The following is a 121,896-nucleotide window of genomic DNA, read 5'->3' on the forward strand; positions in this document are numbered from 1 at the left end:
AGGAGAGTACAGAGGTCCAAAAATGCCAAGCTGCCATTCAGTATTGCTTTATGACAATATTTTCCCCAACTCTTTGCAAAAGGAGAAAAATGAAGGCAGTATATTTTTTCATAAAGCTTTTTTTTTTTTTTTTTACTTTGAAGACTCGCCTTTGCTCTAAGGTTTTTGTCACTCCAATTAATGACAATGTCTCACTGTGGGCCCTTGGGTGGAAGAGTGAAAGGGGGTTATGTCCCCAGGGGAAAGGGTATGTTGGGGGTGAAAGAGAGGAAGTCACATATGTCATTTGAAAAACCTCCCAGATGCCGGGACTGGTTTGGCTCAGTGGATAGAGCGTCGGCTTGGCCTGCGGACTGAAAGGTCCCGGGTTTGATTCCAGGCAAGGGCATGTACCTTGGTTGCGGGCACATCCCCAGTAGGGGGTGTGCAAGAGGCAGCTGATAGATGATTCTCTCTCATCGATGTTTCTAACTCTCTATCCCTCTCTCTTCCTCTCTGTGAAAAATCAATAAAATATATTAAAAAAAAGAAATAAAGAAAAACCTCCTAGATGATGTAGAAATCCTGACCACACACCCTACAAACATTGTGCCATACACATGGAAATGATAGAAATTATCACTATTTCTGTTACCCATGCTTCTTCCCCTTATCAATACTGCGAAACAAATAGATGAATACAAATACTTTTTAAAATATATATATTTTTTATTGATTCCAGAGATGAAGGGAGAGAAATATCAATGATGAGAGATAATCATTGATTGGCTGCCTCCTGCAGGCCCCACACTGGGGATGGAGCCTGCCACCTGGTCATGTGCCCCCACTAAGAATTGAACCATGACCTCTTGTTTAATGGGTCTACACTCAACCACTGAGCCATGCCGACTGGGCACAAATACTTTTTAATGCACCCAGGATTCATCTGGGCTGAGTGACTGTCTATAATTATATATGTAGAAAGCTCTATAGATTAATGTGATGTGCCTAATAATCAATGTAAACTTCTGGCAGCAATCTTTATCAAATCTGCACATACAACTGCCCTTTGGCCCATCAAATCCATTTTGGGAAATTTATCATACAAGTAAGCCTGCTCACATATAAAGTGATGTAGGTAAAACTTATTCATTAACAGCATTGTTTCTAGTGCCCAAAGATTGGAAACAATCCAAAAGTGCATTAACAAAAGTCTGATAAAATATAATGGGACATCATGATACTGGAGGAAATAATGAGGAAACTGTCTATGTATTTATAGAAAGCACCCAAAATACTACACTATCAAGAAAATAGATCAAGGGTAGTACATGCTGCAGGCTGTCTTTAATGTAAGAAAGGAAGAATTTTTTTAAAAAGTATATTCATAATTATATGTTTTTGCATGAAGAAATCCCAGGAAACTAAACATAAAAGGAAAGAGGGAAGGTGGAGTGATGAGAGGATGAGAACACGGCACCACCCAGCAGAGAAGGGAGGGATTTGTTCTTACATTTCATATTTGTTTTGTTTTGTTTTTTGTTTGTTTGTTTTTAAAATATATTTTATTGATTTTTTACAGAGAGGAAGGGAGAGGGATAGAGAGCTAGAAACGTCGATGAGAGAGAAACATGAACCAGCTGCCTCCTGCACACCCCCTACCAGGGATGTGCCCGCAACCAAGTACATGCCCTTGATTGGAATCGAACCTGGGACCTTCCAGTCCGCAGGCCGACGCTCTATCCACTGAGCCAAACTGGTTTCGGCCATATTTGGTTTTTGAGTACTGTGAATGTGCTACTTGCTCAGGATTAATCTCTTTGCTTACCTGTCTTTCTCACTAAACCAAGACACAGTGGAGGACAGGTGCCATGTTCTATTTATCTTTGCACATTTTGTCTGTATCCTGCCCATCATCTGAACTTGAGAAATGGTTTTTGAATAAGTAAGGAAGACTCAGATGGTTAGCTTTCCATGTTGTACTTTTCATTGGGATTCCTAGAACTCCAGTCTGGATGGCCACTGAATGATGCAAGACCTTAGATATAAAAAGGTTTTACCTCTCTAGAGGTTCATATTTTCAAAGAAAAACAAAATATTGATTCAACTGCCAAAACATTTTAACCCACAATTATCCCTCTTTATTATTTGCTCATCTTTGTAAAAGTTATAAAAACTGGGGAAAGAGGATTGAATTTTAGACCCTCAATACAGGGTGTCCCAAAAACATGTATACAAACTTTAACAGCTGATAGCTCAATTGATGTTTCTTTTTTTTCTTTCTTAAATTAAACCTTTATTGTTGAAAGTATTACTTATGTTCCCTTTTTCCCCCTCATTGACCCCTTCTAGCCCACCCCCCATCCCCTGCCCCAGGCTTTCATGATGTTTCTTTCTTTTCAACCAGACTAAGTTTTGAACAAAGGAATTCATCCTAAAATGCTACTGGAAATTTGAAAATGCAGTTGAAAGATAAACACTGCCTTTATAATTATTCAAAGGGTGTGTACATTGAATATACACTTTAACAGCCTAAATTTCACTCCTTTTAAGATTTAACTGATTTGAAATAATGGGTGAAGCCAGACTAAGTTTTGAACAAAGAATATTTATCTACTAGACTTTTTTATGGGGATTCATAAAATATAAAGTTTACAATACAAAACCAGAAACAGTTGAGGAATTGAGGATGTATAAATACTGAATGAAATGACTCTTGCTGTTTGTGATTTCATTGCTCTGCATTATCAGCAGTGCCTGGACCAGGATGGTCATCTGTTTGAAAATAGGCAATTCAGCCAAAACCGTTTTGGCTCAGTGGATAGAGCGTCAGCCTGCGGACTGAAGGGTCCTGGGTTCGATTTCGGTCAAGGGCATGTACCTTGGTTGCAGGCACATCCCCAGTGGGGGGCATGCAAGAGGCAGCTGATCGATGATTCTCTCTCATTGATGTTTCTTACTCTCTATCCCTCTCCCTTCCTCTCTGTAAGAAATCAATAATATATATATAAAGGAAATAGGCAATTCATTTCTGTAGATTCTTTTAAATTTTGAAAATGAACTATATGTTAATAAACACTGACTTTATCACCATTCAAAGTGTGTATGCATTTTTTTTTGGATGCCCTATATAATTATCTGGCTCTAAGAGAAGACTTAGAGTATTAAAAATTTTTATAGACTTGAATTCTACATGGTGAGAGACACACTTTCTAATCCACCAATTTCCCCACTCCTACCTCTGTTTTCCTATTGCCCCTTCAAGGATATCTCTTCCACTCCCCCACGCAATATCTGCTCTCAGAAACTGCAACAATCTTTCTCCAAACACACACTAAAAGCATTTCTCACTCTGAAATGTGTTTAAAGTTTATAATATGTAATAATATAATGTTAATATTTCTGTGGTCATCAGAAGGTACAATGAGCATTAATTTCACCTGATTTCCTAAAGGTGCACACACACAGAATCACAGCCAGCCCTTCACTCTCAGGCATAAGCTGTAGATAGCTGTCTCTACTCATCTGCATCTGCATCAATGTGTAATGCAAAGCCAGGCAAACAGTGCTGAAGACATATTAGCCAGTGAATGATGATTTGTCCCTACAGAAACACTCATTAAACTCTGAACCGTCTCGTGCAAAGTTAAGAACCATTTTCTTAAAACTTTTGTAAGTTAAACTTTTTATTTTTAGTCATTTTTATTTTCTTTTGGAAGGATGCCTGGACCAACAAGTGGTGTCCTGGTTTTCTGGGTGTTAACCTGGGAACAGAGAAAACCTGGCATAGCACAGAGGCTTCACTGATGCTCTGATAGCGAGGGAGGTTCGGCGCAACCTGCTTCATGCCCACATCACTGCCCCACCCCACTACCTTCTTTGACTCCCAGGCATGAAGACAGAAGCCAGAAAAGCCTGGAATTGATCCACAGGGTGTGTTTTATCCCTGAAGACTAGCCAAATCTTTTCCAGATGTTGAGAGATGGCCAGAGAACTTTTGCAGAAAGTCACAGGTGTGTCTTCGGAAGGGTTTGACTGAAGCAAAGGTGTTGGTTTTGTGGTTGATGCCAAGAGCTATATTGCAGTCCATGAAATCAAGACCTAGCAACAGAGCTATCATCAGGTTGTTTTTATGGTGCTCAGGGGGTTGTTGCCTGGCTGGCAGGGAGAGAGCCTCTTGTCTGTGTAACAAATAGCAGGCTTGGATGGCACAGGTGCAGACTTGCTGAACAAAAATATCCTTTTTTTTTCAACATCTCAAGGTTATCTCCATACTGAATTCCCGTGTAGAATGAACTTTACTCTTGCCAATTCATGATAAACCACCCATATACTTTTTAACCCAAGGATATTTTTTTATTGATTTTTAGAGAGGAGAAAAGAAAGAGAGAGAGAGAAAGAGAGAGAGAGAGAGAGAGAGAGAGAGAGAGAGAGAGAGAGAGAGGAGAAAGATTGATCAATTGCCTTCCTTCCACACCCTGACCAAGGATTGAACCCAAAACCCTACAAGATGATGCTCCAACCAACTGAGCCACATGGCCAGTCCAACTACCCATATATTTTTTTTAATCAGATAGTTGTTTGCAATTTAAGTTGTCTTTCCATGAATCTGTCAATTGGTTCTAAGTTCCATAAGCCATGAGGGAATGAGGAAGGAGCCACTGGCCCTTCGTCATCACCTACAGGGGTCTTCAAACTACGGCCCGCGGGCCACATGCGGCCCGCAGAGGAGTCTGATCCGGCCCACCAGGTTTTTTGGGCAGTGAGCGCAGCCGAGGTATTACAGTAGGAATTAGTAGTTCATATAGTCCGGCCCTCCAGCTCTCTGAGGGACCGTGATCTGGCCCCCACTTTAAAAAGTTTGAGGACCCATGTTTGTGTGTCCTCAAAATTTGTACATTGAAGTTCCTAACCCCAATGTGATAGTATTTGCGGTATTTCCAAACCCAACTGGAAATAAATAATCTGATTAGAAAACAAGCAAAAGCCACAGAAATACATTTCATCAACAGGTTATATGGATGGCAAACAGATGTGAAAAGACAGTTGACATTGTTATCAGTGAAATGCAAATTAAAACTGCAATGAAATATCACTACACACCTATTAGAACCACTAAAATTTTTTAAATGCTGGCAAAAATGCAAAAAAATAGGTCTCTCAGAATTGAGAGTGGACATGTAAAAATAGTACAGCCACTTTGGGAAACAGTTTGGCAATTGAAAAAGAAAAACAAACAAACAAACAAACAAAAAAAAACACTAACTCCCTGGCAATGGGCAAGGAGATACCTGATTGGTGGTGTTGCTCTTATATCAATCAGGTGCTAAGCAGATGTACAGTCCTCAGTTCATCCTAGCTTGATGCCTGTGTCAGTGGCCAGAGCTGTTTCATCCTGAAGCACATAAAAAGAAAAGAAAAGAAAAGAAAAGAAAAGAAAAGAAAAGAAAAGAAAAGAAAAGAAAAGAAAAGAAAAGAAAAGAAAAGAAAAGAAAACACAAGACAAGACACTAAACATACGCTTTCCATACGATCCAGGAATCCCACTCCCAGGCATTGATCCCAGAGAAATAAGAACTTAGGTCTACACAAAATGTGTACATGAATATTCATAGCTACTTTATTTATAAAAACCCAAATTGGAAACACCTCCACTATCTTTGATGGGTAAATTATGAAACAAACTATGGTACATTCAGCCTATGGAATATTACTTGGCAATAAATAAGAAGAAAGTGGTGAAACATGAAGCAACTTGGATGGATGCCAGGGCATTATGCTGGGGTGGTGGTGGTGGGGGGGAGCCAGTCCCCAAAGATCACATACTGTATGATTGTTCGTATGACATTCGCAAAAGAAATATATATATATATATATATATATTTATATTTATATATATATATATATATATATATATATATATATATATATAGAGAGAGAGAGAGAGAGAGAGAGAGAGAGAGAGAGAAGAGACTAGTGTTTGCAGCATTTAGGGACACAGTGAGAGGCTGAAGGAGGCAGGATAAGATACATGCCATATCTTATCTTTATACAGAATGTAAAGTATAAAGGGTTCATAGCTGGAGGGACATCTTTATAGTAATGGAACAATGGCAATTTCCCTGGTTTTGATATTGTGCAATAGTTATATCAGATGTGAGCAGTAGGGATATTGAATGAAGAGTACATGGAACCTGATGTATTATTGTTACAACTTTTGTGAATCTATACTCATTTTATAATTAAAAATAAGGTTTATTATGTCTTACATCCTTGTGGGAAATAGGACTCCAGGTGGAAGAGGGGGCAGGGAGAGGAGGGAAGGGTATTTTCCTGAAGACATTGTATGTGTCACCTTCTACCTTCTCTATTCCATAGTCATCACCTTTACTTATTATCTGCCTAAAAAATGTAGGGAATAAAGCAAGTCAGTCTGTCTTCGCTCATTCTATCAATTAGGAATGACAAAACCCCTACATAAACTGTTGGCCAATGAAAATCTACTACTGTATATGGGGGCATGTCTCAGTTCTACCATTGATTACATAATGTGACTTTCTAATGAAGCATCTTTTTCAAAAATATCGGTTTCACTACCATTTAAAGAGAAATGCAAGTATATGCCCCCCTTCTCAAGAGTCTTGCTAAGACAATTTTATAAATATAAAAGAGACAGATGACTTGTTTCTCTTAATTCAACCCTATGCCAACATTACACTAAGTGTTATACATGCCATATCTTATTTTCTCCTCAGGCAACCTCCATCACACAGATAAAAACACGACTTCAGAATGATGAAGTAACTACTCCAGGTTTTGAAATGGTCTAGCTGGGATTTATAAATTCATATCTGAACCTCAAAACAGCGACATAGCTTATATTTCTTTATAAGACTGCTGTCCTTTTATTGAATATTTGGTCTGTGTTATTCTTCACTCTGAATTTTTTTAAGTTATTAAATATAGCACAGAAAATGTCACTGACACCTGGCCAGCATGGCTCGGTGGTTGAATATCAACCTATGAACCAGGAGGTCATGGTTCAATTCCTAGTCAGGATTTAGGCCTGGGTTGCAAGCTCCATCCCCAGTAGGGGTGTGCAGGAGGCAGCCGATCAATGATTCCCTCTCATCATTAATGATCCCATCTCTTTCTCCCTCTCCCTTCCTCTCTGAAATCAATGAAAATATATTTTAAAAAAGAAAAAAAAAAAAGTCCCTGGCTATGTAATTGAACCTTGTAATGGAGTAAAAGGGAAACATTCTTTTCTACACTTATGTCATGCGTGCATGATATATTTTTAGTGACAGATATTCTGAGAGAACATCTGTATTAGTCTCCTGTGGCTGCTGTAACAAATGGCCACAAAGGTAGTGGTTTATAACAACTCACCTGCATTCTCTCACAGCTCCTTCCTCCTGAGGCTAAAGATAGGTTCACTGGGCCCTGTTGTTTCTGGAGGCTCTGAGGAAGAATCATTTACTTTTCCAGTTTCTGGAGGCCAACTGTGTTGGCTCATGATCCCACATCATTCCAACTTCCGCTTCCATCATCACAGCTCCTCTCTGACTCTGACCCTCCTGTCACCCTCTTTCTTTTACATTGGGCCCACCCACATAATCCGGAATAATTTCCTCATCTTAAAATCCTTAATCACATGTGCAAAATCCCTTTTGCCCTGTAAAGTAGCATGTTCACAGGTTGTGGGGATCAGGACTTAAATTTTTTGGGGTTGTTATTCAGCCTACCACACCCTCTGAATGTTTACTTGGTGTCCTTCCCTAAAGCCTGCACTTTGCACATCAGAGGAGAGAGGAAAGAGAAAAACATTATGTAGGGACTCTTTCAAAGATTAAGGCTAAAATGGACCCGCCATGCCACATTGCAAAATAAGTGCTACCCTCACTCCCCATGCAGGTCTTGAAAAGATGTTTCCCCAAGCCAGTTTTGTGCCCTTTCACCCACCACCTACCTCAAAAGCTGATGCTGAGAGGACTGAGGTAAGGGGCCCCTTTGGAAAAGGTTGTCTGGTGCATTCTGGTGTCTCCCCTCCCTATGAGGCTGGCTGAAGCCATCTGTGAGGGCGAAGGCAATCTGAGGAGTGAACTGCACATTGCCTGCGGTGTGGGAGGGAGCTGCGATTGGGTCACCTGATTGCTTCACTTGTGAACTGCAAGGAGACACTCCATTAGAGGGGAGTAGATCACAGGAAGCCAGCGGCTGAGGGAGGCACTGAGCAACTGCAGAAGGGACATGGCCACTGCTGAGGGAGGTGCAGCTGGAGATTCCTTCACCGGAGAATGTGTCCCAACAGCCTGTTCAGGAGAGAAACAAAATCAGCCCCACTCACTGGACAGCTGTCTTGGGGCTCTCCAGAGGAAGAGCAGTCGTACACCTAAGAGAGAGACATATTTTAAGGAATTGGCTCATGTGACTGTGGAGGCTTGGTGAGTCCAAACCCTGCAGGGTGAAACTCAGGGAACAGGTGCAGTTTGAGTCCAGAATTCTCTCTCAGTTGGGGGGAAGGTGGGTCTTTTCTTTTATTTAGGCCTCAACTGATTGGACGAGGCCCACCCACGTTAGGGAGGGCAATTTGCTTTACTCGAAGTCCACCAATTGACCAGTCCATGTTAATCTCATCCAAAACAGCCTCACAGAATAATGATCTCACTGGATAGGATGTGTCCGTCCACATACAACAAAATAGGCAATGAGCAGTGGCCAACTTCTGTATTCATTTTTCACTTAGCGAGAATCCCAAACAGGTTGAGTAGCTTTTCAAGGTCATAGAGAATAAGTGGTAGAAACTAAAGTACACACTCAGCGCCCCAAAGATTTGCTCTTCACCCCCTAGATGGCTGCACATGCCATGAACAGTCTCACAGCAGGCGCCGCATACAGGAAGTGTTCAGGTATATTGGTAGCTTGGGTGGACGATTAATTTTTATAAATAAATATCCACATCTCCTGTTTTGTAAGTACAGCTAATCCATGATACTTATGCATGATTCACTCATGTATCCATCATGTGTTAAGTGTCAGAATCAATCAATACATTAATATGTAATTACTTAAATATATTCTTGGAGAGAAAAAACCACATAATCAAGCTCTAGAAATACTAGGTTATGCTCATTTAATGCACTATATAAGGCTTCTTATTATAGAAGTTCGCACCCTCAATTGTGTAATCAATATTTTACGTTGAAGTTCTTCATCCCCTACTTTGCTTGGGTCCTTTAGATCAGTTCAAAATAGGTGAGCACCTTTCGCCATCTAGTGGGGACACGTTTTGAAAAACATTTCGAGTGAATTTTATAGTGATATCATCCAAATGCCACTTCGGAGAGACCTACACAAAATAGAAGCAGAAATGTGGAATAAAACTGGGCTCTTTCTCCTAATAACCTGTGGCTCTAAAAACCTCCTTTTAGCTTCTCCCAGATTGTTGTCCCCTTTTCCTGATTCCACACAGCAGCTTCCAACTGACAACACCCGCAGTGTTTCCGAGAAGAGATCAGTCTCCTAATCAGTTGACCCCAAAGGTCTATTTCTTTCACAATATGTTGCAGGGGCCCTGGCTAAGTCAGTATTGCCCAGGAAGAGGGAGAAAAGGGTCTTATGGAAAGTGAAAATCTGTGATTGCAGTAACCCTTTGTCAGTTACTCACCACTGCTGTGTAGGTAAATGTTGTTGGAATGTTGCTATTCTTTGCTCGGTGGGACATTCAAGGGCCTCCCTGATATTTGCAAAAATTCTAGCTTGGTTGGTGTTCTCAGTGGTTGAGCATTGACCCATGAACCTGGAGGTCATGGTTCAATTCCCGGTAAGGGCACCTGCCCGGGTTATGGGCTCAATTCCCAGTAAGGGGCGTGCAGGAGGCAGCCGATCAAGGGTTCTCTCTCATTGATGTTTCTATCTCTCCCTTTCCCTTCCTCTCTGAAATCAATAAAAATATTTTTTTTAAAATTCCAGAGCTAATTCTTGTTAACATTCATTTCTCAGTTGCAGCTTTCCTCCAGTGGTAGACATTACTCTTTACCAAAAATCCAAATTCCCTATCCTCTCCAGCAGAGGAAACGATTGCAATTTCTTGCCCCACCCCAACTCCACCCCACCCCACTACCCTTGAAATTAAGCAAGGCCATGTGCCTTACTCTGACCATAGACCTATTAATGGAAATGACACATGTCACTTGCAGGTAGAAGCAATGTACTCCTCCCCATTTTTCTCTTGCCTCTGTGAGCCTGGACCTCTGAGTGAGGGCAATAAAGAGTATGTCCAAGAATCAGGCAAAATGTTTGTTGCTTTAAACCCACACTTCCAAATTTTGTATTTTGGACTTGTAGTACATTTATCTAATTTTTAATAATTTTCTTTTGAAATTTCTTTATGTCTGGCCCCAAATTAAATTAACCCCCACCTGTGCCTAAGAGGGAAGAAAAGGGATTTGGCAGAATAATAGAATATCCTCTTGAAAATTTTAAAACAAATAATTCTTTAAAAATCTAAAGCAAAATGTCTTAACTTCACTATGAGAGGAAACCATCAGAGTTCAAATATGTGTTGAAAACTGACATTCTCCAAATTATGTCTCATCCGAACTAATGAATAAGCAGCAGAGGGTCAGATACAGCTATTTGTAAATTAGTTCACCTTTGACATTGGACTTTTAAAACTATTCTTTCACAATGATTGAACTAGAACGGAATTTTATAAATTTCTGATGGCTATTGCCACACTGTTAGCTAAGCCACAGTGGCATACTCAGAGTCATGAACCTCAAGTTTATTGATATTCCTTAGAATTCTCGTTGAGTACTAAGTGAGTTACTGTTTTGCTTACTAGTAAACATTATGAAATATAGTAAAAAAAAAAATTCCCTTAAATTTCCTACTGATTTTCTAATACATGAAAGTGGATACTCTTGTGGCATTTGCAGTAGTGATTTCCATCCTATAAATCAGGAGAGTTTAAGTAACAGTGGATACTTTTAATTCATTGGATTACAGTTGCCCAGGCCAAGGTGGGGTAGGAGAGTCCCAGGTTCAGGACCCAGTGACCTGAATACACACCTACCCTGGCAGGGAGCCATAAAGTTTGTGAACATTAAGAGATCAAACATGGTATTCTGTCCAAGACCTTGGAATTTAGAGATAGGTTATCGGCCGGCATGAAAAAAAAAAAAAAAAAAAAAAAAAAAAAAGACTGACCCAGGCTGCCCTCAGTTTGGTTGTTCTGAGATCATTCAAAATATCAGATTACAAGAGATGAAGGGGCCAGAATGTTAGGAATCATAATTATTTTCTTAAAAATATTCCACAGGGTCTCAGTTGCTCAGAGGCATCATCTCAGCAGAGAATGGAGCTATGACAGGATTTTTCTGTGAGGGTTGGGTAGAGACACCCATGTGGCTGGGAGCTCACCCGGCCCATCCTAAGCAAGGGAGGGAAGGATTGGATTACAGTTAGTTCTCACATACCGCAATCCAATTGTTCCAGTACCATTTATTCAGGACTTAATTCATTCCTCCACTGTTGTGTTGCTTTAGATTTATATATGTTCTCTATGAAAAGTATTTCTGGCTCAGCATTTTATTGCATTAATTAGTGTCTATATTACACTGTATCCACTGAGCCAAACCAGTGAGGGCTAAAAAACATGGGTTGTTTTTTTTTTGTCTTTTATTATCTTTTCATCCTCAGAGTTTTTAGGTTCTATAAATTATTCTATGGGGACAATGACATCAATATTCTATAAAATGTATATATTAATTTAGCTAATGAATAATTTATTAGCTAATCAGTTATTAGTATGAACTATTAGTATTTCTAAGAGTAGAGTATCCCATCTATTTGTGTCTTCTTTTATTTTATCAGAATTTAAAGTATTTCTTCTTGTGAATCCCTCATTCAATTTCCTTTGTGCTTTTGATACACTTGGTTAATAAGACATATTTTTCATGTTATTTTCTGTGTAATCACTAGTTAAGAGAAATATAACTGATTTTGCAGGTTTACCTTATATCTTGCTGTTTGGCTAAACAAATGTACTGCATCTAGTAATTTTTATTAGATTTTTCTAGGAAAGGAATATCATCCTCTATAAAACAAATCATTTGGTTTCTCTTTGTAAGAGAGAAGCAACTTTTCTGAATAGTGTTTCTTACACACACACATCTCCTGTCATGTTAAAAAAAAAAAAAAAATTGCCTCCTGCCCTAGCTATTTTGGCTCAATGGATAGAGTGTCAGCCTACAGACCAGAGTCCCAGGTTTGATTCCAGACAAGGACACATACCTTGATTGCAGGCTCCTCAAACCCTGGCCCTAGTTGGAGGCAACTAATTAATATGTTTCTCTCACATGGATGTTTCTCTCTGTCTTTCCCTCTCTCTTCCACTCTCCCTAAAATCAATGAAAAAATATCCTCAGGTGAGGATTAACAACAATAATACACACACACACACACACACACACACACACACACACACCACACACACACACATACACACGTACTAGAAACCCAGTGAATGAATTCATGCATGGGTTGGGTCCCTCTACCTGGCCAGCAATCGGGTGGGTCTGAGCCATTTTCCCAGTCCCAATCAGGGCTGATTAGGGCCAAATGGCTTCGGGGGAGGGACTGTGGGAGGTTGTCTGTGGGAGCACACTGACCACCAGGGGGCATCTCCTGCATTGAGTGTCTGCTTCCTGATGGCCAGTGCATGTCATAGCAACTGGTTGACTGGTCATTTGGGCAACTGGTCATAACGGTCACTTAGGCTTTTATATATAGATATATATAATTGCCTGCCAATACTAATATTTTTAGCTCTTTAATCAGAGTCAAATTTGAAATTTATTAAATGGCTTCACAATAGCAATTGAGATAATAAAATAATTTTTAATGTTTTTAATGAAATTTTATTTTAACAAGTATTCTTGTGTAATATCAGCCTTGATTTTCTAGACAATCCACTCTCAGTTATAGTGAATTATTCTTTCATGGTACCAAAATGTTGCCCCATATTTATTGTCCTATATAATAAAAATCTAGTGACTGAAATGGCAGAATGACCAGAGACCAGAATGACCACAATCCCTCACCCTGGCTGGCCCCGCCTCCCAGAGAGCAGTTAAGGGCGATCAGGCAGGCAGGCAGAGTGGTTAGGGGCAATCAGGCAGGCAGGCGGGCAGTTAGAAACCAGAGGTCCTGAATTACAAGAGGGATGCCAAACTCCAGTTCAGGCCTGATCCTCAGGGGTCCCCCAAAAGGTCCCAAATTGATAAAAGGTGCAGGCTGGTCTGAGGGAAACCCCTCTCCCTCCCCTGTGCACAAATTTTGTGCACTGGGCCTCTAGTTTTAAAAAATAAATTGGTCCTAAACTTTGTGTATGTGTTGTACTGTTCAGATTTGAGGGGGGAAAACAATATCTGCCTCATTAGATGAATTAAAAACACATGATCACTATCTGCATATTGTACAGATACTATATATCTGATGAAGTTTTAAAAAAATGGTCAGTCTCAATAGTCTTTTTTATGTAACTTTCCATTTCTTTCTCTGTTTTTGGTCTGTTTGCCTCTACATTATGGGCCATTTAAAATATTTTACATTTCACATAAGGTTTTTTATAAATTTAACATACGAATCAATATCTCTATTTATTAGCAATAAATACATCTATTTTAAAATATATTTTGTTAATCATTATATATCTCATTTTCAATTTTAATTTATTATTGTGTATTGTTTTTATGGAATTCAACAGATTTATCACTTTCTTCTAATTTAAAAATCTATATTATTATTGTCTTATTTCCCCAAAGAGTTAATTTTAAATTTTAGACTTATTAATCTCTTCTGACTTTTTAAAATATATATTTTTACTGATTTCAGAGAGGGGAGAGAGAGAGATAGAAACATCAATGATGAGAGAAATTCATTGATTGGCTGCCTCCTTCATGCCACCTAGTGGAGACTGAACCTGCAACTCAGGCATTTGCCCTTGACTGGAATCGAACCCAGGACTCTTCAGTCACCAGGCGGACTGTCTATCCACTAAACCAAACCAGCTGGGCATCTTCTGACATTTTTTATTATTTGTCATGACATATATTTAACCTGATGCCATTTTTGTAATCTCTGTTTTTAGGTATTTGAAATACTGCAAATAGATTTTAATGCAGTCTTAACTCTTAGTCTGTTTTTGTCTCATGGCTATAAAGTGTAAATCTTAGAGACAGTATATGGTTGACCTTTTTAAAAAAATCAGTAACCCTTCATAATCTTACAGATAAATTTAATCTATTTCTATTTTATATTTCAAACTATTTTTGGCATGTGCTTGGATATAATCAATAAAATTATAGGTGTTTTTTTTAAAATACTATTCTGCATATTTGAATCCATAAGTTCCTCTTTTTTGCATTGTTTTTTACTTTCTCTTTTTATCTGGAAATGTTTTTAAAATAAACTTTAAACCATTTCCCTTCAAACCAAATCAGGAAGCTATCTCAGACAACTGACCCATTCATTTGTGCTGTGTACTGTGTAATCCCCACAGTGACTCTGAGGTGCAAGGAAACATGCTGAGTGTCGCCAGACAAGGATCCATTAGGAACAGCCCTATATCCTCATGTTTCAGAGGCCATGCCCGACTCTCTTTTTCCATGTGGGTGCAAGTTTCCTTAAAGAGTGAAGGTTCCCAGCAGCAGGTCCATGATTAGATGCTAGATCATGGAATTTCAGGGAGGAAGCCATGAGTTGCATTCCTGGGAAGGAAACCGCTAGAAACATCCTGAGAGTTCCCCCACGGACCAAACTGAGGTCCACAGCACGGGCCTTGTTCAAGCAGATGTCTGCAGGAGAGGCTCAAGAAACAGGCTCATCAAAGAGACGATGCTGGGGATGTCAGGTAAATTCCAGTCTAAATTCATACTGGGACATTGGATCCCAATGATGGGCGGCAGGTTGCTTCTCTTGGGCTCAGTCCTGAAGAGCAAAGGCTTTGAGGTCATGCCGACCTTGATCCTTGTCTCTATTTACCCACTGTGAGATGTGGAATACATTATTTAACCTTATTTTTCTCCATTGTAAATGAGGGTAAATACAGCACTCACATCACCTGGCTCTTTTATAGATTAAAAAAATTTAAAGATAATGAAAGTAAAAGTGCTTGGCACCAGGCAGGGCTCAATAGATCCTACTTAACTTTACTATTCTATCCAGACTGTGAACAGGAAGGAATAATACACTCCGCTTCCAGGCTGGACTTCCCGGATTCTGGGCCAGGGGAGGACTGACTTGCCACCGACCTGAGCAAAGGCTGGTCAGGGCAGCAGGAAGGACCCCACTCTCTTCATCACACTTCCATGAAGCGTCCTCACTGAAGAGCGGCTTTTGTATCCCGCACAGCTGCCTGCCCAGTTCTCCGCGTGGAATAGGTACTCAGTTACCAAAGAGAGGGAAAGCACTGACAAGGAATGTGTTTCTCAGAAAAGCATTCAGCTTCCTCTCCCATTTTTTGCTAAATTCCTCCTTCTTTCATTTAAATCAAAGGATTTTTGTCCCCAGAAACTTCACTTAGCTTTTTTTTTCCCTCTCTCTCTGCCTCTAGTTCTCACTGCAGTTCCTCTCTTGGTCCTTCAAAGAGGATGGCACTTATCTTTAGGCCTCTCTGCTTTTAAGAGGAACAAACATCTGCAGAGGCAAAAGAAGCAGCAAAAGAAGCAGAAGCGGAGACAGCACTGTCATCCGGGTTCTCACAGCCCAGGGCCTGCCTCAGGCCTTGCTGTTTGAATAACCTCTGGGTGTCCAACCCACCCCCTCAGCTAGAGTTTGAACTCCAGAACAAATATTTGTCCCATGTTTGAACAAAGTTTGAGAGCTTTCTTCTTCTTTTTTCTACTTTTTAAAAACGAACTGTACTCCTCTGCTGTTCCTTTGAACTCAGTTCGGTGAGAGGGGAATTCTCCCCAGACTCTTCACTGGAGGAGCCCTTGGCCAAGCTGCCCGGCAAGATGCAATGGCTCACGAGCTTTCTCGTCTGGTTCTTTCTTTCTGAGGCACAAGCCTTCGAAATCCCCACCAATGGACTCCCAGAAGTAAGTACTTGCTGAAGCCTCCTTGCTCTTGCCTATACGGATGCTCAGAAACTACCCTGTTGCCGTAGCTATTCAAGGACTGTATTCAGGGTGGAAAGAAAACTTATGATAAACTCATATGAGTAGAAGTATTCACTGTTGTAATTACTGGACTGGGTATTTACTTTTTAAAGCATTAACAGTTTCAAATGAGATGATTGAAATCAAGCTCAATGTGCTGGCCCCATTATATAGCATTTATGGAGTGCAGCTGCCCACTTCTTACCTAAAAAAAAAAATGAGAATAATAACTGACCTAACCCAAAGGTTATTTGAGAATTAAATGACATATTAAATTATCTAACCCAGGGCAAACACTAGAAAGCACCTAATAATTTTTAGCTATAATGATAATGTTGATGATGATAATGATGGTGATAACATGTCATTATCACTCATGCAGAAAATAAGAAAAGTCATTATCAAAGCAGTATTGTTTTTCATACCTAAGTGGACAATGATTTCTGTAATAAGAGCATGTTAAATATTCCTGTTAAAGGGGAAGGTGGCAAGTGGGCTGGTGGAGTGCAGGAATTATTCTCAGAGCTCAAGGTCTCCACTTTAGACCTTTGGCCATCCCTACATAAGGAAAACCTTGGACTGAGTCATTTTGAAAGTCATACAAAAGCTATTTTCGTGCCAGAAAGCAACATGTATTATGGGAATATCCTGGGAGATGCAGAAAATTGTAATACCCTGTTTCCCCGAAAATAAGACAGTGTCATATATTAATTTTTGCTCCCAAAGATGCGCTAGGTCTTATTTTCAGGGGATGTCTTATTTTTCCATGACAAAGAATACGGTACACATTTATTGTTAAATGAAAATAAAGGAAATTTATTACCTGTATTCGGTACAGTAGTACGGTAGTTGTCAACACAAACCAGACAAACTGTGAATCCTACAGTATCAAGAATTTACTCATTTATTCAATGACAATCATGTCATCATCTTCTGGAACATCATCATAACAATTCAATTCCTGAATTTCCTGGTGAATTTCTGGTGACTCTATTTTTTCATAATCAGTGGACCAAACCTCTCATGTTTAGCAATAGCATTCTGAGACAGAGCCTAGGAGGGCCTTATTTTAGGGGGATGCCTTTAATTTCACTCAGAAGGAAACCTGTAAGTAGGTCTTATTTTTGGAGGATGTCTTATTTTCGGTGAAACATGGGTACTTGAAGAGTGGGTTACTAAAAAAAAAATATATATATATATATATATATATATATATATATATATATGCCAAAAAACAGGATAACCTATTTGTATTTTTATTTTTGGTGGTGGTGGGGGAAGAGATGGATCACTCTGTCTGCTTAGAAACTTCCATATTTTCTAACACTTTAAAAACCACCACTCCAGAAACCACCGGAATTAAAGCCAACACATCCAAATTTGTTTGTGTTTTTTCTATCACTTCTTACTGGTATTACTTTTATATTGACATTCTTAATCCAGTGGATAATGGCTCACAGTTATCCAGGCAGATACTGTTGATGCCCCTAAGATCTACCCACTACTTCCCCCAGACACACGCCTGAACCGTGGGTTACTTTTTCCCCTACCTTATGCCACAGCATCTTTTGGCAAACTCATAAATTAATTTCTTCCACTTAATAACTAGCAAACATATTAAAGAAATATTCATGTAAAAATGTGAGAGTGCCCAGAGGTATAGGAAATAAGATAAAATAATATAATGAATACTTCTATGCCTATCACCAGCTGCTTATTTTGCTCTCAATTTCGTTAATTAATAGAAATAAACATCTTAAATTATTTTTTAAGTTTGCAGAATATGAAGATCTTGTGGAACTGGCTCCAGGCAGATTTCAATTTGTGCCCGAGAACCGAAGGCATCAGGTGTAGTAAGCCTTAAATTCAAAAAGGGAAAAATAAATAAAAGAAGCAATGACTGAAGAAGTAGGAGAAGGAGTAAGATACTTTTTGCTAGATGCTCTCAAGAGCTTGTGGGGTTCTTAAGCAGAAAGAAGCCAATCGTTTTACACGTAAGTGGAAGCATTTCAAGGTAAAAATCAAGAGAGACTTCTATGCAGCTGTCCCTGAGCCTCTGAACCATAATGGCCACCTGAGTCCCTTGAAGGATATGCAGCTATGTGTTTTCTTTAAACTTAAAGATTATGGGATGATTTTACTGCCTGATAAGGAAGAACTTCCTCTTAGGTGGTATTTCCCATCCCAGTGGTGGCAGGTGTGTCTCTCTTGCAGCCACACATTCTCTTTCCCTTGGTCACTGCTCTCTTGGGGTGTAGCTCAGAGAGCAAGGGAGTGGCTCAGAGAACTGGCCACACTTGGGCTGCATTCTAGAGGCAGCATAAACAAGATCCTCTCATTCATGGGGGTGACTTCTCCAGGAGCCCAGGAAGGGTTTAGCTTCCTCCCCAAAGAGCCTACATGCTGAGAAAGGTATTTGTGGAAACAACCCTAAGCTGACTGGTGACTTATTTTGTATGGAAATGAATTTTTTACTTCCCAGAAGTCCAGGTTTTTTGTAAACCAATAATATTAAAACCCAATAGCCAAGCCCTCATGTCAGGGTCTTCATCTACCTACAAGAGAGAAAACTTAGTCATTGAAAATTTCACTTGAAAAGTAGGAGGCAACTATTGACTCATTATGTCATGTAATACCTCTTAATACCTCATTTTACCCCAAATCAGGCAAGCTAAGCTTATATCCAACACCTGAATTATTACTTTAAACTTCACCAGACATGTAATATTCACCCATCTCTCTAAAGCCACTCAGCTTTCCATGCCCACAGGACAATCTTTCCTGTGGATAATTCCCTAGCAGATCGGTTAGGGTACAGAGTTTCCACATGCCAGTCACCATGCTTAGCTCCACCAAGGAGAAAATACATCAAAATCCTGACTCCCACGTAGCTTAGTCTAATGGAGGAGACTGACACATATTCCCACTCTCTTCCTTTGAAGAAGAGTATGCTGCTATGAAATGCTTACTATTTAGAGGGGGTCAGAGAGAACTTCACTGAGAAAATTCTGCCTGAGCAGAGATCTGAAGGAGGAATAGGAGTTAGTGATATTGAGGGAGGGGACAGAGGGGACCCAGAAAGGGAAGCAAACAAATGGAGATGGCATGGCCAGAGCCCCATGGTAGGAAAAAAAAAAAGCACCCAAACAACCATTCAATTGAATAAAAAAATCAATCATACAAATAGGATGAAGGTGGTATATGCTACTCAGCATGAGTTTGGGTAGATATTTTCATTTAAAAACATTTGTTTTAGCATTATGTAAACAATGATGGGCATGCAACCCAAAGGGGGCTGAGAAATTTGTTCAGAGAAACACACCAGTGGGAAATAGTAAAATAGTATCCCAGAATGTTTGATATTTATGTCTTGGCTCAATGAAGAGATTACAGCTCAGGATTGCAGGCCGGGGGGGGGGGGGGGGGGGGGGGGGGGGGAGAAACACACACGACTTTTTTTTTTTTTTTTTTTTTTTTTTACTGAGAGAAAGCAGTTTTTGCCCTTATGGTAATAAGTAACACACTTTTGAAGAATGATTATCTAACTTCCTTTCACAGAGAAGTGTTTCTGGAGAATCCGGAGAAACCATGGTAAGCTTACTTTGATTTTGTTAAATATTGATACCTCAATGATTTTTCTGTTACCTATTATCTAGAAATCAGTTCTGTTACCTCCTTTGTCTCCATCACCGAGAGCATTTACCTGACTTTCGAAATACCCTGTTGCCCAATTCTGTTTGGAAGTGTCTCTAAAACTCAGCATGGAAGAGAACCGTGTACAAGCACCCAGAGGAGGTGTCACCAAGCGTTGCAAATGCCCTTTCTCTTTGTTTTCTTAAGTTTTGCCAACATAGATTTCATCCAAGCAGATATATTTATTCCAGCTTAACAGTTTTTATTTCAAATATGACATCTCACAGCTCTGGAGTTAAAGGAGTGCGGAAAAGGAACTCCTAAAGATGAAATGACTTGATTCCCTGAGATGTTCAAGGTCGTGTTTCCCGTGGCAAGAAAATGTCAAAAGGAAGTGGTTTGTGTTGGCTTCCTGCTCTGAACTGACAGAAATTGTGGCAAGCACAGGTTTAAGGAGTAGGAAGAACAATAACAGCCTGGGTTTTATCTTAGCTGGAGGTGAGCTGGATATTGAGTTGAAAGGTTTCATTTTGAATGAAAAAGTTTGAGGGATGACACCTAGCATTGATTTAAGCAATTTATTTTGAAGGAAAAAGGCAAAACCTAATGGAGTTGCATTGCTATAGTCCTGAAGCAGCTTGCAATTCTCAGGCACCTCCTAAAAGCAATGTGTTTATAATCCCTTGCCTTGAGAATGTTCATAAACTGTAGCCTTTTTTACATTGGGACTGCCTTAACTGAGTAGAGAAGGACTGGCAAAGGGGATCCAGAGTGCTGGACCAATAATGGAATTAAAATGATATTTTTCTTGTCCTTCTATTCAATTTATTACTCACACCTATCAGTGTTCTCACCTATCAGTGTCTTTCCTTGGGGAAAGAGAAGAAGACTGGGAGAAGATTAAATTGTTATAGATAAAATCAAAGAAGATAGATAGCAGTATGGAGACCGTGTGTTTCTTCCACCTCACAATATCCCTGGCTGCACCCCCCTCTGGAGGTATAGACAGGGTCCCCTTCCAACCTTGCAATCCTGTATCCTTTCTTTCACTGTGGCCCTGCATTTGAAGTTATTTCTAGGACTTTTCCAATCCCATCTCGCTTCCCACAACCACTTTCTACTTGTGTTCTACCTTTAAAAATCATTAATAGATGTATAAACTTGAAAGGCATGTCAAGAGATCTCAAAATAAAGGCAGACTTCTGTCTGGGGAGTATTTCAAGTTAGGAGAATGCTCAATAATACCCACCTGAGATAGACGCTTAATACTGCCTTAGGCTTGTTCATAATAAGATGTACTACTCTTAGCATCAAATTCATAGTGAAGGTCTGCATAATTTTTTTCTGAGTATAGCTATGCTTCCTTGTCCACAGGAAGATGTTGATCAAGTAACTCTTTATAGCTACAAAGTCCAGTCCACTATCACTTCCCGTATGGCCAACACCATGATCCAGACCAAAGTGGTGAACAACTCCCCAAAGTCCCAGGATGTTGTGTTTGATGTTCAGATTCCCAAAGGAGCCTTCATTTCCAACTTCTCCATGTGAGTAATTCTATGCACGCAGAAATCGTTTATGCGCTACTTACAGAATCATAGTTAGAATGGGCTTTAACGGTCAGCTGCTCCAGTGGTTCTCACTCTCAGAGTTTTGGACCCATTGGATGTCAAGGGTCATTGTGGAGTGGACCCCCAATGATCTGTTTCTGTTAAAAATATCAGAATTGGGGGGGGGGGGACAATTGTAAGATATGTACACAATAATAATTTAATTAAAAAAAAAGGAAAAAAAACTCAAAAAAAAAATCAGAATTTGTGAAGGATTTGCTTTTCATTTCTAATAAGTTAAAACAAATTTAAGCTATCTCTTTAGTAACAACCTCTCCCTTTACTTGCATTTTTTAAATATATATATATATATATATATATATATATATATATATATGTTTTTTAATATATTTTATTGATTTTTACACAGAGAGGAATTGAGAGGGATAGAGAGTTAGAAATGTCTATGAGAGAGATACATCGACCAGCTGCCTCTTGCACACCTCCCACTGGGGATGTGCCCGCAACCAAGGTACATGCCCTTGACCAGAATCGAACCCGGGACCTTTCAGTCCACAGGCTGACACTCTATCCACTGAACCAAACCGGTTTTGGCCCTTTACTTGCATTTTAATGTACTCTCTTGCAAAGTGAGGGGAGGAGGCCCAGAGCGGGGGGGGCGGGAGATAAATATAAGAAATTGCTCTGGCTTCCAGGGAACCATATATGAATGTGTGCATAGCAGTTCGGTATCATCTGTCTTCTTTCTCTATGGGAAAAAATATATAAGAACCACTGATTAAGTCCAATCTTCAGTCGAGTGATTGAATTCCACTATTATATCCCTGAAAAGTGGATTATCTAGGCTTGACTTAAATATATCTTTAATAATAAACTTGCTACTTCCCAGGGCAATCCACTGTATAGTTGATAGGTCTGTTAGAATTATCTCTTATACTTAATTGAAATCTGTTCCATTTTTCTACCCAGTAACTCGAGTTCTACTCACAATTTTTTAAAAATTCTCTACAAAATGCATAATGAAGAGTTCTAGAAGGACATGGCATACTGTCTGAGATTGGCTTCTGGCTTCAGAATAATCAAAATGAAGAGAGTGGGGGTTCAGACAATTGAAATTGTCTGAAATATTAATAATAGTGTAGTTCAGTGATGGATCCATGGAGTTGTTTATATTATTCTTTTTATTCTTTGTATGTTTGAAGATTTCTACAACAACAAAAATGTTTAACCACTAAAACACCTTTCAACTGGACAAAGTGAGGTCCAGTTACTTTGTCCCACTTGGCTGCTTCATTTATTAAATGTTCCCTTGCGCCACTTGGCTGATGTCCTTCTCTAGTTGCCTAGAAGAGAGACGATGCTCTGCATACAGTCTGGCTGTTTTTTATTAGGGCATTAGATTGAGTTACTTCTCGTCTGCTTTTGTCTCTCTTACACCAATATGATCAATTATAGCTGTGAATAAATAAAACAAAAGATTCAAATACCATGCATGTTAACTTCAAAAAATTGCAGAGCCAATTAACTATTTTCTAAACAAAACAAAGTAGGTTGAAAAAGGGCAGTATTTGACTTTGAATAGGTTTCCTTTGAATTGGCTTAGAAAATTATTTTTAAAGCATTTTAGTAAGCTTTTTGTAGGAAGCAAATGTAGAATGAAAAGCTTTTATGTAGGAATATTATGTAATACTGTGTCTGAAAATTTATATTTAAAACTATTTTAATATATCTTTAGTTTTAAACTACAAATCCAGAACTCATTCTAACTGTATCTTCTTTCTATTTTCCTCTATCCTCTCCATTTTTCATATCTCATTCCATAGAAGATTTGAAGTGATGAAAGACAGAATTATGTATCTACATTTATTTGATCTCCCTCTATCCAGGGCTGGATTTATAAGACCAGAGGAAACAGTTGCTTAAATCATTACAATTTACTAGAAGTTGTGCAGATCTCCATATGCAAAATATTTCTTCTGCTTTTTTTTAATTAAGGTTCCAAATATCCTACTAATAGAAATGATTTACTTTTGTCTTTAAAACTTTTTGGTATTTGAATCTTAGAATGACTGATAGAAATAGTGCTAACCTGGCACATAGGGTGCAGTTCTAACTCAGTCTCTGACCAACTGTGTGACCTTGATCAAGTCACCTGTCCCCTTGGCTCTGATTTTTCTCATCTAAAAAGGCAAACATAGAGGTGTGCCTCAACAAGCATGCTATTGGTGCATGGGACAGGACAATTTTTAGCAAAACTGCCCTACACACTGCAGAATATCTAGCATTCTTGGTGCCCTCCTATCATGCCAGTAATACTTTCAGTGATCAGAACAACCAAAAACATTTCCACACATTTCTAAGTTCCTTCTTGGAAAGAGATACTGCCCGTTTGAATGCCATAAGCCCCCCTTTCATTTCTAAAATTCTGTAATTCAACTGCTCTAACCTGTCATTTCTTGGTATGGATTACAGAACAGCCAGCTAAAATTCAGGTAGATAGAGATGGAGATGTAAAAAGAGGCTAGAGGTCCCCAAGGGAGATGTTAGAGGGGTGAACACAAACTTTGCAAAAGGGTTCCTTCATCAGCACCTTTCTCCAGCTTTCTTTATTCTCTGCCACCCTTGTAGGAGAGCAAAATGCCCGCAAGCTATGGCAGACAAACTTTAACTCATAGAAGTTTGATCTTATGAACCAAATGTAAGCCAGATAACTTGTGACTTACCAGTTACCTCTTCTGAGCACATTTGTGATTCAAAGGGGACAGCCAAAGCAACCTAAGTGCCCATCAATAGATAAGTGGATAAAGAAAGTGTAGTACATATAAATGATGGAATATTACTCAGTCATTAAAAAGAGTAAAATCTTACATTTTGCAACAACCATGAACCTAGAGAGGATTATGCTAAGTAAAATAAGACAGAGAAAAACAAATATGATTTACTTACATGTGGAATCTAAAGAGCAAAATAAATGAACAAACAAAATTATAACAGACTCATAGATGTAGAGAGAAGACTGATGATTGCCACAGGGGAAGGGGTTTAGGAAGCTGGGGGAAAAAAGATGAAGGAATTGAGAAGTACAAATTGGTAGTTATAAAAGCGTCATGGAATGTAAAGTATAGCATAGGGAATATAGTCAACGATATAGTAATATCTATATATGGTGCCAGATGGGTACTAGACTTATAGGGGGATCACTTCATAAATTATATAAATATTTATTCACTAATATATATATATATATATATATATATATATATATATATATATATATATATATATAAATGTATACCGGAAACTATTATAAATAATATTGAATGTCAACCATTGAAAAGAACTTTTAAAAGGTTACCCAATAAAAACAATACCTTATCTGCAGGGTAAAGTTTGAAAATAAAGGAACATTTTTAACACAAGCAACAGTAATAAGGGAAAGCTTTTAGGATGATGGGAGCCTTAAATCACACTGTCAGATGAAGAGACGCCTGTGTATGAAATATGCAAATGCCTCCCTTCTTTTTTCTTCCAGGTACAAAATGCTCGTTGCCCCCGTTCAGTAAATCCACCTGGCTGGCATGTTTGCGTGTTGTTTTTGTCAGTTTTGCTGTTTTTGTTTGCTTCATATTCAGACCAACTGGTGGCTTTCTGTCATTTTCTAGGAGTGTAGATGGCACTACATTCACTAGTTCCATTAAGGAGAAAACCGTGGGTAGAGCCCTCTACTCACAGGCAAGAGCAAAAGACAAAAGCACCGGAATGGTGAGGTAAGGCCCGCGCCCTCATCCCACTGCTGTCTCCCCGGTCCCTTCCTCAAGAGCACACAGCCTGGTAGTCAGATGGCAGAGTTAGGTGCTCCAGTTTCTACTCTCTAAGGCCTCTCTGCAGCAACTGAGCTATCCTTACACAGCTTCAGTTGGATGATCTGTAGCTAATGTTGATTTGCTAAAAGTGTATGTAAAGAAAGCATGTCAAACTCAAAGGCTACCATGGGCCAAATAAACAAGGTTTAAGTTTATGTGGGACACAAAAAAAGAAAAGCTTCAATTTTCACAGAAATGTAGGTTTATTTTGATAGACACATGCTGAATACAAAGGGCTGAAATAAATGAGTAATCATTCACGTAAAATAATAGACCATTTTATTAAACATTAATATATTTTCTTGAACATTAACTTACCAGACACTGAATAACAACACAAATGAATAAGTATAACACAAATAAATCTATTTTTTCTTGTTCTCCGAAAGGGAAATATTTCCTGTTGCACACACCAAACAAGTCAGTCCAAAACTAATGATGTTAGCAATCTGATATATATAATATATGTACTTTTAAGGGGTTATTACATACCAGTGACCCTGTGCACGAAAGCCATGCACATTAAAAGGGGATTAATTAGAGGAAATAATTTAATATTGCTATTTGCCCTTTCTTCATAATAGAAGTGTCATAGATGAACAAAAATTAGTAAAATGTATATGAAAACCTTCCTCCTGTCAGGGTCTGGGGCATACCACGGGACCCAGAGTCAAGTCCCCGCCCACCCACATGCACCTCAAAATCGCATGAGACCCAGACCCAGCTGCCCCTCTTCCCCCTGAAACTGGGCTAGATCCAGAGCCAGCCAGTCCCACCCTTGTCAAGCCCTGCCAGGCAGGGGGCATAGCCTTAGATCCCCTGGCCCAGCCCCAGGACAGGGGCATTGCCTGAGGTCCCCCAGCCCAGACTGGTTTGGGGGGCATGCCTTGAGGTCCTCCATCAAGCCTTGCTGGGTGGAGGGCATGGCCTGAAGTCCCCTGTCAAGCCCCACCTGTTGGGGAGCACAGCCTGAGGTCCTCCAGCTTGGTGCTGGGGCAGGGGTAGCAGCCTGAGGTCCCCTAGCCCAGCACCAGGATGGGAACCACACCTTGAGGTCCCCTGTCAAGGCCCGCCGGGTTGGGGGTGTGGCCTCAGGACCCAGGACCTGGCACTGGGGCAGGGGCATGGCCTGAGGTTCCCTGTCAAACCTGCCAGGTCGGGGTGCAGCCTTAGGTCCCCTGTCAAACCCCACAGGGGCAGAGGAGGCACAGCCTCAGGTCCCCGCTGATTGCTCATCAAGGCCCTTTATGGGAACTTGGCCTCAGCTGTGGGTGCAGCCATCTTTGTGACAGAGTGATGTTCACAAAGATGCATATTTGCATATTCCCTCTTCATTAGATAGGACAATATACAATGAAGTAAGTGCTCATGTAGAGAGGGTGCAAAACCTTATGGGAGCTCAAGTGTACAATTCTGTCTGGGAGTCCAGAAGAATCGTCACAGAGGATCCGATGTTTGAACTGAACACAATTCGATTGTAAAAATTTATCCAGATAGAGAAAGGAGAGAAGAAATTCCAAGCAGAGGGGACATCTCCAGCATTGATCCAGGTTGATTGGGTTCTTTTATCTTTAGGATATCATTTTGCCATCTTTATCCATCACCTCGACCATATCGCCCACTCACTTACTATTACTCACTCCACAAATATTTATTAGCAACAGAAATTCTCCTAGGTTCTGCAGGTACAACAGACCATAGAGCTCACGTCCTAGTTCACTCCCCAGATAATAAGGCCTGTGGTTACAGGCTGATGAGGTGTGCACCAGACTATGCTCATCTTTTTCTTCAGCCATCTGGTATCCCAAGCTGCCTTCCCACAGTACTTCCCCGATCCCCAGTGGGTTCATTATCACAATCTCACCTTGCTGGGTTAGTCAGTTAACTTTTTAAAAATATTATTTATCCTAATTTTCAAATTATCCTCATTTGATAATTTCTCTTTAAAACCATAAATGTTTCAAGACCAATGATGGCATTGGGCTTGATATGTACATGACTAAGTAAAGCCTTATGCTGGAAATACATATTCAATTTGATGAAATAATAGATGACTTCTTTCTGAAGACTTTCAAGATTAAAGAATCCCTAGAATGAGAGTACAGTGCAGCAGAGGAAATGGGTGCTCTTTTTGGAGCTATCTAAACTTCAGTGTGAGGCTCAGCCCTGCAATTGACTACCTGTGTAGTCTTCAGCAGGTTACCAATTCTCTATTAGCCTCATGTGTTATTGTCTGATAAATAAGGGTACTGATACCCATTTTGCAGAGCTGCTTTGCAAGCTATGATGACATGTGTCAAGTTTCTGGCACACAATAGGCATCAGTAACTGGGAGCATTTTGCAAATGGCCCTCAAATCTGTAAGAAGCTCCGGAAGAAAAGATCAGGTAAGAGAGGAGACTAAAAGTGTTCATAAAAATAAATTTACATGTAGGTTTAAATATACTATTCATTTTCATGAACAATTGAGCCATCATCCAACTACCCTCTGCCTAGATTCTGGGTCTTGCGCTTGGTCACACATGTGATAACTTACATCAGGGGCTCATACCTTCAGGAGCAGGGTTCTGGATATGGAGAACTTTAAAACCGAAGTGAATGTCCGCCCTGGAGCAAAGGTGCAGTTTGAACTTCATTACCAGGAAGTGAAGTGGAGGAAGCTGGGGTCCTATGAACACAGGCTTCCTCTGAATCCAGGACGACTAGCCAAACACTTGGAGGTAAGTGTGGATTTGCAGGGTGTGCAGTGACATCATCCTCTTACGGTTCTGTTGTTTGCAGAATCATTTAACAATGGCTTCCCTTCCATTTATTTCTTGTCCTAATAACATACATTCTCTTATAAATGGTGTTTGATGCGATTCAACTCTGCAAGACAGGTTGGTGTGCTGAAAAGGGTATGAGTTTGGAGTCCATCGGGCCACTTCCTTACTGATTTCAATGTCAGCTGGATTTCTTATTAGCTATGTCAGTTTCCTAGCACTGCTGTAACAAATTACCACAACCTTAAAACCACAGAAATTTGTTCTCTCACGGTTTTGGAGAGCAGAAATCGGAAATCAAGCTGTTGGTGGGCAGCACTCCCACAGGTTCTAGGAGAGAGTCTATTGCTTTTTTCCCCAGGTCTGGCAACTGCTGGCATTGATTGACATCTGGCCTCATGGCCACATCACTCCAATCATCACCTCCTCTGCATATCCCAGTCTCACTCTGCCTTTTCTCTTATAAGAACAGTTGTCATTGGATTTAAGAACCACCGCATAGTACAGGATGATTTCATCTCAAGATTCTTGCTCCAGCTTGTTGCTCAGTGGTTAGAGTACCAGCCAGTCAAGAGCACATACCTCAGTTTCAGGCTCAATTCTTGGCCCCAGAGACAACCAGTTGATGGATATTTTGATGTTTCTCTCTGTGTGTCTCTCTCCCTCTCTCATCCATTCTCCAAAAAAAATCAATGGAAAAAATATCCTTGGGTAAGGATTAACAACAACAAAAGATTTTTAGTTGCATCTGTTACCTTTATCCAAATGAGTTAACGCCCACAAGTTCCAGGGACTTGATGTAAACATATCTTTTAGGGGGCTGTCGTTCAACCCACTATACTGACCTTCTGACATGGGACAAGTTACCCTGAGTGCCCATGTTTTCATATGTGAAAAGGTTACTATCACATATTTTGTCATAAGGCTAAAAAACAGTAGGACAGTGTCTACTGAAAAGCTGGAGCTGACAGAAGCTATTGGAATCAAGAAGCAGTGAACAAAGCCTGAGGAACTTGGCTCTGGGTTTGAAGTGTGGCTCAGCCACTCACTAGTTAGGTCACTCTGAATCTCTTTTTCTTCATTTGCAAAATGAGAAATAAAAAGTAAGAACAATAACAGATAATAACATCGGTGAGAGTTAAATGAGCTTATACATTTGAATTGCTCAGCAAAGCACTTCAAGTATACATAGAGAAATGGCAGCTATGACTATGGTTTTGCCAAGGATCACCAAGAGGGATTCCTTGCTACTATCCGCTCTGCTCAAAACAAGAAGACAGAAAAGGAATAAAAATAGCCCAGGATGTGGGGGAAATTACTATTGTATTATTGACAGATCTACAGAGTAAATGCAGGATCATTTAACAATGGCTTCCCTTCCATTTATTTCTTGTCCTAATAACATGCATTCTCTTATAAATAGAATGGATAGGATAGAATAGGATTAATCCCAGAGAAATGAAACAATAGAAGGTGAGCATTCAGTTGCCTAAAGGGACTTCAATCTCTCTGGTAAAATGCATTATATCCCAGAGAATTTAAAGAACATGCAGAAGTGATCGTGGGACTACGCTGGTTCATCTCTGGGAAAACTTGAAGAAGATAAAACCAGCAGAGGACTTAGCAATTGTTCTTCAAGCACAAAAAACCTTGAAAGATATTTTCATGCATTGAGTAATTTTCTTTGCCATCTCTAGGTAGATGTGTGGATTATTGAACCTCAGGGATTGAAATTTCTTCATGTTCCTGACACATCTGATGGCCATTTCGATGGTGTGCCAGTCATATCTAAAAGAGAACAAAAGGTAATCACAAGCACTGTGTGTTGTAGAGAATCCAAGTGGCCTCCAGACATGGGTTCTGCCCTCCTCATGGGCCCTGGGGAATAGAAAAGCAGTCAGGTGTTGAGCAGTGATCCGAAGCAAAAATCTAGAGTCTTCCACAGAATATTAAAATAAAAAACAACTCCCAACTGTTTTATTGCATTTTGACCAATGACTGTCCTTTTGTAATCTCATTTCCCCCAAGTCATCTTGACTGGTAACTAAAAGACAGCTTTCACATAACATATGGTGGATTTTCATTAATCCCAGCAAAAGATATTCAGCTTAATGGCCAATAATAACCAACTGTGGATGAGTTAAATTCCTATAAGAATCTTTCAGAATTAGAGGTAGTAGGTATTTCTTCCATCGGGGAAGGGATGAATTCTTCAAACCTCTTCAAGAAGGTAAGAGGGGAAGGGATTGTGGGGCAAGGGGGGGAGCGGGAAGAGATTAGCCAAAGAACATATATGCATATATGCATAGCCCATAAATGAAGACAATAGTGTGTGAAGGCCTGGGGTGGAGTAGAGGCTGGGGAGAGGGTGGGGAGACGGGGAGAATGGGGGACATCTGCAATACTGTCAACAATTTTAAAAATCAATTACATTTTCAAAAATGCCTGAAAATCTAGGATTATCCATTGCATCATAGGTGTGCTGACCCCTGCCATTTCCCCAAATTTGGGAAACTCTACTGCATAATTTGTGGTAATGGAGAACTGCATTTACACTCTCCCTAATCTTAAAAGAAAAAAAAAAAAAAAAAAGGCCTGAAAACTTGGCCAACCGGCTGGCAGAGACTCCTTTCACATGCCTTGACACTGTCCCTTCCATCAATAACAGTACTATGATGCTGCTGGGGTACAGCTGTGAACCTCTGGCCTGCAGAGGAATGTGGACTGAGGCCTGGCTCTGACGTGACTGTTCTTTCTAGGCCCATGTGTCCTTCAAGCCCACAGTAGCACAACAAAGAAAATGCTCTAACTGCTCTGAGACTGCGGTGGATGGAGAGCTGGTGGTAGTGTATGACGTGAACAGAGAGAGTAATGCCGGGGAACTTGAGGTGGGTGAAAACAGACTCTAATGTTATGCCCAGATTTCGTGATCCCCAAAAACTACCAGGGAGCTGAGTCCAATGCAAAAGCAAAAGAGCAGTTTAATCAGGCTAGCCTGAGCTCTGTCCCACTTACACCGATGCAGTGGATAGGCGGAAGAGAGCGAGCTTCAATAGATCAAAGGGTTTTATAGGGGCCTGGGGGAAGGGTGGTGATGTCACTGCTTTGGCTGACCCCGATTGGTTGAGTGAGGGCTAGGGTCCAGTTACACAGTGACATACAAAATGGAGGATTAGGCCGAAACCGGTTTGGCTCAATGGATAGAGCGTCGGCTTGGGGACTGAAGGGTCCAGGGATCGATTCCGGTCAAGGGCATGTACCTTGGTTGCGGGCATATCCCCAATAGGGGGTGTGCAAGAGGCAGCTGATTGATGACTCTCTCTCATTGATGTTTCTAGCTCTCTATCTCTCTCCCTTCCTCTCTGTACAAAATCAATAAAATATATATATATATATTTTTAAATGGAGGATTTGGAGTTAGCCCCGCTCTGCCCTCTCACTATTAGAGCCACCGCTCTGAGGCCAAAGTAGAAACTCTTGCTGAACAAACTCCCTTGCCTCTGGGTATCTCCTAGCTTCCAAGGCAAATGTCAGAGCTGCAGAGAAGTGACTAAAATCATATCTAAGCATTATCTCTTCACATCAAGAGACTTGAATAGAGGGTCCTTGGGTCTCATGTCCTTGTCCCAGAAAGGTGCCTGTAGGCCTCACATGAAGAATAACAGAAAATAATGAAATGGGGATTCTTGCATAAACTTTCAAGGTTCTTTGCAAAGCACGGAGTTCATGGGCTGGCAGGAAGGCACAACCAAAGCCTGGAGAAAGATCTGGGCCAGTGGTGAAGTCTAAGATCAATGAAAAATTTCTTTTGCCCTTTGTCATGTCTTAGGTGTGTGTTTGTATTTCCCTTGTGCTAAAGTATAGCCCTTGGAGGGTATCCAAAACTTGTGCTTCTCCAGGAACAGGGAGGTAGGAAGTATCCACAGCTATACACACCCTGTAGGGAAACCTGTAAGATCCTGGTAGAAGCAACCAGTGGGCGGCAGAAAGAGAATGAGGGAGCCAATCTTTATGGCCTGCAGCAGAATACTAAGAGGTAATCAGGCATCCAGCCAGAGTGGCCTCCATTCACCTCAAGAACAATCCAAACTCCCTAGAATGCTCATAAAGGTCCTTTCAGATCTGCCCTGCTGACTATCCACCCTCCCTCCCTAGATGCTTGAATTCTGTGGCCCCATTTTGCTGAACCACTGACAGAGCCCGAAAGTGCCTATTCACTCAGAGCCACTGCACTGTATGGAACTCCCCACTACAACCCTACCCACTCTCATGCTGGCAGGCTAACTCCAAACTCACACTCAAGTCCCGTGTAGATGCCAGATTCTTCTCCACTGGGCATGCTTGGAACCTTTATTTTTCTGATGGTAGCACTTAATACCCTGAACTGCAAACTGCCTCTTCACTTCTCTGGATCCTCCACTGGCCTGTGAGCTCAGGAGGACAGAGGCTCTGTCATTCACTGCTGGCTAGCAGGGTGCCTGGAGCAGAGGCTATCACCGAAGACTAGGTGGAGTGGAGAGGAGGGGAGAGGAGAGAGAAGTGAAACACCCTGGGAAGGTAACCTGCTAAGAGGGCTTGGACCTTCACAGGTAAGGAAGGAGGAAACAGGAAGAAGGGAGAGACAGATGGACACCAAGCTGCCACCTCTGTTCTCTTCTTGACAACTGTCATGCGTGCTGCTCACCATGACTCACCTCTCCTCACCTCTTCCCAGTTCCCCATCTTTCTACATCTCAAACATTGGTAATGGTTTGCCCCACATATATGTTCTGTTTTTCAGGTGTTTAATGGATATTTTGTCCACTTTTTTGCTCCTGAAAACATGGACCCAATTCCCAAAAACATCCTCTTTGTCATTGATGTCAGCGGCTCAATGTGGGGAGTAAAAATGAAACAAGTAAGTACCTCTTTGTTGGCTTTGTACCTGGGACTCTCTACCTTCTTTGAACCCACAACCCCCAACCTGCAACAACACCATCATCCAATGCACCTTACCCCCAGGGCTTGTCTTAGATGGCTTGGGCTGCCATAAGAAAGTGCTACAGACTGGATGGCTTGTGAATAACAGAAATTTATCTCAGAACTCACCTTTTTGAAACATTTTATCTCAGTATAACCTCTTCTCCCTGAAAACACTTTTGCCTCATAGTCTTCTGGTTCCTCTGCATAACATTTTACTTTAATATCTTGCCATTGTTCATGAATTACTTTGAAATCATTCTGTGCATATCTTCTCTAATTATACTGTCATGCTTTGAGGGAGACCACCTGTCCCATGTCTTCCTGTTTGGAGCTCAGCATAGGCTTATTTAGCATTAAATGGGGTAGATGTAATTCTAAAGAACAAACAAGGAAATTTCTTATTTTATTCATCAATCCATTCACCTAAACAAGTTAACAACTTACTATCTATTCATTCATTAATTAATTAATTCATTCAATAACCATTTTTGACCATCCAAGTGTTCACTACTCTTCTGGCATCCAAAAGAAGGGAGCCGGGACTGGTTTGGCTCAGTGGATAGAGCGTCGGCCTGCGGACTGAAAGGTCAGGGGTTCGATTCCGGTCAAGGGCATGTACCTTGGTTGCGGGCACATCCCCAGTGGGGGGTGTGCAAGAGGCAGCTGTTCGATGTTTCTCTCTCATTGACGTTTCTAACTCTCTGTCCCTCTCAATTCCTCTCTGTGTAAAATCAATAAAATATATTAAAAAAAAAAAAAAAACCACAAAAGAAGGGAAATTCATGCCCTGCCTCACCTCCTCAAGCCCTCCCCCCCCACTCCCCCCCCCCCCCCCCCCCCGTGTTCATACTCCAACACCAGATTTTTCAACAATGGTATTATGGACACTTTGGATTGGATAATTATTTGTTGGTAGGGCCACCATGTACATTGCAGGATGTTTAGCATCCAGGGCCTCTGCCCTCTAATTGCCAGTAGCACCAACCCCTCAGCTATGATAATCAACATGTCTTCTTACGTTGCCAAGTGTCCCCTGGTGGGGAAATTCCCCTCAGTTGAGAATTACTGCCCTAACATAGCAATTTATTCATTGCTTCCTTCCTTCCTCCATTCATTTAATAAATATTAATTAAGCATCCAATACGTGTCAGGCACTTTGTTCATCAGTAACAGAATCTACCAGAAACATGTTTAAGAAATTATCCCTACCCTCCTGGAGCTTACAGAACTTATATTCTAGAGGAGGGGGGGGGGGAGAGAATAAGCAATAAACATAATAAGTACATTTCAAAAGTTGTGGGGAGAAAGGCTTTTTTTTTTTTTTTTTTTTTTTAGTGTATTAGGAATCAGGAGTGTGAGTTGCGGGGAGGTTTTGGTGGTTTGAAGAGAAAGATGAGACTTGATTAGTTTAAGAGAGTGGGTGAGTCGATGGACTTGTGAAATACATGATTTTCAGGCACCACTAAGGCAGAACCTGAAGTTTGTGATCCTTTGAAACAAAGTAAGTCAGTAAAAGTTTAAGTCCCAAAATGCAGATGACCCATGCTCAGTATAAGTGAGAGGTAGGTCTGTGTTGAGTGAGACTGATGTAAGAGGTTTTCTGTAAGAATTATAGCTTGAAACAAGCAGACTGTCAAATTACAGTGGGGAGGGGAGGGAGATCTGGGGAAGATAAGAGATAAACTGAAGGACTTGTATACATGCATATAAGTACAACCAATGGACACAAAACTCTGGGGAGGGAGGGGAGGTATTGGGGGGGGGGCAATGTTAAAATATATACACAGATAATAATTTAATTTAAAAAAAAGAATTATAGCTTGAGTCAGTACTTGAAAGATGACTGGGATGGATTCTTGGTCTTCCTTCTCTTCCCAGGCTCAGAGCTTATTTAATGAGACCCTTCTCCTCTCTCTGTTGAAATAGACAGTGGAAGCCATGAAAACCATATTGGATGACCTAAGAACTGAAGACCAATTCTCTGTGGTTGATTTCAACCACAACGTGCGAACCTGGAGAAATGATTTGGTCTCAGCCACTACGACACAAGTTGCAGATGCCAAGAAGTATATTGAGAAAATCCAGCCCAATGGAGGTGAGTGGGTTTAGCCTGAAGTCCAGTGAGAAATGTCCATAAGATTTGAATCTTGATTCACTGAAGAAATATTATTTCCTACAAGTATTCTTTACCCCACCTGCAATGGTCTGTCTTAAATAATACATTTGTTATTAAATGATGAATACTAAGTTCTTTGCAAAAGTAAAATACATAACCCGTCCCACACAAGTTTTTAATTATTCTAACCTTCTTCAGAAAGGAGGGTCAGTAAGTGACATTTGCCTTCTCATTGCTTGCAAAGCGTAAATGTAACTGCCTAGTGAGGAGTGTTCAAGTCTATCTATCAGCAAGGCTGGGTTAGGTACCTTCAATGTTATGTTTAACAAAATGACAGAATGCTTGGAAAGGGCTAACTCATCTCTGAGGAAGTAGTTTAAACTACAAAGGGGATATTTCACTCCACAGGGGATCTTGACCCGCCTGGGCAAAATTGGTGTCACTTGGAAAGCAATCAAATGATTTGGGTACTGAATAAATTATTCTTGAGTAATTACTAGATAGATGAACCCGAACCCAAGATGTGACTGTTTCTGTTCAATGAAAGAGTATATAATAGAACAAGCACATTATATTACTCTATCAGGCACAAATATCAACGAGGCACTCCTGCGGGCCATCTTTATTTTGAACGAAGCCAATAACTTGGGAATGCTGGACCCCAATTCAGTCTCTCTGATCATTTTGGTTTCTGACGGTGATCCAACAGTAGGTAAGTAGCACTTCAATTTTCTAGTACAAATATTTTTACTGCCATTTCTTGGGAATGTGATTCATTTACAGAGGGAAATCTAATGGCATTTAGATTTTAAACTGACTTTCTAAATTATTTTAAACCCGTGCTTCTATTAAAAAAAAAAAAAAAAGACTTCTTCTGACCCTGAAACATTCATCCTGGTTAGACCAGTGCCCAGACATTTTCCGGGGATGTCCTTGAATGCCTCAGTGTCACCTCTACAATGTGGAGAAACTTTAATTTTCATTGTAATCGTGTGCTATGACGATTGCTAATACATACTAGTGAATTGCATTTATTTCCTCAACTTCAGGTATGGGAGATGGTGAATGGGCATATGTGTGGTGAGGATTGATCCAGGTGTCCAATTGGACCTCTGGCGTCCTCAGTAATGTGTTTTTATTGTTCTCACGCTTCCCCCAGCCCCTCACTGCACCCAGAGAAATTACTTCTGTCCAATGCATCCTGTTGACCATTTTTCTTATTCACAAAATAGCTTAACACCTCCCTGCTTCTATCATGTATTTTTATTTGTTTTGTCTCTTTACACTGACAAATATAAGGAAGAGTAAACACTTAATTGTGTCTGGTGTTATGTGGACAAGGACTGTACCTAACCTATTCATGACAGCTCAGTGGGAGGAAGACTGGTGACACGATCATGAGGATGGCACCCTGAGCTTTAGAAAGACAAAGAGCAACCGTTTTGTTAATGGTGAAACTAGAATGGCAGTTGTTATATATTTGTTGCAGATTCTTTGTTTTTTTCCCCCCATTTTGGATCAGATTACTTGAAAATTGAACTTTAGAATAAAATCATAAGGAAAAGGCAATAAAGTAAAAAATTAAGTCGGTTTCTCACTCCTGTCCTTCAACCTTCCAGTTCCTGTCCCCAGAGGCAGCCACTCATTACCAATTTCTTGTGTCTATCCAGAGATATCCTATGCAAGTCTGTATACTATACATATATGTACATATACACATATACTAGTATTTGAATCCATACACACATATATATCGATACATACACACATGAATGTACATATACAAATACATCTTACATATTATCAATTATTATGGTTTTCCCCTTTAAAATGTGTCTTTGAGATTATTCAAAATAAATATATAGTTGCCTGGTTCTTTTTAATAACTATATAGTATTTCACAATTTGAATATGCCATCATTTTTTAAAGAAATGTTTTTATTGATTTTGAAAGAGAGAGGGAGGGGGAGGAACAGGGAGGTAGAAACCTCCTGCACACCCGCTACCAGAGATCAAGCCCACAACCTGGGCATGTGCCCTGACTGGGAATCAAACCAGTGACCTCTTGGTTCATGGGTTGACCCTCAACCACTGAGCAACACAGGCCAGGGAAATGTACTATAATTTAACCAATCTCCCTATTGCTGTACATTTGTTTCTAATATGTGGCTATTTCCAATTACATTACTACTAGATGCCTGGTGCATGAAATTCATGCACATAAGGAGGAGGTCCCTCAGGCCAACCTGCACCCTCTCGCAGTCTGGGGAGCCCTCAGGGGATGTCGAAGTGGGCCAAAGCCAACAATTGGATATCTTTAGCACTGCTGCAGAGGTGGGAGAGGGTCCTGCCACCACCACTGAGCACGCCAGCCATGAGCCCGGCTTACAGCTTCTGTGGGAGTGCACTGACCACTAGGGGGAAGCACCTGCATTGAGTGTCTGCTCCCTGGTGGTCAGTGCACTTCATAGTGACCGGTCATTCCGCTGATCAGTCAATTTGCATATTAGCCTTTTATTATATAGGATGTACCATTGCACATACTTCATTTCAACATGTATGAATGCATCTGTAAGAAAAAATTCCTAGTAACTGAGTCACTGGGTCAAAGAGTGAGCTTTTAACTTTGACAAATTTTGTTAAATTGCTCTCCATGGATTTTCCAAAAACTGTATAACATTGCCCCCTCATTTCTCTTCTTTCTGACATCATCAACTTTAGGTGAACTAAAGTTGTCAAAAATTCAGAAAAATGTAAAGCAGAACATACGAGACAATATATCCTTGTTCAGTTTGGGGATAGGGTTTGATGTTGATTATGATTTTCTGAAGAGACTGTCCATTGACAACCGAGGAATTGCTCAAAGGATTTATGGAAACCAGGATACATCTTTACAGCTCAAGGTAACATTTTTTTCTGTTCACTCAAAAATCATTCAATTAGCAATATCTGATACATAAAAGAAGATGGCCAAATTTAAGTGAAAATTGTCATAATTTCAGCTATGCTTGGTTGCAAGAATAAAGAAAGAGTTTGTCCTTTCTCAGGCACTCTGTTCTACTTGTACACCTGCATTAACAGTGAGATGCGAGGCAGTAATGCAATGGTCACTTCCTTACTTCCTGAACAAGTTTTCTGAGGCACCATCAGAGCTTCTTATGGCTTTACAGTCCCACCAAGCAGTTCGTCCATCCTCTTTATCAGCATGACCATGTTTTTCCTTTAAAGTACATTGGCATCTTGGATATCAACTTCTTATAATGCAACACAGATCAAGCTGTAGCCTATAAGTTTCCTTAAATATAAAGAATATGAGTTACTTTGACTAAATGATCAAGAAAAAGTTGTAGAAGAAGAACATATTTTTCCCCCTCTCTGTCAGTGTCAGTTCCCATTTACCAATGGTAGGCACCATATTTAAACTTTGGGATAGATAGGGATAAGTTCTACTTTGGGGAATATTAACCTAGCTGGCTTTCTGATTCTGAGTGTTCATTAGCTATTCATGCTGGTCATGATAAGAAAAAAATGCTGGGCTCTTATTAAGTCAGTTGTAATATTCTTTTTAAAAAAAATATATTATATTGATTTTCTTACAGAGAGGAAGGGAGAGAGACAGAGAGCTAGAAACATCGACCAGCTGCCTCCTGCACACCCCCTACCGGGGATGTACCCCGCAACCAATGTGCATGCCCTTGACAGGAATCAAACCTGGGACCTTTCAGTCCACAGACTGACTCTCTACCGCTGAGCCAAACCAGTTTCGGCAGTTGTAATATTCTTAACAGTCTTTATCTTTTCTATGTCTCAGTTCACCTGATAATTATGAGAATTGTTCTTGTCCCATGGTTTTCCACAAAGATCCTGTGAGAATAAGAGATATCTGTTAAGCATTTAAAGAATTTCAGAGAAAAATGCTTTAGACCTATAAAGTGGCATGAAAAAAATGTTTTTTTTCTCTCTCTCTTTCTTTCTTTCTTTTTTTTTTTTTTTTTTTTTTTATCAATTATAGAAATTCTACAACCAGGTCTCTACTCCATTGCTCCGGAATGTTCAGTTCAACTATCCCCATACGTCAGCCACAGATGTCACTCAAAACAGTTTCCATAACTATTTTGGAGGCTCAGAGATTGTGGTGGCAGGAAAATTTGACCCTGCAAAATCAGAGCAATTACAGAGCATTATCACAGCGACTTCGGTACTTCGGCTTATCTGCTTATTCTAAAAATACTAACTGGTCCCCTGGATACAACTCCTCTTGTGTATTGATAGGCTAACACTGCATTCCAAGAACCATGTATGTAGAATGAAAGCCATAGTGAAAGGAAAGACATGAGATTATGCCATCTTCCCAACTATTGTGTAAATCCTCACCTTTTTCACCCCAGACTAATTGGAAACTCCTGAAGTATATACTTAACTTCCTTCTTTGTGTCCTTTTTAATTATTTTACATTTCCCATAAAGTTGTTGTAGAGTACCCTGGTTCACTCACAGTAGATAGGTATGAAAAACTGTGAATTGATTAACTATAATTCTGCTCCTCTCGTGTCTTTGAACTGAACCTTGCATCGTCCAGGCCAGCACAGAGTTAGTCTTGGAGACCCTGGCCCAAATGGATGAATTGGAGGATTTCCTATCGAAAGACAAGCATGCAGATCCTGATTTCACCAGGAAATTGTGGGCCTATCTGACGATCAACCAACTCCTGGCTGAGCGGTAAGAAGTGCACACACCACAGGGATTTGCAAAACTGTATGATTTGCCTTGAGATTTGGAGGTAATACACAAAAAGATTAGAACCAAGAAATGCAGCAAATTAGTACAAGGTTTAGATGATTCATTTCCACAGGTTTCAAGCACTTCAACTAAAGCTGAGTCACCCTTATTTTCTTTTGCTTTGAGGTTTATCATACATAAAGAGTGTGAAGTGCACTGATCTTAAAGTGAAGACTTTAATGAATTTTTATATTCATTATCCATGTAATCAGCACCCAGATTGGGGAACAGAAGACTTTTTTCATCTCTGAAGTTTCCCTGGCTCTTCTTCCAACTCAACCCCCACCACCACCTCCAGCAGAAATCATTGTTCAGCCTGGCCGGGTGGCTCAGTTAGTTGGAGTGTCATCCAAAAGGTTGCAGCTTCAATTCCCAGCCAAGGAACATACCTAGATTGTGGGTTCAACCCTCAGTCAGGGCATATAGGAAGTAACTAATCAATGTTTCTTTCTCACATTTATCTATCTATTTATCATTTATCTATCTGTCTGTCTCCTCTCTCTAAAATCAATAAGCATATCCTTGGGTGAGGATTTTTTTAAAAAAAGGAAATCACTGTCCAGATTGTGTCACCATCAATTACTTTTGTCTGTGACTGAATGAGAAATCAACAATTATGAGATTACTAGAGGCCCAGTGTATGAAATCATATATGGTGGGGTCCCTCAGCCTGGCCAGTAATGGAGGGACAGGGAGGCGGGAACGCACTAATCACCAGGGGACAGCTCTTATGTTGAGCGTTTGCCCCCTGGTGGTCAGTACATGTCATAGCGGCAGTTGGTTGACAGGTCATAGAGGTCACTTAGGCTTTAATATATATATGTGTGTGTGTGTGTGTGTGTGTGTGTATAAAATATATATTATATATTATATATTATATATTATATATTATATATTATATATTATATATTATATATTATATATTATATATTATATATTATATATTATATATTATATATTATATATTATATATTATATATTATATATTATATATTATATATTATATATTATATATTATATATTATATATTATATATTATATATTATATATTATATATTATATATTATATATTATATATTATATATATATTATATTTATATAGATGATCTCACATAAGGAAGGTCTCCCTAACAGTCATCTGTTTCATCCCTGGCTTCTCCGCTGACCTGCACTGAAACTTTCCAATATAGAAACCATATTTCTAGAGTAATGGTTGGTTCTTTGACCACCTGCTTCAGAGTTACATACAGGTGCTGGCTAAAATTATCATTCCTGAGATCACTTCACCTGCTCTATCAGATTCTCAGGGAGATGGAACAGATCATCTGAACTGGATTGGATAAAATGAATATAACTAACTACTCACAGAGAAAATCCATGATGTCAATAAAATTTTAAAACAGACACATGGCTGTAAGATGTTGCTTTAAAGTGATCAAGAAATATCTCTGTCCCTTTTACAGAAGCATGCTGGATGCTTTTAAAGGTAGATAGTAAGTTGTTGCAAAAGTTAAATATTGATTTTCAAAAAACAATCCCTGTAAAACAGACCAACGCTTGCTGGAGGGTGGGTGGGAATAAATAGGTAAAGCACAGAGATTTTTAGGGCAGTGAAGCTACTCTGTATGATCCTATCATGTTGGATACATGTCATGCATTTGTACAAATCCATAGACCGTGAAACCCTAATGTCACCTGTGGTCCTTGCATGATAATGATGTGTCAGTATAGGTTTATTGATTATAACACATGTGCTTATGTTGGGGATATTAATAAAGGGGGTAAATCTCTGTACTTTCCTCTCAGTTTTTCTGTGAACCTAAAATTGCTCTTTAAAAAAATCATGTCTATTAAAAAATTCCTTAGGACTGCATGGCTAGATAAAACACTAAGTTAGTTCTCTTTTTCCTTGTGGTCCCCTGGAAGTGATGGAGTTGTGAGAGTTTAACTCAGCCTTAAATAAAGTGACGCTCTATAATATCTCTGTTTCTTGAATACAGAAGCCTGGCTCCTACAGCTGCTGTCAAAAAGAAAATTACAAAAACAATCTTGCAGATGTCACTGGAACATCACATAGTGACCCCGCTCACTGCCATGGTGATTGAGAGTGAAGATGGGAAAGAGCGCATGCTGGCTGACTCCCCTCCGCAAGACCATTCTTGCTGTTCAGGTCAGTGTTTCAGTCTGGTGGAGAAACAGTAAGGGTCAGCTGTCACAGGCTTACTAACGGTCCTCGAACCTCTGCCCTCACCCACTCCCAGTCCACCTCTAGCTCCCAGGCCTATGTGTGTACCTCCTCCTTCCTCCCCCTGCTGAGCTCTTCCTGCCAATTTATGTTAAGAATAATTTATTGCCTTGATCTTCAAACATTTTTTTGCTCACATGTTTTGCAAAGAAATTTTAAAAACTTATGTACGCCTTCCTAAGTTTAAAAAAAGAAAAAAACAAACAACATTAAAATTTATTTCACCTCATTTAAGTACTTGCAATGAATTTAATGTCTGGCATATTGTAAAGTTTGAACTTTTAAAGTGAAACTGTGGTATAACTCTTTTAAGTGTAGCCAATGAAACTGAATAACTGATACTTCCCATCATCCACAAAAAAATACATGAATAAATTCTATTTTCATCATTATAAATTTTATAGTGTTCTTTTTTTTCTAGTAAAACTTATATTTCCATTTCACTTCTCTGGCAGAATCATATCCTAACATATTTTTATGCTTGAAAAATCTTTTATTGATAATCCTTTTCCTCAGCAAGGGAAATATATATATACAAATTTAAATATTTTCAATTTCTTATGACCATAAGATACTGAGTGTTCAAAGTTTTCTTCTGGATTGAATTTTATGAAAATTACTATGAGTAGACAATTCATCAAAATAATATAAATATATTTTAAATTTTGATATACATAGAATGTCCTATTTTCTTGAAAATCATATTTTAATGTGTCTAAATGTATTTTTCTTGTCTATATGGTAAATGTTATTCATTAGTAGATTGAAAGAGACAAGATTCAGCATCAACTCTACTTTTAAAAAAATTCATTGGGATGACACTGGTCAACATGATCATATAGGTTTCAGCTGTGGGTCTCTATGTCATAAGATCTGTATATTGCATGTGTATAACTCTACTTTTTTAAAAAGGTGTTTCATGGGTGCAAGTCCTGATAAACATTATGGATATTGATAAGTAGATGGTAATAGAAAGCACTTGCTTATGGCAACATCATTCATTTACCTGAACTTCTTTGAAATTACATGACAAAACTCACATATTGATCTATATTGAAATATTATTTTTTAACTTATTTTTACTGTTAAGAGTATTACAGATGTCCCCCATTTTGCACCCCTACCCCCAACCCCTATCCTATCTCAGGCCTTCACTATTCATTATCTGTGTCCATGGGATATGCATATAAATTCTTTGGTTAATCTCTTCCCACCTGCCCTTACCGCCCTTTCCTCTGAGATCTGCCAGTCTGTTCCATTCATCCATGCCTCTCGACCCATTTTGTTTACCAGTTTATTTTGTTCATTAGATTCCACATATAAGTGAGATCATGTGATATTTGTCTTTCCCTGGTTTATTTCGCTTAGCATAATAATATCCAGGTCTATCCATGCTGTTGAAATAAATAGTCAGAGATCCTTCTTTTTTACAGCCTAATAGTGTTCCATTGTGTAAATATACCATAGCTTTTATTTTTAATGATATATCTAGATGAAAGCTTGGGCTCTACTCCAGTTCAGTCGAAAGTAAGAATTGGAACTATCTGACTTTCGAATGAATTTGTTTCCCAGTCATTGGAGTAATTGTTTTTTTGGCACTATACCAATTTTCAACTGGACACTTTGGTTTCCGGGAGGCTTTGGTGAGGGAAAGCAGGAGAGAGTATGCCTTCTGCTTGAAAACTAGGAGAAAGTGTATGTGAAAGCTGAGAACCTAGAAATTGCCTGAAAAATTATCCCTGATCTCTGTTTCCTGAGGCAAGTCCCAAGGCATATCCAAGGGGACTGTACCCACGTTTAAAAGACTTTGGTTTTTCTCCTGCTTCCTTCCTCTCTTTCTGAGGACTACTGAACATAGTCTTGAAAAAGACCTACATACACTAAAGGGGACGTTTTGTGAATTTGTAATTTTGTCCAAGTGAGATGCCAACTATACCAGGGTGAACCGGCATTTGTTTCTCAAAGACAGGAGACTGGATATCAGAAAGCAAAATGATGTTTTTGTAACCAGTAGGAGAACCTCTTTGGGAAACTACGTTGCTCAGATTGCTTTTTGGTAGATGAATAGGAATGTATCAGGAAGATGTTGACCATAATCCAGGACTTCTCCAGGGGCTGGAATGGACATTACCCTTTCCTCATCCCCACCCCCCACCAGCCTGTGCTGAAGGCATGAGGTCCTTCCCCAGCTCCACTGTGCAGTTCCTCTGCTGCAACCCCAGCCCAGGTTCCAGACTCTGGGGAAAAGCCCACAGGAGGCCCACAGCATGACAACAGAGGGAGCCCTAGGAGAGAGAACTCAGAAATAAAAAGGATGGGAAGAGACCTTAGCTGAGAGCCTCTGGGGTCTGCATAATTGTTGAAACTGTAAGCGACTTACATGGAAAAGATAGCATGGAAACTAATGGATACAGGTTTTTCTACCCAGGTGCCCTGTATTATGGCAGCAAAGTTGCTCCAAGTCCACTCCCATCTTGGGTCCACCCATCACCAACGCCAAGGATCCCAATGCCTGTGAAAGGAGCTTCTGTACTTGAGAGCACTCCTCCTCCGCATGTGATGAGAGGTGAGAGAACTTCGACATGGCTTTCACATCCTTGGTCTCAATCAGATCATAATCTATGGAGCATATCTATCTATCATCTATCTATCTATCTATCTATCTATCTATCTATCTATCTATCTAAAAGGCTAATATACTAAGTGTCTGACTGTTCCACCATTCCACCATTTGACCAGTAGCTATGACATGCACTGACCACCAGGGGCAGATGCTCAATGCACAGGCATGGAGACATGGAATAGACTGATGAATTTCAGAGGGAAGGGGGGAGGGGGTAAGATGAAAAGATCTTATATGCATACTAGAGGCCCAGTGTACAGATTTGTGTGCCAGTGGGGTCTCTTGGCTTGGCCTGCAGGGATTGGGCTGAAGCCAGCAGTCCAATATCCACTGAGAGGTCCCGAATTGTGAGAGTGCACAGGCCAGGCTGAGAGACCCCAACAGTGTATGAATCTGTGCACCAGGCCTCTAGTTCTACCTAATAAAAGAGCAATATGCAAATTAACCATCACTCTGCTGCACCACAAGCTATGCCCACCAGCCATGCCCACCAGCCAATCAGAGCAGGTATGCAAATTATCCCAAACCAAGATGGCTGTCACCACAGAGAGTAGGAGGAAGGCTTGGGTTTCCCCGGCAATGGAGAAAGCCAAGCTTTCCATACACCCTGCCGGCCCAGGTCTCCACTCAAGGATACAAAGTTTCAATCATAGAAGATAAATCCCAAGAAAAATGGCAGCAGCCACAGAGCTGAAGAAAGAAGGGTAGGGTTGCCCCTGGCGATGGAGGAAGCCAAGCTTTCCACCTGCCCTGGCTGGCTGAGGCCTCCACTCTAGGCTACAAAGTTTCAATTATAGAAGATAAATATATCCCAGATACCAGGGCCTCAACTTGGGTTGCTGGAGGGCATGGCCGGCCTGAAAACCACCACAGGCCCCTCACCCAGGCCACCCCATTCCCCAAGGGGACCCCCACCCTGATCAGGGACACCCTTCAGACCAAACCAGCCAGCCCCACCCATGCACCAGGCCTCTATCCTATCTAATAAAAGAGTAATATGCAGATTGACCATCAATCTAGCACACAAGATGGCTGCTCACATTTAGTCAAAGATCCTTCCCCCATGTGGACACAAGATGGCCAGCAGGGGAGGGCAGTTGAGAGACATCAGGCTTGCAAAAGAGGGCAGTTGGGGGTGATCAACCCTGCAGGTGAGAGCAGTTAGGGGTGACCAGGCTGGCAAAGGAGGGAAGTTGGGGGCAAACAGGCTGGCAAGGGAGCAGTTAAACATCAATCAGGCTGGCAGGGCAGTGGTTAGAGGGTGATAAGGCTGGCAGGCAGAAGGAGTTTGGGGCAATCAGGAAAGCAGGCAGGTGAGCAGTTGGGAGCCAGCAGTCCTGGACTGTGAGAGGGATGTCTGACTACCCTAAATAGGCAGTGGGACATCCTTTGAGGGTTCCCAGATTAGAGAGGGTGCAGGCTGGGCTGAGGGACACCACCCCTGTGCACGAATTTTGTGCACCAGGCCTCTAATATATTATAAATCCTAAGCAACCATTAGAACTAGACAACCAGATGACCAGCCAGTAGCTATGACACGCACTGACCACCAGGGTCAGAAGCTCAGTGCAGGAGCTGCCCCTGGTGGTCAGTGCATTCCCACAGCTGGCCAACCTCCCAAGGTCTATCCACATCCCCACTCCACCCCCCACTTCCAGCCAATCAACTCCAATTGGAACTGGGCGAGATGGCCCCAATCAGCCCAGATTGCAGGCCAGGCCAAGGGACCCTACCCATGCATGAATTTGTGTACCAGGTCTCTAGTATGTTAAAACCACTGGTAAACTAGGAGACTTTTATAGGCATCACTGCCTTCCATTGAAAGAGGAAAATTCCCTGTGTTAGTCAGCTTGGCCACCATAACTAAGTACTATAGACTGGGTGGTTAAAACAACAGAAATTTATTTTTTCACAGTTCTAAAGGCCAAAGTCCAAGACCATAGTGCCAGCAAGGTCGATTTCATTTGTTTTGGCTTGTATGTGGCCACCATCTTCTTGTGAGTTTACATGATCTCTAGAGAGAGAAATGGCAGGCAAGCTCACTGGTGTCTCTTCTAATAAGGACACTAATTCCATCATGGAGCCCCACTCTCATGATCTCATCTAAGTTACCACCCAAAGGTAACCCACCTATAAAATGGGGATGATAATACTTCCCCTACAAGGTAGTTATATGGTAAGTTCCTGGTTCCCAGTAGAAACTCAATAAACACTGGCTACTCTTTGGCTCATACACCCCAGATCCTAAGAATCCATAAAATTAGTCATGGGAGATCTCAATCTACTTTCACTCTAATTAAGATTTAGGATGCATAGACCAACTTACAGATGATGTCTCATTCGTGTTGCCTAGAAGCCTAGAACTATGTCAACTCAATGTGACAGCACTGAAACATTCATTTATGAGAAGGCTTGATTGGTGGGATCTGGGTTAATTAAAATGGCAAAAACAATCATTATCTTTAACAAAAACAATTTCCTTCAAACAAAATGTTTCAAAACTCCATATTTATGTAGACGAAGGAAGAAAAAAGCATAACTAAGTGGTGGTTGTTTTTTTTTGTGTGTGTTTTTTTTTTTTTAATTTTTAAGGCATTAAGAACCTTTTGTTCTGTGTTTAAATGATGCCCTCTAGTGCCCAGTACCGACACAAAATCAATTAAGCCAGGTACTTACTGAATACAATCAATTAAGCCAGATACTTACTGATGTCAGGAACACAAAGAAATACAAGGTTTTGTGTCTGCTCTGAATAAGATTATTCTTGATTCTGAGTTCCAAAACACATACTTGAAAATGAATGAGCAACCAAAACCGGTTTGGCTCAGTGGATAGAGCATAGGCCTGCAGACTGAAAGGTCCCCGGTTCGATTCCGGCCAGACATGTACCTTGGTTGCGGGCACATGCCCATTAGGGGGTGTCCAAGAGGCAGCTGATAGATAATTCTCTTTCATCAATGTTTCTCTCTATCCCTCTCTCTTCCTCTCTGTAAAAAATCAATAAAATATATTTAAAAAGAAAAGAAAAGAAAAGAAAATGAATGAGCCATATCAGAGTGGTTGGGAGATTAGGCCTGTAATCAGATAGCTTGGCTGTGAGTCATAGCTCTGGCACTTACTAACTCCATGGTGTGCCCTTGGGCAGGTCACCTGTCCTCTGCAAGGAGAATGAGTTGAATTAATGTTTATAAGGAGTTTTGTGATGGTACCTGGAAAATAGCAGCCTGTCAATAGATGGCAGCCAACTCTTCCCATTTTATCCTGGAAAACACACCACTGTCAACTCAATCCTTCCTCTTCAATCCCTTCAATTACTGAGGCTAGAAGCCTGGCAGAGCTAAATTGTTCCTCTCCACTGGTTGCAAGATATGGTGGATTTTACCAGATGTCTCCAGAATTTTCGCTCTGTTGCCAATCCCATTCGCCATCCTACTTCCTTGAATTTAACATTTCTTGCCTGGGTTACTGACATTTTAGATGCTATGTCAACTTAATTTTTACTGTAACCACATTTTTCCTAAAATAAGGTTCAAATAATTTATTCTCAAAAACATTTATTAGTTATCCAACAGAATAAAGGTCTGTTCTTTAGCGTGATGTTCTGTGGTCTCCATCACCCACATTTTTAGTCTAATCTTTTTCTATATTCTTCAAGAACCCATCCTTAGTAAGTCACTTTGAGTTACTTTCTAAACAAATCATCAACTTTTCTACCTCCCTGCCATTCCTCATTCTGTCCACTCAATAAAATATCTGTCTTTCCTGTGTCTCAATCTTCCCCTCTTCTTCTCCTATTTTTAAGACTTAGTTCAAAAGCCAAATTCTTCATAAGGCCTTTTCCAACTTTGTCAGGTGGAGTCAATCATCCTTGCATCTTCATTCTAGGAGCATTGTGCATGGGCCATTATTGCATCATTTACCTTATTCTAGCTTACATTAGTGGTTATATCTGCTTCCTTAGAAAAAGAAAATAATGTTCAAACTGTTAAAGAACAAAATTAATTCATGACATTTGTTAAAGCATGGTGAGGAAGATTTTATTCAATGAGGTTTGGCGGTGAGGGAGAGAGATTTCATTCAACTGCAAATACTTTATAGACAAGGAGTGGGGTGGGGGTCAATGGATGAAAGATTTCTAAGAGGAAACAGGCATAGGCAGGGGGTTTAGGCTAGACACCTCTAACAGGTCTGACCACACCTCTGAAGGCAGGCTGGTGTGGTCAGACATCACTGGGGGAGAGGGGGCCTGGGAGATGAGGAACCCGATCAGATAATGAGGGAGATCAGATATGGAGGATGGGGTTTCTGGTTAAACTGACTTGGCAGGATCCTTGCTAAAATAATCAATGCAGAGACCAACATGGAAGTCCAAAAATTAAGGCCTCATTGATAAGTTCAGGGGAGCCTGAGTAGAGTTTGGTCAGGAGAGAACATTTAACACTCCCTCATTACATCCTTACTTTCCTGAAGGCCATGGCTTAGCTATGGCTGCACAAAACATGGCCAGATTTAGTGTTTTGCACATAGTTACTCCCCCCCACACACACTAAATATTTGTTGAATGGGTAAACAAACAAGATCAGCCAGAATAATGATGTCCAAAAACAAAGGAATACTTTCTTGGGAGCCCTTGATCCTTCATTGCTCTGGACTAACACTCATCTGTATGCCAACAAATAATATCATCTTCTTTATTTTTATATACTGTGTATGCCTGCTAATGAAATGCATATCTTATCTATCTATATACTCACTGTATATATAGACATATATATTTACACATATGTATTATATATGTGTATATATGTATATATATGTGTGTATATATATATAGTATGTATGTATATGTCTTATTCATTTTATCTCTAGCCTAGTGCAAATGCAATAGTTACAGGATAAATATCCACTATCTTAACATAAACCTCTGATGGAGGCTGAATGAGAAAGGGACAGTGGGTATGGACCACTGGGCTCCCAGTGTTTAGAACAGTACCTGACATACAGTAGAAGCACAATAAATATTTATTCTTGTTAAAGATGTTTAGGAATAAAATACTTTTCAAAACCCTCTTTTCTTCTATGATTTTTAAAATATTTTCTTTGTATATTTTCCAGTTGAAAATGACCCACACTTCATCATTTACCTACCAAAAAGCCAAAAGAATATTTGCTTCAATATTGACTCAGAACCTGGAAAAATCCTCAACCTTGTTTCTGATCCAGAATTAGGTAAAAATATATATATTTATAATGTTTAAATTAGATAATTTTATCTTTGCTACCCTACACTGTCACTGTCACTGCCTGGAATTTCTTTCTCACTTCAACATAAGTCCTATATTTTCCAAACTTGGATAATTAGTGAGAAATAAATTACAAATATATTCCTAAGTGTTTGAACTATTACCGATAAAATAGGCTACCTCACTTTACCTATTAGTCCATGTGCTTTAGGTGAAAACTTGTTTGTGAAGAGAATGTAGTATGAACTAGCAGGTATTGTAATATAATTAAACTATAATAAAGCATAGTTACATAGTCAGAGGTACAAAGAAAAAAGTATTATGTAGCCGAAACCGGTTTGGCTCAGTGGATAGAGCGTCTGCTTGTGGACTGAAAGGTCCCAGGTTCGATTCCAGTCAAGGTCATGTACCTTGGTTGTGGGCACATCCCCAGTAGGGGGTGTGCAAGAGGCAGCTGATCGATGATTCTCTCTCATCGATGTTTCTAACTCTCTATATCTCTCTCTTTCTCTCTGTAAAAAAAAAATAAATAAAAAAAAATCAATAAATATATTTTTTTTAAAAAGAAAAAAGTATTATTAAATCCTAAAGCAAAGTAATAATAATTTACCCATATTGTCAAATTACATAAATTTGTATTATGGTACCCACACATGAAAAAAAAAATGGCACACAAGAGAAAAAAAAAAGCTTTCTTTTTTACTGTAGGGATTTTGGTCAATGGACAACTCGTTGGTGCTAAGAAGCCCAAGAATAAAAAACTAAGCACCTATTTTGGAAAACTGGGATTTTATTTTCAACGTGAAGATGTGAAAATAGAAGTTAGCACTGAGGCCATCACCTTGAGCCAGGGCACCCATATGTCATTCTTATCCTGGTCTGACACAGCTCAGGTCATTAATCAGAGGCAAGTATTCTTATGTGTGGATTCGGGCCTATCCTTGACACATTACATAAATAAATCCCAACATCCACGACATAAACATAGGCCTTAAAATCATCATTTTAAATATGAAGTTGGAGTTCAGAAACATTTTTGTTGCCCACCTCCCTGCTCCCGGCAGCAGGAATCCTGTGTTTTGGTCACCACGTGTCTCGGTGCTAGCCTCGTGCCTCGCACGTAGTAAGTTCTCAAACACATGTTGGGTAAGTGAGTGAGTCCATCAACTGAAATCCACAGCTGACTCTGTGTTGGTTATGCTCAGAAACGCTACAATTGTATCCTATGAGTAATATTTTCCCATGAGTATGTTTAAGCAAACATATATTCACAGAATTTCAGAGCTGGGAGTTAAAACAGCATTTTGTGAAGAAAAAAAAAAACATGGAAAAGGTTTTAGAAAACTAGTGGGACTGTACTGGGAGGAATGATAGTTCATACGAGGGGTGAGAAGGATGACTTTCTAAGAAGAGTCTGCTCTGAAATTAATTCCATTTCAACTTTCCCACCAGGGTGCTGGTCTCGGTGAAGAAAGAGAAAACTGTGACGATTACCCTGGATAAGGAGATGTCGTTCTCCGTGTTACTTCATCGTGTTTGGAAGAAGCATCCAATCAATGTAGACTTTTTAGGGATCTACATTCCTTCCACAAACAAGTTTTCACCTAAAGCACATGGACTAATAGGTAAAGTGTTGGTCAACCATCTGACAAGTGTGGAACCACTCTAGGCCTTGATTATCTTTGGATAACGGTGATTAGAACTTGGGAAAGTGACAGGTGTGGACTGAAAAGCACAGGATGTATGTTCTGAGCTCAGGTCCTAGTTTATAAGGGTGTGTGAGTGATGACACAAAGAGGCCATTGCCATTGGAAGAAATGTTAACTGTTACTCCCTGTTTCTCTTAGAAACAAGAGGCACAGCTGGTCCTGCAGGGCCACAGGAGGAAGGCCAGGTTTGGTCAGGGAAGCTGGAGCAAGTGATAAGTTCACGCAGGAGCCTTCATAGGGGTTTCCATGGAAAGCCAAGACCGAGCAGGGTAGATTAGAGTTGGCTGTTGTGAACAATTACCATGGGCTTTTGGGCTACAGAATGGTCTTTAGTTCCGGCGCATCTGGCCCTGGAATGATTTCTTCTGGGTTATATAAGCCCAGTAGCAGAGATGTGGCTCTGGGTTGGTTAATTGTATAGCAAAGCATGCTCCTGGTGGGGAGTCCTTTACTACCTTTCAGAATTGGCTAATCATGGGGTGGACAGTTTCTCCCCAGCCAGACATGATTTTTAAGATGTCAAACATTCTAATGTATAGAAAAGTAAAAGCATGATCAATACAGCCCAACACAGCAGTGCAGGGTGACTTATTAATGTTATCACTAGGACCTTTGCCCTTCTAAACAAGGTTTTCCCAGAACCAGGATTTCATCATCATGAACTGGGCAAAATAAGAGATGGGGCAAATAAATCTTAAGTTTTATGCTGAAAAGTTTTTCCTAATTAAAGAGGAGTGAACTGGCTTACGAAGTCTGTGATGACAAGCAGGATATTCAGGCCAACTCTTCCTACTTTTAAAAGAATGGCTCCAGTTTAAGCATATGACACCACACACAAACCTGTGTCTGTGATGTAAGCTATGCTCTCAGGTGCTGATCTTCACCCCCTGCCCTGATCAGATTTTACTTCTGACCCAATAGTCAGCCTCACATGTAAGGTGACATGGGGTGAGCAGCATGGTCACTTTACATCTCCCCCATTGCTGTGCCCTTTTCCTCCGAGGATGTCTTTCTACGCCAGAAATTCTGGAGGGAGGAGCAACTTGGTAGCTTGGATTAAATGACCAGCCTGTCTTTTTAGTTATTCTTGGGTAACATGTAAATCGCTGTCTGACCTTCATTTCACTAGGCCAGTTCATGCATGAGCCAAAGATACACATCTTCAATGAGCGACCTGGGAAGAACCCCGAGAAGCCAGAGGCCACCATGGAAGTGAAAGGGCATAAGCTGGTTGTCACAAGGTAAGCCTCAGATGCATATGACAGTGGCAACAGGGTTTCCTCTAGGATTGGACTCACAGCATTACCTATCAAACCAAACACTCATCAGGAATAGGCACATACATAACATTTGCAGGACACTGCAGCTTACCTTCTGAAATGAAAATGACTACATATATAAACATGTACATGAAATGCCAAAATTAATTAATCTGTTGTTCTCACCTTCCTACATTAGAAGCCCTATGCTCACCAGCTGGATAAAGCTGACCAAAGGAGGAAATTACATAAATACCCACACGCCACTGTGATAGAGAATGTATATTTTTATATTCAAACTAGAGCCTTCTTGAGTATCTGAGGTGAAGCCCACACTTCAGAGTTGTGTCCCCACCTTCTTTCCATTTCTAAGTTAATTTGTACTCTTTTCCTTGCTGGAAAAGTCCACATTGGTCCTCAGTAAGGGATATCTGAATTATCTAATATCTGGACTCACTGTTTACTAGTATTCTGTCCTTCAAAAACTCAGCCCAGATTCAGATGACTTGGGGAATGGGGAAGGGTGAGGGCAGGCAGATGTGGTGGTGGAAGGGGCACAAAGAACAGCAAGGGGGAGAGCATGTCTCCTCTGGAGATTCGCAGGCTGGAATGCTTTGGTCTGTGCCCTAACCATACCCCCCATTTTCCTTGCAGAGGCCTGCAGAAAGATTACCGGACAGACAGCGTATTTGGAACAGATGTTCCCTGTTGGTTTGTACACAACAGTGGGAAGGGTTTCATCGATGGACACTACAAGGATTACTTTGTGCCTCAGCTCTATAGCTTCCTCCAATGGCCTTAAAGGTTTTTTGTTTTGGAAATTAAATGTATAAATGTACATTTTCCCATTCTTTTGCATTCATTCTTCTAATATTAAAACCTAACCAGATATTAACACATCTGAAGAAAATAAATGCTTTGCAAAGAAGCTTTAGGATTTTGTTCCGTCTACAGATGCTAAGGTGAGTTCATCAAAGTGAGGCAAGGAAAGCTGCTTTGGCAAGTCAAGCTGTCATCCAGGCAGAGCCCTAGATTTGGTATTTACTGGGATTTCATTGTTCTTAAATGTCAGATCCTCAACTTTGCAGGTTGAATACATTTTTATGCTGTCAGTGAAGTGAAAAATTCAGCTTTGAGGTTATATGGTGAAATGTGGAATAAGAAGAGTGACATATATTATAAGGAATTGGTTCACATAATTATGAAGACAGAAAGTCCAGAATCTGCAAGGTAGACCAGTGGTGCAGGAGACCCAGGGAGAGCTGATATTCTGGTTCAGAGGCCATTAGGCAAGAAGAATCAATGTTATAGATGAAGTCCAAAGGCAGTCAGTTGGGGGAAGGTCAGTTTTTGTTACACTAATTGGATGAGGCCTCCCTCCCACATTAAAGAGGGCAATTTGCTTTACTCAGTATACTTTTTATTTTATTTTATTAAATCCTCATCTGAGGATATTTTTTCCATTGATTTTTTTTCTATTTTTATTGACTTCAGAGAGGAAGGGAAAGATAGAAACATCATTGAGAATCATTGATTGCCTGGCTCTTGCATGCCCCCCCCCCCCCCCGAGGTTTGAGCCCACAACCCAGGCATGTGCCCTTGACCACAATTGAACCCAGGACCCTTCATTCCGTAGGCCAATGCTCTATCCACTGAGCCAAATGGACTAGAGTGTTGCTATATATATATATATATATATATATATATATATATATATAGCCAGAGTGAAAGGGAAGGAGGGAAACATTGATGTGAAAGAGACATCAATTTGTTGCCTCCCACACACACCACCGATCAAAGCTGGGGATCAAACCCACAACCCAGGCACATGTACTTGACTAGGAATGGAACTCGTGGCCCTTTGGTGCACAGGCTGATGCTCTAATGACTGAGCCACACTGACTAGGGCTGTCTACATTTTTAAATGTAAATTTCACCCAAAATATACTCATAGACACACCCAGTAAAATGTCTGACCAACCCTCTGGGCTCCCCTTGGCCCATCTAAATTGACACATAAAATAAGCCATAACAAGGCCTTAGTTCACTAGCCTCATTCTGTTAAAACAGCCCTTCTCCAAATAAGATAAAATATGATTGGGTAGGTGTCTTCTGATTAAATTAAATCCTATTACAGTCCTGCCTCCTTAACATTATTCTAAGATCACCTTGGAGACTTCATTGATCTCAAATTCTTCACACATTTAAAATTGCTCAGGAGACTATCTCAGATGGCTAATTGTACACAGTATTAATGTTACTATGACTTCTGAGAGAATCACCATTCCAAATGCTCTGGAAGCTCCTCATCTGTGAAGCAATAAGATCCACATAAATTTAATAGATTCTTGAACACCGAATCTTCTTTAGTAGTGCTCCTTGTAAACCTTGAGTTTATTTGTAGTTAAGCAATTCCTAAGAGTAATGTCATTTAATTTTAAACCTTATATGGTTAGATTTATTTAAAAATAAATTAACTAGCAAATTACATCCTAACAAAAGGCTAATGACATTTATAAGGCAAAATAAACAAATTTAAAGTGAAATCAGGTGACTTTCTCATGTCTGTATTGGTATAGCAGATTTTGGTGACACAGTCCAAGTCTTACCCATGGTAATTTTGTGCTTTCCTTTATTTATAACTTTCTTTTATAAATCAATTCTTAAAATGCACTTTTTTTCAAAGACCAAATTCATAGAATTACATTTAAAATTTTTAAAGTACTTTTAAGAAATTTTCTCTCCATAATTTGATTAATATCATTTTTCATTGTAGAATGTAGACGAAACTACAATACCCAAACTATCTTTGAAAAAGCAATTATCCCAGTACTTAGGAGATAAATGGCATTGCCTTTTAGTTTTATTCTATAAAAATTGGTCATCTATGAAATGCTTTTAAAAAATTTACATCTTTTCCATTTCCTATTTCAAAAATACTAACATTAAAATGCTAATATTCAATGCAGACTTCAAAAGTGGGTTCTTGTCATTGTTACTTGGTAAAAATCTTTACTTTAAAACTTCTACCTTTAGATAACATTGATTCCTAATATCTTAAATATGCTGTGTTTTTAAAATAATGATGAAAATGTTGGGGTGTATATTTATATGCAAATATTGAGCAAGAGTGCTATCAAAAGCAACTAGACTTAAAATCAAGTTTGTATTATTCAAATTATCAAAACTATTAATAGCTGGTGTTTTGAAATTTATTGCCTGTAAAAATAACTTTATTAATATGGTTCACATTTCCCTTGAGGCCTGAAATCTGCCTTCTCTATATAATTAATTTTTAATTACAAATGAATAATCAATTTTGAATTCCAAAGAAACCAAATTAATGGGACTCACTGGAAAGAAAGGAACTATTCCATTGTCTACCTCTTGATTAATTTCTGAAAGTATGCTCTCAGTGAAGGAAAACGTGACAATTGCCTATATTATATTTATTTTGTGGAGCACTATGCAACCCACTGATAATCAATATTGTATTTTGTATAGAGTTGAGGTAAACAGGGCTCGTGTCTGTAAGATATATTAATCATCTTTAGTATTTATGCAGTCTGTCTTCAAAGATTCTCTTAAATATCAATCTACTAGTAAACAGTTTCCATTAAACCAATTAAATATATATGCCTTGTTAGGAAAATGAAAGTCTGTGTTCCAGGAAATCCAGACTCTTGGCTCAGATCATTCCTGTCATAAATTTGTTTGTGTTTTTAATATAGTGAAAACTAAACAAGATTTCTTAGAGTTGGGAACCTGGCTATCCAAAGCAACAATCAAAAAGGGAAATTAGGGACAACCAAGATGGTGGCATAGGTAGACACACAACCATATCAAAACTACAACTAAAAGACAAAATGGATATCATCCAGAAGCATGAGAACGTTGGCTGAGTGGAAATTCTACTACTAGAAGGAAAGAGAAAAGCGCATTGAGTCCGGTAGTAGGTGCCAAGGTGTGGAAGTATGGAGGCACACATAAAAGGGGCTGGCAATTGGGTACACTGTTGTCTTTTTTCGAACAGGAGGGAGATACAAGCTCCTGACTGCTCTGAACTCATTACGGGCAAGACTCTAGAGACCCAGACTCATACAGAGAGAAACTGAACAGTCTGGCATCAGGCAGGAATGCAAGGGCAGCTTGCAGCAATCATTGTTCCTGCATGGTGCCATGGGACACAGAGACCTGGTGACTTCTTCAGGGCAGAGCTGATGGGCAGGTATTGCTGTTTGCTTGACCCTGGTGATTCCCTGAGACCCCACCCCACCCAATTTACAAACCCACCCAAGCTGTGTATAAAGGCTTTTGCATATGAATAGACTGGCCTTTTTCAATTTAAACCTAACAAACTCTAGCTGGGTCAGAGAGAGCCAGAGCTTCCAAAAGAAGGCCCAAAGCTCCACCGCAGCTTGCATTGCTTCACAGCTGGGCCTCATCTGGGTACCTCCAAACCCCAAAGAAGAGGAATCTGCAAATCTCTCCGTAGCTCCTACTGGGTGGCCTCAGGAGGTGGCTGACTTTGTACCTCCTTAGAGATCAAAGAGCCAGTGTACCAAGTGGTCATAGTGAGACCATCCAGAGTACAACTCTTCACATCCATAAGACACACACTCAGGAGGAAGACCTAGTGAGAACCAAAGCCCCTGAAGCTAGTCCAGCCCCATAAGAGTGTCTTCAGCACAGAAGTTCTCCCATTATAGACACAACTGGGTCCTCACAGCCAATTGATCTGGAGGTCAATTCCTCCCAGTGATCCCAACAGCAATCAAGACTTAACTATAAGAAGACTGTGCACACAGCCCACAAAGGGGTGTACCAAGAGTGTCCACCTCAGGTAATTAGGGAGGCTGAACTACTGGGTCCTACAGGACACCTAGCACACAAAGCCACTCTATCAACACAGGGAAGCAGCCAAAATGCAGAGACAAAGAAACAGGTCACTAATGAAAGAAATGGAGGAAAGCAAACTACTGGATATATAGTTCAAAACCATGGTTATAAGGATACTCAAGAATCTTCTAGAAACCTTCAAGAAATATAGTGAGACAATCAAGAATATGAAAAAGGACCAATTAGAAATTAAGCATACATTGACTAAAATAAAGAATAATATTCAAAGATCCAAAAGCAGACTAGAGGATCCCCAAAATCAAGTCATAGATTTGAAATATGAGGAAGCAAAAGACACCCAACCAGAAAAGCAAAAATAAATAAATAAATAAATAAATAAATAAATAAATAAATAAATCCAAGAATATGAAGATGGTGTAAGGAGCCTCTGGGACAACTTCAAGTGTACCAACATCTGAATTTTAGGGGTGCCAGAAGAAGAGAGAGAGCAAGATATTGAAAACATTATTCTTCAAATAATGACAGAAAACTTCTCTTACCTGGTTAAAGAAATAAACCTATAAGTCCAGGAAGCACACAGAATCCCAAACAAAAAGAATCCAAAGAGAACCACACCAAGGCACACCATAATTAAAATGCCAAGAGCAAAAGACAGAGAATCTTGAAAGCAAGAGAAAAACAGTTATTTACCTACAAGGGAGCACCTATATGACTGATAGCTGATTTCTCAACAGAAAGTATGCAGGCCAGAAGGGAGTGGTAAGAAATATTCAAAGCGATGAATAACAAGTACCTACAACCAAGATTACACAGCAAAGCTATCCTGTAGAATTGAAGGTCAGGTAAAGAGTTTTATAGATAAGAAAAAGCTAAAGGAGCCGAAACCGGTTTGGCTCAGTGGATAGAGCGTTGGTCTGCGGATTGAAAGGTCCAAGATTCAATTCCAGTTACAGAGCATGTACAATGGTTGTGGGCACAACCCCAGTAGGGGGTGTGCAAGAGGCAGCTGGTTGATGTTTCTCTCTCATCGATGTTTCTAGCTCTCTATCCCTCTCCCTTCCTCTCTGTAAAAAAATCAATAAAATATATTAAAAAAGAAAAAGCTAAAGGAGTTCATCACATCCAAAACAATATCATATGAAATGCTGAAGGGTATTCTTTAAGAAGAGGAGGAATAAGAAAAAAAAGATAAAGATAAAAATGTTGAACAACGAAGTGACAACAAATACATATCTATAAGCAAATGAATTAAAAAATCTGGCAAACAGAATAAAATGGTGAATATAATAGATTCAGGGGCATAGAAAGGGAGTGGACTGACAATTCTTGGGAGGAAGTGAGGGGGGTGCAGGAAGAGAGTGGACAAAAATCGTAAACCTATGGATAAGGATAGTGGGGAGGGTAAGGAAAGGGGGTGGGGTGGAAACTGGCTGGAGGGGAGCTATGAGGGGGAAAAAGAGGAACAACTGTAATAATCTGAACAATAAATATTTTTTAAAAAGGGAAATTAGAGTGCCTCAATGTATGGTAAAAATAAACTAAGAATCAGGAGTTATTTTAGTACTTACTCGTCTTCTTCAAATCATTCTACATGCTTCAAATAATCACTTATTATCATAAAAAGTGGCATCTTTTCTTTAGCCTTATTGCCATCAGATGGAGTCCAAAGACCCACTGGGATCCTGTCCTTACACCGAGTCCCCACTGCACGTGAAGCTAGGTTCTATTCCTTTTCAGTTGTACGAACTATAAATTTTCTTTTCTCCTTTTTTCTGGGTACATAAGCAAGTGTGGGGTGCGTTTCAAGTTTTTTGTATCCCTACATAACATACTGCTCTACTTATTTAAAAATGTATAGTTCAACATGTCAGTGGAATTGTAAAATGGTATAGCCATTTTAGCACACAGTCTGGCAGTTCCATAGAATGTTCAACATGGTATCTTGAGTTACAATGTTACTCAGCAACTCTCTTCCTAGGAACTGAAATATTCACATGGAATCTTATACACAAATATAGAAGCACTAGATGCCCCTTGCAGGAAGATTCCTGCAATATGGATTCCTGCTGCAGTCTCCACTGCCCGGCCTGCTTCTCTCCCTTCTCCCCAGCCCGCCTGTTTCCCTTCCTTCTCCGCTGCCCCAGCGGCTTCTCTCCCTTCTCCCTGCCCTGCCTTCTCTGCCACCCCGCTTGCTTGCTTCTCCGCAGCTTTGCTCCCTTCTGCAGTGCTTGGCTTCTTTCTTTGCTCTGGCTTCAATATGCAAATTAACAGACACGTTGGGTGTCTGGAGGGTGTCTTAATTTGCATACTCACCCTGATTGGCTGGTGGGCGTGGCTTGTGGGAGAAGCAAAGGTACGGTCAATTTGCATGTTTCTCTTTATTAGAAAGGATTATTCATAATAGCCCCAAAGTAGAAAGAACTGAAATGTCCACCAACTGGTAATGTATTTAAAAAGTGTGGTATATCCTATTTCTGGAATACTGTTCAGCAATAAAAAGGAGTGAAATACTGAAATATGCCACAATATCAAATAACTTTATAAACATTATGTTATGTGAAAGAAACCAGTCATAAAATACCACATATTGTGTGATTCTATTTATATGAAATGTCTAGAACAGGCACATACTTAGAAACAGAAAGTAGACTAGGGGCTACCAGGTGCTGGAAAAAGAGGGAGAACAGGGAGTAACTATGGGTACAGGATTTCTTCTGGGGGTGATGAAAATGTTCTAAAATTAGAAAGTGGTGATGGTTGCACAACTCTATAAATATACTAAATACCACTGAAATTGTACACTTTAAGTGGGTGATATTGTATGGTGTATGAATGACATCTCAATAAAGCTATTATATTTAGTTTGACTTTTTAAAATGTAACTATGTTTATAGTTCAACGTTCCTACTAAAAATATAAATTTAGAGTATATAAGAATTTCCTCTAATTATATGATTCTAAACTGCCTTATATAAAACAGTTTACAATATTATTTTAATGCAAATTTTAAAAATCAAAGAAATATTATAAACAAAAATAAGAACAAATTTACATAGTTTGATATTTCATAAGACATAATTAGATTTCCTACAAGTTTAGCTAAACAACTATACAATAATATTTACATAAATCCATTTGCTGTATATAAAAGAAATACCCTGACACAGTAGAGTCTCATAATGCCTTGGCGAACACCAATTTGATGCTTTAGTATTTTAATACGTTCACAAATTTTCAAACTCAAGCAAGTTTAGAAATATCTTCATATTGAATTCCTTCAACTCTGCGTCCTTTTAAAGGGCCCTATAAATGAAAATTGAAGAAAAGGTTAAAAACACACATGTACTTAAAAGACATGAAAATGACACTACACTAAGGAATACAAATTTGCCTTTTCAATTTCCCTAAAATACAATTAAAGTAGCTAACATTTCTGTATGTCTATGAGCTTTTAAAACATTCTATGACATTCTCATTAAAAAACTACCATAATTTTCTTCAAAGACACTTGAAACATGTTATCACTAGATACTGTGGCAACATCTGCTAGCTGTTCCGTATCTGCCTCCTGGGTAGGGAGATGTCCTAGCTCCCCCTGTGGTTAGGTGTGCCATAAGCTGGAGCTCCAGCCCACGAAAGTGAATGCCTGCCATTGCCAGGCACAGGCCAGGCTCCTTTTCACCTGCAATCCAATGCTTTCCTTGGTCTGCCTGAAGCAAACACAACTATAAAAAGCCAATTACTGAAGATGGTAAAGTCACAAGTTAGAAGGGTTATGGCTCATACATCACCCTTCCGAAAAGAGCTGTTCCATGATCAGGAAAAACTATTTTGGACTTTTAGAATGAAAAGTGAAACTTTATAATAGTGGTTCCATTATCAATTTGAAGGTGGCTTATTTAGCAGAAATCACTATTTTAAGCAATACAAATACTCAAACAGGTTTGTATATTTTCATCTTCTTTTCATATCCAACTAAAAGTGGGAGGGGAAAATTAGATAATGAAAGTACCAGTCATAAAAAAATGACACAACCTGGGAATACAGAGGCTAAGAATATGGACTATGGACCCAGACTGCCCAAGTTCAAATCCTATCCTCAGCAAGTGACTAAACGATTCTGTGCCTTTTATCCAGGGAAGTAAATACAGTACCTATATGTTGTTAGAAAATATCTATGAATCAATACATATAAAATGCATAGAATAATGTCTGTAACATAACATGAGCATGAACTCAATAATTTTCAACTCACTATTACATCTGTTGGTTAAAATTAAAAGTTGGTCCCTTTCTTTGCAAAACATAAAATAATGATGATTCCAACCCTGGACTGAGATTATAACATTTTTTAATGAGACTTATGCCTTCTCTTAAAAATTCTTTAAAAAAAAAAAATTACATATATAGACTGATTTCAGAGAGGAAAGGAGAGGGAGAGATAGAAAGGTGATGAGAGAGAATCCTTGATTGGCTGCCATCTGCATGCTCACTACTGGGGACTGAGCCTGCAACCCAGGCATGTGCCCTTGACTGAAATTGAAGCCAGGATCCTTCAGTCCACAGGCTGAAGCTCTATCCACTGAATGAAACTGGTAGGACTAAAATCTTTAAAAAATGCCATTCTTTTAATATATAATAATGATGGCATTTAAAGGAAATAAGTTCCCATATAAAGGATGACCTGGGTTGAATCTTTCATAATCAAATTTAAAGATTGATGATCCATTAGTTTTTTATGATAAGAACTACAAAGCTGGGCAATAAAAATGAGCCTGATATTTGGATTAGGCGAACAGTTAAAAGACTGAGGCCTTTTTTTGAACACTTTGTTGCTATTTTTAAAATCTACTTAATTTATATGTAAAATGTCTGATTATTCATAATATGTAAAAATAATAAATGTTTCAAATATTATAATACTGACACTAAAACTTAAGATTCCAGAAATAGTAAAAGTAGCAGGGAAAATGATGTGGGAAGTTCATGTTTCATGGAAGAGACTTGAAGAAAACCTGGGGACATAGAGACAGATACATGCATATGTTTTCCCCATGCGGGTAGACTGCAAAAGGAAAATAAAGTAAGTGCTACTCTGCAATTAACTAGAAAGGCTTTTTATTATATGGATTTCCTCATAGGTTTTATCTCAGTACAGCTCTGTAAGCAATTAAAGCAGGAGAAAAGAAGATGAAACTGTGGGGGTTAACATGATGGAGGGAAAATCAAACAAATATAAAAATTTGTTAAATTTTGCCGGGACCGGTTTGGCTCAATGGATAGAGCGTCGGCTTGGGGACTGAAGGGTCCCGGGTTCGATTCCGGTCAAGGGCATGTACCTTGGTTGCGGGCATATCCCCAGTAGGGGGTGTGCAAGAGGCAGCTGATCAATGACTCTCTCTCATCGATATTTCTAACTCTCTATCTCTCTCCCTTCCTCTCTGTATAAAATCAATAAAATATATTTTTAAAAAAAAATTTGTTAAATTTCTTAAAAATCAAACAAATATAAATCAAAGGTATTTGGATGGAACCCAGAATATCCTCAATAGTAATTAGATGTTTTTGTTTCCCTCAGATGAAAACATGAAGCAGGACCTAAATCAGATAGTATTATGAAATTAAAAAGTAGAAAAGAATCAGACTGCCACAGAAATATAAGATTTCCCATAACCTTACTAGTATGCTGATTGAGCCAGAGAGAAAAAAATTAATGAAAAGATTGATAAATTCTGAGAGATCGAAGATGGCTGCCAATGGGAATGCAGGCTGCAAGACCGTGTGTGAGTGAGAGAATGAAAAGAGAGTGTGTGGACGTATGAAGAGTGTCTATTTGTGAGGGAAAACTATATTCCAAGGGACTGTTGGTGACTGCTGGACCAGGCTCCTCTGACCAGGCAGCCTCCACTGCTGCTGAAATCTCTCCCAGAGCAGCTGGCTCTGCCACAGAGACCATGCCATCTTGAAGGGGAGAGTGGCTATGATCAGAAGCCTACCTTTACCTGCAACCGGGAAGAGTCAGATACCTGCCAGGACCCTACTACCACAACGCCAAGGACAATCTGCGAACCCACAAACACCGGGACTCAAGCAGCGTGAATATGTGGATTCAGAAGAAGTCAGATTTCACCCAGAAAGGGTGAAAGGTGAGGTCTGCGATCCAGGCTGGAGGGAGAAATGCATGCAGTGGGATCTAGCGCTAGAGAAAGTCTGCGTCCCAGAAAATCCATCGCCATTGGGGTCAGCATAGTCCATGAATGTGGGAGGGGGTCCACAAGGCTGCTGGCAAAAGGGAACTCTAGAAATCAACCCATCAATGGGCTGTGCACAAAAAGGCAGCCTGAAGATTTACAGTATACTGGCTGCCCTGCGCCATGAAAAGAAGACATGTGCAGAGACATGCGAAGAGTCCCATGCAGTGCTGGGGTGAAAAAGTCATGAGTTCCCGTGCTTTCTCTGGATTTTTATCTTTAAATCCTTGCTTTTGGTTACTAAGCCCAATACATAGGATCACCCAATCAAAAACACACTCAGAGACTGCAGGAGAAAGTTGTTTTTGTGGAACCAAGGGACCAAAGTAGGGAGAAATGATCAGAAAACTACCTCCGGGGAAGTCCATTCCCCAAAACAGTACTAAGTGTGGCAGGGAAAACAAAATCTAAATACTGGGTAGAGAGGACTTATAACCCTGGATGTCAAAACAGAAATACTGCGACCCAGAGGTTGAATCACAAATTGATAACACTAAAGGCAGGCTGAGTACCAAAGAAATACTGCCTGCTTGAAAGCAGGATTATAGTTTACGAAAGAGAGGAGCTTGAAACACAGGGACCTTCAATATTGTCCTGACTACCTGACAGGAAACAGGCAAGCCAAACAGAATAGTAGAGGAAGTGAATGACCTTCACTACTGCACATTTTTAAAAAATAAATATTTATTGTTCATATTATTACAAATGTCCCTCATTTTTTTCCTCTTCCATTGCTCCCACCCCACCCTCTGCCCTTTCCCCAACCACCATTGTCCTCATCCATAGGTGCAGATTATGTTTAGTCTCTTCCCACACTCTCCACTCCACTTTTCCCCGAGAATCGTCAGTTCACTCCCCTTCTATACCTCTGATTCTATTATATTCAACAGTTAATATTGTTCATCAGATTTTTTAATTCTTTTGGTTTTTAGATTCACTCTACCAAGCAAAGCTATCACTCAGAATCGAAGGCCAGATAAAGAGCTTCACTAATAAAAAAAAAAGCTAAAGAAGTTCATCACCACCAAACCAGAATTATATGAATTGCTGAAGGGGGTTCTTTAGGAAGAGGAAGAAGATAAAGATAAAAATTATGATCAACAAATACGTAACTATCAACAAATGAATCTCAAAACCAAGAGAATTAAAAAACCTGATGAACAATATTAACTGTTGATTATAATAGAATCAGAGGTATGGAAGGGGAGTGGACTGACAATTCTCGGGGAAAAGAGGAGTGGGGGGTGCGGAAAGAGACTGAACATAAACTGTGCACCTATGGATGAGGACAATGGGGGGTGGGAAAAGGGCAGATGGTGGGTGGGAACCTGGTGGAGGGGGGAAAAATGAGGAACTTTTGTAATAATATGAACAATAAAGATTTATTTTTTAAAAATTAAAAAAAAATAAAGTTAAGAAACTTCTCCATAAAAAAAACAAAAATGAGAAAAAAAAATTAAAAATGGAAAAAAAACACACAAAAAAACTGTGCACCTATGGATGAGGGCAATGGGGGGTCGGGAAAGGGCAGAGGGTGTGGTGAGAACCTGGTGGAGAGGAGCAATTGGGGGGGAGGGGAAAGAGGAATATTTGTAATAATCTGAACAATAAAGATTTATTAAAAAATATATTTTTATTTTTAATCAGTATTATTACTACTATTATTTTACCTTTTTTAAAAAAAGTTTTATTTTATTTTAGGATTAATGTTCTACATTCTATTTTCATTTTTCCTTTAGTATCATTTTACTCTATCTCGACTTTAACTGTATGCCAACATTATCTTCCTCGTTTTTCCCCTTTTGTTGTCCTGTTTCTCTTAACCTATTACTGCTTTAGATTTTTCTTTTTAACCCCTGTTAAGAATTCATCCTACTTATACATCTAATTTCTGATCCCCTGCTCTAAGTCCATACACACTTCTTCTCTTCTTTTTCTTCACTATAAAAAAAAATATTTTTCTTTCCTCTCTTTTTTTCTTGGTTTGTTGTTTTGTTATTTTCTTTTATGTTCTTTGTTTTATTTTGTTTGGTTTTACTGTTTTTTCTCTCTGTGCAATTGTTGTTTTTTTGATTGTTCATTAGATTGTTGCTTTTTGTTTATTTGTGTGATTATTTCTCTCTTTTTTTTCCTTCTGTGTTTCCTTTCCTTGCATGTTATTAGTTGTTTGTAGTTTGCATTCACCTTTGGGTGTCAGTTGTTTGCAATTCTTTGGATTAGTTCTTGTTCTATTGAGTTTTCTCCCCATATATAGTTTTTCCCCCTTCTTTTTTATTTTCTTTTCTCTCTTACTTTTATCCTTTCCTCAATATCATTTTTGCACCCTGTCTTTTTTTAATCCCCTAATTCTCTTTTCTCTAGTGGTCATCTTTTTTGGGGTTATTAGTATAGTGAGTACATTTGTGTTCAGGGCCTTGTATGTTGTGCCTTGCTGTGTTCTATTTTGTGCCTTTAAGCCAACGCAGGAGAGCAAGAGCTATATAGCTAGGCACCCGGAGAGGAGAGATCATCGGTAGACAAAGAAACAGCCCACATATGAAAGAAAAGGAGGCATCACCAGGAAAGGAAGTAAACGAAATGTAGGCAAGCAATATGTCAGAGAAAGAACTCAGAAAAATGGTCATAAGATTGCTGAAAAGGTTTGGAAACAAATTCAACAATATGTGTAAGAATCAGGAGGAAATGAAAAAGAACCAATAAGAAATGAAAAATGACATCATGGCAATAAAGAGCATCACCAGTAGACTAAAAGAATTGGAGGACCACATCAGTGAGCTAGAAGACAAGGTAGGAAAAAATACCCAAGCAAAGCAGCATCTAGGAACAAAATTAAAAAAACAGGAGGATAGCCTAAGGAAACTTTGGGGCAACATGAAACAAAACAACATCCACATAATAGGGAGCAAGAAGGAGAAGAAACTGAGCAAAGAAGAGAAAACCTGTTCGAGGAAATAATGACAGAAAACTTCCCTGATATAGGGAAGAAAAAACTCAAACAAGTCCAAGAAGCTCACAGAGTCCCAAACAAAAGGAACCCCAAAAGACCGACACCAATGCACATTATAATTAAACTGGCAAACACCAACGACAAAGTAAAAATCTTAAAAGTGGCCAGAGAGAGATAGAAAGTTACCTATTATACAAATGATCCCCATTAGACTAGCGACTAATTTCTCAACAGAAACACATCAGGCCAAAAGGAAATGGAATGAAATATACAAAGGCATGCAAAGGAAGGGTCTGAATCCAAGAATACTGTACCCAGCAAGACTATCAATCAAAATTGAAGACGAAATCAGCAGCTTCACAGACAAAAAAGGACTAAGGGAGTTTATTACCACAAAACCAGGAATATAAAAAATGTTAAAGGGTCTGCTTTTAAAAGAAGAAATAGGAAGCAAAGAAGGAACACAAGGGTAAAGGATTAAAATGGTGACAAACAAGTACTTATAAAAAATAACTTTAAATGTAAATGGATTAGATGTCCCAATCAAAAGGCATAGGACAGCTGAGTGGATAAAAAAACATGACCAATATATCTGCTGTTTATCGGGAAAAAGACTCTGAAAAGGACATCAGAAAAAAGGAACTCACAAAGATTGATGGTGAAGGAATGAAAAAAGTTTTTTCAGATGAATGGAAATGAAAGAAAAGCTGGGGTAGCAATTCTTACATCTGACAAATTAGATCTCAAAGTGAATGACATATAAAGAGATAAGGAAGGCCACTTCATAATACTAAAGGGAGGAATCTAAAGAGAAGATATAACTCTCATAAACATACACACACTCCATACAGGAGTACCCATTTACATAAAATAAGTTCTGGAGGATATCAAGGGAGAGACTGACAGCAATACAGTCATAGTAGGGGACTTTAATATCCCACTAACACCACTCAACAAATCTAAATAAAAAAATCAGCAAAGAAACAATAATATTACATGACACACTAGATCAGATAGAATTAAATGACATCTTCAGAACATTTCACCCCAAAGCCACAGAATATGCATTCTTTTCAAGTGTACATGGGTCATTTTCAAAGACAGACCAAATATAGGGACACAGACAAAGCTTCTTCAAAATCAAGAATCTAGAAATCATATCAAGCATCTTCTCAGATCACAATGGCATAAAACTAGAAATCAACTACAATAAAAACTATCAAAAAAAAAATCAAACACCTGGAGGCTAAATAGCATGCTATTAAACAATAACTGAGTTAGCAAAGAGATCAAAGAAGAAATAAAAAGCATCATGGGAACAAATGACAATGAAAACACAACAATCCAAAATCTATGGGACACAGTGAGAGCAGTCTTGAGAAGGAAGTTCATAGCTCTATAACCCTACCTCAAAAAATAAGAAACATTGGTAATAAATTATCTAATCCTACAACTCAAAGAGTTAGAAAAAGAGCAACAAGAAAACCCCAGTATAAGCAGAAGGAAATAATAAAGATCAGAGAGGAGATAAACAATAGAGGCCAAAAAAACAATACGAAAGATCAACAAAACCAAGAGCTGGTTCTTTTAAAGGATAAACAAGATTGATGAACCTCTAGCTAGGGTCACCAAGAAAGAAAGAGGATCCAAATAAAATCAGAAATGAAAGAGGTAAAGTAACAACTGATCCCAGAGAAACACTAATAATTATGAAAAAATACTTTGGACAACTCTATTCCAATAAAATGGACAACCTAGAGGTAATGTACATATTCTTTTTTAATATGTTTTATTGATTTTTTACAGAGAGGAAGGGAGAGGGATATAGAGCTGGAAACATCAATGAGAGAGAAACATCGACCAGCTGTCTCCTGCACACCCCCTACTGGGAATGTGCCCGCAACCAAGGTACATGCCCTTGACTGGAATCGAACCCGGAACCCCACAGTCCGCAGGCTGATGCTCCATCCACTAAGCCAAACTGGTTTTGGCATCGACATATTCTTAAAAAAAATATAAGCTCCCAAAACTGTACCAAGAAAAATAAAAAAACCTGAATAGGCCGATAACTACCGATGAAACTGAAACAGCGATCAAAAATCTTCCAGCAAACAGCCGAGACCGGTTTGGCTCAATGGATAGAGCAGGGGTCTTCAAACTTTTTAAAGTGGGGGCCAGATCACGGTCCCTCAGAGAGCTGGAGGGCCGGACTATATGAACTACTAATTCCTACTGTAACACCTCGGCTGCGCTCACTGCCCAAAAAACCTGGCGGGCAGGATCAGACTCCTCTGCGGGCTGCATGTGGCCCGCGGGCCGTAGTTTGAAGACCCCTGGGATAGAGCGTCGGCTTGGGGACTGAGGGGTCCCGGGTTTGATTCCGGTCAAGGGCATGTACCTTGGTTGCAGGCAAATCCCCAGTGGGGGGTGTGCAGGAGGCAGCTGATCGATGACTCTCTCTCATCGATGTTTCTAACTATCTCTCTCCTTTCCTCTCTCTACAAAATCAATAAAATATATTTTAAAAAAAAAAAAATCTTCCAGCAAACAAAAGCACTGGTCCAGATGACTTTACAGGGGAGTTCTATGAAGCATTGAAAGAAGAACTCAAACCTATCCTCCTCAGACTATTTCAAAAAATTCAAGAGGAAGGCACACTTCCAAGCTCTTTCTATGGAGCCAATATTACACTAATCCCAAAACCAGATAAAAGACAAAAAAGAGTACTATAGGCCAATATCCTTGATGAACATAGATGCTAAAATCCTCAACAAAATTCTAGCAAATTGCATTCAGCAATACATTAGAAAAATCATACACCATGATTAAGTGAGATTCTGGGGATGCAAAGTTGGTACGGTATCCGAAAATCAAACGTGATACATCGCATAAACAAATTGAGAGACAAAAATCACATAATCATATCAAATTGACACCCAGAAACCTATGGCCTTTTATAGACCATTAATGAACTCACAGAAAGAGAAATGAAAAAACAATCCCATTTACCAATGCACCAAAAAAATTAAGATACCTAGGAATAAACTTAAATAAGGACGTAAAAGACCTGTACTCAGAAACTACAAGACATTGAAAAGATGGAGGAAGACATAAATAAATGGAAGAACATACAATGTTCATGGATTGGTAGAATCAACAGCATTAAAATGTCCATACTACCTAAAGCAATCTATAGATTCAATGCATTCCCCATTAAAATATCAACAAAATTGACCAGGGCCTTAATCTTAGACTTCTAGCCCTTAAGACTTGTGAGAAGTATATTTCTGTTGTTTATAAGCCACCCAGTTGGTGGTATTTTGTTACAGCAGCAGAATGGACTAAGACATATAGGCATTTCTTTGGGAATCAGAAAATGAAATGCTTTATCAATGGTAGAGTCATTAGAGAAAATAAGCTTACAGATTTCTAAACTGGAGAGAAGGTAAAGAAAAACCCCAAACTCTAAAATGAAACAAAGACCAATCCAATGAAAAAGAGCTAGGACACATTTTTAAAGCATTTTGAAATTTCTGTCTGCATAAACATACTTACAGTTTCAATGACTATAGTAGCTGAAAATGTCTTCTCATTGATGGATTCTAAGATAGCTTCATTTCCTCTGTAGCCTCCATTTAAAACAAGAATTCTTTTTCCTACAACAGAAAAGAATATAACACTGAATGCAAAAAGTATGTCCACTTTTTTCTTCTACTTTTGTCACAGCAAAACGCAACTACACTGAATAAGCATAACGAAAAATAAAACCATTTTCTTAGAAGTTCTTAATCATTTAAAAACTCTGTAATATTCTAAAGTATAGTTTGTAGAAATTTAATTACTATCACATTCTGACTCCTCATTTTGTTCACTTAGTTGTCAAAGGAATATATTTTTATTTTTAGACTGCATGGTGTATAAGGCGTTTGGAAGAAATGCTCAGAGTCCATAAGTAAGTACAAGAAAAATTGTTTCCTTTAATTCATCTCTTTTTAAAGATGGTTTGGCAGTTACGTTAAAGTTAAAATATATGCCCGATGTTACTAAACCAAAGCAATCATAAGTCCATACAAAGACTGGTATGTGAACGTTCACAGGATTTTGTTTTTAACCATCAAAAATTATAAATAGCCAAAACCGGTTTGGCTCACTGAATAGAGTTTCAACCTGTGGACTGAGGGGTCCCGGGTTTGGTTCCAGTCAAGGGCATGTGCCTTGGTTGTGGGCACATCCCCAGTGGGAGGTGTGCAAGAGGCAGCTGATCGATGTTTCTCTCTCATCAATATTTCTAACTCTTTCTCTCCCTTCCTCTCTGTAAAAATAAATCAAAATATATTTTAAAAAATTATAAATAACCGAAATGTCTATCACCAGATGAATGGGTACATAAACAGCAGTAACAACAGATTGATGGTTGCCTGAGGGGAGATGGGAGGCAAGAGAAGTGAAAGGGAATGAGTAGATTACAAAGGAAAAAGGAAAACGGGAGTTGGGTGTGATAAAACATTCATTATCTTGATTACAGGGATGGTTTCATGTGAGTATTCATATCTTAAGAAATATTGAATTGTATACTTTCTAAAGGTTCAGTTTATTAGGAAAAAATTTTTAATGAGTTTTTATTTTAGAGGGAAAGAATAAAGGATCTGGTAAGTGAAGTTTTAGAGACTAACATGATCACTGTGCCAGCAATGATATTATCATGAAGTAATTCAGAGGCAACAACCTGACCAAACCACATTAATATTGGACACTATGTTAGTACCCAAATGATCAAGATCATTAAAGAAAGGACTTGTATGCATGCATATTAGCATAACCAATGGACAGACAATGGGGTGGTGGGGGCTTACCCAGGGTGGGAATAGCTGGGGGAGGGTGGGTGTCAATTGGGGAAAAAGAAGACATATGTAAAACTTTAAACAATAAAAAAAAGATCATTAAAGAAAAAAAAAAAAAAAGCAAAATCATACTGACTTTTACTTTACTATTTCAGGTAGCTAAATAAATATATTAATAACTAGAGGCCCAGTGCATGAATTTGTTCACTGGTGGGGTCCCCCAATGTGGCCTGTGGGTTTTGGGCTGAAACCGGCAGTCTAACCACGGGCTGCTCCTGCTCATTCTGGCCCCACTATGTCTGCTGCAGGCTTGCGCCCGCCCAGCCAGTCTGGATCTGGAGAGGCTTGAAGCAGAGCTCACTAGCCATGAGCCCTGCATCTGGTGCCCATTGGTCAGCTGAGCGGCACTCCCACTGTGGGAGTGCATTAACCACCAGGGGGCAGCTCCTGCGTTGAGCATCTGCCACCTGGTGGTCAGTGCATGTCATAGTGACCAATCAACTAGTCGTTAGGTTGCTCAGTTATTTGGTCACTTAGGCTTTATATATAGATAACTCTAATATGATTGAATCTCTCTAGATATGTCTGTGTTCTGCTTCTGGAAAAAAAAACCCAGGAAGGGAAAACTTGTTCATGATACAAAAAGCTTTCATAAAAACTGGCAAACTATCATATCACCAAGTCAAAAAACATCAATTATATAGTTATATGTATTGGCAGTTATATAGTATTTCTAAAAAGGAAACTTGTATCTATAACTATCAAGTAATGTCAGAAAACTCTGGGTTAATGAATGGAATCACTCATATTGATGGCATATGCATTAAAGAGTCTGCAAAAAGATTTACCTGGTGCTGGAATTACTGTTTCTAAATGAGTCTGGTCAAGTTTCAGCTTATCTCCAGAGTCAATCATCTTTACAACAGCTGTATATTTGTCAATTACTTCCTGTCATGTAAAATCAACACTTTTATAATAGAAGAGATATGTGGAACAAACACACACACACACACACACACCCCAGAAATAAATAAAAAGAAATGAAATTTCAATCAAAAGAATAATTCCTTCTATAAACAACACTATTTTCTAGGAACCATTTACTATTCCTAAGTCTATGATTTTTAATAAAAAATTCAATTTAAAGCTTACGTTAAGGTTTTCATCTGGAAAGAATAAAACTGGCGATCTCAGAATAAGATTTTAAGAAATATAGTGAGAGGGATAATTTCACTTAGCTTCAAGGACAGTAGAAGGGCAATTTATGCATGCACACACAGGCTGGTTGCTGAAATGAGCTATATTTAGGAAAAACAAAAGGGAAGAAAGGACTGGAGTGTTGATTTTTAAGTTTTAAAATTCTAGGGCAATCAAAAGATAATCTCTTAAGGCAAAACACACGAAAGGCCTCCTTGGAACTCTGGGGGCACAATTATATTGCCCATCATCAACAAAGAGAATGTATCTTACTGATTAGTAAGGTGTGTACACTGAGTTTAAGAGGTGCCAATGGGATCTGATGCATACTATTTGCTCCAGTAAGAAAGCAAACAGAGATTAAGTATAAACAATGGTTGACAATGAATTATATCTCCAATGATTATGAATTCATCTTTCCTTTTATAGAACCATCAAGTACCTTAGACATATGCTTTCTGCTACTAGGACTTGATTTTTAAGGAGTACCAAAATGGATTTCCTCAGTCACCCATGACTCCTTTCACAAATTCCGTTTTTAACTTCATGTTCTTACCTTAACAATGCCTTTTTTCTTGTGATATTTCTCTCCAAGTTTTTTGGTTATAATTTTCACAATTATTTCCTAAAAATAACAAAAAAAGGAAAGACAAGTTATCTTTTCTATTTTATTCCTTCATTTTAAACTGTGTTCACCAAAAATCATCATAAAATGTGACTACTCTGCTAAATAATAAAATTTGGAGTTCTAAGCCTTCCCAACAATGGCACTTCCTTAGTAATCTTTCATTCCTTCTTTCTCTTTTTATTAAATACAGCTACTGAGAGGAAAAAATATATATCTAATGGCTGATTTCCATAGTAAAGGTTTCTTAAAATCTAGGACTTTTATAAATAAATCTAAACTCTATTAACTCATGTCCTTCATAAACAGCTTCTTTCTCTCTATCCATTTAAGGAAGTGGAAAGTGTTAAGGATATTATACTGCTGGTGTTCACTGCTGATAAAAATGCAGATGCCGCCGAAACCTGTTTGGCTCAGTGGTAGAGCGTTGGTCTGCAGACTGAGAGGTCCCAGGTTCAGTTCCGGGCAAGGGCATGTACATTGGTTGCGGGCACATCCCTGGTGGGGGGTGTGCAGGAGGCAGCTGGTTGATGTTTCTCTCTCATCGATGTTTCTGGCTCTCTGTCCCTCTCTCCTCCTCTCTGTAAAAAAATCAAATATATTTTTTTAAAAAGGAAAAAAAATGCAGATGCCAAGAGTTTCACTGGGAATCCTCAGGACATGACAATGTACAGTGTTCTTTTCTCATTATGTTGCTTTCATTTTTGATACACATCAGATCCCTCCAAGATTAGCTCCAATTAAAAGGATCAGAAATCCAGGCTTATTTAATACTAGAGACCTGGTGCCTGGGTTCATGCACTGGTGGGGTCCTTTGGCCTGGCCTGTGCCCTCTCACAATCCGAGACCCTTTGGGGAATGTCAGAGGCCCGATGCACTGATTTGGACTGATCCCCGTAAGCCAGGCTGAGGGACCCCACTGGTACACGAATGTGTGCTCCAGGCCTCTAGTATGCATATAAGATCTTTGGTTAATCTCCTTCCACTGTCCCCGCTGAGACTCAGTCTGTTTCATGTTTCCATGCCTGTGTGTTGAGCATCTGCCTCCTGGTGATCATTGCGCATCATAGCAACCAGTTGAATGGTCAAATAGTCAGCCAGTTGCTTAGGCTTTCATACATATAGATTAATGCATTCTGAATTTGCTTCTTCATTGCTATTTCCTGATGTGGATTAGCTGTGTCATGGCTGATAATCAATATTAAGCCATGTAACTTATTGCTATATTCACTACAGTAATTCTATATTTACTACTTCAAATAACAGTAACAGAAGTACTAGTTCAGGGGTAGGGAACTTTTTTCTGTGAAGGGGCATTGGATATTTATAACATCATTTGAGGGCCATACAAAATTATCAATTTAAAAATTAGCCTACTATATTTGGTTTAATTAACTCACTCATAATGCCTTGGCCTTATGTAATTTCTCAGAATTTATATGGCCAGCAGGCTGGATGTTCCCCACCCTGGTAGATGGTCATGAGTACTTCACTAAGCCATACTAAAAATTGTACGAACAAAAATTCAGTAAGGACCTTGGGGGGTGATATTTAATAATAGAAAGACATGTTTAAGAGAAGACTTGAAAAAAAAGAGATATAGAGAATGCTTTGAAGGGTCTTATTTTTAAGCTTTTATTTTACTAAGACTTTCTAAATGAAATGAAACCAAATAATATTAAAACAACTTCTCTGATTCAGCCAGAGGACTTCTGGGCTAAATCGAAGGCCTTCATTTAAATATAGTTCTTTACACCATAGAACTTAATGACACTTATAATAGATCTGTTCAAAACCTTTTCTTTCTGAGTTCAAAAAATAAAGTTCTCCAAACTATTTCTGTAAACTGCTAGCTATTTTAATAAACATAATGTCCCTTTGAAAATAAGAAACACACTGAGTCATTCTCATTTTATACGTAACACTCTGTGAAAGGAACTATGTAGAAAAGCTCCATAATTTATAATATAAGAAAATTAACAACAGAAAATAAAATTTAATTTTAAGTTTTGTCAATAGGAAGAGAATTTTTAGACTAATTAATTTCGGAATGTTTTTTGTCTTTTTTCTTTTAGTCTGTTTTTTTTCCCTTTAAAACAATGGTTCTTAACCAAGGGTACATGTAAGATTCACCTGGGAGGTTAGTGAAAATGTGCATTTCACACCAGGAAACTGGATGTTGGGAGTACTAAATCAGGTGTATTTTGAAATCCCTTGGCTTATTGTAGCCTAAGCTTTTGTGTCCAGAGGACAACTGTATAAAATAAACTGTTCTATGATGTTTGCTATTATAGAGATGGAGGTAAGCATAGGATAAAAAATTTTCTTAATCACTAATGGTTAAGAACTGCTTTAATCAGAATTATTTTTTAAAATATATTTTTATTGATTTCAGAGAGGAAGGGAGAGGGAAAGATAGAAACATCAATGATGAGAGAGAATCATTGATTGGCTGCCTCCTGCATGCCCCCCACTGGGGACTGAGCCCGCAACACAGGCATGTGCTGTTGACTGGAATTGAACATGGGACCTTCAGTCCCAGGCTGATTTTCTATCTACTGAGCCAAACCAGCAAGGGCATTTAATCACAATTTTTAAAAAAATATATTTTATTGATTTTTTAAAGAGAGGAATGGAGAGGGATAGAGAGCTAGAAACATCAATGAGAGAGAAATATCGACCAGCTGCCTCCTGCACACCCCATACCGAGATGTGCTCACAACCAAGGTACATGCCCTTGACCGGAATCAAACCTGGGCCTCTTCAGTCTGCAGGCCGACGCTCTATCCACTGAGCCAAACCGGATTAGGCTTAATCACAATTCTTGATTACATTTTCATAAATGTTCAAATGCTAGCTACTTTAACAGGGGAAACTAAAATAATTCATGCATGGTATCCTCCCTTCAGGTCCTTCCTTTACTAATAATTTTGACCCAGATTCTACTCAGACACAAAATCAGGGTGACTAAAGTTTCCCAGGAAAAAGAAATTTACTAGCTGAGAATATAACCCACTGAATCAGATTGCCAAGGAAATCCTGGCTCATCACTTCCTAAATGACCCTGAGGAAACTACTCAAATACTTTATACCTCAGTTTCCTCACCTACAAAATTGGTATAATAACATTAATTACCTTATAGAGCTTATATGAGAATTAACTGAAATTATTTATCTAAAATTATTACTTCATATTTAACACAGTATTTTTGTATTAAATATCTTATTTCGTCCTCTGTCATGTGATCCTGAGGTAGAAATGTTTCCCATAATACACAAATACAAAGTAAGTCATGGAAGCTAAATTATTTCCAAACTAGTGAGAGAATGACTATGAAGATTTGAATCAGAACTTTGGACTTCTTGACTTCTGAGGTTAGTACTTTTCTTATTTTTCAAATAAAAAATTGTCTAAATAGCACAGTACTTTTCCCCTCTCCTATTATTGATCAAGCCAACTTCTTTAAGAATAATGAAGGCCCTCTAAAGGTTTTATGATTTCAATAAGTTCAAAACAGAACCATCAACTGACAGTAATTTAAAAATTATTCAAATGTTTACAAATTGTTATAAAATTATCTTAAAATAATAAACAATAAGAAGGCAACAAAATATAACTTTCCTTGAGTTTGTAAAATTCAAATCCTTTTTTTTTTGGTACAAAGTACATAAATGGGTATCCTAAGTTCAATAAGATGTAAGTTGATAACAAGTACTTTTGCATTTACAACTCAAGAAATATTACCAGCCTAATAAACATCAAGTAACCCTCCAATACAGGTGCAACCAATAATTAAGGATCAAAGAGTAAAAAAGCTCACTGAAGTTATGTCTATCTATGTAGTTTATATATATATAGTTGAGAAATTTAGTCATTTATACCAAATACTACTTAAATCATTCACTTGAAATTACATATATAACTTAAGACACTCCAACTGAATACATACAGGCTGTAGCCAGTAATCTGTTCGGGCAGCTCTTTTCTTTTCCTCCTCAATCTGTAGAACACACAAGACAATTATTAAAAAATCTCTTTAAAATCCTCAATTTGTATGAAAAAAATTTTATTTAGAAAAAGAACAACAGAAAACACATACTTCTCAGAAGATCAACAATGTAATTTGCATGTAACACGTTTTGACAATGAGTTTTGATATTTTTTAAAACTTGGTTTAAAAATAATACGTCATAAAGCTACCAACTAACCAAGAAAATAAACACAAGCAACCTCTGCTTAGAAAATACTGCAAGGCAATCTGACAGCGCTACAGTACTGCACTCCCCATGCTTCCTCCCATGTGACTGTCATGAACTAGAAAACAGGCAATGTTTTAATGTGGTAAAAACACTTATAGCCCTGACTGGTTAGACTCAATGGATAAAGCATCGGCCTGCGGACTGCAGGGTCCCAAGTTCGATTCCAGTCAAGGGCATGTGCATTGGTTGCGGGCACATCCCCAATAGGGGGCATGCAAGAGGCAACTGATCAATGTTTCTCTTTTATTGATGTTTCTGACTCTCTATCCCTTTCCCTTCCTCTCTGTAAAAAATCAATAAAATATATTTTAAAAAAACCCAAAAAAACAAAAACCCACTTATAGACCAATTTAGCACAGCATAATTAGGTACAGAGTGTTATGGTAAAAAGGAGCTACTCTGTTTGATAAAAATAATAAAACTTTTAAAGGGAAGGGATGAAACATATCACCAAGAGAGATGTACATAAAAGGGTGATGGAAAGATCAAAAGGCATACTTCATAATGCTAAAGGGTTTGATACAACAAGAGGATATAACTCTGGTAAACATATATGCACCCTATACAGGAATACCTAAATACAGTAAAAAACAAAACAAAACAAAAAAACCTTCTGGAAGATATCAAGGAAGAGATCGACAGCAATACAATCATAGTAGGGGATTTTAATACTCCACAGACATCACTGAATAAATACTCTAGACAAAACATGAGTAAAGAAAAAGCAATCCGCAGGAGAATCCAAGATGGCTGCTCGGGTAGGCAACTAGCCGCAGCCGCACACAACAATTTCAATAAAATACAACTAAAATATAAAATGGACATTACCCAGAATTACAGGAAAGTCGACTGACTGGAAATCCTACAACAAGAAGCAAGGAGAAAACCAGAAGGAAGCGCGGAGGAGCTGTAAAAGCCCAAGGTACGGAGACACGCAGCGCGCGGAGAGGATGGAGCCGGAGAGGAGGGAGGCCGAGTGCCTGGCTGGCGTTCCCAAGCGGGAAGCAGAGAAAAGCTCCGATTGTGCTGGGCCCAGCTCCAACTGCTCTGAACCCCAATTCTAGGCCAGACCCTGGGGACCCAGGCTCACCCATAGGGAGCCGGCTGTAAGGCGGGACTCCGGGGAAGCGGCGAGAGGAGGTCCCGGAGGCACGTACACTGCGCGCAGAGAAGGGCCGGCCAGCTGTGCCGGGGGATTGCCCTGACGGGAAGGAGACAGGGGCTCCAGACTGCCCTGAACGCCACCTCCAACTCCACTTCCAACTGAACTGAACCCCAATACCGGACTCATTGGGGGAGAGCATAGACAGTTTGGCAGCAGGCGAAAATCGAGGGCACCTTTCTCTCAGAGGCGCTTGCAACAAGTACTGAAGGACCCTGAGTCTCAGGAGTCGCATAGGGCGGGGCTGACGGAAGCCAAGGCTGTAGGCTCCACCCTGAAACCCCACCCCATCAGGAAAGCCTGCGAAAATGTCTAAACCAAATAGATCACAAACGAAAGAAATGGAGGACAAAAAGCGACTGGATATAGAGTTCAAAACCACACTTATAAGGTTTTTCAAGAGTCTCCTAGAAAAGGCCGATAAAATAAATGAGACCTATGAGGATATGAAAAGGGATCAACAAGAAATGATAAGGGATCAACAAGAAATAAAGAATACATTGTCTGAAATAAAAAATATTTTACAGAGTCCTAAAAACAGAATAGAAGATAGCAAGAATCAAGTCAAAGATTTGGAACATAAAGAGCCAGAAGACACTCCTCTGCAGAAGCTAGAAGGCAAGAGAATCCAGAAAATTGAAGATGATGTAAAAAACCTCTGGGACAACTTCAAACGATCCAACATCAGAATTATGGGGGTCCCAGAAGATGAAAGAGAGCAAGATATCGAAAACATACTGAAAGAAATAGTGACAGAAAACTTCCCCCACCTGGTGAAAGAATTAGACTTACAAGTCCAGGAAGCACACAGAACTCCAAATAAAAGGAATCCAAAGAGGACCACACCAAGACAAATCATAATTAAGATTCCAAGAGCAAAAGACAAAGAGAGAATATTAAAAGCAGCAAGAGCTAAGCAGGTAGTTACCTATAAAGGAACACCTATACGATTGTCAGCTGATTTCTCAACAGAAACCATGCAGGTCAGACGGGAATGGCAAGAAATATTCAAGGTGATGAATAGTAAGAACCTACAGCCAAAGATAATCTATCCAGCAAAGCTATCACTCAGATTCGAAGGTCAGATAAAGAGCTTCACTAATAAAAAAAAGCTAAAGGAGTTCATCACCACCAAACCAGAATTATATGAATTGCTGAAGGGGGTTCTTTCAGAAGAGAAAGTAAATAATGATAAAAATTATGAACAACAAATACGTAACTATCAACAAGTGAATCTAAAAACCAAGGAAACTAAAAAAAAAATCTGAGGAACAATATTAACTGTTGAATGTAATAGAATCAGAGGTATGGAAGGGGAGTGAACTGATGATTCTTGGGGAAAAGGGGAGAGGAAGATGTGGGAAGAGACTAAACATAAATTGTGCACCTATGGATGAGGACAATGGGGGGTGGGGAAAGGACAGAGGGTGGGGTGAGAAGGCGGGGGGGGAAAGGAACATTTGTAATAATATGAACAATAAAAATTTATTTAAAAAAAAAAAAAAAAAGAAAAGAAAAAGCAATCCTATGTGACTCACTAGATCGGATGGACTGAACTGACATCTTCAGAACATTTCACCCCAAAGTTACAGAATATATATTCTTCTCAAGTGCACATGGGTCATTTTCAAAGATAGACCACATATTGGGTCACAGGCAAAGTCTCTCCAAATTCAAGAAGATTGAAATTATATCAAACATCTTCTCAGACCACAATGGCATAATATATAAATCAACTACAATAAAAACAAGCAAAAAAATACTCAAACACTTTGAGGCTGAATAGCATGCTATTCAACAATGAGAGGGTTACCAAAGAGATCAAAGAAGACATTAAAAACATCCTGGAAATGAATGACAATAAAAACACAAACAATGAGAAACCTATGGGACACAGTGAAAGCTATGTCCCTGAGAGTGAAGTTCATAGCATTACAGGCCTATCTAAACACACACACACACACACACACACACACACACACACACACACAAAGGAAAAAGAAAAAGAAAAACTGGTAATAATTATCCAACTCTACAAATTAAAGAATTAGAAAGAGAGCAACAAGAGAAATCGAGTGAGCAGAAAGAAGGAGATAATAAAGATCAGATCAGAAATAAATGACACAGAGACCAAAAAACAATACAAGATTAATGAAACCAAGAGCTGGTTCCTTGAAAGGATAAACAAGATAGACAAACCTCTAGCCAGGCTCATCAAGAAACAAAGAGGACCAAATTAAACAAAATCAGAAAATGTGAAATAACAACAGACCCCACAGAAATAAAAGGATTGTAAAAAAAAAATACTATGAACAACTCTATTCCAACAAAATGGACAACCTAGAGGAAATGGACATATTCCTAGAAAAATACAACCTTCCAAAACTCAATCAAGAAGAATAAAAAAATCTCAACAGTTGATAACTAAGGAGGAAATTGAAGCAGTCGTCTAAAACTCCCAGCAAACAAAAGCCCAGGGCCAGACAGCTTCACAGGGGAGTTTACAAAACATTCAAAGAACTAAAACCTATCCTGCTCAGACTATTCCAAAAAATTCAAGAGGAAGGCACATTCCAAGCTATTTCTATGAAACCAACATTACCCTAACCCCAAAACCAGATAAAGACACTACAAAGAAAGAGAACTGCAGGCCAATATTCCTGATGAAGACAGATGCTAAAATCCTCGGCAAAATTTTAGCAAATAGGATCTAGCATTAATAGAAAGATCATACACCATGACCAAGTGGGATTTATTCCAGGGATGCAAGGCTGGTACAGTATCCAAAAATCAATAAAGGTGATACATCATATAAACAAACTGAGAGACAAAAATCACATAATTGTATTAATTGATGCAGAAAAGGCATTTCACAAATCCAGCACCCTTTCCTGATAAAAACTTTCAGCAAAGTGGGAATAAAGGGATCTTACTTCAATATATTAAAAGTCTTATATGACAAACCTATAGCTAAGATAATACACAATGAGCAAAAACTAAAACCATTTTCCCTAAGACAGGAACAAGACAGGGATAACCACTTTCACCACTCCTGTTCAACATAGTACTGGAACTGCTAGCCATAGCACTCAGATAAGAAGAAGACATAAAAGGCATCCAAATTAAAAAAGTAAAATTGTCACTATTTACAGATGACAAGGTACTGTACATAGTATCATATACAGTATCCAAACTCCAAAGATTCCATCAAAAAACTACTAGACTTAAGGATACAAATTAACACCCATAAATCTATGGCTTTTTATACAATTATAATGAACTCCAGAAAGAGAAACTAAAAAATCAATCCCATTTACCATTGCAACAAAAAAAAAATTAAGATACCTAGGAATTAATTTAACTAAGGAGGTAAAGGCCTTGTACTCATAAAATTATAGGATGCTGAAAAAAAAGATAGAGGAAGACATAAACAAATAGAAAAATATATCATGCTCATGGATTGGTAGAGTCAACATCATTAAAATGTCCATACTACCCAAAGCAATCTATAAATTCAATGCAATCCCCATTAAAATACCAACAACATGTTTCAAAGCCCTAGAACAAACTCTCCAAAAACTCATCTAGGATTTAGAAAGACCACGAATAGTTGCAGTGACCTTGAGAAAGAAGGACAAAGTTGGAGGGATCACAATACCAGATATCAAGCTATACTACAAAGCCACTGTTTTCAAAACTGCCTGGTACTGCCACAAGAACAGACATATAAACCAATGGAACAGAACAGAGAATCCAGAAATCAACACAAGCCATTATGCTCAATTAATATTTGACAAAGGAGGCAAGGGCATACAATGGAGTCAAGACAGTCTCTTCAATAAATGGTGTTGGGAAAATTGGACACATACATAAAAATAAAAAAAAGAAAGACAGACAGACAGACAGAAAGAAAGAAAGAAACTAGATCACCAACTTACACCATACACAAAAATAAACTCAAAATGGAAAAAGGACTTAAATGTAAAACGGGAAATTATAAAAATCTTAGAAGCAGCCATGGGCAGCAAAATCTTTACTGATACAGCTGATTTGTCATAGCAGTATCTTTACTGATACGGCTCCTAGGATAATAGAAACTAAGGAGAAAATAAACAAATGGGACTACATCAAAATAAAAAGCCTCTCTAGAGCAAAAGAAACCATCAATAAAACAACAAGAAAGCCCACCACAGGGGAGAACATATTTACCAATGTTATCTTCAACAAGTCTTTAATCTCCAAAACTTATAGGGAACTCATACAACTTAACAAAAGAAAAATAAACAAGTCAATCAAAAAATGGGCAAAGGACCTAATTAGACACTTTTCGAAAGAGGACATACAGAAGGCCAAGAGACATATGAAAACATACTCAAAGTCACTAATCATCTGTTAGATACAAATCAAATCAACAATGAGGTATCATCTCATACCAATCAGAATGGCTATCATCAAGAAATCAACCAACAAGTGCTGGAGAGGATGCAGAGAAAAAGGAACCTTCTTTCATTGCTGGTGGGAATGCAGACTGGTGTAAGACAGTATGGCGTTTCCTCAAAAATTTAAAAATGGGACTTCCATTTGACTCAGTCATCCCACTTCTAGGAATATATCCCAAGGAAACAGAAACACCAATCAGAAAGGATATATGCAGCCCTATGTTCATAGCAGCACAATTTACAATAGGTAAGATTTGGAAAGAGCCTTCTAGTAAGTTCCCATCAGCAGATGAGTGGATTAGAAAACTGTGGTACATCTACAAAATGGAATACTATAGTGCTGTAAAAAAAAGAAGGAATTCTTACCATTTGCAACACCATGGATAGAACTGGAGAGCATTATGCTAAGCGAAATAAGTCAGTCAGAGAAAGATAAATATCACATGATCGCACTCATTAGTGAAATATAATAAACAACATAAACTGATGAACAAAAATAGAACCAGAGTCATTGAAGCATTGAACAGATTGCCCAACCTATGAGAAAAGGCAGGGGGTAAGGGGATAAGGGGGTAAGAGATCAACCAAAGGACTTGTATACATACATATGAGCATAACCAATGGACACAGACTGGGAGGGCAGAGGGTGTGAGTGCATGTGTTAGGGGGACGGGGGAGGCCAGGGAGAGGTCAATGGGGGAAAAAGAAGACTTATATAATACTTAGAAGGGCAAAAGGAATATTTAGGAGTACATTAAGAATTTTCTGCAGAATTGCTTTAGAATCCAGGTAAAAAGTATGGCCCGAGATCCTGATAGTCATAAGTTTTCAATGGCTCACCACATAAACTTAGCCATCAGGTTAAATCAAATTAAAACTAGTTATGTCACAGCTTCTTTCTTACTTGCTAAAAGGCGACAAGTGGAAGTTAAGACAACAGGAGAGCAAAGGTTAGTGGGAGAATCCTTGGAGGATGCCAATTTCACAGCCACTGAAGGGAAACAGAACTTTCATGTCTAGCTCCCATTACCACTGAAGTCCTTCTCTTTGAACTCCACATAGTTGCATGGAGAGTTCTGAAGACAACACTTGCAGCAAGAAACTAAAGCTTTTGGAAATTCTATTCCAGTGAAACTGCATTTAGGCTCCTTTTTCCTAACCTAGCATGTGCACATTTTTTAATTTTATAGTAACCTAACAAAGGTGAAACTATTTAAGTTTCCTTGGTTTAAGCTGCATCATTCCTCCAATGCTAAAGAGTAAACAGGAAGTTCATCAACTGTACCTCCATGATTTCATCCAGTGCAGACTTCTTTTTCTTCTTTTCTTTTGGTTGAGCTGAGCTATGGGAAGGTTCTTTTCGTTTCACTGATGCTGTGGCCTCTATCACCTTCAATGCACTTGGTCCCAAAGAACTGACAAGAAAAACTGTGCTTGTTAACAAAACTATACACAGAGAAAGGCTTTAGAATGTGCAGAATAAATAACAGAAGAAATGTGTTATATGATTCATTTATAACAGAACAGTGGAAGTAATGGAGTCATTGGCATCCCTTCCAGGGGTCTTCAAACTACGGCTCGCAGGCCACATGCGGCCCGCAGAGGAGTCTGATCCGGCCCGCCAGGTTTTTTGGGCAGTGAGCGCAGCCGAGGTGTTACAGTAGGAATTAGTAGTTCATATAGTCCGGCCCTCCAGCTCTCTGAGGGACCGTGATCTGGCCCCCACTTTAAAAAGTTTGAGGACCCCTGCGAAACACGATTTGACACCAGAACATGTAATCCTTCCTGCCTTCATCTACTTACTCCTTCAGCAAGTGTCAATATAACCAGAATAGCAGAGTGATGACAGCATTGGCTTCAGTGTTAGGCACTTCAGGTTTGAGGCTACTTCTCTTAGAACTTTGAGTAATGAACTTTTCTAAGCCTCAGTTCCTCATCTATAAACTAGGGGTCCAGTACATGAAATCGTGCTGTGCAGCCCTGCCTTGACATCTGAGCCACTCCACACAGAGCTCCAGCGTGGAGCTGGCCTTCTCTGGCCACTTCAAGCCCACCCTCAGTCCCTCCAGAGGCTGGCGCCTTCCGGCTTCCACCCTGTCTCCAGATCAGCACAATGGCTCAACCCCATCATGGCACCGGGGGAGAGTGTGGAAGCCTTCCGACTGCTGCGCTGTGCTCCTTCCCCTGGCAGGGGGTGGCGAAGGACTGGTGAGGGGGGTGCTATGCCCTCCCCGGGATGAGATAGTCCCACCTTCTCCAGTGCCTCTCGGCTTCCACCCGGTCTCTGGAGCAACACCCCACTGCGCACGCACAGGTAGCCTCCTGCGCTCAGTATTACACATTACAGCATCCCAACCCTTAGCATATTAGCTCTTTATTAGTATGATGGGGATAATAATGTGACCCAACTCTGAGCCCAAATGCAGGGATCAAATGTTTGTAAAATGACTGCTAGAAATCTAACACATTATTGTCAGCTCTATTTTTTAAAGCAAAGGTCTTAACACGTCACTTATTTTTTTATTGCCTGACCTCCTAGTTGACAGTGTAAATTCTAATTTTTAAAAAATATATTTATTGATTTTTTTACAGAGAGGAAGGGAGAGCAATAGGGAGTTAGAAACATCAATCAGCTGCCTCCTGCATACCCGCTTCTGGGGATGTGCTTGCAACCAAGGTACATGCCCTTGACCTGAATTGAACATGGGACCCTTTAGTCCACAGGCCGACACTCTTATCCACTGAACCAAACCAGTTAGGACGATTTTAATTTTTTTTTTTTTTTAATGCCGATATGAAATTGTCATCACTGACCCCAGAGTACTATCTCTGATTTTTATGTTCACTGGCCATTATAAACAATTAGCTATTAACCGAGCCATGCCCTATGCTCCATGCCTTTGCAAATTTTCACATGCCTCTTTTATAGTGACCCAAGCGGCAGCCCTGGTATCTGAGATTTATTTATTTATTATAATTGAAACTTTTTAGCCTTAAGCAGAGGCCAAGGCTGGCTAAGGCTGCAGAAACTTGGCTTCCTCCATCCCTGGGAGCAACTCAAGCCTCCTGCTCTCTCCAGCTCCGCAGAGATTTAATTATCTTCTATAATTAAAACCTTTGTAGCCTTTAGTGAAGGCCTGGACCTGCCAGGATGTGCAGAAAGCTTGGCTTCCTCCATTTCTGGAGAAACCCAAGCCTCCTGCTCGCTCCATGGCCACAGCCATCTTGATTGGGTTAATTGGCATACTCACTCCTGATTGGCTGGTGGGTGTGGCTTATGGGTGTGGTGGAGTAATGGTTAATTTGCATAGATAGGATGCCCAACAATGACTAAAGTATTCACTATGTGGCCCTTCACAGAAAAGTTTGTGGACTCCTGCGTATATTAAACCATCTAGAAGAGAAGGCAATTCTTACTGAGTGACCACTAGGGCATTTATACTGTACTAGGTGTTATACCAAGGAGATGACTCAATAATGTAGTCTCTATTCTCAGAAAACTGTAACACAGCAGGTAAAGCAAAAAATGTATACCCTAGCTAACATTTAAATTTGCTAAATGGACTATGATAGAAAAATAAACAATACTGCAGTAGCAGAGGAACCATTAAGTGAGGGAGGATGCATGGAGAAGTAATAGTTTATCCATGCGAAGCCTTTAATAAAAAAACCCTTTCCTCAAAAGACAGTCATCTTATAACAGGCAAGTGTATGGAAAAAAACAGCTGCTAATCACACTGTCAAGCAAACCAACCGTCAAGCAAAAAACAAAAAGTACAACCAGAAAAAAATAATTTACAATACTGCAGTTTTTCTTTCTTCCTTTTATTTTTTTTAATACTGCAGCTTTGAAAATGTAGTCATTAATATTTCACAGAAATTCTCAATTTCTAAGATACCTGTTCATGCAGCTTACCTTGACTTGGAAGATGTTGCTGTTGAACTACATGCTCCTTTATTCAAATTAAATGCCACTAGGAGAAAAAAATTGGTATTGCATATTTTAGGAAAATGATAATAAAAATTATCAGATACCACAATATATCCACACAGAAATTCACGGGCATTTTGTTTTTGTTGTTTTCCATGGGCATTTTGAATAAATAAGAGCTGCAATGCTTCCATCCAGAGGTCACAAATTCCTGTAGAATATGCTGGATGGATGCTCACAGGGCTGGGAAAGACCTTCGTGATCAAGCACTGTAGCAGACAGCCTGCACTGCCTTTCTACTCTGCTGCCCCCCTCCCTTCACTAACAGGAATTCAATTTTGTTTAGGTGTCCATACCTCTCAAACATGGCTCAAAGGGTGCAATGGTCTGAATGTTTGTATCTCCCAAAATTCATACTTGAATTAGCTGAAAAGGGAATGCCGGAGGCATCAGGATTACAAGGTGGGACCCTTGGGAGGTGATTAGTAAGGGTGTTTTGGTATAAATAAATCAAAACAATCCCATTCCCTTCCCTGTGAGGGTTCTTTAGGTGGACATATGATCAATAACATCCAAAAAGAAGTACACTGGCGGGAGGAGTATCTGCTCATAAGGAACTCCTGGAGAGATGCTCTGTCTGTCGTCCTAGGGACAATGCTGGGTCTGCACATGATGGCCAGAAGTGCCAGCAGCCACCTCTTGTCCAGCTGCTGATAGTTCAGCATCCTGCACTACCCTACCTGTGGAACTCTTGATATGACAAAATAGTTCCTTATTGTTTAGGCTAATTTGTTATTTGCCAGTTTTGTTTTTACTTGTAGCTGAGGGCATCCCATCAAATTCATCAGTAATGCCTTTTTATCAATGAGAACAATGCAATCCTGACAGATTGCATCTTGCTTCCAAACATGCCAACTTTTAGCAGAACCAATGCAAAAGCATCCACATTAATAAAAGAAAAACAAGTAAAATTACCTTTCTCTTCATCATTTTCTCTGCTTAATTCTGTAAAAACAGGGGCTTCCTTGGGGAGAAAAACAATTTGAAGGTTGGTTCACAAAGCATTTACTAACAATATTCAATACTCCTATATTAGTACTTGCTACCTATGTTGCAATGTAGCTCTAAGATACAACTCTAACATGATTAAGACCCTAATTAAGAAATTATATGTGTTATATTCTCCAATTAAGAATTATTTTATAGGATTTTTTATCTTTTGTTCTCTGTTGTATACCCCATGTCTATAAGAGTGCCTGGAACGTAGGAGGTATCGAATAAATAATTTAGAAATAAATGCCTTGATCTACTTATTCTAACCCCTGAACCATCACCATGCCTGCCCACCCTCCCCATTTACTCTGGTGTTGCCCATTCTTTAAGACTTCTCAACCCAGGAATTGTATTTACCCTCAAATATTTTATGTCCTCTCCAGGCTGGAGCAAGCTCTGGCTCCTCTCTCCCACACAGTTTATCTCCAGCCCTGCATTAATTACAATCAGGAGAAATTATCTGCTTATTTCTTTCTGATTAACTACTGCCTCTTTTGAGAGCTATGAACACTGAGGTTTAGAAGATTATACAATTACATAAGTTTGTGAAGTCAGTAAGTCAGGAATTGACGCAGGTTTGTCTCAACTCCAAAATCTGGGCTTTTAAACTCAGCCACGATCTTTCTCCTCCTACTTAAGACACAATACCTACAAAACTCAATTCAATACTTAACAAAATACTTAACAAGCAATTTTGCTTCTTTCTATTGCCTCTCTCAATAATACTGTACCCACCTGTTCTTTCCCTTCCAGACCTCTTCTCACTTGTTCTTCAATAAATTTAGCAGTTTTTTCTTCATCATCAAGGTCCTGCTTCTTCTTTTTCTCTAGTTCCAGTTGCCGGCGGATAGTTTCCGGGTCCCTGTCTATGTACTGAATGTACCAGCCTTTAGGTGTCTCATCCACTTTGCATAAGCCTTAAAAAAACACACAGACATAATAAATTTGCACATAATTAAAGCTGAAGGTAAATATAAACGTTCTATCTTTGCATAATTTACACATTCATTCAAATATAGAAATTCTTGCAGTACATGAATTTTCCATACTTATAATTAATGAGATTTATGTATTTCAAGTGGAATAGTCTCTGTCTTTGAACATAAATTACTATTTTGATTTTTAGCCACCTAGGTTGAGGAAACATATTTAAACATGAAAGAAGTATTATATTGCTTGGTAATTAATCAACTGTGTGTGTCTAACATTCAATGAGTACATGATATTTTGTTAATGTAACTAAGTGAAATTATTCCCCTAAAAATGGAATAAAAAAGCACACTGAGTAATTAAAACATTGAATAGGTAATAAATACATTGACACAAAATTTCCCTTCTTTTCTTCTCCCCAACTTTTCATCCTATGAGATTAAAAATGAATAAAGCAATACATTTAAAAAATCTACTTAAGAGGGATAAGAAGATTCCTAAAGTGAAATGAATACCGGGGGCAAAAATGGAAGAGGATTGATAATGATCCTTAATCTAAATGAGAAGTTGCTTCAGTGATAAATCTTGGCACTGTCAAAAGAGTGATTTCAGACATTTATATTTAACTGTAATACACAAAATCAACCCTGGAATATTATGCTCCTCTCCCCATTTTGTTTTTTAATCCTTGCCCAAGGATATGTTTTTCATTGATTCTAGAGAACGAAGAGAGGAAAAAGTGAGAGAGAAACATCAATGTGAGAAACATTAGTTGCCTCCAGTACTTGCTCTGACCTGAATTGAACCCTCGACCCAGGATTGAACCATCGACCTGGAATTGAACCCTCAACCCTCAGCTGTATGAGATGATGCTCTAACCAACTGAGCTACATCAGCTAGGACTCCACAGTCTTTTTGTTTTGTTTTGTTTTAAAATTTTTTGTATGTTTTTATTGATTTGAGAGAGAGAAAGAGAGGAGAAAGAGAAACATCAATGTGAGAGAGAAACATCATATGCACCCTGTCTGGGGACTGAACCAGCACTCTGGACATGTGCCCTGACCTGACCGGGAATTGAACCCATTACCTTTTGGTATATGGGATGATATTCCAACTGAGCCACTCCAGCCAGGATCCACATTTTTTTTTTTTACCTTACTCATCCTCTTTCCAATAAATTTATATAGAAACTATGACACTCTCTCTCTCCCTGAAATGGAGTCACATAACTGCTATTATTTAAATACTAGAGGCCCGGTGCACAAAATTTGGGCACGGGGAAAGAGGTGTGTCCCTCAGCCCAGCCTGTACCCTCTCCAATCTGGGACCCCTCAAGGGATGTTCGACTGTCAGACATCACTCTCACAATTCAGGACTGCTGGCTCCCAACTGCTTGCCTGCCTAACTTACTAATTGCCCTAACCTCTTCTACCTACCAGCCTGATCACCCCCTAACCACTGCCCTGCCAGCCCGATTGATGCCTATCTGCTCCCCTGCCAGCCTGACTGTCCCTAAGTGCACTCTCCTGCAGGCCTGGTCACTCCTAACTGCCCTCCCTGAAGGCCTGGTCAACCTAACTGCCTTCCCTGTAGGCTTGGTCACCCCTAACTGCCCTTCCCTGCAAGCCTGCCCCCCTCCAACTGTTTTTCCCTGCAGGTCTGGGTCCCCCCAAACTGCCCTTCCCCGCAGGCCCAATTGCCCCCAACTTCCCTCTTCTGCTGATCTGGTCATCCCTAACTGCCCTCCTCTACAGGCTTGACTGCCCCAGATTGCCCTTCCTTGCAGGCCTGGTCCCTCTCAACTGCCCTCCCCTGCTGGCCATCTTGTGACAGCTATCTTGTGTCCACATGGGGGCAGCCATCTCTGATCACATGGGGGCAGCCATCTTGTGTGTTGGAGTTATGGCCAATATGCATATTACTCTTTTATTAGATAGGATGTCTCATTCTTACCTTCTCTGCCCAGCCATTTGGTAAAGTCAGTCAGAGTTTCCCACTGAGTGGCATTCATGTGGATGTGTTCTCGGTGGCTGATATATTCATTATAAACAATGTTGTTGTGAACTCTCTTAGTGCCTAAAAACAAAATGTGAAACTATGATCCTGAGCAGGTTATAAACCAGAAAGTTTTCTGTGCATAATACATAAAATGCTTACCAAATCGTCTCCTGAGAAGTTCTAGAAAGTCATTTCGGAATTCCCTAATTAAGAAAGAAAGGAAAGCATTAAAGTAATTTCTATAAATACATAGCATTATCTTCCTGAAATTTAAGCCAGTTTGAATTCTCAAAAGATATATGAAACATTTGTTGAATATTTGTTATGAATCTTTTAAAACTGAACAAGGAAAGAATCCCCAAAGATTATAGTTTTCAAGAATTCAAGTTAAAAGTCAGTTTGGAGTTGTAGCAAAAGTGACTACACGTTTTTGGGGAGGGTCCTTCATGAAATCTCTTAGCACTATTGACTGTGGCATAACAACCCTTTTCTATTGATAACAAAACTGCCCTTATTTCATAAGAAATTGGCACTCAATGTGTCCCTTTGAACTGAGCTCACTGTGTTAAGTGCTAGATAAACATAGGTGAATAAAACATGAATCTTTACCTCAGTTATAATTTAGCAGACCCAATCATAACAAAAGTCAAGTTGAAAAAGAGACGTAACAAAATGTCATAGGAAGAATTCAGGGAGATATCCAGAGGTGCCTAGTGGTGATTTGTATTATGGGTGGTGAAGTATAAATAGGACTTTTACAGGTGAAGAAGAGAAGGCCATTCCCAACTGGCACAGAGACATGAAAGATGAAAGAATCACATGTTTGAGAAATGACGATTGAATTTGGCTAACATTGAAGACAGAACAATAAGAAGAAGATGTACCTAGTAGCTGGACTATAATATTAGGGCTAATTTTTGAAGTACCTTGATGGTCATGCTAAAGAGGTTGGGTTTATGCAGACAATGGAAAAGCATAAAATAATTTACTTAGCTAACTTGTGACAATCTGTGATTTAGAAAGATAATGCTGTTGGAGCATATACAATAGTTCTCATAGTCTGGTCCCTAGACCAACAGCATTAATGTCACCTGGACACTTTATAGAAATGCAATGTCTACAGCCCCATCCCAGATCTACTGAATCAGAAAGGGGTATGGAGTCTGCCATTCTGTCTTCACAAGCCCTCAAGGTGATTCTGATCGGGCACTGGCTTGTGAACCACAGGCAGAGAACAGGTACTAATACAAGAGGATCAGAAGCTGCAGGCCAGGAAACCAGTGAGGAAGTCACTGAAATCTTTTAGGTGGAGACAATGAGGATGATTACTGTGACTGTGAGAATAGAAAAGATACATTTAAAGGACATTGTAAGGGAGAATCCACAGGAAAGTATTTCCAGAGGATGCTAGGTTTGCAGCTTGGCAGTCTGCATAGGCAGTTTTTTGCCAGCAAAGAATAACCAGTAGGTGAGGGGGGGGGCGCAGAATCCTATGTCCAGCTTTAGAGATGTTGGCTCTGAAATGGCCCTCAGAAATATAGATTAGAATTGCCCAGAAAAAAAAAAAAATCTATAACTCAAGATAGATGTTATGAATGAACATTCAGACTTAGGAATTTATGTTTATCCAATCATAAAGGTAACAGAAGAGTAATTTAACTCATGAAGACTGTAGAATGGGGTGAAAGGAAGCCAAGCGGGCACCTGGAGGACTTTCTACATTTGAGGAGCTGGGAGAGGAAGAGGAGTTAATGAAGAGAGTGAGCAGAGGGAGTGGTAGGAGGAAAACCAGGGAAGAATATAAATCAGAGAGATGTTTAAATTGAGAGTTAAGATTTATTCCATTAAAGAAAGATCAAGGAAAAGGAAGATGGAAAAAAGCATGAGTGACTCTTCAGGAGTCTTACAGAGGCAAAAGGCACTGTGGTGGATGGAGTGAATGGGAGGGAGGGGGCAAGGAAAGCACTGAGTGTAGATGGCTCCTGCCAGAATGGCATTTCCCAAAGTGCACTGTAAGTACCCTGGTGGCATTCAAGACAGTCCTAAAATCAAAAGAGATGGAGAGAAGCAAGACTAAATATTAATAATTAATAGCTAATATTATTGAGTACTAGGTACTCTTCTAAACAATTTGAAAGTATTACTCAGACTCATATAAACCCTAAGAAGAAGAAACAATACCTGGACGAGGGGACTATCTTTAGTCTCATTTTAGAAATGAGATTAAAGCCAAAAAAAAACTTAAGTAATTCACTACTCACATAGCTCATGAGTAGATTTAAAGAATTTAAAGTCAGGCAATCTTACTCTAGAGCTGTGCTCTTAGCCACACTTTTAAAAGAAAGGATAGTTTTGTTTGAAGTGAATAAAAAGAAACACTGAACTGTGAGGAATATTTTTTAAATAATTTCATGCTATGATAAATTGTACAAGGAAGACAGAAACTGAGCACAAATATAACTATCATGTTAATATGCAAGGATAAACAGAGCCTTCCGTACATAAAAATATTAATCATCTATAAAATGTCCAACTGAATGAGTCTTATGAGATAAGAATGTCTCTGAGTTACTTACTCTGAAAAATAATCCATAAACTGCTGAGGATTTTCTGAAGCCAGCAATAGTTGTCTCTGATGAGATTCGGACATACAATGACACTTAAAGCCATTCTACAAAAATGTAAAGGGAGTAGTTAAATTCTGATTTAGGTCATCATAATGGGGCCTAAGTAGAAGTATTTAATTAAACTCTAAAAAGTTGCTCTTTGATGATAGACTGTAAAAAGTAATAAAATCACTAGCCAAATTACCAAGCTGAGTTTTACAACCCTGCTAATCAAAGAATAATTCCAGGTATTAAAGAGACAAAAAAAAAAAAAATAGTGCTTTAGAAAACATTAGTAAGAAACACTTCTATGCACAGTAACATAGGAGTGATTTCATTTTTTGTGTGTCAATTTAACAAATTACTGTTGAGTACCTATTGCACACAGAGTGTTAATACAAGTGCTTTGAGGAATATAATGAAATAAAATGGGTCATTAATTTCCAGTAAGGACACTATTTTTCACTCTCTTTTCTCTACTTCAGCTATTATCCAAAATACATTGTTGCATATTACATAAACCTTATATTCAACACACTAAATCTATATCTGCTTAGATGATTATAAAAATATTAGAGGCCCAGTGCATGGATTTGCGCACATTGAAAGGAAATTAATATGGGTAGTGGAAATTAATAAATTAGAAAGTGGCCAGTAGGGCAAGCCTGGGCGAGGTGGGACAGACACCCACTGGAGCCAACCTCCCGCGGTCCCTCCCCTGCCAGCTGCACCTGGGGCGGTGCTGGGGCTCAAAAGGCATCTGTGGTGTGAGCAGGGTCCCTTTGGCAGGTGGGGTCCCTCAGCCTAGCCTGCGGGGATTGACCTGAAACCAGAAGTCCAACATCCCCCAAGGGGTCCCAGAGTGCAAGAGGGCACTCTACAAAGTTGCTGTTGCTTGGCAGCTCCTGCATTGAGAGTCTGCCCCATGGTGGTCAGTGCGTGTTATAACAACTGGTTGGATGGTTGGATGGTCACTTAGGCTTTTATATACACTGAGTTGCCAGATTATTATGATCTCTGATTATTATTGAGTACTAGGTATTCTTCTAAACAGTTTGAAAGGATTATTCATATAATATAATAAAAGGTTAATATCCAAATTGTCCCGTCGACCAGGATTTCAACCAGCAGGCAGGCCGGCCAACTGCCCATGTCCTCTCCCCCTGGCCAGGCTGGCTGGACCCCACCCATATACATCCATGCACCAGGCCTCTAATACAGGGGTCTTCAAACTACGGCCCGCAGAGGAGTCTGATCCGGCCCGCCAGGTTTTTTGGGCAGTGAGTGCAGCCGAGGTGTTACAGTAGGAATTAGTAGTTCATATAGTCCGGCCCTCCAGCTCTCTGAGGGACCGTGATCTGGCCCCCACTTTAAAAAGTTTGAGGACCCCTGCTCTAATATATATACATATACATTACATTACATTATATTACATTATATTTGCGTTCAGAGATCATAATAATCTGGCCACTCAGTGTATATAGAAATACATTTTGACTTTGTATCTGTTCTAAAGAGCATTTGAACCTGATTCTTCACCAGTAATAGAAATGAAAAATGTGCCTCTCCTCCTGTAACCCCTACCTCAGTGAATAGGTCGTATCACACCCAGTCAAGACCAAGGCTGGCATTCTAGTGTCCTTCTCTTTCATCCCACAAATCACTAAGCCCAGTCAGCTTTCTTAATAACTCTTAACCAGTCTCTCTGCTCATTCCCATTGCCACTATCCTGATTTCAACACTAAATCTTGACTAGGCTAGTTTCAAGGAAACCCAAGGGAGTGGATAGGTAGGAATGGAATACTCTGGGCCTGACCTTTCTCGCTCTCAATCTCCCAATACCGAGAGATGAAGACAGAGGCAGAAACTTATTAGGGTCAACTTCTCCTCCCCAAGGCTGTCCGGGTAGGGAAGGGAAGGGAAACAGATCTGGGGGCAAACAGACCTGAATCACCACAAATGCCTTAAATGAAAGTATTAAGCATTTACTTTCCTTTTCCTATTGGAACTATATTTTAGGATAACATTTGAAAATAATTGAATAGCCCTGGCTTATTTTTATAAATGAGTAGCAGCCAATAATAAATGTAAAAAGAATTAGAAAAATAACCACTCTGCAACCCCTAGTGAAATAATTGACTCAGGCAAAGAAGCTAAAACACACAAGTCAAAGGAAAACTAGATATATGGTCATTATTCCAAAGTATCACCCTACTAGTTGCATGCTCTTGCAAGAGGGAAAATATTACTTTCTAATATTTTCTAAAATATTACTTTCAGGCTGTGATCTTTACATGATCATCTTAGCACTACTAGACATATGGGCTTCCTTATATAATGCAATATGAAATATATTGAATCACCTATAAAGTATTTGTCCCAAAATGTTTGAACCTAATCAAGTCTTTAGATCAATAATTACAAGAGTCAGAGAAAGAAGGTAAATGACAATTAACGGAAACAATTTAACATATCCAGAAAGTGTCAATGTTCTGATAACTGACCTAGTATCTTCAAGTCAATGGTAAGAAAAAAAGGAGGGAAGTGGAAGGAAAGGGTGGAGGAAGTGTATCCTACTGTAATTTGAGAATTTAGGGAGAATTGAAAGTCCTAATAACCTGGAGCACAGAGATTTTTAGGGCAGTGAAACCACTCAGTATTATATCACTGGTGGATATGTGTCATTAGACTTTTGTCCAAACCCTTAGAATGTCCAATACCAAGAGTGAATACTAATGTAAACTATGGATTTTGGTGATAATGACATGTCAATGTAAAACTGCTTGAAAATAAAGTTTATTTTTTTAAGCCCTAATAACCAAATCCAAGTCATGCTTTTGATTTGATCTTGTTGTTTTTTTAATTGCTTTAAAAGCAATTGGGGGAACAAATGAGAAAATGTGGGTTTGTAGTGTGTATCAGATGACATGAAAGAATTTCTATTAATTTTATGTGTGATGACATATATTATGGCTCTATGGAAAAATATCCTGATATTTTAGAAATGCATATTTAAGTATTTAGAGTTGAAATATCCTTAAGTTTGTACATTACTTTAAAACATTTCAGGGAAAAGTAAATATGACAAAATACTTAAAATGTTAAATCTGGGTAATGGATATATGGATGTTCAATGTACTAGTCTCTAGTTTTCTGTGTGAGAATTCCAACTTTGACTCAATTAGAAAGAACTAAAGAGAAATGAAAACAAATAACAGTATCAATGTTATTCAATATGAGTCCCACTTAAAATATCTCATCCCTCACACAGAATTGCCTAGTCTTCTCCCATCCTTACCCAATTAAATCGCCATAGAAAAATATGATCACATCACTAGCCTGTTCTCAATTCTTCAAGGCGACGCATTCATCATCCATCTCATTTATGTGAAAAAGTGTAAACTCCACAGCACAGCACACAAAGCTTTTCAAGATCTGACCAAAGACTACCCCCCTCACCCCCAGAGTCACTTTAAAGATATTTCACTCATTTAAAATTCACGACAATCTTACAAGTAGATATAATTACCGTTCCCATTTTACAGATAAGTAAACAGGCAGAGAGAACTGTAAGTTACTTGCCCAAGGCCACACAGCAATTAAGTGATGCAGCAAAGGCTTCATAATTCTGACTGTCTGACCCTGGTCCACATCTCATCCTGGCCCTAGCACATGGTAGCTGCTCAATAAATTATTGTTAGGTAAGTAGTGTGCAGGAACTTATTTCTTCTTTCTCATCTGATCCTGAAAAAAGATGTGAGTCCTAATAATTGTGTTTCTCTTAAGAGCCAGGTCAAGTCAGAGATGATTGTTATTGCTATTACCGAGGCGCTTGGCATTTAATTGTTCAAGCTCAGAGCTGCAAAATCTTTTATTTGCCATTTCTTTGGGGGCAGATTAGGTAGAAAGAGGCGTCAAAGACTATTGGTTCCCACCAGGACGGGCCTGCAGGGAAGGGTCCCTACTGTGTGGACTAGCTGACTCGCCCAGTACAGACCCCAGGACTAGGGACCTGAGTTCCACGCCTCGGCTTTCAGCATCAGGGGCTGGAGCCCGGATTTCCAGCTGGACCCAGACAAGAGAGACGACGGGGCATGGCGGGCCAGCCCGGGGCCGCTCACCTCGTCCCGGCACTGCTTCTGGCACATCTGGCAATACCAGCGCAGCTTCTGAAGGCCCTTGGATTTGATCCTGTTGGCAATGGCCTTCGGGGTAAGAAAATCTGACTTTCCCATCGCGACCACCACAGCAATATCCCTCCGGAAACCAGAGCCCAGACAACCGGAAGCGGAATGGAGCCGATAGGAGTGGGCGGGACAAATACCAGCCCGGCGCCGGGGGAAGGTGGGGCCTCGGAAGGCTGGGCCCTGAAAGCTCGCGAGGTTTGCCTCCGTTCGGCGTCAGGAAACGAGACTGAGGAAGGAAGTGGGGCGGGAAGGGGCGTGGGGAAGCTCCCGCGCATGCGCGGCGAGGCCTGTCTGACCGACCTTCAGCGGGGCCAGTACCACCATGTTTTCTCGGGCGGGCGTCGTGGGGGTCTCGGCCTGGGCCGTGCAGCCGCAATGGTATGGCAGTTTGCGGTAGGAAATGGGAGGGTTGCAAGGGTTGCACGGGTTGGAAGGACTCCAGAAGGAGGACGCGGGTGGAGGCGTGTGGGACAAAACTGGGGTCGCAGGCCGGCCGGGACCCTGGTCCCTGGAGGCCTCGGTCCCTGGAGGCTCCGGGGCCCCGGGGTGCAGGAAGCGCCTCGAGTCCGAGAAGGGCACGTGAAGGGGCCGGAGAGACTGCAAGGTTACGCCACGTCTCCCGAGGCGGAGTGGGGCGGGAGGAGGGGGGGAGGGCGCACGAGGAGTTGTGACCTTAGTCCGAGTTAATTTCGGGGATTGAGACCTTAGTCCCAGTAAATTTCTGAGCGGTATTGTATTCATTCCGCTAACCAGTATTTGCGGAGCTCCCGCTTGGTGCCAGGCCACGAATATCGTGCAGCCTTGACCTGGGCCCACAACGTGAGGGGGAAGGGAGCATCCAAGGCGAGGTCCAGGGGAAGATTAAGGTGTTCTTTCCGTCCTTGACGCCTTTTGGAACTCCCCGGTGTTGGAGAGAGTTTGCATGGCCAGTGTAGAGCGGAGTGACCCTTTAAGGGCTCTCCGATTCAGCCAGAACGTTTATGAAGCACCTGCCTCGTAGCAGGCGCTTTGCTGGGCGCTGGTGAACCAAATAAGTGCCTCCTTGGGCCGGTGGTAGTTTGGGTGCAAAAGGGACCTTTAAAAAAATCTGTCAGTTGGCGAGCAAGAGAAAGACACCTTATAGGATCTTGCAACCATTATGCTGAAGCAGTAACCCTGCAAGGTCATGAAATTGTCCCAAGGTCCTGAGAGGAGGAGGAGGAGGAGTTTGGATTAAATAACTGTCTTGCAATTTTTAAGGATTTTAAACATTGGCTTCCAAAAACAATTGCATAGTAAAAGGCCTAGGAATAGGCACATCGACGTTGGCTTGTGGTGGAACCATATAAAAGGATGAAATACCTATGTTAGGCAAAGCCTGGGAAAAGTTCAGATGCAGTGCTAAGGAGATCTTAGTTATCTTCTGTGTAGCAGTTCCCTGGGTTTACAGTAAGGGAGAATTCTAAGAGCTATAACACTAAACTAGATTTTTGTATCCTAGTTTATGTGAAGGGACTATAAAGCATTAATTGAAATAGGTATGTTTTTCATTAAGAAAACAATTTATAATAGGATAAGGAAGTCATTTAGTATGCTGTAAAATGCCTACATTAAAATGTTGGTGGATTTGCCTTGGAAGTAGGTTTCCCCACCGCACCCTCATATATCGAGGAAGATTATTCATGGGAATTAAGACGTCACTTCTGTTAAATTCTCAGTTGTATGAGTTGTATCATATGTTAATCACTCAGCACACATTTGTTAGGTGCCTGGTCTGCATTAAGTCGCTAAAATGTGGTGTTAAATAGATGTGGTCTTAAGTGAGCTTCGTGGGACAGTTCCTGGCATGCAGTGGTGGTCAGCAATCATCAGCTAGCTCCCTCCTATATTTTTAGAGCCTTAAATGGTATCTAAGTTATCTTTTTTTAAATGTTCTGAATTGAGGACAAAATATTTTACATAAACTGTAGTCATGCTCTCCCTCCTAGGAGTACACTGGTGCCATTCCCCCACGGGCACATAGACTTGCATCCAGGGTAGCAATGGCGGTGGCAGCTCATTCCAGGCTAACCCCCTGAGCCTGTCTCCAAAGCCCCCTTTTCTCTGACTTCTCAGTGAGCTAAAGCAGCCCAGCCTAGACTCTCCTGTTGCTTCTTCTATGCCCTTCATTGTTTCACTGTCCTAAATAGTTTTTTGCTGTGGTCAATAAATTCTTCCTTGCTTTTCTACAAAATAAAAATAAAACTGTAGAAATAACTTTAAAAACACATAAAAAAAAAAACAAAACCATAAGACAATTTGAAAATCTTTTCATAAAGAATTATTTTAAATAAAAGCTCTCTCAGTCTGAGACAACTAATTCTAGGGACCTGAATCATCAAATAAAGGTCCTAGTCCTGATCTTAATCCCCTTGGAATGAAAGTTTCAAATTGGTAGCTTATGAATATTCATCAAATATTGGTATTCCACGTGGAAAGCATATTCTACCCTCTTCAAATTTTCCATCACTTTGGGGGCCTGATGTCTTTTCTACCTATTCGCTCCTTTTCTTTCCCATTAATTATAATTGCCTTTTAAATTCAGAAATGAAAACCATCTCAAAATTTCACACTTCACAGAAGTAATTTGAGATGTAGAAAAATACCTTTGCTTTAACAGTTACCATGAAAGGGCATTTCTTTGGTTCTGTTTTGGTTATTGAGTTTTTAAACATGGATTTGTTACAGTTTTTGCTTCAGGGAAGTTTGCATTCTAACCTTAAACACGAAGCTTAATTGAAATCATGATGAAATTATTTTAATTGTTTAGGGAATCAGCAAGTGCCCTAAAGTTTCAGAAATTAACTTTTTTTTAAGTAGTATTTAAGAAAATTGAAATAAGAAATTTGAAGAGTCTCTACTTTTTCCATCTCAAATTAGGGAAAAATACATCTGTATTTCCTAGTGTTCCACATTCTCTAAAATGGAACTATTTTATAACTAGAGGCCCAGTGAACGAATTTGTGCCTGAGTGTGGGCTGGGGGAGGATGGGCCCTGGAAGGTCAGCTGGCCCCGCCCCTGGAGCCCTACCTTGGCCTGGCCTTCGCCCTGTCACAATCTGGGGCTCCTTGGGGATGTCAGAGAAGCTGTTTCAGTCCAATCCCTGCAGGCCAGGCCGAGGGATCCCACTGATGCATGAACTTGTGCACTGGGTCTCTAGTAATCTATAGATTGAGAATGCTTATAGTAAAAAAATCATTACCCCATAAAAAGAAAGCTGTTCAAAAATGGGGCCACTTTTCAAGTACTATTAATTAACAGGATGGTCATTATGTCAGATAAGTCTGTACTTGAAATAGTTGCACTTGTCAGTATTTATAACTTTAATCTTTAGTGGATCCATTCTAACCAAACCTACCGTAGTATTTCCCATAAAGTCTCCGTCCTCTTGTCTCCATATTTTTCTTTGGCTAAGCAATACCAGTAGTTAGATAAGACAAAGTTTTTAAAGATAACAGTTTTGGTTGTCACCTTCCAGACTTATTTTTATGCACATAATCACAAAAAATGGGATCATATAACATACCATTTCATAACCTGCATTGTTAAGTTGTTATTAATAGGTTGGTTATTTTTTAGTAGTTTTAGGCCTATAGGGAAATAGATCATAAAGTACAGAGCATTCTGTATAACTACACCCCACTTTGAACAGTATTCCCAATTATTAATAGCTTGCTTTAGTGTGGTATATATACAATTAATGGATCATTAATACATTATTAATTAAGGTGCATTATTTCATTAAGGTCACTCCTATTGTATAGTTCTTTTGGTTTTGACAAATGCATAATAACTTGTGCCTACTATTACAGTATCATACAGAATAGTTTCACTCCCCCAAAAATCTCTTTTTCAAATCCTGGCCACCACTGATAATGTTACTGTTGCTGTAATTTGTCTTTTCTGGAATGATGTGTAGTTGAAATCAGTATATAGCCTTAAAGATTGTCTTCTTTCACTGAGCAATATGCAGTTAAGGTTCTGTCATGTCTTTTTGTGGCTTGAGAGCTCATTTATTTTTATTTCAGAATAAAACTCCATTGTATGTATGTACCAGTTTGTTTATCCTTTCTTTCACATTGAAAGACATCTTGGTTGCTTCCAATTTTTGGTGATCATGAATAAATATTTAATAATTCATGTGCTGGTTTTTGTGTAGACATAAGTTTTTAGCTCAGTAGATTAGATACCAAGGAGCATGATTGTTGGATCATATGTTAACACTATGTTTAAGATCTGTAAGAAACTGTCAAACCATCTTCCAGAGTAGCCATACATTCTATATTCCCATTGGTAATCAATGAGAGTTCCTTTTGCTCCACATCCTTAGCCTCATCATCACTTGGTATTGTCAGTTTTTTAAATTTTAGATATTCTTACAGGTTGGTAGTTGTATCCCATTAATATGCAGTTCCCTAATGACATGATACTCAGCATCTTTTTATATGCGTATTTGCCACTTTATAGCTTCTTTGGTGAAGTGGCTGTTCCAATTTTTTGCTTTTTTTTTTTTTTTTTTTTTAATTGTGTTGTCCATGTTCTTATTGCTGAGTTTTAAAGAATTCTTTGTAGATGTTGGATAACAGTCCTTTATCAGATATGAGTTTTGTAAATATTTTCTTCCAGTGTGTGGCTTTGTCTTTTCATTCTCTTAACAGTGTCTTTTGAAGAGTGAAAGTTTTTAAAATTAATGAAGTCCAACTTCTCAATTTTTTTCTTCCATAGATAATACCTTTGATGTTTTAGCTAGAAACTCAGTCAAAGAAAGCACCTAGATTTTCTCCTTTGGTATCTTGTAGAAGTTGTTTTGTTGTTACTCTTCCCCGGAGGATATTTTTCCATTAATTTTTGGAGAGAGGAGGAAAGACACATCAATTGGTTGCCTCTTGTACCCCCAAACCAGCTGGGGGTTGAGTCTGCAATGAGGTACATGCCCTTGACTGGAATCAAACCCAGGACCCTTCAGTCTGCTGGCCAGTGCTCTATCCATTGAGCAAGATTGGTAGGGCACCAACACCATTTGTTGAACAGTATCCTTTCCATATGACTTTTGCTCCTTTGTCAAACTTAATATATTTGTGTGAGTCTGTGGGCTCTGTATTCTGTTCCATTGATCTACTTGTCCATTCTTTAACCAATGCCTTGTTTTATGGAATCAGTAAGTCTTGAAACCTGGTAGTGTCACTTCTCCGGCATTGTTCTTCTTCACTGTAATGTTGGCTATTCTGGGTGTTTTGCCTTTCTATATAGACATTAAAATCAGTTTATTGATAGTCACAAAGTAACTTACTGAGATTTTTATTGGAATTGTAATAATCTTAGATCAAATGGGAAGAATTGACTTGTTAGCAACATTGAATTTTCCTATCTATGAATATGGAATTTCTCTCCATTTATTTGAATCTTTCATTTCTTTCATCAGTTTTGCAGTTTTCCTCATATATATCTTACACACATTTTGTTAGGTTTATATATATCTTTGTATATTTTTACAATTGTGGTAAAACATAAAATTTGTCACCATATCTATTTTTTAAGTCTTCAGTTTATGGTATTGGTTTTTTTTTTGTGTGTGGTTTTTTTTTTAACTTGAAACTCAATTGTTGATAGCTGGTATAAAGGGAAAAACTGACTTTTATATATATTAACCTTGTATCCTGAAATCTTACTATAATTGGTTACTAGTTCCAGAAGTTTTTTTGCTACTTCTTTGGGATAGTCTACCTAGACGATCATGTCACCTATGAACTAAGACATATTTCTTCCCTTCCAGTCTATATACCTTTTATTTCATTTTCTCGTCTTATATTAGCTGGGATATTTAGTATGATGTGAATAGGAGTGGTAAGAGAGGACAATCTTGTCTTATTTCCAATCTTAGGGAGAAAGTTTCTCACTATTAAACCATGGGGTTTTTGGTAGACATTCTTTACTAGGTTAAGGAAGTTTTTTCTTCTATTTTTAATTTGCTAAAAAGTATTAGATATGTCAAATGATTTTTTGGCATCTATTGATCATATGATTTTTCTTCTTTAACCTGTTGATGTGATGGGTATTACTACTATTTGATTTGTGAATGATGGACCAGCCTTGCATACCTAGAATAAATTCCAGTTGGCCATGCTGTATATATTGTTGGGTTCAATTTGCTAATATTTTGTTGAAGATTTTAGCATCTAGTTCATTAGAGATATTCTTTGTCATTTTTAATGTATTTATGTGATTTCAGTATTAAGATAATGCTAACCTCATAAAATTAGGAATTTTCCCCTGCTTCTATTCCCATTTTTTTCCTTTGGAAAACATGGTATCAACTACTATGTTTACTGATAGTTACAAATCTGTATCACAAATCTCAAAATCTCAGACCCACTGGACATTTCCACCTGGCCCATAGTCTTTTGATTATATCATATTCAAAAGTCATTTTTTCCAGGAAGATCATCTGCACCCACTTTATCTATCTTGATTAATGACAACATCATCCACTCAGGTCATTAAATTAGAAAGTTTTGGGTCATTCTTACTGTTTTCCTTTGCACTCTTTTTTTAAAAATATTTTTTATTAATTTCAGAGAGGAAGGAAGAGGGAGAGATAGAAACAATGATGCCAAAACTGGTTTGGCTCAGTGGATAGAGCATTGGTCTGCGGACTGAAAGGTCCCAGGTTCGATTCTGGTCAAGGGCATGTATTGTAGTTTGGTTGAGGGCACATCCTCAGTAGGAGGTGTGCAGGAGGCAGCTAATCGATGTTTCTCTCATCAATGTTTCTAACTCTATCTATCCTTCTCCCTTCCTCTCTGTAAAAGATCAATAAAGTATATTTTTTAAAAAGGAAAGAAAGAAAGAAACAATGATGAGAGAGAATCATTGATTGGCTGCCTCCTGCACAACCCCCTTTGGGGATTGAGCCCGCAACCCAGGCATGTGCCCTTGGCCAGAATCAAACCCAGGACCCTTCAGCCCACAGGCCGACGCTCCATCCACCAAGTCAAACTGGCCAGGGCAGCACTCTTTTTTTAAAATAATATATTTGTTTATTTCAGAGAGGAAAGGAGAGGGAGAGAAATAGAAACATCAGTGATGAGAGAGAATCATCCATCAACGGCCTCCTGCATGCCCCACAGGGGATCAAGCCTGCAACCTGGGCACATGCCCTGACCAGGAATCAAACCCTGACCTCATGGTTCATAGTTTGATGCTTAGCTCCTCTTCACTCTTAAGAATTTAATCTCAAACCTCATCTCTTGGCTTTGCTAACATCTTAGTCCAGGTTCTTGCTTTTGTTTAGAAGTTGCAACAGCCCCTATATAGTTTCCATGTCATCAGTATTCCAACATTATTTTGGGCTTTTCACTGTCATCCAAAATACTTCACTGAAAAACTAAACTGTTTGTTGGTTTATGGATGTTCACTTCCTTATTCCCTATAAAATAATATTTAAACTTACTAAACCTACTCATGTCTACAACTTCAAAACGATTTCCCAATCTGGGGAATTCCCTCCTTAGTCCACCTCTATGCACAAATTTACTGAATCTTCAAGTCTTCCATGGACTGTTCTGGGCCACACAAGTACTTTGTATGGATATAAAGGCTGGAAGATAATTTATATTTGGTAATATGTTGCCTTCCTGATAGGGAAGAGATTTTCTCATATTTATCTTTCACTAACATTACATTTAAGTCATTTTGACTTTTATGAATTATACTTTAAAATTATAGAAAATTTTTCATGTAAACTTAATGTAAAGCTAAATTTTCATGAATCTTGTTTATGAGATAATGGTGTATCCTTCTTGTGATCAGAGACCATATCCTGAAGAACAGTAGCTATATAGTAAATGTTTATTGAATTGAGTTGGAAGTTAAGAATTAGATGGAATAAAACTGCTTTCACACATTTTGTTATGTTAGAATGTATAAGTGTTATTTAAAAAGGTTTTGGTGAGCTGAAGTCAATGAATGCTTTTTTAAAATATATTTTTATATATTTTCAGAGAGGAAGGGAGAGGGAGAGAGGGATAACAACATCAATAATGAGCAAGAATCATTGATCTGCTGCCTCCTGCGCACACCCTACTGGGGATCGAGCCACAATCCAGGCATGCTCTCCAACCCGGAATCATATCATGGTTTCTTACTTCATAGATTAAGGCTCTACCATTGTGCCACACTGCCGGGCAAGGAATGCTATTTTTAGAGGTGGCTGACCTTGAAAGTTGGGTAGCCTAACTAAAGGAAAGAACTTTTCTTTTGGGAAGACAATATAGGCAAAGACATGAAGATGGGAAGAGAGCATGTATGAATGCCGATGTGAGTTCAGTGAAAGGTTTGTATTAGTTAAGTTAAATAAAATCAGGTCTTTGATACAGGATTTGGTATCAATATTGAGGGATTTAAAATTAACATATATGTATATATTTAGAGTCCTATATTTGAGTAATTCTTTATGGGGTATTCTTTAAATAAACATATTAACTTCAAAAGTTTTTATTATATAATGTAACTATTTTTTCAGAAAACTAAAATATTTTTTAAACCTTTCAGGATCCAAGTTCGAAATATGGCAACTTTGAAAGACAGTAAGTACTTGATCTCAGTATAGGAATCAAGAAAAACTAAATTTTGGCAATAATACTTTTAAAAAATATGCCACTTTTTTAAGCCCATTACGTATATATTATGTCAAAATTGACAAATCTGTGTCATATGTGTGGGGCATTAAACTTGTTCTAGATGCTCGACCATTGCGGTGATGCATGGTTTCTGGATTCTGTTGTCTGTAGAATGAGAATGTTATAATTGAGTAAAACTACACTGTTTGTAGATATATAAAAAAGGTTATAAAACATGTAGTTAAAAGTCATTTTCAATACCATTTAATATTTTCAGTGTTTAGTTTACTGATCTCTTATGTTGTCAGCTAAGTTTGACCTTTTATTAGTACTCATTCTAACATTAACCCTAGCTTAGCATCATGCTCTTAATTAATGGTATAAATGAGGGCTTACAGTTTAGAAAACTGGCCAGGGCAGCACAAATGAAATTATAATTTTTATCTTAACAAATTGTGCACCAGTAGTTTTATTGCTAGCTTTACCCAGTGGCCAGATAAGTTTCTAATAAATGAGTACAAAAAAAGTTTACAAAGTATCTTACTTTAAAAAGATATTAGCTTGTAAGAACATGTAATAAATAACTTCAAATGGGTATTTAATTTTAAGATGTGACTTTAACATTTATGTAAAACAATGTGTACTATGAAAACATGAGAATGCTCATGTTCCGCCCACAGTGTGTTAACACAACACTTCTATTTTTCAGTTACCAGGCGACTGAAGTCAATCAAAAACATCCAGAAAATTACCAAGTCTATGAAAATGGTAGCAGCAGCAAAATATGCCCGAGCTGAGAGGGAGCTGAAACCAGCTCGAGTATATGGAACAGGATCTTTGGGTAAGAGGAGAATGTAATTCAAAACTATGAAGAACTATCTATCTATCTATCTATCTATCTATCTATAAATAAAATACACACACATACACATACATACATGAAAGGCTAATATGCAAAGTGTCTCCTCCAGGAGTTCAACCTGGAATTCTGTCACTTGCTATGATGTGCGCTGACCATCAAGGGGGGCGTGGAACTGGCCGGCAGTCAGAAGGCCTGATTGGCTCTGATCACCAGCCAGGCCTAGGGACCCTACCTGTTCATGAATTTCATGCATCAGGTCTCTAGTTTAACATAAAGAAGATCACTATTAATGACTTATTTAGTATCAATGGGCCTATTCTGACTATTTTACATGTACTCATTTTTCACAGCAATCCTATTGGGGTAGGAACTGTTTGAGCCTCTGCTTTGGTGGTGAGAAAAATTGAAGCACATGACATCAAGTAACTTGCCTGAGATTGCATACCTGTTGTGTTAATTTTTTAAAGATTCTGAAAAGTTTTCTAGATTATTGAATATACCATTGAAAGAACATAGTGCATTAAATTCCAATGCTTGAGTTCGTCCTATTCAGTTGTGATGTGATATTTTAGAAGTACAGCGTGGGGAGGTGATACTCTGCAGTGGAGAGTTGGCCGAGTAGTTGTGGACATGGCTCATGAATACATGAGTGCAGTGTTTAAACACCAACTATAAATAAAACAAAATTTGCTTATTTCCAAATTAGAGAAAATATTTTGTGTCTAAAAAAATGTCTGCTCACACTTTGAGTAATTATAAAGTCAGTGTTTATTAAGATTTTATTTTCAAAATTGAGCTTTCAGCTATTAAAGTGTGTATACATTGAGATATGCTATATATCTGTATATTAATAGGTTTATGTATTAGATGTAAATTGTCCTGTGCAGTAGTTTTATTGTGCTCTTCCATATATTTTAAACATGCATTTATACTGCTAAAGAAATTTTTACGTAAGGAAATTATGGAGCACTAGGCATCAATAGAAATGGCCCCTTTGTTTAAATATCATACTTAGTTTCACCTGGAGGAGAGTTGCTAGGTTAGGTTTCATCAGTCCTTGTCAGCGCGAGCCATTTGCTTTCATGTCTCTTTCCCTCCTTAGCATAATACTAAGCATCTACAGTAGTTGGTGGCTTGGTAAATGTTGGTTGGTTAAATTATTCAATAGCTATTTATTATGAAAAAGAAAAGTCATTTACTATTTATTTTTCTTGCTTACATGAACATGTATAATAAATTTGTTACCCTCCAAAAGTCTATAACCACAAAATTATATAATGAAGAAATTGGCTTAGATAACTGATTATTTGTGGAAAAATACTAAACATCCAAATTAAGGCTGCCAATCATCTTTTAAAGTCCCTCGACTAAAGAGAAATAACAAAACAACCAAAACCAAAACAAACAAAAAAACCCCTAACTGGTAAATATTAAATAGCTAATTATTTAAAATATTTTAAAATGTAAAGCAGGCATTTTACACTATATAATATTAAAAAGCAACTTAAAGGAAATATTCTCTCCTCACTGCTGAACTTTGGAGTTGACTACTTCTCTCTGCTTTGTTTTTTATTTTATTTTATTGATTTGAGAAAGAGAGAAACATTAATTTGTTCCATTTATGTGTTCATTCCTCCGTTGATTTTTTTCTTTTTTTTTAGTATTTTTAAAAATTGATTTTAGAGAGGAAGGAAGAGAGAGAAAGAGATCATAAACATGAATGATGAGAGAGAATCACTGATCAGCCTCCTGCACACCCCCTACTGGGGATCCAACTCAAAACCGTGGCATGTGCCTTGACCGGGAATGGAACTACAGTATAACCTTCTGGTTCATAGGTTGACCTCAACCACAGAGCCACACTAGCCAGGCCATTGGTTGACTAGGACAGCAATCTAACCAGCTGAGCTACCCGGCCAGGGCACTTCTCTCTGCTTTTTGTGGAGGGTCTCAGGTATTGAAATTTGAAAATCCATACTGAAAAAGAGAGTAGAAACAAGAATTTTGTTGAAATGGGTAAATGTGGCAGCCATAAAGTTGCACCTTGCAATTACAGTGAGCACCAGCTGCTGAAATCCATCCTGCATGTACATCTAGCCATGCTTTCAATGGCCTGCTCCTAGCCAGCACCTGAGCACAGGGTAGATACAGGCAGGCATGTTATTGGGAGACTTGGGGTTCCCAGCAGCCTTGTTGAGCTTCCCTTAAACTACATTGGGAAGCTGCCACCCAACCTTTCTTCCCACGGCTCAGACCTGCATCATGCATGGTATGATGACTCTTCTGACTTCTTATTTTCTTTCATATGCATATCTCCTAGTAAAGTCCATGTATATTTCATCCCACTGAATCCTCTTTTGGTCTCTGCTTCTTAGAAAATGATACCAACAAAGTGGTTGTTAAAGTAATCCTTAAAATGAAGTGGCAACATTATTTTAACACTAGAAATTTGTGCACTGTGGGGTAGAGGGGGTTCCCTCAGCCAACCCTGCCCCCTCTCACAGATGGGGAGCCCTCAGGAGATTTCCTACTGACAGGGAGCGGGCCTAAGCCGCAGTCTGGCCTTCCTCTGCTGGAGGTGACGGGGGTGATCAGGGGAAGGCGCCAGCCACATCACCCCGCTGCTGCTGCCACTGTCACAGCCGCCAAGGTGTTTTCATCAACACTGACTTCAGTCCCTACACCATGAGAAAATGACAACTTTCTTTAGGCATTTTCAAGGTGTGTCTTTCATAGGATATGACATTTCTTTCTTTTTTATCCTCACCTACGGACGTTTCCCTTGATTTTTAGAGAGCTTGGAAGAGAGAGGGAAAGGCAGAGAGAAACATCAATGTGAGAGGGACACTTCAATTGGTTGCCTCCTGCATGAGACCTGACCTAGGCCCTGGCTAGGGAGGAGCCTGCAACCTAGGTACATGTCCTTGATCAGAGTCGAACCCAGACCTGCGATCAGCAAGCTGAGGCTCCATCCATTGAGCCAAACTGTCTAGGGCAGGATATTAAATTTCTTAGCCCCTCCAGCAGCAGACCTTAGTTTTTCCTCCAGGAGTGTGGTGGAAAAACCCTAGATCACCTTCTTGGATTCTTATTACTCAAGTTACCAAGAACACTATGAGAGGCAGCTTACAGGGAGCTTAGCCAATGAGCCTTCAGAAAAAGTGTTTCCTCTGCAGCTCATGCACAGAGGGCCCCCTGCATTGTGTCCGCAGGGCTTCTGTCCACTGGGCGCCATTGGGCATGTCCCCAGCCCAGTGACCCCACTTTCTGTCAGCTGGGCTTCTGTCTGCTGGGCCGGGGGTGTGTCCCAAGCCAAGCAGCATCAGCTCTGAGCAGCCCCCGGCCCAGCAGCCCAACATTCTGTCTGCAGCCCTTCCTCCTTCTGCAGCCTGGGAGTGGGATGCTAGCTTCGTCACCATGGTGACATGGGCACCGCTATCTTTGTAGAAGAGTGACTATTAATTTGCATATTACTCTTTTATTAGATAGGATAACAGTTTTTGTAAGAGCTTGATATGCAAATTATATAAGAAGCTTAGTAAATATTTGCCATTTTTAATTGTATACTAAGGATTTGCGTTATTTAAAAGTCTGATAACAAATAAGTTGTTACCTCTTTAATTCTAGTCTCTTTAAAAGTACTTTAATTGTACCAGAGATTTATTTTAGTCAGAATTTAAGATAAAAGTGGCCGTTAATGGACTCTTGGGAACCTTTGTCATGTAGAGATTTAAACCTTTGTGGTTTTCATCTTGATTATAAATAGAATAAATACACAGGATGTTTTGGTTATATTAATCAAGTGCCACCTAAATTTAAATGCATCATTTTTAAAACAGTAAATTAGGGATTGTTGTATTTGGTATGAATTGCATACATAAATTCTCGTGTCTGCTTTTTGTCGTTTGTGTTTAAGCTCTGTATGAGAAGGCTGATATTAAGGTGCCTGAGGACATGAAGAAGCACCTCCTCATCGGCGTGTCCTCAGACAGAGGGCTTTGTGGTGCTATCCATTCCTCGGTTGCTAAACAGATGAAAAATGAGGTGGCTACGCTCACAGCAGCTGGGAAAGAAGTTAAAATTGTTGGAATTGGTGATAAAATTAGGGCTATACTTCATAGGTAATTTAAATATATTATTTATGTTTAAAAAGCATGAATAAATGGAAATTTCTTTGCTAGTTTTTGTACTCGGGCTTATGTTTTATTTTTATTTTTCCCAGAATATATTAGAATATATAGATTTCCCTCCTTTTCTACTTGTGTTTAGCTTTTTCATCCAAACCATAAATGAAATGCAATGGGTATATCAAAAGCTATTGACCTTTTTAAACATCAGGACTGGATCTGAGAAGCTATCACAGGTTGGAAATGTCAGAACGAACAATAGTTAATTAGGATTGGAAGGAGAAAGACAAAGGCATAGAAAAATAAAACAAGAAAGGCCTGACTATTGGTCTCTTTGCAGGTGCTGAGAGAAAAGGATAATCATGATAGTGTATGGAACAAAGTGATTCAGTGAACACCCCCTTTTCCTCCAAAAATCTTGGGATTTCTTTTTTTTTTTCTTGTGTTTTATTTTTTTTATTTTTTATGTTTATTTTTTAATATATTTTATTGATTTTTTACAGAGAGAAAGAGGGAGGGATAGAGAGTTAGAAACATTGATGAGAGAGAATCATCGACCAGCTGCCTCTTGCACACCCCCTACTGGGTATGTGCCCTCAACCAAGGTACATGCCCTTGACCGGAATCGAACCTGGGACCCTTCTGTCCGCAGGCCGAGGCTCTATCCACTGAGCCAAACCGGTTTTGGCTTTTCTTGTGTTTTTTAGAAGAATAATTCCATTAAAACATCTTATGTGCTCTCTTGACTTTCTTGTAGGACTCATTCTGACCAGTTTCTGGTGTCGTTCAAAGAAGTGGGAAGAAAACCCCCTACTTTTGGAGATGCATCAGTCATTGCCCTGGAACTACTAAATTCTGGATATGAATTTGATGAAGGATCTATCATCTTTAATCGATTCAGGCAAGAAAATTTTAGAAATCAAAGCTTATGTTAATATTTAAAAATAAGTAAATACTTAACAGTTTAAAAATTATTTTGAAACTAGAAGCTCGATACATTAAGATTCGTGCAGGAATAGGCCTTCCTTCCCTTGGCTGCCGGCACATGGCAGGCTCACTCTAGCAGCCTGTGCAGTGGCGGCCATGGTGGCAGGCCGTGTGCGCTCTGGCGCCACTTCCTCCTCGCCCTCCTTCTCTGGAGAATTCCCCTGTACAGGGCTGGCACTCCCAGGGAGGCATGGAAGGGAAGAGGGGTGGGGAGCAAGGCAGGCGGGGAGGACTGGAGAGGTTGAGTGTGCTAGTGCTTTTCACTTGCCCAGTGTGAAAATGGGAAGCAACTGGCCCCCTTCTCCACCTCCTATCCACCCGCCCTCCCTCCATGCCCATCACCCCTCCTCTCTTGATTTGGTGAGATAGGGAGGAGGAGATCTGATAATTTGGGTTACTGTGTAGGTGGCCTCTTTCATCTATTCAAAGCAAAGCTGAGCTGCCACCTGTCACAGCCGCCGCCATCGCCCCTTGGCTGGCCCAGGCCTCCCGGGGCAAGCTAACTGTGCACCAAGTGAGCTCCCATGTGTGTTCGTGCCTATGGGCTGCTCAAATGCTAGGGTTTTGTTTACCAGAGCTGTGGGGCAGGAGTTGGGTAGAGGGAGATGCCAGACACCAGGAGCTATGACCTCAGGCACTAGAGGGTTGCCTCTGAGGCTGGGAGCTGGGCCACAGGGAGACTGCAAGGACGGTTGACAGGTGTGGAGCCCGGCAGGGAGGCCCTGAGGACACGTGCTGCCTAGAGGCCCAGAGTAGCCAGGGGTGGGGCCACTGCCATCTTTGTTGGGTTAATTTAAATACTCGATCCCAATTGGCTGTGGGTGTTGCAAAGTGACGGTCAATTTATCTACTAATATTTTATTAGTATAGGATTTACATTTGCTTTTGTCCTTTATAGGTCTGTCATCTCCTACAAGACAGATGAAAAACCCATCTTTTCTCTTAATACCATTGCAAGTGCTGGTAAGTAGTTTTTGTATGACAAGTATTTTACCACATAAAAGGAGAGATTTATTCATTTAGGAAAATGGTTTATGTCAGAATGGCCTGTTTCAGCAGTAACAAAATGATGGTTGGTTGTTTCTGTCACCATCTATTAATGGGTTCCATGATGCATTAATCCGTGCATTGACAACTTTTACTCCGTTCCTTCATTAATTCAACAAATAGCTATTGAGGGCAGTCTTTGATATGCTTTCTGTCCTCGGGGGACAGAAATTGGCTTTGCAGTCTATGTATGCAAACTTACTCCAGTACAATCTGAAAGTCTAGAATAGAAATTTGAACAGTATTCACAACTTATTTATATTGTTCCAGTAAATTCTCTTGTTTTATTGTTTGAATAAAGTCACCATTGTTCAATGGAGCGTTGTAAAAACAATATTCTGGAACTGTTTTTATTTTCCTAAGGCATTTTCTCCTTTTATTTATCATGTTTCATCTATTCTAAGATGTACACTTTTTTGCATTTTAATTATTTCTAAAATTGGGATGCTTCTCCCGGTCAGTGGCATGTCATTTTTAATTGACTATGCTGTTTTCTTTCTTAATGGCATATCAAATATAGGTTGTAATCTGTAGTATCTTAAGTTTGATGAAATAGCACTATTTCACACTTCCCCCAATGGATGAATTTTGAAGTGTGCTGCTAAATTTCTGCAACATGATTACTAAAATTCCTATGAGCCTCTTATTTCTCCTACTCTTCTATATTCTTGGAAACATTTGCCTGCTCTCATTTTCCTGACTGACACTTGCTGATTTCTCCAGTAACCAAAAGGTTGAATGGAGATTTTTGTATTATGTTACGTAGTTTCCATTCTTAATTTCTTTATTGGAAAAGAAAATAAAAACAAATCATTTATTGTTTGCTGACTTTGTGCTCAGCCAGATGCTCTCATGACAGCTTCATGACCATGAAATATAGTAAAGTTATTTAAAAACTAGAGGCCTGGTGCATGAATTCGTGCATGGGTGGGGTCCCTCGGCCTGGCCAGCACTCAGGGCCAATCAGGGCAGTGGAAGATTGGTCGGGGGAGGGGCCACGGGTCTGCAGGAGGTTGGCTGTGGGAGCACATTGACCACCAGGAGGCAGCTCCTGTGTTAAACATCTACCCACTGGTGGTCAGTGCACATCATGGTGACCTGTCGTTTGGTCACTTAGGCTTTTATATATAGAGATACCCAGTGCTTTATTACACATTGCTGAAAATCTTCAGTGTGGAAATAGATAAGACTATTAGAATGGAGTCTTGCCCTTTCTAACACTTATTTCCTCTCTGTAATTATAAAGGATTCTTTTAATAGTAAGCCACTGTGATTAGTCTTTGTGCTGTATTGCTTCAGAGATTTATCACTTGTTTTAACAGAGAGTATGAGTATCTATGATGACATTGATGCTGACGTGCTGCAGAATTATCAGGAATACACTCTGGCCAACATCATCTACTATTCTCTGAAGGAGTCCACCACGAGTGAGCAAAGTGCCAGGATGACAGCCATGGACAATGCGAGCAAAAATGCTTGTAAGCACACAGTTTTTTGAGAAAATTCTGCTCCGTAGTGGCATGAAGACCCTCATATCAAAAACATGACCATTCTTTAAGTAGATTGGGGAATGAGAGATGGGACTTAGTCCTGGGCTCTACTACTGGTTCTATGAAGTTTTTTTTTTTTTTTTTTTTTTTTTAAATATATTTTATTGATTTTGTACAGAGAGGAAGGGAGAGATAGCAAGTTAGAAACATCGATGAGAGAGAGTCATCGATCAGCTGCCTCTTGCACACTGGGGATGTGCCCGCAACCAAGCCCTTGACCGGAATCGAACCCGGGACCCTTCAGTCCCCAAGCCGACGCTCTATCCACTGAGCCAAACCGGTTTCGGCTGGTTCTATGAAGTTTTTGATCAAATATCTCTCTCTTCTCATCTGAAAAGATATAAAAGTAATATTCTTTGCCTTAAAGGAAGTATATCTTACTTGGTAGGCATTAAGTTTGTAAATACTTGGAAAAGTATCCCATAAAAGATTTAAAAACACCTTGAAATTTTTGGGGTCCAATTTTAGTCCAGGTCCCTCACCCCCAAGAAAAACTCCCAAAATCTTATTGATAAATTAAACAAAATTTATCTATGAATAAATTAATGCATTTATTCCTTTCTAGTTTTTAGATTTTGTTGTCTAATCTTTTTGTTTTGCGTGTAGCTGAAATGATTGACAAATTGACTTTGACCTTCAACCGCACCCGCCAAGCTGTCATCACAAAGGAGTTGATTGAAATCATCTCTGGTGCTGCAGCTCTGTAAGTACTTGTAGATTACCTTCAGAGAGTTTTTGTTCTCATATTTGTATGTCTGCTAGTTTAACTTTTGGGTGTTTAAATGCTTTCTTGTTTGGTTTGCCTGTTAAAGATGAAATGACTCATTGCTTAACTGTGTACTTATTTGGTGAAAATGGAATCTTGAATTTATTATGATTGTTTTTGGCTAGTTTTTTCTTTAGAAATCAATATTGCTAACTTCACTTTCTAAATAAAGCATTGGGAATAAGGATGTGGACAATTTAATATCATTTATAAAAATCTGTGTTTGGATCTTAAAACATTACAAACTAAGCTTTCTGAATTACAGGACTGGTTTTGGGTTTGGTTTTACGTATAAATCATTGAATGATGGTAGGGTTTGGGACTTTTTAAATTAAGATTTCTGTATCAGTACCTTAAAATAGTATACCACTTTCCTTGAGAAAATATTAATGTGAAACCAGGGTTAAGATAATGGGAATTCTATTCAAAACATTATTAAATTTCACCCTCACTATATGCAAAGTACAATTGTTAAAAGCCAACAGGATAAAAATATTCAGGTAATTGTGATGAAGGATAAAATGTATAAGTTGTCTTTGAATTATTTTTTATCCCCTCTACTAATTGGTCAGCAAGTTCTGTAAGTTTTACTTTCTAAGTAGCCCATGACTCTTTTCTCTTAATGCCCATTTAATGCAGATTCTTGTATTTCTCTCCTGAATTGAAAAGATTTCCTTTGAGAGCCTCTTCATTGTCACCCCCTATGCTAAGCACTGGATATAGTAGTTAGTGTTTGCCCTCAAAGAGTGCACCGCCTTAACAGGGAAGACAGAAATTATATTTGAAATTGCAGTAGAATGGAAGTCAGAAAACTGAAGTCTAGTGCTAATAATGGTTTTCATATATTTTTTTTTAAATATATTTTATTGATTTTGTACAGAGAGGAAGGGAGAGGGATAGTTAGAAACATCGATGATAGAGAGTCATCGATCAGCTGCCTCTTGCACACCCCCTACTGGGGATATGCTCGCAACCAAGGTACATGCCCTTGACCAGAATCGAACCCGGGACCTTTCAGTCCCCAAGCCGATGCTCTATCCATTGAGCCAAACCGGTTTTGGCGGTTTTCATATTTTTAAAGGATTATAAAAAGAGAGACGACTGTGCCCTGGCTGGTTTAGCTCAGTGGATAGTGTGCTGGCCTGTGGACTCGGGTCCTGGGTCCCGGATTTGATTCTGGTCAAGGATGTGTGCCTTGGTTGCGGGCACATTCCCAATGGGAGGTGTGCTGGAAGCAGCTGGTTGATGTTTCTCTCTCATTGATGTTTCTAACTCTCTATCCCTCTCCCTTCCTCTCTGTAAAAAATCAATTAAAAAATGTTTTAAAAAATACTGTGACCTACAAAGCCTAAAATACTTACTGTTTAGCCGTTTATAGACAAAATTTGACAAAGTAGTATGACGAAGTTAATAGAGCCATTCTCTCAGTGTCATCCTATAGAAACAGCTTAGCTTGATATGTGTGGACCTATAGTTTCTGGCCACCAACATTCTCTGGAGTCTAGTCTCTTACCACTACTATTTCTCACTTTCCTGGAACTTCAACCACATTGATGTACTTGTTCTGCAAATATATGCTCTTTTCCCTTCAGAGTGGGATGTGCCTTTGCTTCAAGTGCCACCTTCTTCTTCCCCTTGCATATTTGGTTCTTCATCTGACAGTCCTGTTTATCCTTCCTAACTGAGCTGAGGGAATTCTTTTCCTCCAGAAACTTTCTTGCATAGTTTGGGTGGGGTATCCTTCTTCAGCATCTTGTGCTTCCCTTTATCAGCACTTAACATTTTATTAGGAATTACCTTTTTATTTGTGTGCTCTAGTGTCTTGGGAGGGGTTATCGTACTCACTTTTGTAGCCCCATCACCTGGCATGTACTTCCTCAATAAATGGTGGTTGAGTGAATGATTGACATGCCATAAGTATATTAAGAACTGGAAGTTCAGTAGAGGGAGAAATAACATTTTGTTGAGTACATGAAAACATGTTTAAGAATTCAGGAAAGATTCAACACTATGGTGAAATTTAAATTGCTTTTTAAGTATTGTCTCAAGGCTAGAAACTGGGCAGAATGCCAGAGACACAAGTAAAACTGATTGAGACCATTAGTTGCATCCATCAGCTTTGCTATCTTAAGGACCCTTCCTTTAAGACAAATCTATCATTCAGCCTGCTCACTCATGTTCTATTAGCATCATAGATTACAGTGCAATAATGAGTGGCCCTGCTACTTACTGTCTTGATAAACTTGGTTAAGATACTCTCTGCAACTCAATTTTGTCATCTAGAACATGGGCACTAATCCAAGGGTTAAATAATTATATAACTCATTGTCCTCCTTATTACGTATATGGCCTAGTGCTAATGCTAAATTGATTGCTTCTTGAATGGCAAATGTGGGAAGGCCTGGAGGAAAGACTGCATTCTGATGGTTCAGGGCAGTGTTTCCCAAACTTCTCTCATGATGAGAATCACCTGGTGGAGTTGTTAAAACACAGATTCCTGAATCCCAACTAAGAAGTGCTAAACTAGAATTTTTGAGAACATATAGGTAAAATTGCATACCTAACTTAGTGCTCTGTATATAAAATCTGTCTTAGAGCACTAGTTAAGTATGCAATTTTACCTATATGTTCTCAAAAATTCTAGTTTAGCACTTCTTAGTTGGGATTCAGGAATCTGTGTTTTAACAACTCCACCAGGTGATTCTCATCATGAGAGAAGTTTGGGAAACACTGGTTCAGGGTCTCAGAGATATAGAGAACCAAGGTTCTTTTTTTGCTCTTGAAAAAGGAAAACCGGGAATAAAGTGTGAGATTCTAATTTCTGCAGAATTGTGGATTAGGGTCTTAATGGATTAGAAATGTGGGAAACCTGACTACACAGTAGCAAATCAAGGAAAATGAGGAGGAGATTGGGACATAAAACAGAATTTTAAAAAGAACTCTAAAAACTGGAAGTTAAATTTTCGCTTTCTAGAGGTTGCCCACATCCTTTATAAAAAGTTAGCTCTGTGGTCCCAGGGTTGAATTGTTTATGGATTTGCATGCTTTCTACCCTTTTGGTCATTCTAGTTAAAGACGTTAACATTTAACACCAACACTTTTAGCTCTTTAGAAATAAAATATAAAGCATGAATAAACCACAGTATTTGAAGTGCCAAGCATTAGTGGTCAGCCTAAAATTTCTAATATATTGCATTTTATTTTTTATAGAATAATTGTGATTTTAATTATACTTTCACGTTCTTGCCTATTTGCATGAATATCGTTTTATTGCTTATAACCAGAGTGAGATCTATAAGATTTTTATAGTAATCATTGAATGATTTAAAGGAATATTTTGGTAAGTATGTGATACCCTCAAGGGTACTGAATGAAGAAATAGACATTTTTAGTTGGCAGGCGTACATGATTAACTAGCATGGATTGCTTGTTGACCAGCTTGTTTGTGTTTGTCTTTTTTCTCTAATATAATAACCAGGGATTAATGAAAATCAAGTTTTGTCCTCAGACAAGAGGTAAAGTGGTAATATTTCACATACTCTCCCCATACCCTTTCAGAAAAAAAAAAACAAGGCAGTTAAGAACTGAAGCTAATTTAGCAACAGTGACACTGTTGAGGTTTAGGTTGCTAGGCCTGTTTAGTGTAACAGCTAACTTATGGAAGCATGTGTATAATGCTGGGAGAATTTTTCTTTTTTTAGCTTTGTTAAGTAAACTTCAAGAAAAGAGAATTAGCATTATTTTGAGTTATTAAATATAGATTGATAACAGTAGTGGTTCTCAAACTTTATGGTCTCAGGACCCCTGAATTTCTGATAATAAAAATACAGCAAGATTCCCATCTATTTTCTGTATTCATTACATTCGGATATCACATACTGGAAAACTCTACCATCTATTCATGAGAATGAAACTAAAACAGGCAGATAACATTATGAAAATGGTCTTGCCCTCATGAACCCCATGAAAGGGTCTCCAGACCAAAATTTGAGAACCACTAATGTAGGGGAACATTTTATTATGTAAAAACTCTTTAAATCTTTTGGTAGGTTGATATTATAACACTTATTAAAATGATGACATGGGATAATAGAAAGTATAAAGGACAAAAAAATTAAAATGCAAGCTACATAAAATATTAACTAAAACCCAAAAGTATCTAATGTATTAATTCATAAGTTAACTTAAAAAAAACAAAAAAAAAACAAGATGCCTGAAAAATAAAATACTGCAAAACAATGGGCAATTTACATTTATAAAAATTGTGGATTTTGTATCTTTTCAATCAATAAATTATTTTTTTTACTATTTTATAACATACATATAAAATAAGGAAGAAAATATGTTAGTTGAACAGTAATATATGTTAGTTGAACAGTAACATATAAGTGACAGTCCCTGTATTGTCTTTTGATACCATTATTTTTTCTGAAAATATTGCTTGATTTTTATTTGTTCTGTTTTGTCTTTTCAGGTAAAGAAGAAAAATTCAGCCAGCTGATTTTGCTTTATCTTACTGCTGTCTTGGTCAGAAGAAATTATTGATCTGTTGTTTAAATTACTAAAGACAGCAAGATATTTGTAAATTATCTTACAATAAACAACTTACAATAAAGTTTGATTTCATTGTCTTTACTTAGTATATAAGAATAACATAGTTTTCTAAGTGACATGTTAAAAAATTTAAAACTATTAATATGCTACTATTAAATTTTTTGAAAATCGAAAAGACTTTCTAAAACAATCTAAAACATCTGGCCTCTTTGAGGTCAGGGTGGAAGGATGAGACAACCAACAGACCACACCTCAGCCCGGCTTCCATCCTTTTGCACTGTCAAAGAGCAGTCAACACAATGAAGTAAAATATTGGATTGCAGTCACCTGCTGTCTCTCATATATGGGATACAGAATTCCAGGCATACACTTAGCCTAATAAATTTTAAAATACATTTTGTAAGCACTGAGAAACATACCAATATGATATTAATTCCATATTCACATTTAGATAACCATTAAGATTGAGTGCCACCCTAGCTGGTTTTGTTCAGTGGATAGACTAGGGGTGTCGAACTCAATCAGAGAAGGGGCCAAAATCTAAAATCCAGCCTAAAGCGCGGGCCGAATGGTTTACTGAACAGTCATAAACTGACAGCGGAGTGCAGTGATGACAGCGCGGTGCGGGCCACGTTGCAAGGCCTGGCGGGCTGGATTTGGCCCGCGGGCCTTGTGTTTGACACGTGGGATAGACCGTCGACCTGTGGATTGAAGCTCCTGGGTTTGATTCCAGTCAACGGCCCATGCCCAGGTTGCAGGCTCGATCTCCAGTATTGGGGGTGCAAGAGGCAGCTGATAAATGATTCTCTCTCATCATTGATGTTTCTATCTCTTCCTACCCTTCTCCCTTCCTCTCTGAAATTAATACCTATTTAAAAAAAAAAAAAAGATTCTTTGCCTATCTCATTCCATGCAGTGAGATGGCCATGACAGAATCTCCAGGGTTTCCCCCCCCCCTATTTGTTTAAAATAGGGAACTTCCTGTTTTTTTATTACAACAATAATAATATATATATATATATATGTACTAAAGTAGTTTGACAGCTATGAGTGTGCAAAAGTTTACCCTTTTTATATATATATATATATTTTTTACTGATTTCAGAGAGGAGGGGAAGGGGAAGAGAAAAAGAAACATCAATGATGAAACATTGATTGGCTACCTCCTGA

The 121,896-nt window shown here is 39.1% G+C and overlaps 3 protein-coding genes across 11 annotated transcripts; 2 read left to right on the forward strand and 1 right to left on the reverse strand.

The window, feature by feature from the left end:
* The first annotated feature begins 15,678 nt into the window (after window positions 1–15,678).
* Window positions 15,679–53,747, forward strand: ITIH2 (inter-alpha-trypsin inhibitor heavy chain 2). Its single transcript, XM_084869232.1, has 21 exons — window positions 15,679–16,088; window positions 17,922–17,996; window positions 19,707–19,739; window positions 21,156–21,325; window positions 25,012–25,116; window positions 27,770–27,932; window positions 29,672–29,779; window positions 30,734–30,862; window positions 32,755–32,871; window positions 34,863–35,031; window positions 35,639–35,764; window positions 37,774–37,955; window positions 39,065–39,250; window positions 39,631–39,770; window positions 41,831–42,000; window positions 44,504–44,641; window positions 49,814–49,927; window positions 50,650–50,848; window positions 51,394–51,566; window positions 52,780–52,891; window positions 53,564–53,747. The coding sequence occupies exons 1-21, from the start codon at window positions 16,005–16,007 to the stop codon at window positions 53,709–53,711; spliced, it is 2,841 nt and encodes a 946-aa protein (XP_084725358.1). The 5' UTR covers window positions 15,679–16,004; the 3' UTR covers window positions 53,712–53,747.
* Window positions 53,748–60,286: 6,539 nt separating this feature from the next.
* Window positions 60,287–98,471, reverse strand: KIN (Kin17 DNA and RNA binding protein; the record flags this gene model as incomplete). 4 transcript variants are annotated; one of them, XR_014793643.1, is made up of 13 exons in its annotated part: window positions 60,287–61,072; window positions 70,523–70,623; window positions 72,657–73,106; window positions 73,562–73,630; window positions 77,581–77,631; window positions 84,777–84,906; window positions 87,408–87,465; window positions 88,398–88,446; window positions 89,211–89,392; window positions 91,359–91,481; window positions 91,563–91,606; window positions 93,980–94,074; window positions 98,131–98,326. XR_014793643.1 is itself a non-coding variant. In XM_084869302.1 (13 exons), the coding sequence occupies 13 exons, from the start codon at window positions 98,242–98,244 to the stop codon at window positions 61,010–61,012; spliced, it is 1,179 nt and encodes a 392-aa protein (XP_084725428.1). In that variant the 3' UTR covers window positions 60,287–61,009. The 4 variants fall into 4 exon arrangements, 2 of the variants coding, with proteins under 2 accessions (XP_084725428.1, XP_084725427.1); XM_084869302.1 differs by having other exon boundaries at window positions 72,657–72,756; window positions 98,131–98,325; XR_014793642.1 differs by lacking the exon at window positions 93,980–94,074 and having other exon boundaries at window positions 98,131–98,471.
* ATP5F1C (ATP synthase F1 subunit gamma) lies at window positions 98,407–120,787 on the forward strand (the record flags this gene model as incomplete). 6 transcript variants are annotated; one of them, XM_084869330.1, is made up of 10 exons in its annotated part: window positions 98,419–98,574; window positions 106,766–106,800; window positions 107,543–107,674; window positions 111,612–111,816; window positions 112,580–112,723; window positions 113,708–113,772; window positions 115,179–115,334; window positions 116,013–116,109; window positions 119,651–119,687; window positions 120,647–120,787. In XM_084869330.1, exons 1-9 carry the CDS (start codon window positions 98,519–98,521, stop codon window positions 119,655–119,657), a joined length of 897 nt encoding a protein of 298 aa, XP_084725456.1. In that variant the 5' UTR covers window positions 98,419–98,518. The 6 variants fall into 6 exon arrangements, with proteins under 6 accessions (XP_084725457.1, XP_084725456.1, XP_084725458.1 ...); XM_084869327.1 differs by having other exon boundaries at window positions 98,475–98,589; XM_084869331.1 differs by lacking the exon at window positions 119,651–119,687 and having other exon boundaries at window positions 98,407–98,574.
* Between the last annotated feature and the right edge of the window lie 1,109 nt (window positions 120,788–121,896).

This window comes from Pipistrellus hanaki, assembly GCF_964339955.1.
Source record: "Pipistrellus hanaki genome assembly, chromosome: 1".
Classification (NCBI taxonomy): Eukaryota; Metazoa; Chordata; class Mammalia; order Chiroptera; family Vespertilionidae; genus Pipistrellus; species Pipistrellus hanaki.

Coding starts and splice junctions, on each gene's coding strand:
- ITIH2 (XM_084869232.1), top strand. CDS start 16,005: ATGCAATGGCTCACGAGCTTTCTCGTCTGGTTCTTTCTTTCTGAGGCA. Junction 19,740..21,155: donor GAGAATCCGGAGAAACCATG/GTAAGCTTACTT, acceptor CCTTGTCCACAG/GAAGATGTTGATCAAGTAAC. Junction 52,892..53,563: donor CATAAGCTGGTTGTCACAAG/GTAAGCCTCAGA, acceptor TTTTCCTTGCAG/AGGCCTGCAGAAAGATTACC.